General features: G+C 42.0%; 5 protein-coding genes and 1 non-coding gene across 10 annotated transcripts in view; 2 read left to right on the top strand and 4 right to left on the bottom strand.

The window, feature by feature from the left end:
• Positions 1-24220: 24220 nt before the first annotated feature.
• Positions 24221-60442, bottom strand: Gdpd1 (glycerophosphodiester phosphodiesterase domain containing 1). Its single transcript, XM_034506326.2, has 10 exons — positions 60171-60442; positions 50661-50703; positions 46130-46265; positions 43518-43563; positions 34342-34460; positions 33725-33814; positions 31570-31703; positions 27084-27143; positions 24759-24810; positions 24221-24456 (listed from the first exon to the last, which is right to left on the bottom strand). The coding sequence occupies exons 1-10, from the start codon at positions 60310-60312 to the stop codon at positions 24334-24336; spliced, it is 945 nt and encodes a 314-aa protein (XP_034362217.1). The 5' UTR covers positions 60313-60442; the 3' UTR covers positions 24221-24333.
• A 3453-nt stretch (positions 60443-63895) lies between these two features.
• On the bottom strand, positions 63896-71852 carry Smg8 (SMG8 nonsense mediated mRNA decay factor). Its single transcript, XM_034506325.2, has 4 exons — positions 70048-71852; positions 68610-68755; positions 65503-66375; positions 63896-64313 (listed from the first exon to the last, which is right to left on the bottom strand). The coding sequence occupies exons 1-4, from the start codon at positions 71804-71806 to the stop codon at positions 64116-64118; spliced, it is 2976 nt and encodes a 991-aa protein (XP_034362216.1). The 5' UTR covers positions 71807-71852; the 3' UTR covers positions 63896-64115.
• A 2160-nt stretch (positions 71853-74012) lies between these two features.
• On the bottom strand, positions 74013-74119 carry LOC117712105 (U6 spliceosomal RNA). Its single transcript, XR_004607183.1, has one exon. It is a non-coding gene; the product is annotated as a U6 spliceosomal RNA (small nuclear RNA).
• A 4179-nt stretch (positions 74120-78298) lies between these two features.
• Positions 78299-97727, bottom strand: Prr11 (proline rich 11). Its single transcript, XM_034506454.2, has 10 exons — positions 97593-97727; positions 94454-94586; positions 91910-92060; positions 91557-91679; positions 89025-89285; positions 87372-87470; positions 85601-85716; positions 83568-83627; positions 83393-83489; positions 78299-78513 (listed from the first exon to the last, which is right to left on the bottom strand). Exons 2-10 carry the CDS (start codon positions 94579-94581, stop codon positions 78445-78447), a joined length of 1104 nt encoding a protein of 367 aa, XP_034362345.1. The 5' UTR covers positions 94582-94586; positions 97593-97727; the 3' UTR covers positions 78299-78444.
• Positions 97728-98118: 391 nt separating this feature from the next.
• On the top strand, positions 98119-115056 carry Ska2 (spindle and kinetochore associated complex subunit 2). 2 transcript variants are annotated; one of them, XM_076936086.1, is made up of 5 exons: positions 98200-98258; positions 101828-101863; positions 105184-105270; positions 108714-108890; positions 114782-115056. In XM_076936086.1, exons 1-5 carry the CDS (start codon positions 98226-98228, stop codon positions 114848-114850), a joined length of 402 nt encoding a protein of 133 aa, XP_076792201.1. In that variant the 5' UTR covers positions 98200-98225; the 3' UTR covers positions 114851-115056. The 2 variants fall into 2 exon arrangements, with proteins under 2 accessions (XP_034363686.1, XP_076792201.1); XM_034507795.2 differs by lacking the exon at positions 101828-101863 and having other exon boundaries at positions 98119-98258.
• A 4816-nt stretch (positions 115057-119872) lies between these two features.
• The window catches only part of Trim37 (tripartite motif containing 37), a 136007-nt gene continuing 113738 nt past the window's right edge, over positions 119873-142141 (top strand). For 2 of the 4 annotated variants that reach the window (XM_034505959.2, XM_034505957.2), the window contains exons 1-8: positions 119873-120323; positions 122711-122812; positions 128771-128811; positions 131007-131123; positions 133480-133567; positions 135714-135836; positions 138866-138989; positions 141715-141782. In XM_034505959.2, coding sequence (XP_034361850.2) covers positions 120303-120323; positions 122711-122812; positions 128771-128811; positions 131007-131123; positions 133480-133567; positions 135714-135836; positions 138866-138989; positions 141715-141782 — 684 coding nt within the window. In that variant the 5' untranslated portion in view covers positions 119873-120302. The remainder of the gene's footprint in view (positions 120324-122710; positions 122813-128770; positions 128812-131006; positions 131124-133479; positions 133568-135713; positions 135837-138865; positions 138990-141714; positions 141783-142141) is intronic. The other 2 variants (XM_034505960.2, XM_076936083.1) reach the window with 2 other exon arrangements.

Below are 142141 nucleotides of genomic sequence, written 5' to 3'. Positions count from 1 at the left end.
GGGACTGGTGAACATCTGTTTTTTTGTGAGACATTTTACGCAGGGAAGAGTTGTACAAAGACCCCAAGGACAGAATGTGTGGAGAAGGATCGAGGAGGTAGCATGAGAATTCACTGAGCTGTAGAAAGAGTAAGAGATTTGGCTGAGGGAAAGATAGAGACACCATGAAGACCTTTGGCTTTCTGTTGAAAAAGAGGAAATCCAAGGAGGTATTATTTTGATTTAAAATTTGCATTTATGTGTTTGTGTATGTATGTATGTGTGTGTCCTGTGTGGAGGTATCTAGTGAAGGCCAGATGAAGGCACTAGATCCCCTGAAGCTGGAGTTAAAGGCTGTGGTCAGTCACCTCCTGGGAGGATCTGGGGAGAAAGGAGACATGGTATGTCTTTGCTGCTCTGACTTACTTTTGATTTCTGGTGTGTGTGTGTGTGTGTGTGTGTCTTCCTTTATCTTGTTTTTTGTGAGACAGGTCTCATTACATATCCCAGACTGGTCTGGAACTCACAATCTTCCTGTCTTTGTCCCCAGGCTGGTCAAGCGGACCCTCCCTTCCTTCCTTCCTTTTCCCTTTGACAGAGACTCTATATAGACCAGGCTGGCCTTGAACTCACAGAGAAACACTGGCCTCTGCATCTAAAGTGCTGAGACTGTAAGGCTGTGCTCCGCCATACCCATTCCTTGTTTGTTTGTTTGTTTGTTTAAGATTTATTTATTTATTTGGGCTGGAGAGACGGCTCAGTGGTTAAGAGCACCAACTGCTCTTCCAGAGGTCCTGAGTTCAATTCCCAGCAACCACATGGTGGCTCACAACAATCTGTAATTGGGATCTGATGCCCTCTTCTGGTGTGTCTGAAGACAGTGACAGTGTATTCATATACAGTGTACGTTAAATAAATAAATATTTAAGTAAAGATTTATTTATTTATTTATTTTATGTGCATTAGTGTGAGGGTGTCAGATACCTTAGAACTAGACTTACAGACAGTCATGAGCTGCATGTGGTTGCTGGGAATTGATCCTGGGTCCTTTGGAAAAGCAGTCAGTGCTCTTAACCACTGAGCCATCTCTCCAGTCTAAGATTTATTTATTTTTATGTGTTTGATTGTTTGCCTCTGTAGAAAGCTGTCACATAAGTGCTGGGAACCGAGCCTGGTTTTCTAAAATAGCAACAAGTGTTCTTATCTGCTGAGCTATCTCTCGGCCCCTTGACTATTCTTTTTTGTTTTTCTTTAACTTTGTTGTTGTTGTTTGTATGTGTATTTGCAAGGGTGTGACAGCACACAGAAGGAGGAAGTCAGAGGCGAATCTATAGAAGTCACTACTACCAAGTGGGTTTTGGGGATAAAACTTAGGCTTGGCACACATACTTTTACCCACTGAGCCATCTCACCAAGCCTGACTTAATGGTTTTGGATTTGTTTGTTTATTTGTTTGTTGTTTTTTGGTTTTGGTTTTAGTTTTTCGAGACAGGGGTTTCTCTGGTTGTCCTGGAATCCACTTTGTAGACCAGGCTAGCCTTGAACTCAAAGAATCACCTGCCTCTGCCTCCCACATCCTGGGATTAAAGGCATAGATCACCACATCTGGTTTTGGTTTTGGATTATACACACACGCACACACACACACAACTTAATATAATATAGTATAATCTAGGAAGGAAATGGTTTGAGCTGATGTCAAAGCTGTGGCACGGAAGGAAATGAAGGATCTGAGTTACTGAGCCTGGTGGCGCAAGCCTGTAAATCAAGCCACTTGGATGTCTGAGGCAAAGTGTTCATAAGTTTGAGGTCAATGCCCTCTTCAGTCTGTGCTTAAAACAGCTGTCCAAGAAGTCCAGTTAAAGATATGTCAGGGGCTAGAGAGGTGGCTCAGTCAAGAGTTCTTGTCTCATCTGCAGAGGCTTTAGGATTTAGTCCATTTCCCAGCTCTCACATGGCAGCTCACAACTTCTGCACGCATCAGGTGCTAGTGTGGTGGAGAGACTCATATAGTACAGGCAAAACACGCACTCACAAAATAAATTACACACACACACACACAGAGACAGAGACAGAAAGAGAGAGAGAGAGAGAGAGAGAGAGAGCCTTTAAACTAGATGAAGGCCATTTTACAGTAATAACTTCTTTATAGATCAAATCCAATAGTTCTGCATGATTCACAAATCATGATTCACATGATTCCAGCTGTAGAATTGCTTCACTTCTATAACAAAGCCATGTCTGAAGCAGAGAATTAAGACGTGTAAAAGAGGTCAAGAATCTGGGTCAGGAAGGCTAAAGCCAACCATCCAGAAAGCTCAAAGCTACCTGCAATGCCTAGAGAGGGCTCAGAAATGGTTCCACCAGGAAACAAGTGCAGGGTTCCCCACTCACCCAGTCTTTCATGCAAGGACAAACCATCTAAAATTGCTTAGAGAATTCTCTGTCACGCTTGACTCAGCTTCCTATATAATGCCTAGCAAGGCCGATGGGTTTGTTTTCTTTTTCTTTTTTAAGACAGGCATGGTGGTTCATGCCTTTAGTTCAGTACTTAGGAAGCAAAATCAAGTGGATCTCTGTGAGTTCAAAGCCAGCGTGGCCTACATAGGCTATTCCAGTGAAACCCTTTGTTTGATTGATTGGTTTTTGTTTTTTGAGACAGGGTTTCTCTGTGTAACAGCCCTGTCTATCCTAAAACTTGCTTTGTAGACCAGGCCTCCAACTCAGAGATCCGCTTGCCCCTGCCACCTGAGTGCTGGGGTTAAAGGCATGTGATGCTACCACATGGCTTGAGACATGTTCTTTACAATTAAAAAAAAACAAAACAAAACAAAACAAAACAAAAACCCCAAAAGCACTCTACATTGGCTGTGGTGGCTCACAACTTTGATCCTGCATTCACGAGGCAGAGGCAGGAAGCTCCTAAGTACAAGGTCAAATGACTAGCTATCAGGACCCTGTCTATCAGGGCCTAGTTTCGGGGCTGGAGAGATGGATGGCTCAGTGGTTAAGACCACTTTCTGCTTTTCCAGAGGACCAGAGTTCAGTTCCCAGCACACATACTGGATGTTCACAGCCACCTGCAAATCCAGCTCCTGGGATTTGATACCTTTTTCTGGGCTCCTCAGGCACATGTGCACACAGAAACACACGCACACACATACACACACACACACACACACACACACACACACACACACACAAATAAAAATAACATGTCTTCTTTGGAAAAGTAGAAGTATCAAGGGTTGTAGATATAACTCAGTATAAAGAACTTGCTTGTTATGCCTAAGGCCCGAGGCTACACGAGGTCTACCTCAAAATAAATAGATAGGTAGATAGATAGATAGATAGATAGATACATAGATACATAGATAGATACATAGATACATAGATAGATACATAGGTAGATACATACATACATATATACATACATAGATAGATAGATAGATAGATAGATAAGATGAAATAGAGAAATAGCAAATCTGGGTAGTGATGGTGCATGCCTTTAATCCCAGCACTTGAGAGGCAGATGCAGGTAGATCTCTGTGTTCAAGACCAACCTGATCTACAGAGTGAATTCCAGGATAGCCAGGACTATACAAAGATAAACCCTGTCTTTAAAAAAAAAAAAAGACACAAGCTCATATTTCCAAAATATAAGGGCCTAGATTAACAATGGGCAAACAGAAACAAAACAGGCTATGGCTGAGTAGGGGTAGCTGTTACTGTGCAGCTTGGTGCTCACTCTTGAAAGGCAAGAGAGGAAATGATCACTTTGCCTGAAGGAACAGAATCAGCCAGGATCAGCAACTGTGCCTTCTGCTTTTAGACTGTTGTTTCCAAGGAGACTCAGCGAAAGAGAAGGAGGTACATACAGCTGGGCCCAAGGACACACAATCTTAGTTTAGACAAACTGCACACGGTTGGCGTAAAACCTTCATCATGGTCATTTAGAACAAGGACCGAACCTACATTTCCCACTGTTGTCCCTAGAGTATGGTATGGTATTCACCAATAGTATGGAAACTATTTGGTGAATAAATTAAATGATAATGAGCTCTCTGCACACACTTTTGAAGAAAATTAGTTATGTTCTTATATTTCCTTTTTTAAAAATTAAATTATTATTTGTGTGTATGTGTATTCTGACATGCGTATGTGTGTGTGTATGTGTGTGTGTTGAGCATGTCACAGCATGTGTGTGGAGATCGGAGGACAACTTGGTGGAGTCACTTCTCTCCTTCCACCTTTATGTGGGTTCCAGGCATCAAACATGGGTTGTCGGGCTTGTGCAGCCCCACTGAGCCATCTCAATGGTCCTCATGTTTTTTTTCAGTTTTGTGCTTATCTCTAATCTCGGAGGCGGAAATTGTCACATTTGGTAGATCTGCTTCATCTAAGGATTAGAACCTTGTGGCTTCTGGCCATGTTAGCACATGCTAATAATCCTAGCACCGGGGAGGCTGAGGCAGGAGGATCATGAGTTTGAGGCCAGTCCAGGAGGCATGGTAGGACCTTGTCTCAAAACAAAAAACCTCTAAAACCCATTGGCGTCTTAGCCTCTTCTCTGACCACATGGAAGGTAAGTATGGCTGTTACTTAGTGATGGGCAACCAATGGCTTCCTGGCTTCCTAGGTTAGCCGGTGTCAGGCAGACCTGGACCAATCGGAGCGGGGTTGGATTTATAGCCTTGTTCAATCTCTGCAACTCCTCCTTTTAGATCAAAACTCATTCCTCCTTGAAGGATCTTTCTAAAAGATTTCAATTATGTGTGTATGCGTAGGCACACACATGTGCAGTTACCCTTGGAGCCCAGAAGAGGGCATCAGCTCTCCTAGAGTTGGAGTTGCAGGCAGTTGTGAGCTACCCTGTAATCAGTGCTATGACTCAAACTCAGCAAGATCAGTAAGCTCGCCCTACTTAGCCACCCAGCCATCATCTCTCCAGCTTGTTTTGAAGCCCCCCCCCCTTTTTTTTTTTTGGTTTCTCGAGACAGGGTTTCTCTGTGTAGCCCTGGCTGTAACTCACTCTTGTAGACCAGGCTGGCCTCGAATCCCTTTTCAATTTTTAAAAAAAGATTTATTTATTTTATGTATGAATACACTGTAGCTGTTTTCAGACACACCAGAAGAGGGCACCAGATCCCATTATAGATGATTGTGAGCCATCATGTGGTTGCTGGGAATTGAACTCAGGACCTGTGGAACAGCGGTCAGTGCTCATAACCGCTGAGCCATCTCTCCAGCCCTTGAGGCACTTTTCAAAGACTGCTGATTCTGTAACAAGAAAATACTGACCCAAACCAAACCAAGCCAATGACAAGAGTGTTCTTATGTGCTCATTAAATAATTCAACTTTTCCTTTTCTTTTTTTTCCTTTTCTTTTCTTTTTCTGTTTTTGACCCAGGATCTTGCTATACAGCTATAGCTGGCCTGGAATTCACTCTATAAACCAGGCTGACCTTAAACTTACACCCTTCTTCCTGCCCAGCCTCCCAGGCGCCGGCCTCCAGGTGTGTGCCAGCATGCCCAGCCCTTCACTATTATTTTTTTTTATAATTGCAAATATTGGATTAATTAGGCTGGATTAATTTCAAATTAATTAATTTGAAATGTTAACTGCAGGGCTGGAGAGATGGCTCAGCAGTTAAGAGCACTGACTGTTCTTCCAGAGGTCATGAGTTCAAATCCCAAGCAACCACATGAGTTCAAATCACAACCATCCATAATGAGATCTGACACCCTCTTGTGGGTATTTGAAGACAGCTACAGTATACTTACATATAATAAATAAATAAAATCTTTGGGCTAGAGGGAGCGGGGCTGGAGCGAGAGGGAGAAGGGAAGGGGAAAGAGGAAAAAAAAAAGGAAAGAAATGTTAACTGCAGAATTGTGTTGCCATGAACTCAAAAGAGAGGTCCCATAACCCATTTTCTTATTTATTTCTTTCCTACCTCATTTGTTGTTGTTGTTGTTGTTATTTCTGTGAAGGGAGTTAATATATGTTGTATTCCTGCACCCATGTGCAGAGGCTAGAGGAGGATATGGGGTATCCTGTTACCCTTTGCCTTATTCCCTTGAAGCAGAACTTCTCACCAAACCTGGAACTTGATGTTACTGGGGATTGAACTCAGGCCCTCAAGTTTGCAGAGAAAGTGATCTTAGTCATAGACCCTCTCTCCACCCCTGTTGTTGTTTGTTTGTTTTCTTCAGAGATGGAATGTTACTATGTAGCCCAGGCTAGCCTTAGCCTTCCAGGTGCTAAGGTCAATATGCAGCATCATATTTGGCTTCCACTTGAATCTTTAAAAAATAAAACTGCCGGGTAGTGGTGGCACAGGCCTTTAATCTCAGCACTTGGGAGGCAGAGGCAGGCAGATTTCTGAGTTCAAGGCCAGCCTGGTCTACAGAATGAGTTCCAGGACAGCCAGGGCTATACAGAGAAACCCTGTCTCGAAAAAGAAAAACAAAAACAAACAAACAAACGAAAAAGAAAGAAATCTGCAGGAACATCTATCATATACTTCACATGCATTTAATTGAGGAAAGAGAAAAACGTTAAGACCAGCTTCCTCAAAAGAGGAAGTGTGTGTGCATTAAATGTATGTGTGTGTGAAAGTGTGTATGTGTGAGCATGTGTGTGTGAATATATGAGTGTGTGTATGTGTGTGTGTGTGTATGTGTAATTTTGTCTGACCATCAGATTGGTGGATCCCTAAAAGAAGTTCTGATTGAAGGAAACTTGGTTTGGTTTGGTTTGGTTTGGTATTTTTCGAGACGGTTTTTCTGTGTAGCCCTGACTGTCCTGGAACTCACTCTGTAGACCAGGCTGGCCTCGAACTCAGAAATCTGCCTGTCTCTGCCTCCTAAGTGCTGGGATTAAAGGCGTGCACCACCACTGCCCGGCCCTGAAGGAAACTTTTAAAAAATTAAACTATCTATAGTTTATAACAATTTGTGTTTTGTTTTGTTTTAAAAACCAACAACAAAAATTAAAGTATTTGAGAGCTTTCAAATTACTGAGCAGGTATAGGCCCCAGAGGGCATTTCTTCCGCACAAGGTAAGAAAGTTCCTCCCTCCTTCCTGGGTGCTTTGCTCCACATATCTCCTGATCTGTTTCCTTTGCACCACTACACCCAGAAACCCCAGATACCAGCATATCCTCCCTGAGACTCATGTATCATGGGCTTCCACACCTCAGACAATGTCCTTTTGTAGTCTTCAGCTTTATGGGTTGTTGTCTGTTACAGTGACAGAGCAGCTCCTATCGGACATAACCAGTGTCTTGGCAGAGAGGAAAAAAAAGAAGAAAAGGGAAAAGAGTGATAACACCATGAGCAGTCTTTCTCAAGACCCCCAATCTAAAGCTACACAGACCATTTCCATCTCTGGTTCTCTACGGAGCTAGGTCATGACCTCTGCCAGATCCAAGGTGAAGTCAGTACAGACTCCCTCCTGCAGATCTAGGAACCCTGAGATGGCAAGGTGGCTCAGAAGAAAAAGGTGCTAGCTGCCAAGCCAGATACCTGAGTTGACCTCTGAACCCAGTGGCAGAAGAGAACTGCATCCTAAAAGCTGCTGCCTTGCACAGGGTGCCAGTTAAAACGCTGGTCTTGACAGGATCCAGAAGAGAGAAGCACCCGGGCAGGTGTGAGGGATCATTAAGAGTCTGTAGCCACAGACTTGCGGCCACAAGTCAACTGGATTCACCTGAAAGGGGGGCTGGGAATGAAAGGGGAAGGAGGGCGAGAAGAGATGAGGCCAAGACAAAGTTCTCTGATCAAGGACCCAAGCTTTAATGTTCAGCTCTCAATTTAAAGGGGAAGACCCAACCCACAACCCCTCCTGGTTTCAGATGGGTGGGATAATCCATAGTCCGTTCCAGGTCATGGCTGGAGATGTCTCAAGGCAAGCCCAGAAGTTCTGCTTCTGTGTTCCGGGCAGCCAAGGTGGGTAATTCCACCTAGATCCTGTCACTTGACCTTGTTGTAGTAAACAAGGTCTCTCCAGGCTTGCTCATGGTGGGGGGAAGGTACAAGAGTCCATTTACGGAGGTGGGGAATTTGCCCCAAATGCTGTATTCCATCCTATGAGCTGGTGTTCTGAACTGAATACAAAACCAGAAAACTAATCAAGCACAAAAGTTCCTCACCCTGTGTCCCAACTGTGGGTGTGATGTGACCTTCAGTTCTGCCGTCACACTGCAAACTCAGAGCCCAAATGCACCCTTCTTTCCTAAATTATTTTTACCAGGTCTTTAAATTTATTTTTATTACATTTATTACATTTATTAATTTTGTTTGTCTGTTCATGAAGGTCAGACAGAGGACAACCCTTCCCTTTCACTATGTGTGTCTCCATGATGGAGCTCATGTGATCAGCCTTGGCAACAAGGTACTTTTATCTGCTGAGCTACCAGGCTGGCCCCATTAAGTATTTTTGTAACTAGCACAGTTCTCTAAAACTCTGTGTGTGTGTGTGTGTGTGTGTGTGTACATGTGTGTGAGAGTGCATGTGAGAGATTGTGTGCCTGTTTATATGTTGGTTGTATGTGTATTGTGTGTATGACAGAGAGAGCGAGAGAAGGAGAGAGAGTGTAATTTTTCTATATAGCTCATGCTGGCCTTGAACTTGCAATCTTCTTGCACCTGCCTCCTAAACACTGCAACTACATGCATGTGATCAAGGTATCTGCTAGGGAGGCAGAAGCAGGAGGATTCCTGGGACTGGCTGCCTTTTAGCCTATCCTAGAACAAATAAGCCCCAGGAATGGGGGCTGCCTCAAAGGATTGATGGAGGAAAACTCCCAACACCTTTTTTCTGGCCTCTACATGCATGTACAGGCACACACATATACACATATATGTGCACATGCACACACACACACACACACACACACACACACACTCACTTACTCACTCACTCAAATGGATAAATAACTGTTGTGCCAGCTCTCCAGATCCCACCTTGTTTTTTGAGACAGGATCTCTTCATTGGCCTGGAGTTTAGCAATTAGGCTGGACTGACTGGACAGCTAGTACCATGGCTCCTCCTGTCTCAGCCTCCCAGATGCTGGGGTTACACGGTGATCCAATATTCCTGATTTTTTTTTTTTTAACTTGAGTTCCAGGGATTGAACTCAGATGCTCTCCTGAGCTGTCTCTCCAGCCCTCTTTAGCTTTAGCTTCCACCAACCCTAAGCTAAGAGTAGAGTAACATACGACAGTTGTGGGAGAGAGATCCACGCTGTGCTAGCCCCCCTACCTGATACCCCATCTCATAATCTAGAAATGTATCAATGCATAACTGTCTCTTGTTCTGTGACCATAAAATTAATGTGAACTCACTACAGTGAAACACCTGTCACTCAAGGGAATGAAGCAGTGTCCCTGGGTCACACGAAGAGTAAACTGTGCTTGTTTCTTTCAAAACAGGATTATTCCTTTTTTTTTTTTTTTTTTTTTTTACAACAAGTGTGTTTAGATTTAATTCACTTTTACATATATTCTCATGTGTTTCCTGAAATCACCCAACAGAGTAGTTGGCCTTATCCAAAAATTCCTAATTTTTTTTTTAACATGGTAACTGGACTTCAGATGAAACTCTCAAAGATAATTTATAAGATCACCAGGCTCTAAGTGGTGGCTTAGTTGGGGTCCTCTCACACTTCTTAGATTCTCATTTACTTTGTGTTATGTGTATAAATGTTTGCCTGAGTGTGTGTTATGTGCACCACAGTTGTGCCTGGTGCTTGGGAAAGCCCGCAGAGGGCATTGGATCACCCAGAATTGGAGTTACAGGCCATGGTGAGTTTGGATCCCAGGACCTTTAGGAGAGCAGCAAGTACTCGGCAGAGTGGTCTCTCCAGCTCCATGCTTGGATCTTCTCAGTCTTTTCACAAACTGTAGTTTTTCTGATTTATTTGTAGTTGTTATTTAAAGATAACGAAGTACAGAATGGCAGACAGATGGCTCCGCTTAAATTTGTTTTTGTTTTGTTATTGTTTGTTGGTTAATTTTGTTTTGTTATTGTTTGTTGTTTGGTGGGATGAGGCAAGGTCTCACTCTGTAGCTCTGGCTGGCCTGGCATTTGCTCTGTTGTCAGGAGCCATAATGGGACAAGCTAATAATTAGCAGGTGATCATCCTGAAATGCTTGCCTTGGATTATTATATAATCTGCGACAAGTGAGCCCTTCAGCAAGGCTGTGGGGGACTTATTTTAGGAAAGATTCCTGCTATTAATATGCTTTTCCTATTATTATTATTATTATTAAAAATATGACAATCACTAAGCAATAGCACACCCCTTTGGAGCAGAGCTCTGCAGATCCACGAAAATGTACTGTCTTGTGGTAATGCTATATAGACAAATGGATGACTTCTTAAGTCTTAATGATGAGCCTATAATAATTCCTAAAATTATATCAATGATTATTAAGCTCTTTTATAGTGGGACTGCTGTTAGGTCCCTTTCTGATAGTCAAAACTGCAATGAGAACTCTGCCAGTCTCCCAAGTGTCATCAAGTAATTGCTCTTAAATAGTAACCAGACTTTCTTCTACTCAGAGCACATTCCAAGAGCTTGTAAAACGACTAACCAAAGGTCATTAAAAGGGAAGTAATGATTTATTATAGGTGCTAGCACAGAAGATGAAATATTGACTGGGTTTAGCTATACAAAACTTCACTAATAACTTATAGTTTTAAACCTTCAGTGAACCTGTGGAGCTAGACAGGTGATGGATGTTTAGCCAGATAATTACTCCTAATGGATATGCATGTAAACATTCTCTGTTGTAAACATTTTTTTTCAGTTTATGATTTGATTTTTGGTGTGAACTTGTGATGAACTTTGTAACGTGTGATCATGTACTCTGAAAGACATATAAGTACTGAAGACAAAGACAAAGGGAGAGTCATTTGCCCTTCCTTTCCTTTTCCCCTGCCTAGAATTTTCTCCCTTAGAACTTTACCCCTTATTAGAATTTTCTCCTTTTCCCCACTTAGGACCTTTCTGCTTTTCCCCTTAGATAGCTCTAATAGGAAACTTTTTACACTTAGTAATAAACTTTATAATAACTTCTCTAAGTGTCTTTTTCTTCCTGTGACCTCAGACTAGCAGGCATAAGTTAGATCCCAGCAGTTCCTGCTGAGATAGAACAAAGGCCACATTGCCTAATCCTCTGCTGTTAGGCTGCAGGTGTTAATCACCTAAGCCTGCAGTCTCTTACCCTTAGAAGAAGTTTTTAGGACTTTTTAGAAGTTATCATCAGCATTTCAGTACAGGTCAGAGAGCCAGAAAGCCCTGAGACCCCGAGACTTTAAAGCCATCACCAGAGTCCTACTCTGTGCCCCTGCCACTACCCTCTCTGGGCCAGGAGGTTCCTGGCATTTTGTAGCCCAGGCTACCCTGAATTTGTAGCGTTCCTCCTGCCTCCACCCCGAGTGCTTGAATTATAGGTGTATGCCACCACATCTGACTTGCAATACTGTTCTATCCTATAACAAGTAAACTTTCCCAATTTGAATTTAAAAAGGGTACCCTCCCTGTATGTCAAATGTATTTGCTATTCTCTGGTGATTCTTTAACTTTTTTTCTTTTTAATTTGCATTGGTGTTTTGCCTGCATGTAAGCTTCTTCAAGGATGTCAGATCCCCTGGAACTGGAGTTACAGAAGTTATGAGCTGTCATGTGAGTGCTGGGAATTGAACCTGGGTCCTCTGGAAGAGTGTTGGGGGCCGACTTTTAGCAGAAAGCGGCTATCAGCTTTGCAGCCATCTTGAGCCATATACCCTGACATGAGACTTGGATTACAATAGCCTACAACAGCTGAGACCACTCCGATAATCTTGTTTAGATACCTTGAGATTAAAGGTGTGTGAGATTAAAGGTGTGTGATTTAAGAGTATGACTTAGAAGTATAGAGATCAGAGTTAGAGACAAGACATGATTAAAGGTGTAACTTAGAGGCGTGGCTTAGAATCAGACTATAGAAGACAGAACCAGACAACAGACTGAGGTCAGAGAGAGAATCAGACACATCAGACATTAGGTAGAGTCTGCCCTCACCCTCGCTCTTGCTGAACCCCGACCCGCAGACCGGAGCTGCAGCTTGGGCCGGGATACAGTGGCCGCCCAAACGTGGGTTGGCCCGGGCCTCAACATTTTGCCTGGGCTGCGACGTTTTTTGGCCGCCCCAACGTGGGGCTAGTGTGGACCCCAACAGAAGAGCAACCAGTGCTCCCAACTGCTAAGCCATCTCTCAATTTTTTTTTTTTTAAATGAAGAAAGAGAATCTCAAGACCAAAAAACAAAGCCAGGAATGGTGTCTCACATCCATAATTCCAATATTTGGGACACTCGGGCAGAAGAATTGCCATAGGTTTGAAGGCAACCTGGGCTACACAATTGCGGACCGGTTGGGCGGGATGCAAGGACTTCCTCCACAAAGGCCGAAAGACGACAGGCCCCAATAACACGAAAAGTCCGGGATTTCAAAACGGCTTGATTGGCATGACGGATGATAGTTGAATCTGGATGAGCACGCCCAGGAAACTCAAGGCAGATCTGAGTTGAATAGGGAGGGGGAAGGAGGAGGGTCTGGGAAAAGGAATAGGTAATTGGCTACGCCCTCTGACCTTTAGATAACTCATTAATATGGAAGACTCTCTAGGGCTGAGGCCTGAGTCACGCCCTCTACCTGTGCTAGGTGACACTCCTTTGGGTTGGTTACTACATAGCCAAACGTGACTGCAAGGCACGGGTTAAATGGAGATCTCCGCAGCGCGTCAGGAGTCTGGAATCCGGGGCGTGGCGAGATGGGTGGGGTCCCTACCCAGGCAATGGACGCCTGTTGGATCTCCCGCTATCTCAAAGCCAGTGCTCTACCAGAGACCAAGTCATCCTATTACAGTCCTACACACAATTAGTACCTGACTAGCCTTGGCCACATCATAAGATCCCATTCCAAAAATAAAAACAAGACCATTAAAAAAATTTAAACATGGGGCTGGAAAGATAGCTCAGCGGTTAGGAGCACTGACTACTCTTCTAGAGGTCCTGAATTCAATTCCCAGCAAACACATGGTGGCTCACAACCACTTGTAATGGGATCTGATACCCTCTTCTGGTGTGTCTGAAGACAACATATATATATATATATATATATATATATATATATATATATATATATCTTTTTAAAAAGTTCCCACAACACATAATAATCTAAAAAACATTTACACATATATGAATCTTTTGTTTGTTTAGACAGGGTTTCTCTGTATAGCCTTGGCTGTCCTGGAACTTGCTCTATAGACCAGGCTGGCCTCAAACTCAGAAATCTGCCTGCCTCTGCCTCTGCCTCTTCCCTCCAAAGTGCTAGGATTAAAGGCATGTGCCACTATGTCTGGCTAAACGTCTGTGAATCTTAACACTTAGAATTGATATGTTATTTTTTAAAAATTAAATTTATTTTCATTTCTGTATAAGAATACTTGTCTGCATGTGCCCAGTGCCTTTGGAGTCAGAAGAGAGCACCATATCCTGGAGTTACAGACAGCTGTGACTGTGTCTGTGAGCCACCATGGGTACTGGGAACTGAAGCTGGGTCCTCTATAAGAGCAGCCAGTGCTCTAACCACTGAGCCATCTCTTCAGCTCCCTTTTAGGTTTTGTTGTTGTTGTTGTTGTTTTGTTTTGTTTTTAATTGTAATGAAAAACCTTATAGATGGAGACAAAGGGCAATTTGAGCCCTACTTTGTTTCACACTCTACCTCATTTGGAATTATACTTGAGACCAGAGAGGGCAAGGTTAGTGTTTATTCTCTCAGGCCTCTCTCTTAGATTCCTTTGGGCTAACGTCCTGTGCCAGAAGGACAAACTTATGTGGAGGCCTCTCCATGCCTGGGAAGCCTTCCTCTTAGGCTCCGGTGACAAGCAACCTCTCTCCACTGTGTGGGTGAGAACCACTGTTCCCGCTTGAGCTTCTTACCCTCCTGGAGGTTCCTCCACACCCATGCAAATGACCTCCTGTGAAACAACTGTCACCATTCCTACTTGGCTGTGCCTTCTTTTCCTGCTTGTTCTCTGGCTGACTCATCTGGGAAGTTAGCCAAAAGAAATTTCCCTGGACATTTTTCTTGCTCTTTTTCTTTCCCTTCCCTCCTTTCCTTTCTTGCCTCACCCTCCTCTCCTCTCCCAGCTCTCCCTTCCCCCCCCTCCCCCCCCCCCACCTCTTTCTTGAGCCAAGCCTAGCCTTGAACTCCTGACCCTCTCCCTCTATTTCCCAAGAAATGGGATTATTGGCATGCTCTACCGTCCCTGATGTTTATAAGGAGCTGGGAATCCAGTACAGGCCACAGAGGGGTGGGGTGGTAGGTTGCTAGTCCAGCATGTGAGAGGCCCTGAATTCAAGCCCCAGTACTTCCAAACAATCTAAAGAAGAAAAGCAAACAACACTGGCGCCAGGCTTGATGAATCCCTGAGCAGGTAAAACCAGTAGGCCACCAAAGTGATCTCAACCTTCTTGACCTGCAAACATGGTCGGCTCTTATTAATGATGTAATAAAGAAAGGGCAGAAATTGCCTAGCATGGTGGCACATGCCTTTAGTCCCAGCATTCAGGAGGAAGGGTAGGTGAATCTATGGGAGTGTGAGACCAGCCTGGTCTACAGAGTGAGTTCCAGGACAGCTAGGGCTATACAAGAAACTCTGGAAAAAACAAAAACAAAACAATTTAAACAAACAAACAAACAAGGCAGAAACAGAGACTGTGCCTCACATATAGAACCCTGGCACTCTGGAAGCAGGAGGATTGCTCCGAGTTTGAGGGCAGTGTGGGTTATATGGTGAGTTTGAGGCCAGCATGATCAACCTAGCAGTGTTTCAGTCAGTTTGAGTTACACAATAAGATTCTGACTCAAGGAGAGAAAATAAGATAGGTGTAAGTACATCTTAAATAAAATTTTAAATTAAAAATAAAACAATAAGCCGGGCGATGGTGGCACATGCCTTTAATCCCAGCACTTGGGAGGCAGAGGCAGGCAGATTTTTGAGTTTGAGGCCAGCCTGGTCTACAGAGTGAGTTCCAGGACAGCCAGGGCTATACAGAGAAACCCTGTCTCGAAAAACCAAAAAAAAAAAAAAAAAAAAAAAAAAAAAAAAAAAAAAAAAAAAAAAACCAATAAAGTTTATCAGTAATGAAGCAATAATTCTTAGTACTAACATAATGTCCTTGGGTGCACTGCCAATGTTCTTTGCAAATGTTCTCCCCAGCCCCTCCCCCTTCTCAGAGCATCCTCTTCCTTTTTGGTCAGGCATATGACTATAAGTAATTTTTTTTTAGGCCATGTGATTCTGAAATAAACATTTAGAAACCATCTGGAATTACAAAGGTTTCCCAATCCTGGGAAAATGAGGCAGGAAGATGACAAATCCAAACCCAGCTTTACTTGAAGAGCTAATTCAGTCAGACGTGCCTATGTGAGTGAGACCCTGCCTCAAACAGCCAACCACATTCTGAGAAGAGCAGTTTTATGTCATAGTCATAGTCAGGAAGACTGTCAGATCAGCTACAGGGTTAAGTGGCTACTAAAGGTCTTCAGGTGACCTGAGGTAAGTCAGCCCCTTGCCTTGCAACTTATCTCTCCAATCACAGTGTGCTGCCAGTTAAGGTCGGCTGTCTGCAGGATCTTCAATACTGATGCATCTACGGAGAATACCAGTTGACCATCCTTCCACAGTTGCACTCTACCCCAAGATTCAAGCTCTCTAGTGCATGTGTGTGTGTTTATTTTAAGATTTATTTCTAACTGCATGTGTGTTTTTCCTGCATGTATGCTTATGCCTGAAGCAGGTGTGAGATCCCCTGGGACTAGAGTAAAATTATGGATGGCTGTGGGCCACCACGTGGGTACTATGAATCAAACCCAGGCCCTTTGGAAGAGCAGTGCTCTTAATAGCTGAACCATCTCTCCAGCCCCATCAAACTCACTGTTATTTGAAGCTTCATTTGAACAGAAACCTTTGAGAAGATCTCTCCCTTGCCAGGAACCAACCTGCTTGTTTGGTCTTAGTAGTCTGGAACTCTCTAAGTAGGTGTGGTTGAAAACTCATTGCTGTGGCAAACTACCTGAGGGAAGTGACTTAAGGGAAGGGTTTATTTTGGCTCCTGGTTTAAGGGATACAGTCCATCCTGGTTGGAAGGCATGGTGGGGAAAGTGTGGACAGCTGGTTACATTGTGTCTTTAGCCAGTGGTTTGTTACATTGTGTCTGTAGCCAGTGGTTTGTTACATTGTGTCTGGAGCCAGTGGTTGGTTACATTGTGTCTGTAGCCAGTGGTTGGTTACATTGTGTCTGTAGCCAGTGGTTGGTTACATTGTGTCTGTAGCCAGTGGTTGGTTACATTGTGTCTGTAGTCATGAATGCTTAGCAAACTCCCTCCTTTATTCCCTTTTTAATTCTGTTTGGGAAGGTGCCACCCACATTGGGGTGAGTCTTCCCTCATGTTAATCCTCTCTGGAAACAACCTCATGGACATACCCAAAAGTGTGTCTCCTACCTGATTCCAAATCCAGACTGACAGACAGTGAAGACAAACCATCACACTCTCTAGCTGTCCCTGGGTGTTGGTCATTTTGACTCTAGCATCCTTGGTTGTTGGCTACGAGATCTTTTCAACTTGCCTAGATTTTGTCAGTTGATCCTTCCAGTTTCAACCCACTTCCTTAAGTACCCAGTCCCCAGCTTGCCCCAGCTTTAACTTGGATTCCCAACTGTTATAGAATGTATATATACCCCCATTCAAATGCATCCATCTGACTGTATAAAGCCACTGTATTTGGAGCCAGGGCCTAAAAGAGGTAACTAAAGCTAAGTGAAATCCTAGGGATGGAGTCCTAGTCTGACAGGACTGAGTCCTCTCTCTCTTCTGTGGGTGCACATGTGCAGGTCCAAGGCAACCTGTCTATCACCCTCACCTTCCACGTTGAGACAGGTCTCTTGTTCACTGCTGCAGTGTATCTCAGACAAGCAGGCTCTCAAGTTTCTGGCAATTCTCCTGCTTCAACTCTTTTCTCCTTGTAAGGTGGCAATAGATGGTAAATGCCCACACTACTGTGTCCAGCTTTTACGTGGGCTCTAGGGACTCAAACTCAGGTCATTAGGCATGCCCAGCAAGTGCTCTACCCACTGAGCCACCTTCCCAGTTTTTTGACAAGATCTCACTGAATAGTCCTGGCTGGCCTGGAATTCACTATTTAGATCAAGCTAGCCTCAAACTCGGGACTATCGTTTTGCACCATGCCCAAAGAGCTGAGGCCTTTGTAGAAAAGGGGAGGGGACCTCTTCCCTGTCCTTCAGCTACTTTAACCTCTTGTGTATGTTTGTTCATTTGTTTATTGAGGCAGGGTCTCAATGTGTGACTGTGGAAGGGCTGGAATTTACCATGAAGACTTAGAGGAATCCTCCTGCCTCTGCCTGTGCCTCCCTCCCAGTGCTGGATTAAAGCCTGCACCACTCTTGTTTTATCTTTTAACTCCAATTCATTGTTCCCCCCCACCCAGGGAGATGCAGCTCAACAACAGAATATAATCCTGCGGGAGACATCAATTCCTGGGTCCATCCCCCATACCTCTGCCAAAAGCAAACACATACTCTTCTCCTGGCTATGGATTCCGTTCCTAGGATTGAGTCTAAACTCTGGGACAAATGGCTGAGGTGCCTATTTAACATAACAAAGTGGAGCTGGCAGCCACTGGTTCTCCCAGCATCCTTCTTACAGGATGTCCTCCAGGCTGGCACAGTCCTCCCCTGAACTCTGCAGCCCAGGGGCCTGGGCCGTTCTTCCCTATAGAATCTAGCTATTTTGGTTACCTGGCCCTTTTTGTTTCTTTACCCTCTTGGCTACTGAACCTGATTCCCCCCTCTCTCCTCTCTTCTCCCCAGGTGGCCTAGCTCAGTCTGGTCATGTTCACTCTGGACTTTCCCAGATGTCTCTCCCTTTTATCTACAGTAAACTTTCTCCTCCACTATACTAGGGGCAGTCATGTCCCCTCTCTCTTTCTTTCTTTTTCACTTTCCTTCCTTTCTTTCTTTCTTTCTTTCTTTCTTTCTTTCTTTCTTTCTTTCTTCTTTTCTTTTTTGTTCTTTTTCTTTTTTCTGTTCTTCCTTCCTTTCTCTTCTTTCTTTTCTTTTCTTTTTTTCTTTTTTTTTTTCATTCACTTTGCCCACAAGCATCCAAGGGGCAGGTTTTTCTCCAGATGATTCACTGCTGTAACCCAGCGGCCTGGTCAGGCATTCGTCACTACCTGAAGGCATTCTGACCAAGTAAGTCTCAGCTAAAAGGTGAATTGATACAACCCAGAGTTTGTCCCTGTGTTCCTTGCTTAGCTCTTTTCACACAATCACAAGCCTTGGCTTTCAGAACACAGCACCCCGATGGCCTTTCCAATGTCCTGGTTCTCATTTCTTTAAGTGGCTGAGTGCTGCCATCTTACTGAGAGCCTCTAAGCATGCCTCTTCCCTTTGTAGCTTGGTATCAGTCCCATCAAGGTAAGGAACAAAGGAACCAGTCACAGGGCCTCCTGGAAACCAAATGCCACTGTCCTTTCTTAGCCGGAGACCTCGATTTGGGGATAACTGATAACCACCTTTTCACAGGCTGAGGACATCGGCCTCTACTTCTGCTTCTCATACCATGGACTCTTTGTCTCCTTTGAACAGATTCTAAGACTCAAATCTCTGTCACCCCCTCCCCCGGCACCCCTGTTATGCCCCCCACTCTGACTCTTTCCTCACATTCTAGTTTCTTATTGTCTCATTGCTAACAGGTGACACCATAGTAGTTTATTGATGTTTGTTTTTTTTTTCTGAGACAATCTGGCACCTGTGATCTCCTGTCCTAGCTTTAAAGTGTTGAGATGACAGGCATATACCAGCAAGCTGACGTGATTTTTTTAGAAATCTGTTTTTCCCCTGAATTATAACTTTTTTTCTCTTTTAATTTTTAAAGGTGAACTGGAGTTTTGAAAGGACAACATAAATCCCATCTGTATCCATTTAAGGACCAGGCCTGATTTCAAAAAGAAGGCCATAAGGCACCAGCTCCAGGAACAGACCATAAAATCCAGAAACAAGGTCATAAAACCCCCTCCCAAAGAACAGCCTGGGGATAACCACAAAAATGGGGAAATATCTTAACTCAGAATGGGCCATCTGTGCTGGGCAGCTTAAGTTCATCCTATCGTTAAACATTCACGACACAGGAAAGCAGACCACTGACCACCTGTGACCCCTAGCACCCACCAATGAAACTGTAGATTCCCTAATCCTTCTGGAGACTTTGTTCCCTTTATTCTCTGTAAGGCCTGTGCACCTCTGTCTGGGGTTGCCATTTTAAGGAATGGTTGACCCCCATATACTGGTTGTTTCTGCAGAATAAACGCTCTTTGTCTTTGCATACTATGTGAGCCTGGGGACTTCCTCAGTGATTTTCAGATCCTTACAGTTTGAGACAAATTTTTACCATGTTAAATCTGGATAGCCTGGAACTTGATATATAGACCAGGTTAGCCTTGAACTTTATCCTCTATTGTCCCCCTCCCATTCTTGATAATTTCCTTTCTTTTTTTTTTTTTTTTTTTTTTTTTTTTTTTTTCGAGACAGGGTTTCTCTGTGTCGCCCTGGCTGTCCTGAAACTCACTCTGTAGACCAGGCTGGCCTCGAACTCAGAAATCCGCCTGCCTCTGCCTCCCAAGTGCTGGGATTAAAGGCCTGCACCACCACTGCCCGGCTCCTTTCTCTTTTTAATTAGCCATCTCCCCGAGAGTGTGTGTGTGTGTGTGTGTGTGTGTGTGTGTGTGTCCCAGTGAGTTTCATTTACAAGAGGAGGCACCCTCCTAGTGGCTATCTCACTAAAGAAAGTGTCGCCTTTCCCCCAGGAACCACTGACTGGTATAAATCCTAAAAGTGTGCTGGGGCCCCATGAGTCCTTGCCCCTGTGTGACTGACAGGCAGTCTTGTGCAGAGGTAGTCATAGCTTCTGGGATTTCAAAAGCCCAGTAGCCGCCAGAACGACTCACTGGGTATGGGTGCTTGTCTCCTGACCTGAAGTTCAACGCCTGGACGAGCCAGTTCCTACCATTTGTCCTCTAATTTCCACATACACACCAGGGTTCATACTTCAAGCATAGCCACCTAGTGAAACACATTCACGTTCCTTCTAGTTTTCCAAAAAGAGTCATGTAGCTCTGGACCGTCTGGAACACATTATATAGTCCAGACTGACCTTGAACTTGGAGCAGTGCTCAGAACTCTTTTCTAAATACTGGAATTATAGGCATGTGCTGCCTCTTAAGGCTCAGAGTAAACTTTTTCAGCTGGTGTTCCAGTCTTATCTACGACAGATTCCATTTTTATTTATTTATCCTTTGATAAACTCTTCCAGGGAAAATTTGAATAATTCGAATTGCACAATTCCAGGCAGGACCATTCCCAGCGGTATATTAGTGGTTTTACATATTGGAACATACTGGTTTAACTCTCGTGTGTGTGTGTGTGTGTGTGTGTGTGTGTGTGTGTGTGTGTGTGTGTGGTCTTTCCTCAGTCATTCCATCCACCCACCTTGTTTTTTGAGACAGGGTTTCTCATTGGCCTTGGGCTCATCTACTAGGCTGGGGTGGGTGTCTGGGTAATAAGTCTTGGGGTTCAATCTGTCATTTGTGCCTTCAGTGCCAAGATTATATGCATGGATCATTATGTCTAGTTTTGTTGTATTTTTTTTTTGTTTTCTTTTTTGTTTTGTTTTTCGAGATAGGGTTTCTCTGTGTAGTCCTGGCTGTCCTGGAACTCACTCTGTAGACCAGGCTGGCCTCGAACTCAGAAATCCGCCTGCCTCTGCCTCCCAAGTGCTGGGATTAAAGGCATGTGCCACCACCGCCTGGCAATTTTTTTTTTTTTTTTTTTGAATGTGGGTTCTTTCACAACTGAGATGTGAGCTACCTACACAGCTCTGTCTTTTGTTGTTGGTTGTGAATCAGGGTCCACTATTAAGCCCAGCTCAGGCAGGCCTTGGATTTGTGATGTTCCAACCTTGGCTACCTACTCCGGGATTACAGGTGTGTACCGATGTGCCAGGCTGTGGACTTACAGCTGTGAGCCACTGTGCCCAGCTGTGAACTTTTTTTCACTTCTTCCATTGCTGAAATCAAACCCAATGCTCATGCCCTTACTGCAGCTACTCATGAGCTACAACCACACTTAATTACATTAACTTATTGTTAGTGTGTGCCACAGTGCATGTGTGGTAGGCAGAGGACAACCTTCGGGTGTCAGTTCTCTCCTTCCATCTTGGGTTCTGGGGACCAAACTCAGGATATCAGGCTTCAGGGGCAAGCATTTTACCCGCCAAGCCATCTTGCTGGGCCCCCTTTTATTTTTAGTGTATATGTGCATTACATGCAGAAGGGGGTGCACATGTGTGTCACAGTATTTATGTGGAAGTCAGAGGATAACTTCGTAGTCCATTCTCTCTTTCCACCTTTGTGTGGATCCAAGCGTGCCCAGCAAATACCTCTTCTCAATGAGTCATCTTACTGGCCCTTGGTTATTGTTTGAGACAGAGTCTCTCTATTATATGGAACTAGCTGTCCTGGAACTTGCTATGTAGACCAGGCTGGCCTCAAACCCACAGAGATCCACCGGTCTGCCTCTCAAGTGCTGAAATTGAAGGCATGTGCCACTATAACAGGCCATTTTTTTTTTTTTTTTTTTGGTTTTTTGAGACAGGGTTTCTCTGTGTAGTTCTGGCTGTCCTGGAACTCACTCTGTAGACCAGGCCTGCCTCTGCCTCCCAAGTGCTGGGATTAAAGGCGTGTGCCACCACTGCCCGGCGACAGGCTACTTTTAAAGACATGTCTGACTCATACTGAGATCACATACATACCATGATGCTTTCTTTCATAACATGATATTCCAATAGGAGAACAGTATTCAGATGCTACCTGAGGATGAACACCATATCATCTGTCATAGAAGTGGAGTTCATGCATGTGCACGCACACACACATAGTTGTGTGTCTCTACGGGTGCTCGTGTGAGGGGAGGCCAGAGGTTGGCATCTGGTCTCTTCCTCTATCTCCATTCTTATCCTTACTCTTGTTTGAAGAGTCCCCCTGGGGTCGGCTAGCCAGCCAGCTTGCTCTGGAGAGTGCGTCTCCTGAGGTTCTGATAAAGGTGGGCCGTCGCACCACCTCACATTACATGGCTGCTGGCTGTCTCATTTGTTGTTTCTCTCACTTGAACAGCAAACTTTTTACTCACTAAGCTGTATCCTCCGTCCAAAATCACCAGGTAGCCTAGCATGATTAAAAGATTGTCTTAAATTTATTTTATGTGCATGAGTGTTTTGTCTGCTTGTCTGTATGTACACCATGTACATGCCTGGTGTGCTGGAAGCAGAGCCTTGGATCCTCTGGAACTGAAGTAATGGATGGTTATGAGGCACCCTGAGGATGCTAGGAACTGAAACTAGTGTTCTTAACCACTACCATCTCTCCAGTCCCTTGAGCATGATTTTTAAAAACATGGTCACCATTTTGGGTAATTTCTACTGACTGACGTAAAACATGTGCTAGTTTTACAATATGACCTCTTCTGAATCATAATGAAGCAAAATTTCAAAAATAAACTACAGCTGGATGGTGGTGGCGCACGCCTTTGTTCCCAGCACTTGGGAGGCACAAGCAGGCGGATCTCTTGAGTTTGAGGCCAGCCTGGTCTTCAGAGTGAGTCCTAGATGGCTGGGGCTACACAGAGAAACCCAGTGTATAATACAAAAGAGTAAAGTGTCTGCCCTAAAAGATTAACTTGTACAAGTTGTTTGTCTGGATGCCAGGGCGACCTCCTTACTATGGTCCTGTTCTCCTTTATTGTCTTTATGCTAGAGAGAAAGCTCAGGCTCACTCATTTATTAATTGCCCCATTAACTGAAAAAAACTACACGAAACACACTGGAATTATAAAGCATAAAAGAAAACCAAGACCTTGTTTTACTCTTGGAAAACTTTATTACAATTTAGACCACAAGCGACAGAAGGGAGTGAGGCTGTCCTTCCTTGGCTGCATGTGGCAGACCCCACAGCAGAGACATAATTTAGGCAAAAGACGTCTAGTACTCTATACTGAATTTATCTCCCAGTCTGACATCATGAAAATTAGTCAAGAGGCTAGAGAGAAGATGTGCATGAGGTCACATCGGAAGGCAGAGGAAGTGCTGTGTACCATGCTGACTTAACGCTGTCGGTGACTGACGCTCAGAGGAGCCAGAGAGACCGGGAGCAGGTGGCTCACACTAATATGTGTGCAACAATGCTGTTTCCACCAGCCAATACTAAAGGGCTGCCACGTCACTGACAACCCAGGTCCAGGTTCAGTCTAGTCAAGCCCAAAGCTAAGAATCGAGTATTTCTTTCTTGAGGAAACATAAAAACATGACTAATTGGATCTTGTGTTATAATGTCTATTTTTAAAGACATAAGAAAAAAAATAGGCATGGCAGCATTGTCACACACCTGGAAAAAAAAAAAAAAGACTCCATTCGGAATGTCCCCATTAACAACCACAACCCAGGAGTCTGCCTCAGGCCACAGACTGGATTTCTGAGTAATGAGAAACTGTTATTTGCTTGAATTTACCCTCTGTGAATAGCACGCACCCTGCCAGGTAAGTAAGTACTACACATCTCTTTCAGGTTCCTCTTCCCCTATATTTTCCCTTAACTAAAATGTACCTAGACGTACGAGACAATTCAAAATGGCTGTAATGGCCTTCAATAATTTTCTGTGTTTTTTTTTACTAAAAAAAAAAAAAAAAAAAAAAAAAAAAAAAAGACAGGGTTTCACTATGTAGCCCAAGCTGGCCTCAAACCCCTGGTCATCTTGCCTCAGCCTCTCATGTGCTGGGATCGCAGGCTCATGTCACCACGCCCTTCTTTTACTATGGTTGATCCTGTTTCAGTGAAGGCTAACACCCTGTTTGCCTCTTGTCTTTGATTTCAGATTTACAATTTTAGAATACTGCATCATACGCAGACATCTTGATCAATGATCTACATATCTCAGTGCTGAATACCTTCAAACAAGTTACCAATGTAAAATATGCAATATTGATGAAAATAAATATGCAAGATAGGGAAGTTTCTACATTCCCATACAGACTTAAAAAAAATGAGGTATTAAAACTTAACTGATTAAACCTTTTATCGCCCTGGAAATCCCAGGGAAACCATGGTTAACACACGTCTCCTCAGATCTTTTCCGGCCACGACCCCTTTGAATGATGTGGAGTACTTTCCTTATGCTGAAAAGTTATGTAAGAAATCCTTCAGCTTTGTTGGGTAGTCTGTCATCACTCCAGTCGCTCCCAAATCAAAGGCTCTTTTGTATTCATGTTCTTCATTTAAAACCCAAACATATACCTGGAGACGAGGCACAAAAGAGAAATGTTAAACAGAAAATGGCTTTTCTATCTGTTCACTACGATCTCAGCACACTTACAGTGAACGCAAGGAAGGCTGTCACTGCTCACCCCTCAGACTTCAGCTGCCCTCACTTACATAAGGATCTAGCTAATGATTTGTCACTAACTACTGAAGAACATACAGTCCCCATTACAGCTGTGACATCAAAGTCAGAGATCAGAGGTTAAGCCCCTGCGCTGTGCCTAGTATCCCAGGCGTGAGCGCTGCTCTCGGAAAAACACATCAGCACCCAGACTGACCTGAATGCCCCGGGCGGTGAGGTGGTCAAATAAAGCTTTCCGCATTAACAAGCTAGAGGGAAAGAGAACAGCAGATTCAGGCACATCATCATCCGTAGGACTAGAATTAACCTTCAGTTTTCTCTGTCAGTTTACAGAGTTTAGCAATTGTTAGCTTAATTTAATCCCAGTGCTTCCGCAACACAAACAAACATCACAAGCAATAATAGCTGTTATAGGTTAATTTCCTCTCTTTCTTTCTTCTTTTCCTTTCCTTCTTTTGACAGCCTCACTATGTAGCCCTTGGTGGTCTAAACTACCTATGTAGACCAGGATGGCCTACCTGACCTCTGGCCAGCAAGATCTATCTGCTTCTCCAGGGGGTAAAGGCCACCACACCAGAGGTGGATGAATTTTCTTAACTTCTGGCTGGGGACCACCCAGAGCCTGCTCTCGGGCTGCCCCTGGACACTCATAAGACCATTCTTCCTGTAGCGCAGGAAGTGGAGGTGCCTCGCTTTGTTTGCAGGAGCCAGCATGAGAGTGAGAATGTGCTAGAATCTGGAGTTCCTGTTCCCAGCTTTCCAAGTTACACAGGCAGGGAACTCGGGTTGAGTCCTGGGCCTTCGCAGTTCTATCACCTATGCTCTTGCCTGTCTATAAACTATAACACTCTACATCTATGAAAATCATTTTCCAGCTTCAAGTAAATTTACTTTTAGATTACAAATCACTTAAACAAGATAGAAACTAGTAATACTGGAAAATGACAATTTTTAAAAAAGACTTAGTCTATACCTGTGGGGTCTGTGTGTAGATGACTGTGCAAGCACGTGAGTGCGGCTGTATATGGCGGCCAGAAGAGGGTGTCAGATCCCTTGGAGCTGGAGTCACAGGCAGCTGAAAGCTGAAAGCTGCCTGACAGGGTTTTGGGAACCGAACCTGTGCTAGAGTAGTACGTACTCTTAACCGCTGAGCCATCCCTTCTTCAGCCCCTACAAATTAATCCTACTCCTGTGCCTTACATGTACTACAGTGGCTAAATAAGAAAATCTAGCAGTCATAAACTTTAACATCAATTAAAATGTATTCTTGAAAACTAGAAATTAAACCAACAATAAAATGCAAAAGGAATAGACCCCTGTGACAAGCATAAAAGCTAAAACTAATTTTCTAAGACTCTTTGAAAGAGATAATAAAAGACTGTGTTTTAGAGTATTAACATATCTAAATACTTAAGCCTCCACTGGAAAACAAAAATACAGGACACTTTGTTACTTTTAATCTAAAATGAAACCCAACATTTGTAAATGTTAAAGCACTTTCTTTAAAATAGGCGTCAGGCCCTTGTAGGGAGGGCTACATTTCAGTTCTTGGCAAGTTTTGGTGCAACTATTTCCAAGAAACATGCCAGTAGGCAACACCCACTTTTACACACCCAGGACTGCCACACACCTCCTCCCACCATGTTGAACTGAGGTTTGTGGAAATAGCAAGGAAGTAGAAGGGGGATGGTTATTTTTTACAATCTTGCTAATAACTAGCTATACAATCCTGAGGAAATCATTGAAGTGAACGGATAGGCGCTTAGTTTTCTCATGAAGGTAGAAAGACACCAGGTGCCCACTAAGGTTCTATGACTGCAGGTGGTTTACTGGTATCCACTTGCACAGTAGGCATGCAAGTCCTGGTTACAAATGAGGCATGGACAGACTGGAGGAGGTGAAAGAGCTTGCTGCCAAGCCTGTCATAAGTTCTATCCCCTGGTGCCCTTGGGGTGGAAAGAGAGAACAACTCCTCTAAATGGTGCTCTGATGTCCACAGAGCACAAGGTGTCCACTCCCCACTGCACACAAAATACATTTATTAAAATATATTTTTTTAAAGCCAGGCATGGAGGGGCTGGAGAGAGGACTCAGCAGTTAAGAGTATCAGCTTCTCTTCTACAGGACCTGGGTTCGATTCCCAGCACCCATCATAGGAGCTCACAGCTATCTGAAACCCCAGTTCCAGGGGATCTGGCATTCTCACACAGACATACGTGCAAGCAAAACACTAATGTACATAAAATAAACACATGGGGGAGGGGCTGGGAGAAGAAGAGGGAGGGGAAACAACACATCTTGGAGTTTGGGAGTACTTGTTATTTTTGTAGAGGGCTCGAGGTTGATGCTCAGTACCCACAAGAGTTGTGGGTAGCACCAATGCTCTCTTCTGGCCTCTTTAGGCACAAAGCACGCACATGGTACACAAACATACATGCAGGTGTACACACATACGTATACAATTTAAAAAGCTAATCTTAAAATATAGAGAGAGAACCACAGTAGTATTTAAAATACTTACGTATCAGAAAGCCAGATGAGAAACTTATGGCCTTTGGATATAGTGTGCGGTTCTTTTAGCCTAAGAGAAGTCAGAGACTGAAGTATGAATTAGGAACACAAGAATGTATCAGTGTGACAGAATAAGACATTATCACACTGAAAGCAGTGCTTATGTGCAGGATGGGAGGCAGAGATGAGGATCTCTGTGAGTTCCAGGTCCTCATAGTGAGACCCTGTCTCAAAAAAACAAAATAAAATTTAATGCTGGGCAGTGGTGGCGCACGCCTTTAATCCCAGCACTTGGGAGGCAGAGGCAGGCGGATTTCTGAGTTCGAGGCCAGCCTGGTCTACAGAGTGAGTTCCAGGACAGCCAGGGCTACACAGAGAAACCCTGCCTTGAAAGACCAATAGATAAATAAACAAATAAATAAATAAATAATCTGTCAAGGGACAAAAATAATAGAAATTTATTTGTCTCCACTGGCCTTAAGCAAACTTTTACTAAAACTATTCAAAGCTAAGCTAAACTAAGAAAAATTAATTTCCCAGAGACCTGGTGCCCTAGGCTTACCACATCTTATCGTTTGTTTTGGCATATCCTTTTCCTTCTGTCTGTCTAGTCAAAATTAATGTGAGGTAGATTTCCTAACACAACCAACATTTGGAGAGATGGCTCAGTGGTTAAGAACACTGGCCAGTCTCAAGGGCCCCAGGTTTGGTTCCTCCAACCCACATGGCAGCTCACAAGAATCTGTAATCCAGTTCCAGGGAATCTGATAACCTCTTCTGGCCTGCACAGCTACCAGGCACATATGTGGTCCCAGACATATATACAGGTCAAATATCCATAAAGAAATAAAAATTTAAAAAGTCAGGCAATGGTGACTCATGCTTTTAATACAAGCACTCAGAAGGCAGAGGCAGGAGGATCTCTGAGTTCAAGGCCAGCCTGGACTACAGAGTGAGTTCCAGGACAGCCAGGGTTACATAGAGAAACCCTGTCTCAAAAAAAGCCCAGAAAAACAAACAAAACAAAAACTGTCCTATGGATTAGCAGCAGTGTGTCTGGCATGGTGGGGCACATCTTTGGTCCCAGCACTAGGGAGAGACAGAGGGATCTCTGTGATTTCAAGGTTAGCCTGGCCTACAGATGGAGTTCCAGGCCAGTCAGGGCTAAATAGCGAGAGCCTGTCTTTAAAAAGATATTTAAAAGGTCAGATGTTTAAGGTTTTTGCTGTTGTTTTTCATTTTGAGTTGGTTTTCTTTGAGACAGGGTCTTGGCCCTCCAGACTCGGTTTCTAAAGTGCTGGGATTACACCCACTGTACTGGAGGCACTGACACTCATCCTTATAATGACGGTCTTGCCGTTTTAATGTCCCTCATGCTTTGCACACCCCTGAGTCTCACAATGTAGTAAAAGCTGGTCTTGAACTTGCAACCTTCATCCTTCTGTGTGCGAGGATCACAGCTGTGAACGACTCTGGCTACCACACACTTCCTTCCTGCTTCCATATTTGAAGATCTGGGCTCTGGACTTTTGAATTACCTTTCCTATTTAGAAAGGTCAACCTGATGTTTCGGATCCACACTGAGTACCTTCTTCCAATCTATTTATTTATTCTTTATTTCTTGCTTCTCTCCTAACTTCTCCCGTATCCACTCTCTCCCGCCCTCTCTGTGTCCTCACACATTAGCTAAGCTGGCTCAGCTCCAGGGATCATCAATGTGTCTTTGCCAGCCCTTAGGTCACCGATGCTCAGATGCTCAATGCTGCACCCAGCCTTACAGTGGGTGCTGGGCTATGACTCAGGTGCTCACGCTTGCACAGCAGGCTCCTTACCCACAAGCCATCTCTTCAGCTCTCAGAATCATGTCTTAGAAGAAAAGACTAATGCCACAGTGTGCTTCCTTTGTATTTCAGTAACATTCACTTCCCTATAGAGTGCACTGAGCTGTCTAGAGGACATGGTACTCCATGCTAGGCAAGAAAAAGCCAAACATTCCAGTAATAAATGGTTAGAATCTTTTGAGTACAACAAATGAAAACCACTTCTTTGTAGACAAGTGTTTTCTGAACAGGGTGGGGTGGCACATGCCTGAACTCCCAACACTCTAGAGGCTGGGTAATAGGACTGCCATCAGTTTTGTTTTTGTTTTTTTTTTTGTTTGTTTGTTTTTGGGTTTTTTTTTGTTTGGTTTTTTTTTTATTTTTTTATTATTTTTTTTTTATTTTTATTTTTTTTTTATTTTTTTTTTTTTTTTTTGGTTTTTCGAGACAGGGTTTCTCTGTGTAGCCCTGGCTGTCCTGGAACTCACTCTGTAGAACAGGCTGGCCTCGAACTCAGAAATCCGCCTGCCTCTGCCTCCCAAGTGCTGGGGTTAAAGGCGTGCGCCAACACCGCCTGGCGAGGACTGCCATCAGTTTAAAGTCAACTGTGATAGACTAATGAAGCGTGTGTGTGTGTGTGTGTGTGTGTGTGTGTGTGTGTGTGTGTGTGTGTGTATGTGAACAAAAAAGGTATTTTCAGTTGTTTAGTCTAAGAAACAAACATTCATGAATACTTTTTTAACAAATATAATTGAAAATTGATAAAATAAAAAGTCCATCACTAAGGAATTCAAGCACTGAAAGGCCTTGGCGCAGGAACTAAGCTAAAAAAACAGGCCAGAGATGGCTCAGCAGGGTGCCTGCTGCTCAGTCTGATGACCTGAGTTTGGTCCCCAGGCCCCTTGGGGCAGAAAGAGAGAACCGGTTGCTGATGGCTGCCTTCTGACCTCCACAGTGGCACACTAGAGTACACTCATGTATACATACAATAAATAAAGGTAATAAACCTTGCTTGGGGGCGATGGGATGGAGGAGGTGGTTCAGACAGCACAGTGCTTATGCAGACACAATGACCTGGGCCTGATCCCCAGCACCCATGCTAATAAATGAACTGGGCAAGGTGACTGATGTGCACTTTGTCACCCTACTGCTGGGAAGGCAGAGATGGGCGGATCCCTGGGGACATTCTAGAAAACTAGCCTAGATTAATCAGTGATCCCCAGGTCCTGTTTCAAAAAAACAAGGTGGACAGCTCCTGAGGAACAATTCCAGAGGTTAACCTCTGCCCTCGGCCCCCTCTCCCCCCCCCCCCACATACAAGGAAACTATGATCTAATTTTATTAAGAAGCTTTTCATATCAGAATTCTTTTTTCTGTGTTTGTGTGACAGACTGAACCCAGGGCTTCATTAGTGCTAAAGGGCTCCGCCACGAAACCACAGTCCAAGTCACACAAACATCTATTCATTTTTCTTTTTTTCTTTTTTCTTTTTTTGTTTAGATGGTTGGTTTCTGAGACAGGGTTTCTCTCTGTAGCCCTGGCTGACCTGGAACTTGCTCTGTAGACCAGGCTGACCTCAAACTCAGAGGTTAAACCACCTGCCTCTCCCTCCTGAGTGTGGGAGCAAAGGTGTACGCCACTACTGCCTGGCTACATCTATTCATTTCTTTTCTTTTCTTTTCTTTTCTTTTCTTTTCTTTTTTTTTTTTTTTTTTTTGAGACAGGGTTTCTCTGTGTAGCCCTGGCTGTCCTGGAACTCACTCTGTAGACCAGGCTGGCCTCGAACTCAGAAATCCACCTGTCTCTGCCTCCCAAGTGCTGGGATTAAAGGCGTGCACCACCACTGCCTGGCTTATTAATTTCTTTAAAATATTTTTAAAGTGTATTCTTTAAAGATTTTGATCCTATCAACTCCTCACTACCCTCTTTGATCCCTCTCCCACTCCCTTTCAACCATTTCTTCCTTCCAATGGACCCCTTTTCTTTTAATCAGGGTTCCTTACATGAATGTGGGTATGGAGTTACTGACTAGAACATGGGCAAGGTAGCAGAGGCTACACCATCTCAGAAAGCCTCCCTCTCTCCCAGAAGCTGTCAACTGCCTATACCTCCTTTGGGTGAGAAAGGCTTTTCTTTTCTTTTTTCTTTTTTTTTTTTTTTTTCACTGATATTTTGCTTTAATCTGTTTTCCTGTAGCTATAATGAAATACCTGAAGCTAAGTTCTTAAAAAAAAAAAAAAAAAAAAAAAAAAAGGTTTACTTAGGTCACAGTTCTAGAAGCACAAAAGCACAACACTGGCTTGTTCTTTGTAAAGAGTTTGTGGCAGCAGGAAAGCAGTGGGCATTTGCAGAAGGAGGCAGTTGGGATACAGGAGGAAGCAGAAGAAAACCATGGGCAAAACCTCCTTCCCACAAGGAAGAAACTCATCCCCTAAATCTCCCACTTAACTCCTACTTGACCTGACCACTACTTAACATAGATGAGACCAGCCCCAACTTCAGGGGGAATAAACCACACATGTACTCGGCCAAGGTCGAGGAGGAGCTGGGAGAATCCGCAGCCTGCAAGTGAAAGGCCTCCACTTTAGCCCCAGTACCGAGGAGTCAAGCCACAGCGACAGGGACGGTCACAATGACTTGAGCGTTCTGTAAGGGGTAAAAAGTAGAAGGACTTACTTCAGTATGATAGAGGGCATTGGGATTTCAAAGAACTGTTCTCGAATGGGCACAAAGGGCAAGAGGCCAGTGAAGAACAAGCCGAGGATTAGTAGAACACGCTGCAGGCTGAAGAGTATAGGAATATCTGAGTTCTAGAACACAAACAAGACTGTGTGTTACTTTAAAAAGCATGATCATTTTATAACCCCCAGGATGTATTTCCCAGGTTATATGCTGACAAGCATCCTACGAATTATGAATATTCACTATAACAACAACTCAGGATTCTATAGCTAGTCTATAACCCATCAGTGATGATCTACTTTGGAGCCCTGGCACTGAAGTTTCCCTGGTGCTTTGGTAACACATCTGTCTGTTGGTGACAGTATCAATAGCTAGAGACTAGGAAATACACCAAAATGGCAAAAAAAAAAAAAACAAAAAAACAAAAAAACAAAAACAAAAAAAAAAAAAAAAAACCATGGAATATCTGACTCCTGTTTAAAATGTACAGTTCTGCATCTCCGAGAATCTAGAGTATATATATATGAACATCAGTATTGCTCATCATCCATCCATCAATCCAATACGTCATCCATCAGCTCTGTTATGGGTCAGATATACAAGATAAAGTGGGACAATGCATGACTGGCCTCTTGGCATATGGGAGGCCAAAGGGATCTCAAGTTTAGGCTGGCCTGGGATACATGAGACACTTGTAAAATTAATGAATCAATCAATTAATCGATCAATCAATGAGTCAGAGAATTTCATAAGTTAGAATAAAAATCTAACTTATTTAGAAATAACTATAGACTTTCAGAAAGTCACAAAATTAATAGAGTGTGATATGTTCTTGGCTTAGCTTCTCTAGAAGGTGATGTGATGAGACTTGTACTGGAGGACCAAAGCCAGCTGACACTGATGATTACTGTTAATTAGATGATGGACTTTAGTTCTGCTCACATCTTTGTTCCTTTGTGCCATCATTTCTAACCTGTTTCCATTTGCTGTGTGCATGTGTTTTCATTCTGTGCAATCCACGTACGGATTCCCATAACCACCACAAACAAGATACAGAGTCCTACTAACACTGTGCTATCGACTAACGCTCCCTGTCCCCCGTAGTCCGTGTGTCTGGCAGCCACCAATCTGCAACTCATATCTACAGTTTTGGGAATGTTATATAAATAATACCACACAGCACATAATCTTTTTTTAAAGAAGGATTTTATTTTTACTTATTTTTATTTGTCTGTGTGTGTGTGTGTCTGTCTGTGTGTGTGTGTCTGTCTGTCTGTCTGTCTGTCTGTCAGTCTGTCTGTCTGTTGGTGTGGTGTGTTTATACCAGGGTTTGAAGGACAGCTTCATGCCTGTTATGTGGATGATGCCAGAAATCAAACTCGGGCTTCAAGCTTGACCAGTAAGTGCTTCACCAACTGAGCCAGCTCTCTGGCCTTAGCATGTAATATCTTAAAATTTTTATTTATTTATTTATTTATTTATTTATTTATTTATGAGTGGGATGCATGTGTGCTTGGTCAGAGAACAATTTCCCGAAGTCAGTAGTTCTCTCTTTTCAGAGTCTGTGTGCATGTGGAGACTGAACTGAGGTCATTAGACTTGACTGTAAGTGCTTTTACTGCTGAGTCACCTTGCTACCTCATCAGCATGTGACATTCTGAGTGCTTTGGGTGCATGTCTGTGTGTTTGAACGAATGGCTTTGAGCATTGTTAGGGGAGTGGTCCACAGTCCTATGCCTCTTTTTACTTTTTATTTTGAGACAGAATCTTGCTAAGTTTCCCAGGCTGGCTTTGAATTTACTCTGTAGCCCAGGATTATTTTGACCTTCTGAGCTTCCTGCCTCAGTCTCCAGAGTAGCTGGGATTACAGGCCTGCACCTCAAGCCTGGCTTCTTAGAGCAATTATTTGTGGGATTTTTCCTGTCTTTTAATTCTTTAACTGGCAGAGAAAATGAACCCAGTCGAACCCCTAGACTGTATCACAACTAACAGAAGCTGCTAGATGAGGTCTGTCATCACTGTAGGCAACTTCTGGCTGGTTCCTTCCAGTCATACATGAGCTATGACAGGAATAGACTCTGCAGACTCCTGTTATCATGACTCACACAAAAGGAGCCAGCATCCCTGGTCGGTCGCGCCCAAAGCTCACCTCTTTGTAACACTTGTCTACAATCTCAGAGTTGGCATTGCCCCACACTGTCAGATGTTCTCGCTTATACTGCTTCACCAGTTCAGAGACCTGTGTGCGAAAATTCACATTTTATGCATGTGCCTATATGTAAACCCACCTGTGTTGCTTTACGTTACAAATGGGTTACAATCCATTATCTGCCAAAGGGTAGTATAAAAACTGTGGGACAACGAACTGGTAATCAAATTGAGATTATGTTATGAAATACAAAATTATTTACATTTACCACTCTAAAACGAGTTTCATCGAATGTGACTACTTAGTAATTTGACATAAACCAACCACAAATGAGACGACTTAAAACTGGTAGTCAATTACAGAAACACCTGGATGACATTTATCCATGTCCGGGATAAGCCAACTCAGTCTGAAAACAGGCCACAGGAAAGTTCCCTCTGACCTCTATGTGGCACCAGACAATGCTGAGCACAGTGCATCTAGTTCCCTCCATCCCAGTCAGTCAGCCTTGTTTAGTGTTTGCAGTCAGACAGTGCTGATCTGCAGAGTATCACCTTTCCTCCACACCGGCAGGGTCACCCACTCTGACCTTCCTTCCCGAGGCAATGCCCGCGCACCTTCCGAATCAGCACATTGTTGTTCACTTTGATGTCGATGTTAATGGGCGTCTCGGGAAAGGCCTCAAACACTTCCTTCAACAAGGGGATTCGGGTATCTTTTCCTTCACACTTGCATGCTGAGAAAGTAAGGTGTTTTGAAATGGTGACTTCCATTCTTAAAGCATAATTCTTATTTTTTCCAGTGGCTGTAACTCATACTACACGTCCATTATAGGTCAATGACAAAATGAAGCAAAACGTACAAAGGAAAGAAAAACATCACGTGAGATGCAGCGCCTTGGCCCTGTCATCACTCGTGCTGGACGGCTTCCTTTCTCCCTGTGCATTATTTATATACAGTTACAATAAAGTGTGCCTATAGTTTTTACCCTGATACTTTTATATCCATAAAATATTTTCATGTAGCCGGGTGGTGGTGGTGCACACCTTTAATCCCAGCACTTGGGAGGCAGAGGCAGGCGGATTTCTGAGTTCGAGGCCAGCCTGGTCTACAGAGTGAGTTCCAGGACAGCCAGGGCTACACAGAGAAACCCTGTCTCGAAAAAACAAAACAAAACAAAAAAAAGCTCAGCAGGCTCCATAGAGGAATGGCTGGCTATAAAGTACAAGACATATGTAAAGTAGTTCCAGGTCCATGTATTTCAGTCCAAAAGCCAGAACTGTATGCCATCCTAATGGTTTTATTAGACTTTAATGAATCTTAGTATAATTACTGGTTCTCAATACGAAAAAGAGGTTGTATTGCAGATTAAAACTGCTAAACTTATTCCTGATAATTCAGAATTAACCTTGCTATTCATGCAACTGCATCAAACAATTTTTGAAAGATCTAATTGTACTCTAAAAGAGATTAAAAAAAAAACTGGGATGTGAGGACTCCCAGGACTAGACTGCACACAGCTTTACTAACTTTACTAACTTTTAAGTTTGTTTGTTTTTTTTTTTTTTTTTTTTTTTGGGTTTTTCGAGACAGGGTTTCTCTGTGTAGCCCTGGCTGTCCTGGAGCTCACTCTGTAGAACAGGCCGGCCTCAAACTCAGAAATCTGCCTGCCTCTGCCTCCCAAGTGCTGGGATTAAAGGCGTGGGACATCCACCACCCGGCTAACTTTAAGTTTTTTAAATGCTAATGAAGTAGGGATAACAGCCTCTAAAAGGCATTGGATTGTGGGAAAACTGCTGAACTGAGTGAGCCTGTGTACTGCAAGGATGCTGTAACATTAGACTAGAAACCAGCAAAGGTGTTAAGATTGGGCCTGCTGTTATGGTTGTTTCTACAGAAAACCAAACATTACGGATACCATCGACAGCTTTGTTCCCTGCTGTGCTGTCTATGGTAACTGAACAGCTAACAGGGACCAATCATACATATCAGGCCCATATTCCCAATCCTCGAATTAACACAGGAGTTAAGTTGGGGAGATATGAGTATCCTTGTGATGGTTACTGCTTCTTCTTGGCTGATCCTTATCACCACCAGGGACCTGCTGAACCTATAGAGGAGTGTAAGGAAATTATACATTATACTGTGGGAGTACAAGGACAGCTCTTCAAGTGTGGTTATCTACAGTTAATACTGCCCAAGATTTCCTATTTTTTATATGCTCCATGCATTTGGTTTTCAGGGACAGGAGACTGATGCTACTAGTTCCACACATCTGCCTCTTTGTGAGATGTGTGTTGCCAACAAAGAATCTGACTGGCTACACGGGCAACAATGTCCAGGGCTTGTTACTATCTCCCACAGAGACAGACACGTCATTGATTGGACTCCTCATGGCTTCGCTAAATTCTCATTCAGAATTGACATGGCAGTATAGTTCACAGAAATCCACTCTACCCTTAATGTTAACTCAATGGCGTGCAATTGGGATGTCAAGTCCTCTATTAAAATTTAGCAATTCAGTTCAAACAAATTTGTAGAAATTAGCAAGTGCTTCTTAAAGCATGGAAAGGAAGGTTAAACATTAATGATGGTAAGTATATTTTATCTTTTAGATTAAATCAGAGTCCACCCTTTGTAGCCTGTGTACCACTACCTTACCTGTTACGGAAAGGGACTGTACAATGGCACCCTAATAATTACAGTATCACTTGTGAACACTGTACTCTTTATGCCTGTGTTAATTCTAGCATTCCTTAAACATCACTTCTGAAAGTTCATACATTCTCAGAGCAAGGCCAGCAGTCTGGTTACCAACAGGCTGTTGAGGCCATGGCAAGGTCTACCCGTGATGGTTCTAGTGCGAAGGCTCACTGAAACTATTAAGAACTCGTCGGATGACTCACTGGTTATTGCGGTAGTTATGGGAATTACTGCACCAAGAGCCACTGTTGCTACAGCTGGACTGGTGCTTCATAACAAAATTGAAACTGATTTTATTAGAATGGCATAGGCATTCTACAGAACTTTGGACTGAACATAATAAAAGTGAGATAGTTAATTAATGTAATAGCTGATTTGTGACAAGCCGGGATTCTAACAGGAGATTCAGTTGGAGATATTGAGGGAATAAAATTTCAGTGTGGAGGGCTGGAGAGATGGCTCAGTGGTTAAGAGCACTGATTACTCTTCCAGAGGTCCTGAGTTCAATTCTCAGCAACCACATGGTGGCTCACAACCATCTGTAATGAGATCCAATGCCCTCTTCTGGTATGTCTGAAGACAGTGACAGTGTATTCACACACACATACACACACACACACCCCTTTAAAAATTAAAAAAAAATTTGTGTGATTGGAATGTTACATCTTACTGTATTACAATTTACAAAGGTTCATGATCACCAATGGGTCACCCTAACTATTCTCAAGTGATTTGATTTACAGCGAGAAATGAAGGAAACTTTCTCACAAGGTTACCTGATGCGACGGGAATGGGTGCTGTGGAAAGCCTTGCAGACGCTTTGGCCTCATTTAATCGTAGGCATTATTTTAATAGATTTCTTGTTCTAGTGAAATTTTGTGAGTGGAGTGTATAAAGGTGCTTGCTGCCAAGCCTGACAGTTATTTCCCAGACACACATGACAGAGGCAAAGGACTGAGTCCCACATTATCTTCATACACAGACTTGACCACCTACCCCTAGTCTCTACAATAAATACATGTAATAAATAAAAATAAATAAAGTCCCTGAAACAAAACTAAGAGATACAACACATATCCAAAAGATCAAACAGAAAGAATTTTATTGAATGAATCGCTGGAATCAGCCATGATGAAGGTAGATAACTCCTGGCTTTCTTAGTCATGAACTTAATTAAGTTCATCATTCTGTATTTACGGTCTTAAAACATCTTGAGATGGACCATGTCATGGCAGGCAGACCTCTGAGTCTGAGGCCAGCCTGGTCTACAGAGTGAGGTCCAGGACAGCCAGGGCTACACAGAGAAAGCCTGTCTCAAAACAACAAGAACCAAACATGACAACAAACTGCAATTTTGGGATGGGTTCTAGCACTTACAACTGAGTTTAAATTGATCACAGACTACATAGATTATAAGAACAACCCCACCCCACCCCCCAAAAAAAAACCCTACACTTAAAAATGGAAAGCTTGGTCTAGAGAGATGGTTAGAACAATTTGTTGCTTGCAGGGGTCCTTGAAGCGGACCTGGGTTTAGTTCCCAGCACCCACATGGGAGTGACTCATACAATCCATAACTCCAGTTCTAGGGGATCTGATGCTCTCTTCTGGCCTCCACAAATACAAATACCAGGCATGTATATACAAACAGGGAAAACAGTCAGACACATAAAAAAAACAAAAACAAACAAACAAACAAACAAAAAAACTAAACATCATTCGTTAATGTGGAAAACTTAGGCTAAGTTGGTAGTGTCTGCCCAGCTGTGGGTTAGAACCCAGCACTGCCTAAACTGGTCATGGTGGTGTGTACCTGTGATCCCAGCACTTGAGAGATAAAGACAAGAGGATCAAGAAATTCAAAGTCATCTTTGGCTATAGAGCAAGTTCAAGGCTAGCTTGGGCTACATGAGACCTTGTCTACAAAAGAAAGGAAAAAAGAAACCTTTTCTGTTAGGGCGCATCAATGCCATCTTAAGAAATGTAGACATCAAAGAGAAGTAGATAGAGGGATGGAGCAAGGGGTCCTTTGTATCTCTGGATTTGACAACATTTAATGTCAAATTCACTGGTACTCTAGCTAGTAAATCTATTTTTAATTTTTAAATCTATTTATGCACATATGTGTAGTGTTGGTTCTCATGAAGCTGGAGTGGAAATGTCCCACATGGGTGCTGGGAACAGAAACCTGGTTCTCTGGAGGGGCAATACATACTTTTAACTGCTGGGCTCTCTATCCCCTGTATTTTATTTCTTGCCTTAAGATAATTGAAACTGATTTCTGTTACTAACAACTCGAAACTTGTTACCATACTCTAGCTCTGTGATGTTCAAAGCAGTAGCTACTGGCTGCAAGGGGGCGCTTAAATTAAACAGTAAAAAAATTAAATAGTAAATAGGTTTCATATCAGCCCACTGCTGTGGCGCATGCCTGGAGCCTTATAAGGTCCTTGGGAAGTGGGTAGGATTAGTCAGCCTGGGCTGCACAAGATCCTGCCAGAGGACACAGCAGGGGCAGGTCAGAGCTGCTACCAGACAGCAGAGAGACTCAGAGATCTCATGGCCACAGCAGAAGAAAGCATGAGGAGGGGGAGCCTGGAGCTTTGTGTCCAACTTCCTCAAGCAGCCTGCCCTTCTCCAGTCTCCTGAATAGTGCCCACAGGCCCCAGCACAGATGGCATTCCTGCAGTGGGTCCCTTTGTGCTTCCTCTCCTTCAAGTGGCCTCCTGTCACCATCCCTGGGCACTCTTGGGGTTTACCCCTTCCTAATCATTTTTTTGTTCCTGTGGGGCACACTCCAAAGTAACTTTGTAATCTAAAAACAAAAACAAAACAACCCTCCCCCAAAAAAACAAAACCAAAAAAACCCCCCTATTTTTTAGATTTATTCTTTATGTGTGTGTGTGGTTTTTTTGTTTTTTTTTTTTTTGCCTGCATGTATATATGCATACCACATGCAATATCTCAGAGGATATCTGAGGTCAGAGGATATCTGATCTGAAACCGGAGTTACAATTTGTTGCAAGCAACCATGTAGGTGCTGGGAACTGGACTCCAGTCTTCTGCAAGAGCACCAAGCACTTAAAACAACCGAGCAATCTCTTTTTGACTCAGTTTCTCAGTTGTGCTAGCCATATCTCAAACTCAACTAACACATGTGGCTGTAGGCTGTCTCATTTCATAACACAGAAATCCAGACAGTTCCGGTCATGGCACGAGGTTCTATTTGGACAGTGATGTTAAGTATGGAAAACGACCATTCAGATGAACTGTCATGAAGCAACAGATGTCCATATCCAAGTAAGATACACACGGGACACAAGCAAAGGTCAAACAGACAAAACTACGCTAGACAGATGATACACACAGCTGGGAATCACACATGTCCCAGCATGCAGGGGCCTGAGGAAGCAGGTGCTCAGTAAAGCAGCTTGGGCTGGCCAGAGAAAACAGAGAGCAAAGAGCCAGCAAGATGGCTCAGCAGGGTCTAAACCCTTAGCTGGTTGGAACCTGCTATGCACATCAGGCTTGGGGAGCTACCTGCCCCCGCCTACCCAAAACTTTCAATAGTCTAAAATCAATTGTGAGTTAAATGCAATATAGATAAAAGTTTCGGTTTCATTTTTGTTTTTATTCTTGAGCTTGGTAGGTCAACCCTTTATTTAATCCCAGCACCCAAGAGACAGAGGCGATTAATTGGTTTGAAGCCAGCCTGGTCTACACAGTAAGATCTTGTCTTAAAACAAACAAAACAAAACAAAAACAACCAAAAACTTAAAAAAATTTCTTTACACTTGTCTGATATTTTTCAACAGTAGTCAGGCTCAGTGGGAGGCGAGGACCGTCTGTGAGCACTGGCCTGGTAAGGTGGAAACAGTGTCAAGTTCTAGCTTGGATATTTATTTGTTATATGACCTTGATCAAGTTAATCTCTGTGGCTTCAGTTTCCTTCTCTCTAAGGGAAAACAGGGCTAGCCAGCTTCAGAGATCTCTCCACCTTCATAAGTTTAAGACTTTATGAGAAGACATAACACCAGGAAAAAAGAAAGGATTTTTTCTTTTCTTTTCTTTTTTTTTTTTTTTTTTTTTTTGAAACAGAGTCTCATGGAACTCTGACTGGCATGTGTGGTCTTCCTGCTCTCCCCAACCTATCACCAAGCTGGAATTAGAAAGGCCTGTACCTCACGTTCAGTTTGTTCGGTGCTGAGCAAGATTTCTAATCCCAAAGATTTGTTTTTTCTTTAACATTTGTGGAGCCTTGCCAGGTATGATGGTCCGCACCTTTAATCCCAGCACTCTGGAGGCAGAGGCTTATGGAACTCTGTGAATCTGAGGTCAGCCTGGTCTACACAGTGAGTTCTATGCCATATGATGGTGATGGTGGATGTGTGGAGTCTGACAGTGCTCTTCGGGGGGAAATGAAAAGCACAAACATTCAGTTACTATTTTCTGCACTTAACAGAGATACTGGCTTGGTGTCACATGCCTATAGTCTCAGCTCTCAGGAGGAAGAGTCAAGTAGACCTCTGTGAGTTCGAGACCAGTCTACACTACAAAGTGAGTTCAGGATAGCCAGGGCTGTTAACAGAGAAACCCTGCCTCAAAGAACCAAAACACACAAACACACACTGAGCAGAGCTTCAGGGACTGCTAGGCGAGTCCTCTACACTGAGCCACCCGGAAGGACACAGGTCTCTCTCTCCTTTTGAGGTGAGGTCGCAGTAACCTGCCAGGCTGACCTGGAACTCCATTTTCTCGCCTAGGGAGGGCTTGACCCTGAGGTCTTCCTGCTGAGCCCACTGTGTTGCAGATGCAGCTAGAAACTTCACATCTTAACTGTCATAAATCCAATCTAGTAGTGATAGAGACCCAGAACGTTTAATCTAAATTACAGAATGGAAAGAGCATTTCCTCCAACCAATGTAGAGTAGAGTAAGGGTAAGGAGAGACAAATCAAACTTACGTTTGATTAAGACATACCTTACAAATAGGTGACTTTTCATTTTTATTCTATTATTTTTTATTCTACTCTGTCTGTCTGTCTGTCTGTGGGAGGCCAGAGGAGGCATCAAATCCCCTGAAGCTAGAGGTAGACTTTGAGCCAACCAGTCTGAGTACTGGAAACCAAACTTTAGTCTTAAGCACTAAGCTCTCTCTCCAGCCCTTCATTTGTATCTTTTGAGACAAGGCCTCATTGTAGTCCTAGCTGGCCTGGTACTCAAAGACATCTGCCAGCCTCAGCCTCACTAGTGCTGGAATTAAAGGTGTCGACTGCCACACCTAGGAACTTTCAGGGTTTTTTCCCCTTTTATTTACCTTCCTTTTGCTCTCTGAGCCTACCCACCCTGCCTTTGGTGTTTAATCTAAAGAGTATTTTAAAATTTATTTTATGCATATTTGTGTATGCCTGAGTGTGCACTACATTCGTGCAGGAGCCTTTGGAGCTCAGAAGAGGGGCTCACAGCCTCTGGAGCTGAGGTTGTGAGCAGTCAGTGAGTGCCGAGAACTGAATCCAGGTTCTCTGGAAGAGCAGCAAGAGCTCGTAACTGCTGAGCCACCTCTCCAGCCCCAACTTACGCAATTTATGAGAAAGAGTCTGACTTTGTATTACAATCTGGTGGTGTACTTGCAGCGATTCACCTGCCTCAGTCTCCAGTGCTGGGATTACAGGTCTGAAGCACCACACCTGGCCTTCAACTCAAACACAACAGGTGCTTTACCACTGAGCCCCATGTCCAGCCCTATACTGGCTGATTTAAAATCGATTTCATGTGGTACTCACAGTATTTTAAAAATGGATATGAATAAATCCCTTGAGGCCTGTGAGATGGCTCAGAAGCCGCCAAACCTGATGGCCATAGTTCAATACTACATGGTGAAAGGAGAGAACCAACTCTCACAAGTTATCTTCTGATCTCCGCTACACACACACACACACACACACACACACACACACACACACACACGAAGGAAGGAAGGAAGGAAGGAAGGGAGGGAGGGAGGGAGGGAGGGAGGGAGGGAGGATAGATGGATGAACGAATAAATGAACTGACAGGGTAACTGATAGCCTATACATGGTAGAAATATCTTCAAATTATATAACTGACAAGGCTTAATGTTCACCGTATAAGCTACTCAGAAGCTTGACCTGGTGGAGCACAGAGGAAATGAAGCTCTTCGGTCGAGGCCAGCCTTGGCTACATGGTAAATCCCAGTTCAGTCTGGGCTGCAGAAGAGGACTGTATCTGTAGGCTGGTGAGGTAGCTCTGTTCGTAAAGGCAATTCCCGCCAAGCCTGACGACCTGAGTGTGAACCCCAGAACTACAAGGAGAGCAGCTTCAACTGTCCTCTCAGGTCCACAAGCTCACCACGGCGCACAAATGTGTGCGCAAACAGCACAGGTGCACGAGTGTGTGCACACACACATCCACAGATACAAACAAATGCTGGATCAGCAAGTGCTCTCCAAGAGGCCCATTCTATTTATTTATTTCTCCTTTATTATATTTATAATGGACAACTACTATAACTAGTGGCAATGCTGTGAAAGTTCAGACTTTTGAGGTAAAAAAAAAAAAAAAAAAAAAAACAGAAAAATAAAAGAAATGGAGAAGTGCAAAGCAATCAGGCAGGAGGCCTTGTTTCTACAAGCCTCACCACTCTGAAGGCTGAGGCAGGAGTACTGCTATGAGTTGGAGGCCAGCCTGAGATACACTGTGAATCCAAGGCCAGCTGAGATACAAACTGAGACTATCTCAAGACACCCACCCTGCTCCCCACCCCCATCCCACCAAAGTATAAAGTATCTCTAGGAAACTAAATTCATATAATTATTACAGTACTCTGACTTCAATCAGTTGTCGAGAGAATTTAAGCACAGTGATACAGTTAAGTCTTTGGGCCAATCAGTCTTAGAATTGGTCATCAATCAAGGTTTTAGATTTGTAGGTCAGAGGTTAAGTTACAGGGCAATACTATTAGCAAAAAAAAAACAAACAAAAAAAAAAAAAAAAAAAAAAACTACTGTGATTCTCAGCATTAGTGAATACACTTTCACGTCAGTGTTTAAACCACAGAAGAGAAGCGTTACCTCTCTGAAATGGGACGTCCAGTGTGCAGAGGTAAGGTGGGAGTTCCTTCAAAAGACATGATAAAAAATGGTTAGCTCTTCAAACAGAAGGTGCTTCAGTGTCTCAAACTATGACAAACATTTTCTAAGAAATAGTAAGACATATCATACATTTAAACACAGCATCCATTAGCACTTTCAGAGGCAAACTCGTGACATGATGACTTATACACCAGGTACAAGAAATCTGTACTTCTTAAATTTATATATATTTTAATGTTTGGCCTCCTCTGTGGCTTATTTAAAATATTTGTTTTTATTATTTTTAATTATATGTAGGTGTGTATGTGTGTGTGCACATACATATGTGTGAGTAGAGATTTGAAGTTAAGAGAGGTTGGATGCCCTAGAACTGGATAACGTCGGGGCTGGAAACTGAACTCAGACCTTCTAACTACTGAGCCATCTCTCTGGGCCCTAAATTTATATTATTGTTAGTAGTAGTAGTGGTATCTTAATTATGTTTTTGAAGACAGGGTTTCTCTGTGTGGCCCTGGCTGTCCTGGAACTTGCTCTGTAGACCAGGCTAGCCTCAATCTGCCTGCCTCTCCCTCCTGAGTGTTGGGATTAAAGGTGTGCAACACCAGGCTAAGTAGAGGCACAACTTTTGAGTGCTGTAATTATAGGCATTTGCCATCACACCCGTTACATTGAAGTATTTGAAACACAATATACATAATTTCTATCTTATATAAAACTGTAGAAAACCAGCAGAGTATAGCAACAGATTATAGCATGATACTGGTTTTCTTCACATGATTTATATGAGTTACATTGTTTAAAATTACATTATTTAACATGTGTGAGAGAGTACAAATGTAACACAGTGCGTTCATATAGTACAGAGAACATAGTGCAGGAGTCGGTTCTCTCCTTCCACCAAACAGATCCCAGGGATGAAACTCAAGATTGTCAGGCGTGGTCTCAAATGCCTTTGTGCACTGAGTTAGCTTGCTAGCCCACATTTTTCTTTCTTTAAAATTTTTTTCATATGACTAGATTTTTAAAAGTGTGTGTGTGTGTGTGTGTGTGTGTGTGTGAGCATGGGCCCCTGGAGGTCATAAAAGAATCTCTGGGAATCAGCTTTTTCCTTCTACCTTGTTTTGAAGTAGGGTCTCCCTTGGTGTCTGTTGCCCCATGTGCTCAGGATGGCTGTCTTCACTTCCCGTCTCATGGCAGGAGTGCTGGGATCACAAATGCACAGTACTTCATCCATTTTTTTTCTTTCCTTTTATCTATATGATTTATTTATTTTTGTTTTATAAGCATTGATGTTTTCCCTGCATATATGTCTGTGTGAGTGTGTTGGATCCCCTGCAACTAGAATTACAGACAGTTGTGAGCTGCCATGTGAGTGATGGGAACTGAACTCAGGACCTCTGGAAAAGCAGTTGTGCTCTTAACCACTGAGCCAGCTCTCCAGTCCCTCATCTGGCTTCTTAAACTAAGCTCTGGAGATCAAACCCAAGGTGTAAGCTTTCCTGCCAATCACTTCTATGTGCTAAGCCATCTCGCTGGTCCTTGAGCAGGTTTTTGTTTTTTGTTTTGTTTTGTTTTGGTTTTGGTTTTTTTGAGACAGGGTTTCTCTGTATAGCCCTGGCTGTCCTGGAACTCAGGCTGTAGACCAGGCTGGCCTCAAACTCAGAAATCTGCCTGCCTCTGCCTCCCAAGTGCTGGTCCTTGAGCAGGTTTTAAACGATGCTTTCCTACACTACAAGGCTAAACTAATTCCTATATTAAACGTGACTCAAATAGACAACTTGAATTGTAATGTCATTTCATATTTGACGATGGCTAATTTTATCGAAACCTTGGAGACGTAGCACAGCTGAGAGCACGTGCTTGGCATGCATGAGGCCCTGGGGTCTGTAAACTGGGCACGACTATGTGTGCCTATGATGCCAGCATTTGGGAAAGTGAAAGCAGAATTATCAGAAGTTCAAGGTTATCTTCAGTTATACAGGGAGTTTGTGGTCAGCCTGGGCTACATGAGACTCTGTCTAAAGAAAGAAGATGAAGCCGGTCCCCAAAGATGCATTTGAACTGTGCCAAGCCCTCGGTGGACACCAAGGCACACCAACACCTTCTCCTTTCACATTTATTTGAATCACTGTCATTCTTTAGGAACTCAGTTTGATTTGCCCACTTGGTTTTTTCTTCCTGTCTTGAAAGTCTTTTGCTGGCACGTGTGTCTGTGCACCACTTACCTGCCTGTGCCTACAGAGGGCAGAAAAGTGTGTCAGATCCCCTGGAACGGAAGTTACACACAGCTGTGAGCTCCCACGTGGGTACAGGGAATGGAACTGGGGTCCTCTGGAAGAGCAGCCGGTGCTCTCACCCATGAAGCCATTTCTCTACCCCCTGTTTATCTGTCTGTTTGAGACAGGAGCCAGAGTGGCTTCAAGTGTTTGGCATGCTTCCTGCTACCGAAGTGCTGGTGTTATAGCTGTGAGCAGCCACTACTCCAGCTTAATCGGCATCCTTTTCAAAAGTTACGTATGAAGTGACGTCTGGCTCTCTTTTGCCTTAAAAATATTACCCTTAAACAATGATATTAGTTTATTCTTACTTACACAGTATTTGAGGTCAGAGACGTTCACATTGACCCCGGTTGACCTCTTCAGGTTTCCATCATGTGACACTACAACTTGCTCATCTTTTGTGATATGGCAGTCCAGTTCTAACATGTCTGTCCCAATGGTAACTGCACTGGAGACAAAAGAAAACGGCACTTTGAAACCTGGTAAACATTTACTGTACATGTATCGGAGATGAAAATTCTAATTTTAAAATCCAAAGTATCCCATGACACTGAAGTAGCCCAGTCACATTTATCATTCATCAATGTGAGGTTGTAATCTTATAATAGAAAGTTATCAAGTGTTGTGACTTATAATAAGTGGATCATGCTGTCTCTTCCATGGGCAGCTGTGGTTAATCCTGACATTTCAATATAATGGGAAAAGTACTTGACCAGAAACGAAGAGACCTGGGTGGCAGTTCCTGATACCTTAGTGTAACTTAGGGCAAGCTGACTTCCTTCTTGTGGCCTTTATTTCCACACATATCAAACAAAAGTATCAAGATTTAAGACAAAGTGGCTGCTTTAATCATCTTGATTAAACATACTTTTAGGATGGTCTTGTGGTGTATTCTTGGAACCCTGCACTTGGGAGGAAGAGGCAGAAGGTTACAGAGTGAGGAATGCAAAACAACAATGGATTCCAAAGAAAGGGAGATGTAGGAAGAGACAGTAAAGGAAGGGAAGACCAGGTGAGCTAGAGTGCGTCTGTAATCCCAGCACGCAGTCCTAGCAGAGTTGGTCAAGGTTACCCTCAGCTATGTAGGGTGAAGTTCTAGGCCAGCTTAGGATATATGGTATCCTGTCTAAAAATAAAACAAAACAAGAGCAGAAAATGAAAAGAAAGAGAAAGGAATGAATGAATGAGTGAATGAATGAATGACTTTGGAAAGTAATACATGAACAAAAGAAGTTCGTCTCAGAAATTGACACAGAAATGGAACAATAAAAATATGTAAAAACCATAGAGATAAAATTCAATCACTAAACTAAGTGTAACAACAGAAGGCTTCAGAGCCACATCAAACTGAAGAGTCTCGGCTGAAACTGTGCATGGTAGGGCTTCTCAGTAATAAGGAATCACAAATGCCTAGTAAGTATAGAAGTGGACATTCAACAGCAAAACTCACTATGGAAAGGAAGGCTAGATATAGTAGCTCACACCTGAGCTCACTTGAGAAGCTGAGACAGAAGAATGCCTCCAGTGTGAGTCCAACCTAGGATATACAGAGAGCAGCCTAGGTTCATTGTAAGCTGTGGAGGTAGGTTTATACAGGGAACAGTTTAGTAACCGGACTTGGCTGGGGTGCTGGGGAGCACACCCCATTTTCCTCTCATTTGGAAGCCTAGCTCCTTCACCTGAAAAATCAATCTCTCTCAATCTCTCTCTCTCTCTCTCTCTCTCTCTCTCTCTCTCTCTCTCTCTCTCTCTCTCTCTCACACACACACACACACACACACACACACACACACACACACCACACCACACCTATCATTCTCTAACCCCTACTTGCATTGGGTTCCATGTATATGCTCTCTTCCCCTTAATGACCATCAAACTTGAGTATATTCTATTCAAATGCATCCCTGACACAACATGGTTCAGGAAAGACTCAGCTTTGAGTACATGCACAATAAAGCAAAACCATGTCCTCAAGTGAATTTTTAGGGAGAGTCCCATATTAATAAACTATGTCTATGCATAATTGGGTGTGCATATGTGATAGTTTGTATATGCTCAGCCCAAGGAGTGGCACTATTAGAAGGTGTGGCCCTGTTGGAATAGATGTGGCCTTGTTGGAGTAGGTGTGTCACTGTGGGTATGAGCTTTAAGACCCTCATCCTAGCTGCCTGGAGTCAGTATTCTGCTAGCAGTCTTCAGATGAAGATGTAGAACTCTCAGCTCCTCCTGCACCATGCCTGTCTGGATGCTATCATCCTGCCATGATGATAATAAACTGAACCTCTCAACTTGTAAGCCAGCCCCAATTAAATGTTCTTATAAGAGTTGCCTTGGTCATGGCGTCTGTTCACAGTAGTAAAACTCTAACTAAGACAACATATAATTAAAATCAGATGCATCAGCCAGACATGGTAGCGCACATCTTTAATCTCAGCAATCCACTCAGGAAGCAGAGGCAGGGGGATCTCTGTGAGTTCAAGGCCAGTCTGATCTGGATAGTGAGAGAGCTCCAGGGCAGCAAGAACTAAGTAAGAGAGACCCTGTCTCAAAAGAGACAGAGGGCAGGAGAAAGGGGAGGTAAGGGAGAAGGAGAGGGGGAGGGACAGGGAGGGAAGCAGGGAGGGAGGTAGTTGCTAGGCATGGTGACGCACATCTGTAATCTCAACACCTATGTCCTAAAAACAGGAGGATTAGGAGTTCAAGGCCAGTTTCAACTAGATGGCAAGTTGAGACTTGACACACACACACACACACACACACACACACACACACACATTATGAGAGTCAGGGCACTGACTTAATTGTTTTGACTATATGCCGTATTACACTTCCAGGTATTATTAATATAACTTGCTTCTTTCTCCTGCCCATGCATATAAGTACCTCAGTGTCCTCTGGGTATTTACCTATGTGGCCCAGTTTAATAACCTAGTTTTATTAGCTCTTAAGAATCAGGTTTTGCAGGGTGTGGTGGTACATGACTGTAACCTCAGCACTGAGAGGTGGAGGTAGGAGAGTCAGTTTGGAGTTACTCTTGGACACATGTCCATTCAAGGGCAGCCTAGTCTATGAGAACCCGTCTCAACAAGAACGTAGTTCACTCTGTATTCAAGCAGTATAATTCTTTAGTTTTAGGTTCTATGCTCACCACAAAGGATGGTTGTCTCCTTTACCTGTTTAACATCCTGTTCGAGGGGTATGCTGCTCCAATTCTATTTTAGCGACCAACTCGTGAGAGCTATGAGTATCACAGCCTAAGCAAACTGTCAGAGAATAAGGGGAGGGAAAAAGTCTTCCTCTGCCATTCTCAGAACCTACAGAGATGGTCTCTGTGAAAGCATTTTATAAGCCACACAGAAGGATCTTTCATGAACCGTGATTTTTGTGTAGGTTTTATTTTGAAATTTGTTGAGACAACATTTGTTTGTTTGTTTGTGAAGATAGGGTTTCTCTGTGTGGCCTTGTCTGTCCTGGAACTTGCTCTGTAGACCACGCTGGCCTCCAACTTTCAGAGATGCACCTGCCTTTGCCTCCTGAGTGTTGGAACTAAAGGCATGCACCACCACTGGCAGCTGAGACACCATTTCTAATCCTCAGGATAAGAGCAAAGATCACCCTCCCAGGAAACTCAGGAGTTGTGTACAGAGGCAGGCAGCACTTTAGCTGAAGCTGACTACTGACTGGGGAATGGAGCTCAAGTAGAGAGAGGTTTGGATACAGGGGAATTCCAACATATTTGGCTATACTCCCCTGTTTGAGATGCTATCACTCAAGTTCCTGGTTCCCCAAACTCTGGCAGCAGGGCCACAAACTGAGGATCAAGTCCTTCTTGAAGTCACACCTATTATCGTTGCCATATAACTGTCTGGAAGTCACTCAGCTGCCGTCCTCTGCTTCCCCAGTGCTTCCCCAGGAAGGAAGGTGTGAGCTACCTCCAAGAAGAAAAATAATCTTTAAGATGTCACTGAATGGTGAAAAGCAGAAACTTAGACCAAATTCTGCTGGGATGTGGGCATACCTCGGCCCGTGGAGTGTGTGCTTAGCATGAAGGAAGCTCTGGCTTCAATCTCCAGCATAGCAGACAAGCAAACCCTTCTGATTAGCTCTAGCTACATATCAAATTGTTTCCAAGGGTGTGAGACCACCCTTGTCAACAGAGAGAGAGAGAGAGAGAGAGAGAGAGAGAGAGAGAGAGAGGCCCACCCCATCTTAAAAATGGCTTAAAATTATATTAGAAAAAATTTCTCATTAATTTAAATAGGTAATATCTTCCCATCATTGGCCTTGCTTCATAGCCCGCTTTGGTATTCAGAGAGAGGACCACAGGCTGATGGTAAACATGAGCTCTGAGACAAAGAACAAGGGCTCTAACCAGTGTCTTCTGCAGCTCCCACTACTACCACAAAGCCTTGAAAAGGCCTCTGTATGAAATATAAATTCATATAAACAAAACCAATAACATATTTTATTAAACAACATCAGCACACAAGAGGATCCCAAGAACTGCAGGAACCTGCTCAACAGAAACTACTGGGTACAAAGCCGCACAGTCCTGTGCCTGAGCAACAGCCAGGGGGGCACTTGTCTCACTGGACCAATGAGCATTACACAGTCTGTCCCTTGTCACAGATGTCCGCTTCTAGCTCTGGAAACCAAGTCTCTTTGGACTACTTTCACAATTACACAGACGCCAAACACTCTTTGTAATATTTCAAACTATCAAAAAGGCATTTTAGAGAAACAGCTATTGCAAGTGAGCGGCACATATACACTGTGTCCCTCTGTGAATCATCAGTTCAGTGACAGGCTGTAGAGAGAGAGGGCCTTCCTGTGTACTCACTGCTGGAAGGCCGCCATTGTGTTCTCCAGGTTCTCTCCAGCACCTGTGGAAACACGGAGGGTAAAGTTCATTTACTAGTCATGTTGATTATTCTCTCTCTCTCTCTCTCTCTCTCTCTCTCTCTCTCTCTCTCTGTGTGTGTGTGTGTGTGTGTGTGTGGTGGGTAGAATTCTGTTTTTCAGGGTTTTTTTTGTTTGTTTTCATTTTTTGAGACAGGGTTTCTCTGTGTAGCCCTGGCTGTTCTGGAACTCACTCTGTAGACCAGGCTGGCCTCGAACTCAGAAATCCACCTGCCTCTGCCTCCCAAGCGCTGGGATTAAAGGCGTGCGCCACCACTGCCTGGCAGTTTTTTTTTTTTTTTTTAAATCAACAAATATGTATATATGTATTTAAGGGATTTCAGGTGACAGTTCCTTCACTGTCCATGAAGGTCACTGATATTCCTGCAGAGACCTCTTGGGGGGGGGGGAGGGGGCTGGGGATACAGCTCAGTTAACAGATTGCCTAACTTGTATAAAGTCCTAGATTCAAGCTCCAGTACTGTATGGTACCATAAACTAGGCATGGTAACCCATGTCTATAGGTCCAGAATTTGGAAGACAAAGACAAAACCCAGGAGTTAGAGGCCAGCCTCGGCTACAGCATATAGCCTTTAAAAACAAACAAACAAACAAACAAACAAAGCTAACCCTCTTTAAATGAGTGGCTATTTAATTCAGTTGTCACTTCAACCCAAAATTCTTTCCTTCATCTGAGCTTCTTTTATCTCCACCTGGATCATGGGCATACTTAAAACAACTTCAAAGTTCCCTCTTTGAGAATTTTGATGTCTAAATTTTAAAACAGTTTATTTCAGGATCCATTTTAGGATAAATGATTTTTTCAATTGCTGGCATGCTGCTAAGGACTGTTAGCATTATAAGAAACTATAAAGAGCGCGCAGGGTCACGATGCAGGCTGAGAGGCCTCATTTCTACTCAGAGCCCAGCTACCCCAGGCACTGCAATGTGTTCAGATTCTGTAAATCCAAATGTCATAAAAATCTTAACACTCAAAATCTTCTCAGGTCAGGCGGCCTTTCAGAGAGCAGCTCTGAAGAGCTTACAGCGACAGCCCATTTGAAAGGCACCGAGTAAAGCCTGGGAAATGCTACAGGGAGAGCCACAGGAGAAAGCTGCTGGCGCAGTGGAGAGTTGAAGAGATTGAACAGCAATGCCATGCCGAATTTTCACCGAACAGGTGGAAGAAAAGGTGAAAGCCACAGGAAGTTGAGGGTGTCAAAGCTTAACCTGTGATCAGCCACAAGACCCAGAAAGCCAACCATGGCAGACTTGGGTTTCTGTCACATTGTCCTTGGAACTCTCAGGATTTTCCCCCTTGTTTTAAAAGACGTTCGTTCTCACATAGTTCAGGCTGGCCTCAAACTCCTATGTAATCCTGTCTCCACCTTCCACATTCTGTGATTATACCACACTCAGTAATTTTCAGGGGTTGTATTTGCAAGCACACATGTGTGTGTGCATGTTTGTGTGTCCGTAAGGGAGACTGCATGCCTCAGCATAGGGTTGTCCGTTGTTCCCCACTGCTTACGGCAGGCTAGAGTCCTGGAGTGCCTGTCTCTGCCTCTAATTTCCTCCACGGAGCTCTGGAATCACAGACACACTCTACGTCTACACAGCTGGCTTGTCTATGGTTCTGGGGATTCAGACTCACATTCGTTACCCTTGCCCAGCAAGCACTTTTATCCTCAGAGCCATCTCTCCAGCCCCAATTTTCGGGTTTAGGGGACTGGTTTTTTTTTTTTTTTTTTTTATCACTGTTTTGTTTTATTTATTTTGAGATAGGGTTTTAGCCAGTCGTGGTAGTGTACAGCTTTAAACCCAGCACTCAGGAGGGAAGAGGCAAGTGGAAATCTGTGAATCAGAGGCCAGTTTGGTCTACAAAGAGAGTTCCAGAACAATCAGGGTTATACAGAGAAACTCTCTCTCAACAACAACAGGAAAAAGAGGAGATAAGAGTTTACTCTATAGCCCAGGCTAGCCTGAAACTCACAAAGCAGCCTAGGCTGGCACTCAGATTCTTAGTAATCCACCTGCCTTAGCATGTATGAGTTACCATATCCAGCATGAATAAGAAAGTCCATAGGTGTTAGACTTTTAAAAACAGTGGTTACAGGACTGGAAAGATGGCTCAGTGGTTAAGAGTGCTGGCTGCTTTTCCAGGGGTCCTGAGTTCAATTCCCAGCAGAAATATGGTGGCTCACAATCCTCTACAGTGGGGTCTGATGCCCTCTTCTGGCATGCATGTGTACATGCAGATAGAGCATCCATGTACATAAAATAAATCTTTAAACAAACAAACAAACAAACAAACAAAAAAACCAACCCTGTGCTTACATGATAGTGAGGAATGCAATGGCAGCTAATATATGACTTTGATTCGTGCTATGGCAGACACTTTAACCACTGGTGCTTTTTAAGTTGGGAGGGAGACAGTAGAGATTGAACCCAAATATGCAAGGCACACACAGCAGCACTGAGCTGCATACCCAGACATATTCACCAATACTGGTGAAGACATACCACAGTGAGGAGGTAAACAGCGGCTTATGAACACAGTTTTGACCATGCAGACTGACATAAGAGTATACGGGACACCCAGAAGTCACAGACCACACTTTGAAGATGCCGGAAGAGTCAAGATTACTTTTGGGGGCAAAGGGTGACAAATTGGGAAGGGGAACAAGGGCATTTTTGATAAGATCTCTATGTAGCCCAGGTTGGACTCAAACTCCAAATATTCCCGTCTCCTGGGTGAAGAGTTAAAGATGCACCAACACTACTCAGCTAACAGGGGCTTATGAAGTTCTAGAAATGTTCTAGCAAAATTTTTTAATTACATTTAGGGCCAGGCATGGTGGCACACTCCTGTAATCCCAGTGCTCAGGAGGCAGAAATATAGTGTTTGATTACAGCCTGGTCTATATAGTGAGGCACAGGATAGCCAGGACTTCATGGAGAGACTCTGCCTCAAAAACCAAACCAACAACCGAACAAATAAAAAACCAACCTTTTTACTACATCATTTAGTGTGTGTGTGTGTGTGTGTGTGTGTGTGTGCACGCGCGCACGCACGCCTGTATGGACCTGCATGCAGTGTACAGTTTTCCCATCAACTATGTGTGTTCCAAAAATTAAGTCCAGGTGGTCAGAACTGGGAGCAGGTGCCTTTGCTGCTGAGCCATTGTGCCAGCCATCTAGAAATGTTCTGTATCTTGAACAGCTGTGTATAAACATTTAGGGGGAGGGGTAAGAGTGCTTCCATTAGAGAGGAATTGATGAGTTTGGAGAATATATTAAGAGCAATAAGCCAGTCACAAAGATAAGCACAAATACTACACGATCTTCCTTATACATAAAAAGGCCAATTGCCAGGTGTAGTAGCATATGCTTTAGATCCCAGAAATCATCCAGCCTCTGTCTCCTGAGTGCTGGGATTATTAAAGGTGTGGACCACCAAACCCAGGTTGTCCATCTATTTCACTGGGTCTCAACCTACTATGTAACCAAAGATGACCTTATGGCTCCCAGGCCTCTTGCTTTCACCTCTTGAGTGCTGGGACCACAGGCATATGCCACTACAAGTGGCTTTATAATTTTTGCTTTTATTTATTCATTTAATTTTTTTCCAGACAGGGTGAAAGGACAACATAAATCCCATCTGTCTCCATTTAAGGACCAGGCTTGATTTCAAAAAGAAGGCCACAAGGCACCAACTCCAGGAACAGACCATAAAATCCAGAAACAAGGTCATAAAACCCCCTCCCAAAGAACAGCCTGGAGAGGGGAAGTATCTTAACTCAGAATGGGCCATCTGTGATGGGCAACCCTAGCTCATTCTATGGTTAAATGTTCAAGACATAGGAATGCAGACCACTGACCACCTGTGACCCCTAGCACCCACCAATGAAATTTTATATTACCTAATCCTTCTAGAGTGTTCCTTCCCCTTGTTCCCTATAAAAAGCCTGTGCACCTCTGTCTGGGGTTGCCAGTTTAAAGAATGGTTGACCCTCACATGCTGGTTGTTTCTGCAGAATAAACGCTCTTTGTCTTTGCATACTATCTGAGCCTGAGGACTTCCTTCAGGGATTTTCAGATCCTTACAAGGGTCTCGATACACAGCCCTGGCTGTCCTAGAACTCACTATGTAGACTAAGCTGGCCTTGAATTTATAGAAATCTGCCTGCTTCTATCTCCTGAGTGCTGGCATCAAAGATGTTCACCACCATGCCTGGCTATAATTTGCTTTTTTAAACGTAAAAATGGTGGGCAATTTCCTTAATGGACATATGCCATTTTAAAATGTCTGATGATAGCCTTCTTTATAACACTATGCTTTGATTTATTACATCCACATTTAGCTTGTTTCCAATTTTAGATATTTCAGATAACAGAATGCTGTTACATAAATATGAGACACACACATGTCTCAGGTATCCCAAGAATGATCTTGATCTTCTTCCTTTTTTTTTTTTTCTTTTAAAGGCAGGGTCTTAATATATATTTCTGGCTGACCTCTAACTCACAGGGGTCTTCCTGCCCCTGCCTTCCATGTGTTAACTTTAAAACCTTATTAATTGACTAAATAGATTAGCTATCACCAATACTGCATAGGTGGTCAAGAGGCCTGGAGATGTGGGTCAGGGTAGGGAGGTTGCAGTATATGGGAGGGCCTGTGCAGACAGGACACTTAGCATTCAGTGTATTTCATTAAAATCCTCACAACCATCTTGTGAGTTAATTAACTTTCCCTAAGGACTTTAATGGTCAGCACATGGCTTGGTGGTTCCTGACTGTAATCTCAGCTTTATAAAGCCAAGGGAGAATTGTGAGTTTGAGGCTTGCCCAGATTACTGCATAGTGAGATCTCATCTCCAAATCAAAACAAACTGCCAACCAAACAAAGCGTTAGCTAGAGCCACAGAAACAGTCTTTGTGAGCCTGCCTCCTTACCATGAACTATGCTGCAGATTTTGATGTTGCTGTACTGCTATTCAGATAGTCCCTTGTATAGGTAAACGGCTTCCATATTCTTCTGTCTGCTGTAAAGTTAGGAGGTAAACTGCACCAGGGCTATGCCTGCAGATTACACTCATATGGTGAAGCCTGCAGGGTAACTGAGGGACTAATTAAGAAACAGTGTTCCTCTCCAAGGAATTATTTAGTGCTAAGGCTTCCCCTGTGAACCTACTAGGATTCACTTTCTCTCAAATAATAATGTGACTCACAGAAACAGCCTAATTAATTTTTTTTTGTTTCTCCCAATAAGTAACTACAGTTTTCAGATCAACAATTAAACAAGTCTATGTACAAGCAAAATGATTTTTCTGTGTTTTCTGGACAGGGTCTTGAACCTGAACTCACTATGTGCCTCAGGATGACTTTGAAATTCTGTGTCCCCGTGTGACAGTGCTGGAATTACAGCATGTGCTGTCATACCTGGCTTATATGACTCTGGGAATGGAACTTGGGACTTCATGCATGTTAGGCAAGTACCATTTCCTGAGCTCCTCAAAAATTTTATTACACATTATTTCTTGTAAGTCAGGTGGTAATACACATGCCATCACTGAAGGAGGCGGGGCAAGAATCCAAGCAGGCCAGGAACCTGAAGCGGAAGCCATGGGAGGAACATTGACTGCTTACTGACATGTCCCTCAAAGCTTGCCTAGCCTGCTTTCTCATACTATCTGGGACCACTTGCCCAGGGGTGGCACCGCCCACAATGGGCTGAGCCCTCCCGTGTCAATCATTAGTCAAGAAAGTGCCCTACAGACTTGCCTACTGGCAATCTGATGCAGGCATTTTCTCAATTAAGATTTCCTCTTCCGGAGCTGGAGAGATGGCTCATCAGTTAAGAGCACTGAATGCTCTTGCAGAGGTCCCGAGTTCAATACCCAGCAACCAAATGGTGGCTCACAACCATCTGTAATGGAATCCAAATGCCCTCTCCTGGTGTCTCTGAAGAGAGTGACAGCCTACTCATATATATAAAATAAGTAATTTAAAAAAGTTTCCTCTTCTCACCAGAGAGTAGTGACACATGCTTTTAGGCCCAGTACTCATAAGGTAGAGACAGGCAGATCTCTGAGTTCAAGGACAATCTGGTCTAAAGAGCAAGTTCCAGGATAGCCAGGGCCACACAGAGAAATCATGCCTCAAAAAAACCAGAAGAAGGAGGAGGAGGGAGAGGAGGGGGAGGAGGAAGAGGAGGAAGAAGAGGAAGAGGAGGAAGAAGAGGAAGAGGAGGAAGAAGAGGAAGAGGAGGAAGAGGAGGAGGAAGAGGAAGAAGATGAAGAGGAAGAGGAGGAGGAAGAGGAAGAAGAGGAAGAGGAGGAAGAGGAGGAGGAAGAGGAAGAAGATGAAGAGGAAGAGGAGGAGGAAGAGGATGAAGAGGAAGAGGAGGAAGAGGAGGAGGAAGAGGAAGAAGATGAAGAGGAGGAGAAGGAGAAAGAGGAAGAGAAGGAGGAGGAGAAGGAGAAGGAGCAGCAGCAGCAGCAGCGTGAATCTCAGGGGTCAAATTCAGATCATCAGTTGACACCCTCACCTACTGAGCCATCTTACCAATTATTGCTCTGTACCACAGAGTGGTTTCCAACTCACTATGCAGTCAAGGATGGCCTTGAACTCCGGATATTCCTGCCTATACTCTCAGTTGTTTTTGTTCTTTAGCCATCTCACCATACAGTCCAGGCTGGCTTCAAACTTACAGTCTTCCTACCCCAGCCTCCACAGTGCTAGGACTGCAACACTGTTCATTTTATTTATTGTCTCACTGTATACTTTTATTGTATGTGTGTGTGTGGGCATTTGTCTGCAGAGGAAAACCTTGCGTGTCATTTCTAAAGTACTAACACTTTTTTTTTTTTTAAAGATGGAATATCACACTGGCCTTAAAGTCACACATAGACCATGTTAGCTGGCCAGAGCCCCAGGGACATGTCTGCCCCTACCTCACCAGCGCTGACACTACATGAGCATCCACACACAGGTTCTGGGAATCAATTCAGGTCCTCTTAACTGAGTGACGATCTCCCAGGTCCCTATGTTTTCTGTTTATATTCACTTTCCCTCCTTTATGTTTCCTAATTGTTTGGGGTCAGTTCGTCTTTGATAGGATAAGAGAAGGAAACATCGCATTTTTGCATCCTTACATAGGATTTTTAAAAACATTTATTATCTTGTGTGTGTGCACACAGGTGCATGAAAGTCAGACAAGTTGTAGGAGTCAGCTCTCCTCTCCATCCATGTGCGGTCCCTCAGACTCAATTCAGGTTGGCTGAATCGGCAGCAGGTGCCTCTGTCCATCTCCCAGGCCGTGATCTAGATTTAAATGCTATTGAAGGCAAGCAATATTGGCCCAGCTCCTTCTAAAATAATCTTTCAGGTGCTCTGTCTATGAATCAACACTGTAGTTATTGTCTGGCCACCATTATACTATCATTAACACTCTCATATACATACATGATGGCATAAAGTGTGTTATTGTATTGTTTACATAACCAGTGCAAAAATAATATGACATGTTTCAGCCACAAAAGAACAATCTTCAAAGGGAAGACTGATGGAGACAAATACCTGCAAATGTCAGCACTCAGGGAGCCTGAGGCAGGAGCATCTCAAATTAAGGCTGTTCTGTTTAGAGCCAGCCTGAGCTACACAGTAAGACTAGTTTAAAAACAAAACACCAACAAACAAAAAACAGACGAAAACCCAAAACCAAACCAAAACAAACACCTCAACAATAAAAATGGCAAGGGCTGGACTGGATCGATAGCACAGTAGGTAAATCATTTGGTTTAGATCCCCAGAATCTGTGCGGGAGCCAGAAGTAGTAGAACCAGCATCTGGTTTGTAATCCCAGTTCCCCTACTGGTAGATGGGAGGCCAGATAGGAGAATCCCCTAGCCCCCACTCAAGCTTACTGGTGAATCCAGCCATTTCAAACACAGTGAAACACAAGGACCAACATGTGATATTGTCCTCCGACCTCAACACATGTTCTGTAGCATGTATGAACCTACACTCACGGGCAAACACACCATACACCTATACACAGACATATTAATCACCAGCAGCTGGGTATGGTAGTGAAAGCTTTTAATCCCAGCACTTGGGAGGCAGAAGCAGGCAGCCAGGTCTACAGAGTGAGTCCCAGGACAGTCAGGACCACACAGAGAAACTCTGTCTTGAAAGAAAAACAATCAATCAAAAAGTGGGAAACTGCTTTGAACTGATAAAATTGTAAGAGAGAATGAGAATGTATTTATTTCTACGTTTGTCATAATAGAAGTCATAGTCACAGCACAGTTGTCCCAGTGCTGGGAAGGCGGAGGCAGTGTTCTCCACCAGCTTGGTCTACATAATGACTTGTAGAACAGCCAGCAGACCATGGCAAGATCCCATCTTTGAAAAATCTAAAACCCAAAGTCATTATGGTATTCCATCATTTTAGACTATAGAGTTTACCACTGAACTGTACATTTCAAGCAGTTTTAACCTGGTGTCATATTCACCCTAAAGAAAATTTTAAAGTGAAAATTTCGGTTTAAAGTGACCGGAAATTTTCATATTTTATACCTTAAGATTGAGATGTAATGAAGCCGCATTATTAAATGGCAACGAAGAAGCAAAGATGTGGCCTGTTTTAGGAAATCATAAGGCAGACTGGACTCTTTTCAACCCTTATAGCAATATACTTTTGCAAGAGAAACTTATCTTAAAAATAATACTGACTGATCATAAGCGAAATTATATTTTAGTCTTTTAGAAGCCCACTAACCATTGCTGGGGTAAAAAGTGCTGTTCAAAACTCAAAATAAACAACGACAAAAACGCAGGTGCTAGGTTTGGAGTCCTCAGAATTAGAACCCTCCAAGTTCCCCGTTCCACTTCAGTCCAAGCTCTGTGACCTTGGAAAACGTCCCTGGTTTGAAGACATTTCTCTCCAGAGCTCAATTACAAATGCGTGGAGCGTGGGCCAGGTCACCAGGCATCGCAGACTCCTCAGCTCGCTCCAGGTACTCGCAGATCCTCAGCTCTGCCTGAGCCCAAGCTCTTCCCCACGGACTCAGCCACTAGCCTATTCCAAGCAGTCTGTTCTTACTTCCCCCTGGGGGTGTCTCCTGGATCTGCACCGGCTTTGTGCCAGGCTGCCAAGAAGGGACCTCCAGATCATCCTTCCATCGGCTGAGGAACGCCCCACTTCTGTCTCTCATCCTGCGCTTCCCCCTCCTCACAGAAGCCCTGCCACCCGAGCTCTCCAGAGACGCCTACCAGGACTGGGACTCGAGACCCCTTTCCTTCCCTCCCCTCCGGACGACTCATCTGAGGAAGCACTCCAGTTCCAGGAGCCCATTCTTCCTCAGCCTTCCAGAATCCCCACCCTCTACCTCCTGCTAGGAAGCCTTCCCCATCCCGGCCCTCCGGTTCTGGGGACCCATCTCACCTCCGCGGTGAGAGATGTGCCTACTGAGGAATCGCTGTTTCTTTCTCTGGTGCAGCAACGCTGGGTATTTAAGCAACAAGAACGAGGTGACCAAATACCCCCCCAGAGTAGAGAGAAGGCAAAAAGCTGCGGTGGACGACATCCTCAGTCACCGCCTTCTGGGCCTGAGACCCCGGCTGTGCAGCGATGGTGGCAACGACCGCGGCGCCAGCGGCTGCTCGAGGTCTGCTCGCCCTCACCCGGTGCCCTCGGCGCAGCGCACTTGTTCGTGCGGGCTCAGCACGCAGGCGCAGCCCGATCCCGGCGCCCGAGCAACAAAGGGGCTGCGATACGCAGGCGCGCTGCGGCGCGGAGCGTTGGGCGTCCTGCAGCTGTGGTCCCACGCGCAGGTTCTTCTAAGATCCTGAGACAAGAGGTTGGAAGCTTGCCAGTGGTTTTATTTGGTTGGTTTTGTTTTGGAAGTCCCTAAGCTTCTCGAAAACGCTGTCAAGCCAGGATAGCCTTCAGGAAAATCTGACGTAACTGGGAAATGTGCATCAAAGGAGGATTCCAGGGCAGGTCCTAGTCCCTTCTGTGGGAAAAGCGAAGAATTGTTACCGATGCCTCGAACTTGTTACGTACAGTTGTACAGTTCGGGTAAGAAACTTAGGGCTGGAAGGCATAGCCTAGTTGGTAGATCGTACCGGATTCAAGCCCTAGTACAAAATAAGGAAACTGACAACTAAATCATTTCCTATAAAGACTAGAAACTAACTTTTCCATTTTTCTTTTTCAGCTCTCACATTACAAACTAGGCATACAGTAGGAACCACGTTTTAAGGGGTCAGGGTCTTGGTTTTGTGAGATAGGATCTTATGTAGCCCAGTCTGGGCTTGAATTCACTATGTAGTAGAGGATAAAGCCTTGGACTTCTGATTCTCTACCTTATCCTACAGAGTGCTGGGATTATAGGTATGCCCAGCTGTGGATCATATTTTATGCAAAGTAATTAACCACAAAGATTGTGTCTGTGGCTTAGTTGTAAAACACTTTCCAAGCATGTTCAAGGTTCGGGTTTGGTTTGTTTATTGAAACAGGGTGTCTCACTGTGTCGACCGCATGCTGGCCTCTTATTCACAGAGATCAGCTTGCCTCTGCCTTCTAAGTATTGGGTCTCTCTCTCTCCTCTCTCCTCTCCTTCTCTTCTCCTCTCCTTCTCTTCTCCTCTCTTCTCCTCTCCTCTCCTTTTTCTCTTCTCTCTCTCTCCCTCCCTCTCTCCCTCTCCCTCTCTCCTCCTTCTCTTCCCCCTCTCTCCCACCCTCCCTCTCTCCCTCCCTGCCCCAATCCTAATGTCTCTCTCTTCTTTTTGGAGACAGGGTCTCACGATGTAACCATGGCTGACCTGGAGCTCACTATATATAGGGTTAGAGATCTATTTGCATCTGCCTTCCCTTAAAGCCAGGAGTTTGATTCCCTTAATCGCAACAACAGATTGGCTCACAGTATTTAGCTCAGGCTGTCTTCAAACTCCTAGGTTCAAGCAGTCTTCTGGCTTCATCCACCTGATTAGCTGCAACTGCAGGCAAGGGTTGCTGCACCCGACCCTATCTCATTATTTATTTTTTTATGCATTTACTTGTTTTGTGTGCATGTGGGTACACGTGTAAAGGCAGAGGACAATGTAAGGGAGTAGTCCTTCCACCATGAGAGAACTAAGGTGACAGCTCCTTTTCCCACTAAGCCACCTTGCTGGGTCAAGTAGCAGCTTTTGGAAAGGTGGTAAAACACTCTGTTTTACAAACATTGAGACTAAAACATCTAATCCTGCCAGTACAGTATTTTAAAATGTATCTGGGAAAATAGGATCAATTACACTACATTGGGTCTCAACTTATTTTGCACTTATCTAATTGATGACACAGCCACAATTGGTCATGGTTGATCGTATGCTGGGAAAAGTTACTATAGATTGGTGAGATTTATACCCTTAGCAAGTTATTTCATAGAATAGGTATTTAATTAAAGAACATTTATATCAGGCCTGAGGGTACAGGTCTGTAATCCTAGCTATTCTGGAGGCTGAGGCAGTAGAATTGTAAATTCCAGGTCTGCTTGGATTACAGAATGAATTCAAGCTGGATACTATCTTCAAATATAAAAAACGAACAAGAGTGGGATGTAACTCAGTGGTTACTTGAGACCTGAGTTCAGTGGTTTTCTTGTTAGCACACATCTGTAATTCTAGAGAGGCTGAGGCAGGATGATTGAGTCTTAGGCCAGAGGCTGGAAAAATGGCTCAACCCGTTAAGAGTACTTGTCCCCCCACCCCCCTTCTTTCTTCTTCCTCCTTCTTCATTGCTGTTTGTATTTTTGCTTTTTAAGAGAATTTTCTGTGTGGCTCTGGCTGTCCTTGAACTCAGAGATCAGCCTGCCTCTGCCTCCTAAGTACTGCCTGGCAAGACAGATCTGAGTTCAGTTCTCAGTACCCACGTGATGGGTTCACAACTGTCCGTAACTCCAGTTCCAGAGGATGTAACATCTTCTGACCTCAGTGGGCACCAAGCATGCATATGGTACACACACGTAAACGTAGGCAAAACATTCATCCATATAAAAAATAAATAAGACCCAGGTAAAGTGGTGCACACATTTAATTACAGAACTCTGGAACCAGAGGCAGTAGTTCCAGGCCAGCCTGGTTTACATAGCAAAGTTCAGAATTGCAAGGGCTATAGAGAGAGACAGTGTCTCAAATAGTAAACAAAATATTAGGGATTGAAAAGTTGGCTCTTAAAAAAGCACTTGCTGCTCTTTCAGAGGACCCCTTCTGCCTGTAACTCCAGTCCCATGGAATCTGATGCCCTCTTCTGACCTCATTGGTCACCAGGCATGTGCATGGTGCACATACATACATACATGCAGGTAAAACATTCATACACATAAATTACCCCCCCCCATTAAAAATAAGTATATCGACGGTTATGGTGATCCACACTTTTAATCCCAGCACTTGGGAGGCAAAGGCAAGTGGATCTCTGAGTTTGAGGCCAGCCTGGTCTACAGAGCTAGTTACAGGACAGCCAGGGCTACATCAGATTCTTGCAATTCAGTCCTCTTGGTAGATAATCTAGATCACCTTGTTCTTTTATTCTGTTTTGTTAGTCTCAGAGTTCTAGCTGTCTTCCAATTAGCTCAAATAGTCTAGAGTGGCCTTGAACATCTAATCTTGCTATCTCTGACTTTTGAATGATGGGATTACAGGCAAATTCTACAACATTCAGCCCTCTTCTAAATTGAAGTAGGTTTTGTTATTTAGTTAGTATAGGCTTGCCTTAAACAAGAAAGTACAGGTTTTCTAGGCATTGAGATATACTAACTTTGCTTTGAAAACAATTTGAAAAATATCAACTTCCTGGGCAATGGTGGTGCAAGCCTTTAATCCCAGCACTTGGGGAGCCTGAGACAGGTGGATTTCTGATCTCTAGACCAGCCTGTTCTACAAATTGAGTCCCAGGATAGCCAAGGTTACACAGAGAAACCTTAGGACTGGAGTTACAGGCAGCTATGATCCTTGTGCATCCTAGACATCTAAAGGGGTCCTCTGAAAGAGCCACAAGTGCTTTCTTAAGAGCCAGGTTTCCAGCCCCCATTATTTTACTTACCAGAAGAATAGGACACTAAATTATGATAAAAATATGCCTTATTACGACAATGAAATAAAAACAAGACAAAACAGATACCAAGCATACATTTTGAATCCTTTTTTCTAGAACAAACTTTTATTGATTTTACAATAAATATCAATATAGTGAAATAATGGAACAATTATTGTCCAAATACTGAATACTTGTAACCAAAACACATTGGGTTTCAGGAAAACACAGTATACACATTTAAAAAAACTTCATGACCATCAAAAACAAGGAGACAAACAGCAGCTTCAGTCTGGCAGAGGGGCTAGAAGAGTCACTGTGTAACTGCCTTGAGCACTCCTCGGAGCACCTTGTAGCTCACGAGCTGCACATTCTCCTTAGGAGGGAAACAAGGTCCTCTCTCAGTTACGTAGGCGTACGGAAACCTCAAGACCCAAAGGCCGTCAGGTGGGAGAGTGATTTCTTGTTTTTCTGGGTAAAATACTGGACATGGTGGTGGGCCTGGCTGAACCTGAAAAACATGGGTTACAAAATTACTTTTTAGATTTCTCAATAAGAAACACCTGACAGATAAATCTCTAAACAGACAATGGGTTTTAAGAACACTGAAGATCAAGCAACTACAGTGAACAGGAATGTGGAAGCTGTGGTGATTCCCTGGGTCCTCACTTCACTTTAGCTCACCTCGCCTCGTTGGATGTCTGGTTCCCTCAGCTCTCTTTCCCAATTCCTGTTGACCAGGTTTTGTTTTTGTTTTAATACAGGATCTTTCTCCCCAGATCCCTGGCTGTCCTGGAACTCAATCTATAGACTAGGCTGCCCTCAAATTCTGAGACCCACCTGCCCCTGGAGTTCTGGGATTAAAGGCCTGCATCACCAAGCTGAGCTTGTTTGGTTTTTTCACTGCAAGTCTAAAGTCTAAATCATCAGGTAAACTAGGGTTAAATTCTTACTAACAGCTGTAACCATTAATAAAAAACTCTTGGATTTAAAAAGAAATTAGGTATTGGGGATGTAGCTTAGTGGGTGGAGGGCTGGCTTAGCATGCCAGTGAGCACACAAACAGCAAATAAATAGACAAGTAAATGGAAATAAGGTGTGTAAGCAGATAGGGCTGGAAGGAGATTCTGTGATACAACACGTGAACTGTCAGAACTCGGAGTCCTAGGTCAACCTGGTCTGTGTCTCAGGTTCCAGGACAGCCAGGACAGCAGAGAGAGCTAGTCTCAAAAACAAAAAACCAAGTAAGTACATAAATAAAAGTGATAAAAACAAAGGGCGGGAGGAGGAGTTCAGTTGGTGCAGTGCTTATCAAGCAGACATGAAACCTGGATTCAATCTCTAGCACTGCCTGAACTAGACGTAGGTGTGTATCACTGCCATCCCAGTGACAAGGAGGTAGAGACAGAAGGATCAGAGTTCAAGGCTAGTCTGGACCACACAAGACTGTCTCAAACAAACAAAAGTTAAAATAATTATAATGGGCCTGGGATACAGCTCAGTTGATAAAGAAGAGGGATACACACACACAATCCCAGCACTTGGGAGGTAGAGATATCAAACTACACATTCAGTTCCAAGTCAACATGGGCTTACATGCTTTGTCCCATAAAGACCACCAACCCACCAACCACCCCCAAACCAACCAACCATTGTTTTTTTCCTTCTTCTGTCATTTAAGGGAAGATTGCACTGCCTACCTGAGGCATCAGTATTATCTGCAAAGGAGCATCAGGAACCACAACAAAAAGCCTCATAAGTTGAGCATAATGCGGCTTCAGCCCTCTGCCCTGTGACGAGGACAGGATGTACAGGGGCATGTCACTGTTGAGGGCTTTTAAAGCTGACTCCTTGGGTCCACTTCCCATCACTTTCATTACTTTGTCAGGCCCTGAGCACATGAACCTCCGACCTCGAGAGTCTTCATACTCAAAGCCGACAAAAGCTCGAGCTATGTCGTCCCTCCGTCTTCCTCTGCCCATCACCACTGCACTTCTCTTCCCAGGAATAGCTTTATTTGGAGCAGGCCAGGAGTTCGTGTCTAAGTCTCCTTCATCTTCAGCTCTAGTCCTGATGACAATGTCCCAAGGCATAAGATAGTTTGTTCCTGGAACAAAGCCCTGTTGGTCCAAACCTGTATGAAAGTTGTAAGACTTGGCTGGGCCTAGTTTAACCAAAGACCAGCTGGAGAATTTGGGTAAGAGACCTTTTGGGCAATTTGAATGTAGCATGCCTGGGAGATATTCAACCGTGGATGCCTGCCGGTCAACCAAGTTTGGTCTCTTCTCAGATTTTACTTCTCCTTGACCATGAACTTCTGGGTTGTCTCCTCCTGCTTGTGGATCAGCTGGGTAGGTACCTAGGCTATCTGTTGACTGGCCCAAGCTCAAAGCTAAACTCAGGCTTGTGCTTTCTCCTTGGGTTTGAGGTTCTTTCTCTTTCAGTTTCTCAGCATCAGAGTCTGCTGGGGCAGGAGAGGGTTCATTTTTAGCAGGAGCAGGATCTGGAGTACTTGGCTCAAATACAGGGAAATTGATATGATCCAATTTCCCACAACATTTTTCTTCCAGAAGCTAAAAAGAGAAATAAGAAGTAGAACCTTTTTATTTCAAATAATACATTCTTCTTTGTATGCTCATTTAAATAAGCAAGCAAACAAACAAACAAAACCCCACACACTTTACTGAGTGGAGAGTGGGTAGCGTGTGCCTGTAACACAGTATTTGAGAGGCAGGCTGAGTGAGGCAGAACTCAATATTCAAAGCTAGCATGGGCCACAGAGCAAGTTCCAGATTGTCCTGAGCTAGTCATCTCTAAACAAGTAAACACACACTACACTCTAACAAACAGGACCAGCAATCAATGTATGAGCAAAAAGAACATGAAGGTTTGTCTCCCGCCCCCCCCCCCCCCCCCCCCCCCGTTCACATGAATATATGAATTTAATTTTCTGGGTAACGAAGTAGCAAAAGCTATTTCTATATTCCAAAAGAATCCAGTATGTATTATTCCTTTAGGCAGAGAGTGTTTCTAAGCAGGGCTCTGTTTTTAATCCCAGTGACCATTAGTGTGATAAGAATTAGAAAGAGCACTGAACATATTTGCTGCACTAACCCACTTAGAAAAAGAGATTTAAAAAATTGTTTTGGAGGAGTGGTTTTATAATCAGAAATTTATCTCTTTTTGACTTGTCTTTAAAACCAGACCAGTGGAGATGCAGAGGACCCAGGTTTTATTGCCAGCACCCACATGATGGCTCACAAGCATAATTCCTGTCTCAGGGGATCCCATGCTGCCTTCTAATTTTAGTGGGTGTTAGCAATTGGGCATTCCCATCGGCCTACCCTCAGGGACCTAGAGGCAGCTTACATCATCACTCTCCTCCAGCAGGTGCACCAGGTGTGCTAAGTGCAGCACATATGAGGGCTCCCAGCCGCCCCAGCTCACACTATCCCATTCCCCCTCTCTGTCTCCTCTGTCTGTCTGCCTCTATCTCTCCCTCATGTTCCAACTCTGAAAAGGCCTTTCACTTTCCCCTCCCCCAATAAATCTCAGCATAATTCTCAGTGGCACACCTGTGCATGGGCCTGTTAAAGGTCTCCCACATGTAGTGAGAGTTTTAGAGCCTTGGTTTCTTTGAAAAATAGAGAAACACTGTAAGAATATGTTTTTGTTTTTAATCCCAGGGGCTGCTTCAGATTGTCCACAGCAGCTGACCCCTGTGTTCCAGCAGGGGTGTGATTTTGCCAGCTGCAGGTAGTTTCTGAGATTCTGTGATGTTTGGAATTCTGGGGACTTTTCAGAGGGTATATAAATGCTAGGACCCCAAGAGTTGGGGTGGGTTGTTGTTGGCCAAGAGTGTCAAGAAGAAACGAGAAGAAATTAGATATCCTGAGGGAAGACTGAGCTTGCCCCAAAGAACTCGATGCCCCTAATCAGTAGGAAGAAGTCTAATGATAATGTCACACCTTTCCCAACCCCTGACTTTATTCAGGTATCTCTTTCCTTTCCTCTATCCGTTTTTTTTTTTTTTTTTTTTTTTTTTTTTAAAAAACCTCTCTCTTATCTAGTGTTATGGGGTTAAACAGGAGGAAGAAAAGGGTGGAAGAAAGAAGACCCCACACAGTAGCAAAGACCAGTTACACCTACCCCTCACCGCTTTACCCTAACAGTGGACACCAGGTATGCAGGTATATACACGTGGACGACATAAGCACATGAATGCAAAACACTCAAGACAACTTCAGCTTCAGTGGGTCCAACACCCTCTTTTGGCCTCCACAGGCATGCACACACAATATACATTCGCACACATAAACATTTAAATAAAAATATCATTGATAAGGTATTCTAGTAACAAATAAGGTTGTGCTAAGGGGTCTTTGTGAGCTAAATAATAAGAGCTTCTTCCCAAGCCAGGCATGCCTTTAACCCCAGCTCTCAGAAGACAGGCAGGCAGATCTCTTGAGAGTTTGAAGATAGGGTGGTTAACATAGCAAGTTCCAGAACAGCCAAGAATACACAGTTCTTGCCACAAAAATTAATTAACTAGTTAATTAGTTAAAAGAGGTCTCTTTCCAAATAAATAAGTAAAAATAAATCTTTAAAAATAACCTAACTACATCATTCCAGTAGTTTATATACTTAGTATATATGTATAAAATATGGTTTAAAATACCAAAAAACAAGAAGTGCATGGAAAGAACTTGCCCTTGTTCTGTATCATTGCAGTTGCATGGGCTTTTCTAGGTATTCTGCTAAGGATAATATTCAGTGGTTAAGGAAGAAGGAAAGTTTCAGAGTCTACCTGGTAAAAGTCATAGTTAGCAGCCTTGATGTCGAAGGGGTCATCTCGAGGTGCCTGCTTCCTTCCACAGTTGCAGGCTCCAGTGGAGCGGGCTCGGCTATTGTGGTAGAGCACGGGAGGGTTCCTATCTGCCTCTGGTTTTTCTCCTGGAAGGTGTAACCATCATTATTAACCACACAAAAACTGTGCAGAGCCAAGTTTACTTTGTGTTTGACAACAATCAACTCCCCAAATTCTTCAAATAGTTCTCTGGCAATTAAATACATATACACACAAACAAGCCAACAACAAACATCTTGATTAAATTCACAAGAATAAAGATTTCCTCTTTTTTCAGCACTGAGGATGAGACTTGGGGTCTCATTCATATCTGCAGTATAAATGCGGCAATCTGGAGGCAGAGGGATCTCTAAGAGTTCAAGGCCAGCCTGGTCTACTGTGAGACCCTGCACCAAAAATAAATAAATAGTCAAATTTCTAAGTGATTTTTTTCTTCTGTGTCACTCATAGGTGATTTTTCTTTTCAATGTATTACTATTAATTCAACAAAAACTCTTTAGGATAAAGGGTGAGCATGCATTTTCTGAAACTTCATGCCACTTAAAACTTTCCATCTACCGACTCACTAGAGTTCACTGTTTAAATAAAAAGAAAATTAGACATGGGTGATGTTTTCATTTTAGAGGTAGAAGATCAAATTTAGGGCTGGAGCTGGCAAGATGGCTCATCTGGTACCCGAGTTCCATCCCCAGGACCGATGGGCGAAAGGAGGAATTGATTCACAAGTTGTCCTGACTTCCACATACATGTCATGCAGTCACATATCCACACACACAAATACATACACACACCATATTATGTGTATGGGCTTGCACACACACACACACACACACAAATTTTAAAAATAAAAAAGTATTTACTAGTTGGGTACAGTGGCACATGGACTCCAAAAGCAGAGGCAGGAGGAGTTCTGTGACTTTGTGGTCAGCTTGGTCTACATAGTGAGTTCCAGGTCCAGCCAGGATTAAACAGAGACCTTGTTTCAAAAAAACCAACAACAGAAAACAAAGAAAAAAAAGTATTTACTGTAAAATTTCTGCAAAGCTCTTAAAAAAAAAACTAAACTAAAAAAAAATACATAACAAATCATCTTAATACAAGAATAAAAACCCAGCTCAGGTGCCAGTGAGATGGCTCAGCAGGTACAGTGCTTGCAGCACAAGGCTAACTCCATGAGCTGGATCCTTGGAACCCTTGTAAAGGTAGGAAACTATTGACCTCACTACACTGCCCTCTGACCTCCGCACGCACGCACGCGCGCGCGCGCACACACACACACACACACACACACACACACACACACACACACACACAAAGCACACACACTAAAAGCACAGCTCAAGTTTTCATTGCAAAATGTTGGGAACTTTGTAGCTACCTGATTTAGGTAAGGAGTGAAATTTGTGTACACAGTGTTGGTCAGTCAAGCTCCTCTCTTCACAGAGCTGATGGCCATTGCTCCAAAATTTGTAGCAGTCTTCGTGTAACTGCATGGCGTATTTGTGAAAGGCTGGGCCTCGAGCATGTTGACTGTATACCCGAAGAGCCTGAGCAAGCTGATTCTTATGGACTGTCATGGTGTAATTATGCGGCAAGTTTGACTGGTAGGCACTATGAGCCATGGGTAAAGCTTTTTGGCACCGGTTTTCTGAAAATTTCGTGTCTATATCCAAAAACCCTTCTAAGACTTTAATACTGCTTAAAATCTTAGATGTTAGCTCCCCAGTGGGTGAGCCCAAGTCCTCTTCCTTCCCATCAATAGCCACTTCATACAACTTTGCAGCTGCGGAGATCCACTTCTGGTAAGTGGGCAGTTCAAAATGGGACGGCTGTGGGTTCCTGCCCACACTGTCATCAAAACCTTTTTTGCTTAGGACCAGCTCCACGTGCTGCCATAGGAATTCTCGAAGAGTGAAATCCACTAGCTGGCCTGAAGAACTCGAGGTGCTGCTATCAATATGGAAGGAAAGCTGTTGCCGGCTGTGCTGTCTCATAGCTTGGTACCGCCTAGGTCCAGAAAGGGGTGTGGGCACCAACAAAGATTCGGGGTCTTTTACGGTACAATGGCTCCTAAGTTGATCCAGCAACATGCCAATTGGGTCCTCCTCCTGGCTTCCGGGCACTATGTACACAAAAGCTTGGTTGGCAGGTACTGTAAAGAGGCAGTTGATACTCTGATTAGTCAAGACTCGACTTTTTCGGAAGATTCTATAGATCTGATCCTCCAGGGCATGCTGCAGTCTTCTTTTAGGAGAGTGCTTCTTCGGTTTATCTGGATGAGCTGTATCTTGGCTCCGAGGGGGTTCCACCTTAAGGGCTCCATTGAGTTGAAAGAGGAAAAGGAGTCTAGGTGGGCAAGGTCGACAATTTAACTTCCAGTCCTTGCCAACTGGACAATCCTTAATGGCTGTTTTGAGGAGGGGTAGTACTTTCTGTCTTAGTCCATCCAAGGCTCTGAATACTCGATCATAAGTGATGTCAAAGGAACAAGTCGGATGGACCAGGAGCAAGATATGACAGACAGAGAAGAGGTAAAGGAGACTGAGACATTGCAACTTCTCTTGATGCTTCCAGAACTCGTGTGTTTCTGCATGCGGTAAGGAGAGGCCCCCTCCAGCTTCGCCGCTCTGGAGAGCTCGACAAGCACGCAAAAGCTGTGAATTGTCACAGATGGAAGTGAGAATAAGATATAGAACTTTGCTTTCCTGATTGTAATAGGCCTGCAGAAGACTAAAGTCCTGGGGACCTGGCTCAGCTCGGTTACCTTCCGTCGTAGCCATACCTCCGCGAAGTGAATCCCCGGCAGCAGCCCCCGGGTCCCCAGCTCCTCCTGCCTCTCCGACAGAGACAGCTTTGGTCTTGATTTCAGGCCCTGGATCCCCAGGGTCCTGATGGTGAAAGAGTGGGAAAACCTGTCGATCGCACACAGTGTTCACCAGAGAGAACTTCTCGGAGTTAAGGCGCAGAGCCGTCTTGCCGAAGATTCCCACCACGCAGATCTCATCTTCCCTCCACGGGGGCTCGGGCGTGCCAGCCGCGTTCCCCACGCCTTCAGCGGAGGGGCCTCCGGGACTCTCAGAGCCCAGCCAGGCCGACGCCCCCATGAGAAGTTCGCGCAAGCTGACCGGCCCCGCCATTGCGGAGAAAGAGCTTCCTCCAGCGTTCTTCCGGTCCCTCGCTAATCCCAACCCACCCGGTCCTATTGTGAAATCCCTCCTCCGTGTGTTAGTCCCGGCTTTTCTCTCACTTTAGTTCCGAGAGTCTGTCCCTGCCCCCACCACACCCTTCCACACCTTTGCTTTTTAGTGTCCTGCAAGGTCTTAGCGCTACATTTACTCAATTCGAGACTATAGAGATTGAGATGTCGAAAGCTAGTTTGGTTGCAGTTTCAATTTTAAAGAATACACCAAAACCCACAACAGTTCCAACTGATTCTTCTAACAGCTCAGCGTGGGTGGTTGCTTATACTCTCGCCTTTTCTGAAGACTGAGGCAGGAGAACTTTTTTCTTTTCTTTTCTTTTTTTCTCTTTCCTTTCCGTTTTCCTTTCCTTTCCTTTCCTTTCCTTTCCTTTCCTTTCCGTTTTCCTTTCCTTTCCTTTCCTTTCCTTTCCTTTCCTTTCCTTTCCTTTCCTTTCCTTTCCTTTCCTTTCCTGGCAGGAGAATCTCTCTCTCTCTCTCTCTCTCTCTCTCTCTCTCTCTCTCTCTCTCTCTCTCTCTCTCTCTCTCTCTCTCTCTCCCTTCCTTCCTTCCTTTCTCCCTCCCCCCCCCCCGGCCCGCCCTGTTCTACCTCTTAAATGCTGGGATTAAAAGCAGACACCACTACCACCCAGTAAGGAAGGATTCTTGAGCTCAGTAGCTCTGCTAGCCTGATAACATACCAAGACCCTGTCTCCATAAAGAAAACAAGGAAGAAAGGAAAGAAGGGAGGGAGGGAGGGAGGAAGGAAGGAAGGAAGGAAGGAAGGAAGGAAAGAAGGAAGGAAGGAAGGAAGAGCCAAACATATTGTTGTACTTCTGTGATTCCAACATTCAGGATGACAAGGCAGGAGAATTGCCTTGTGTTCAAGACCTGCCTTGACTACAGAGTTAGGTCCTAGCTCCAAAATAGGGGAAGAAGGGTGGGGGAGATGGATCAATAATTCAGATTAAGTACTGCTCTTGCAGAGAAAAGGAGCCCTTTTCTTGCAGCACCCATGGCCTGCAACACACACACACACACACACACACACACACACACACACACACACTAATCTTTAAGAAATAGAAGAAGTGTAGGGTGGATGTGGAGAGCTACTTGCCTGGTATGCAGGAAGTTCTGGGTTCTATTCTCAGCACCAGTATAAGCTGGGTATAATGGCCCATGCTACAACCCCAGCACTTGGGAGGTGGCAGAATGACTAGACAGTCAAGATCATCCTAGACTATGTCTCAAGTTCAATGCCAACCTGAGCTTTTAAAGAGATCTGTCTCAAAACACACAGGTAAACAACAACAAAAGAATTATAGAAAATTTTTGGGAGGCAGAGTCAGGTGGATCTCTGAGTTTGAGTTCAGCATGGCAAACAGAGTGAGTTTCAGGACAGCCAAGGCTACACAGAGAAACCCTGTCTTTAAAAACAAGCAAACAAACAAATTGTAGAAAATTATAATCTAACAATTTAACATAGTGGAAATGTGAATAGTCTGTATGTGTGTTGCTGGGGACCTAACTCAAGTCTTTGTGAATGCTAGGCAAGTGCTCTACCCCTGACTGGATTTGTAATAGATTCTTTCTCTCTCCTTCCTCCCCACTCCATTGTAGGCTCAAGTGGAATGGCACCCTTTTCCTACTGATTGGTCTACTGTTACCTCCCAAGTGCTGGCATTACAGATGTACAGCATCCACACTTTTCTTTCTTTCTTTCTTTCTTTCTTTCTTTCTTTCTTTTTTTTTTTTTTTTTTTTTTTACAATACTTTTGGTTTTAGACATAGAATTAGGTCACTTACATTCATGGAATTCTTACTTAGAAAGTCAAATAGCAGCCATAAAGCAGCATAAACACTGTGCATAGTGCTGTGATAAGTCTTTATTAAGAGTTCTTTAGGATGGGAGTGTAGCACTGTGGTAGAACTCTTGCTAAGAAGCCTTAGGTTACACCTCTAGCACCACAAATCAAAACAAGCAAACACACCAATACAAGAAGTAAATTAAAGGCCCACAGCAGAGAGACACAGACTTAAGTCATGATATTAATATTTATTGTATATAATTCTGGGGATTGAACCTTGTGCATGCAGTTTTTAAAATACTAAATTATACTTGGATTTCCATTCATTCTTCTCAACCAACTCTTTTTGTTCTTTAAAATATGAACCGCTTCATGAATTTTCATGTCATCCTTGCATGGGGGTCATGCCAATCTTCTCTGTAGGGTACCAACTTTCAAATGTGAACTGCTGAAGTGAGTACCTCAACAACTCTTACTAAGAAGAACTTAAGAAATAAATGGACCTTTAAATATATATTATTTTACTTCCTGCTATGTGTGCATGTGTGTGTAAGTGCCACCATGCACATGTGATCACAAGAACACTTTTCTGGAGTTGGTCCATCCACCATGGATTCCAGCGATCAAACTCAATTCAGATCATCAGGCTTGCTTGGCAAGTGCTTTTTATCCACTCACCTTGCTGTCCCTTTAAATATACATGTTTAAACATTATATTTCTTTTCTGCCTTCCTCCATTTTTAGTGAGAAATTTTTAGTAAAACTCATTCTTGGGTGATGGAACCAGGAGCCATTTACTGTAACAAGCAGGCCAGTGATTACTAAATGATAGGGAAGTGATGATAGTATTGCTTTTCATAGCACTTACAATGTCTATTGGTTATTTATTTTTACATTTATTTATTTATTTATAGTGCGTGTGGTACGTAAATGTGCATACTGTGTGTATGCGTGTGCACATGGTGTAGTATAAGTGTGCATACTCTGATTAACGAACAGAAGGCAAAGCACTAGTTTGGGGAGCGGGTTCTCTCTAGCCATCTGGGATCCTCAGGTTGTCAGCCATGGGCTGGAGAGATGGCTCAGCAGGTAAGGGAACTTGCTGCTTTCACAGAGGACCAGGTTCCATTTCTAGTATCACATGAGATAGCTCACAATCACCTGTACCGCCAGTCAAGGAATTTGAAACCTCCTCTGGTCTTCCTGGGCACTAGGCATGCACGCAGTGCACTTACTTACATGCACTCATGTGTGCGCATAAAAGTGGTAAAAATAAAAACTTAACAGTTGTCAGCCTTGATGGAAGCACTTTTACCCACTGAGCTATCTCAATGATCCAAGTCTCCTGTCCCCCACCTCTCTGTCTGTCTTTTGGTGAGTCCTCCACTTATAGTTGTTTGTTATTATTTCTTGGGACAGGGTCTTCTCATTTGACCCACACCAGCCTTGAAATTGCTATGTAGCAGAGGATAGCCTTAAGCTTCTGACTGATCTTGTCTCAACTTCCTAGAGGTATTCAAAACCATTCCTGATTTTTATTAGATGCTAGGGATCAAACCCAGACCTTTGTACGTGGTCTGAGTTACATCCCAAGCCAATGTACTTTCCTCTTCTTTGGACAGGGTTTCACTATGTAGCCTTGGTTGGCTTCAAACTTGCGATATATATATATGGCTTACCTCAAACTCACAGAGATTCCCCTCATGCTGAGATTAAAGGCATCTACTACTCTGCCCAGTTCTTTTCATTAAAAAAAAGAGAAACAATTTATTATTATTAGTATTAGTATTACTGGTTGTATGTACACGATGTATGTGGAGAAGCATGTCATAGTGAGCATCATCAGAGGGCAACATTGTGGAATTGATTCTCTCCATCCATCTTTATATGGGATCCAGGAATTAAACTCAGGTCCACCAGGCTTGTTAAGCAATCACCTTTACCCACTGAACCATCTCATGTCTTTTATATTTGTTGGTTTTGTTTGTTTGTTTTTTTTAAACCTCAAGATGTGTTGTGGTGGTACACAGCTTTGATTATAGCATTCCACAGGCAGATGAAGGTGGATCTCTGTGAATAAGGAGTTCCAAGCCAGCCCAGCTAGACAGTGAGACCTTGTCTCAAAATGAACAAAACAACACGAATGCTAGAAGCATATGATAAACAGTAGTTTAATAAAATCATACAATGTGCAGAGTATACAAGTGCTTACAGTAAAAAAGCATATAAATTCTATGATAAAAATTAGTAAACAATTTAAAGTAGGGTACATCTTAATACTGATATAACAGCAGTAGCAGCTTTATAAGATTTTTATTTTTTTGAGGCAGGTTCTTACCAAGTTCCCCAGGCTGGCTGTGGGCCTTAAACTTATCTTCCCTCCACCTCAGTTTTCCAAATAGCTGGCACAAATGGCAGAAGCCAGAATGCCCAGCCTGGTTGTTTTTTTTTTTTTTTTTTTTTGTAAATGAGACTTGTATGCTATAAGAATGATCAAATTATGTTATTTTGTACAGTATATAGTGGTTTATTACTATTGTAAACATTATAATTTCCCACAAAATAACATTCTGTTACAAACCCTTATTTTCAGTAATCATTTCCCTTATCTTTACATAATATCAAACTAGCTAGCATGTTTTCAAAAAAGTTCTGCTGGATTTGATGGTGCTTTCCTTACTCCTGGCATGCAATAATTGGAGGAATGAAGATGTAAAAGTTCAAGGTCATCCATGGCTAGCCAGTTCCTGGACAGAATGGGCTACATGAAAACCTGTCTCTACAAACCACAAGCAAACAACCTTCTAGCCGGTTCTAGATGTATCTCTTCTATATTATAAACATACATGTGGATCTCATAAACAGGACTGCCTCCTAGGTGCTAAACACTGTCCCCAGGACTACTTTCCAGTCTGATGACTTTCAAACACCATGATTTGGCACCTCAAAGCACTATCATTCCATAGAAGTAATGGGATTTCTGGAAATACAACTCTGTGGTAGGGTTTCTTTCCTACCATTGTACAGTAACAGCATCAGAGATGATCCTGAAGCTGGGAGTATGGCTTGGATCACTTGCAAGAAGCACTCGCCCAGCATGCTCAAAGCCCGGAGACTCCTCTGCACTGAAGAAGAAAGCTACTTCTGCACCTTGAGTGACACTCACTTTACTGCGAATCACCCATCTATTCTCCTTAGAACATATGTGATGGGATCCTGGCTAAAGCTACATAGTGTTTAGTGCCAGGACGACATGTGGTAAACCATGGGATCCCAGAAATAAACTGCAACTTTTCAGGAATGGACAGATAAGGTAGTTAGGTAAAATATAAGGTTCTTAGTTAAATGTGAATTTCAGAGAAGTAATAGCACATATATACATAGGTATGATGAATTATTAGTTTTGTAGTTGCTGTGATGGAATAGCTGAGAAAAGAAAGGGCTCCTTTTGGCTTATAGTTCTACCATAAACTCCATTGTGGACGGAAAAGGATCAAGATGGCAGGAGCTTAAGGCAGCTGGTCACATTGCATCCACAGCTTAGGGTGATCTCTCCCTGAGGGTAGGTTATCCCATCTCAATTAGCCTAATCAAGATGGAAAGCCGTCTTCCACGTAATTATAGATAATATGAAGTAGATAACTGATATTAACCATCACATGAAGGAGTGTGTGAATATGTGTGTGTGTTTGTGTATTAGTACTAGGGTTTGAACCCAGGGCCATGAACATTCTAGACAAGCACTATATTCCTGAACTCCCTGCAAAGAATTAAATATAGTTTTTAAATGTAAGTGCACGTCATTCAATAGTAAGGAGATATTTCTACTAGCTTAGCACATTCATGACCTTGAGTTCCATCTGTAACACTCAAATATTTGTTGTTTATTAGGACAGATTTAGTCTTAAAGCTTATTTATGGTTTATCTGAGATTCAAATTTAATGGAGTACCTTATATTCTTATTTGCTAAGTCTGACAGCTCTAGACTAGCAAGAATGAACGAAGTCCAGTGGGAGATACATCACTGCCAGCAAATATACAGTCTGGTAAGGAGCAAAGCAGGAACCGGCTTCATGATAAAACTGCCACAGACTACACAGAATCCTTGGCAAGGCATTCTGGAAAATAGAAGGTTCATGCTGAAATCATGAAGAATTTATTTGACTGCTGGAAAATGGACAGCAGATATAAAAAGTAAGGAATATAGGCTGAAGGTATAGTTCAGGGTATGTGTACTTAGCAATGTGTGAGGAACGGGTTCAGACCAAAAAGAAGAAAAGGAGGAGGAGGAGAAGGAAGAGGAAGAAGAGGAAGAGAAAGAATGAAGAAACAAGAAAGAAAGGAGAAGACTCATACTATGTTCTAAATGTCATAACTACCTTTATATAACAAACTATTTTTACCATTAGTATTTCTTAACATATTTATTAATTTTGTGTGTTGAAGGGGCACATATCATAATACTTTTCTTCCCTCTATTTGGGACCTGGGCATTGGACTTGAGTCATTAGGCTTGGTGGCAAGTGTCTTTTGAACCATATTGCCAACCCCTATGGAACTAAATTTGAATAGTCACTCTAACCTAAATTGGGTAATTCCAGGATAAACACTACTTTGAAGACCGCATTTTCTCATCCAGTCCCCTTACCATCATGAACACCAGAACATATGAGTCTTCAAGAAGAGTTACATTCATGTAGTTATACATATCTTAGTACATTAACACTTGGGAGGATTGGTCTATGATTGTATGGATCACTCCAGGGAAGTCAGGCCAAGTTGCTCTCAGTTTTGTTCATCAAAACTGCTTGTGGAAAGTGGCAGAGACTGAGTAGGGCTTTGAGGATGAGCCAGCTGTAAAAAAGAAAGTCACAGTTACAACCTGAATGGTGCTCCTGTGGCCAACACAGGGCTTCTTCCTTATCAACAAAGCCGTGATGCTTTGTGCATGGCAGCTTTGCATTCCTGGCTAACTTTCCCAGCCTTCCTGATACAAACAGAAGCTAACAAGCCTCTTGTCCGTGGTCTTCCTCCTTTTGCCTGAGATGGGAATATGAGTGTATAGGAAGCACTGCCATTGTGCACCATGAGGATAAAAGCCATATATTAAGGATGGAAGAGAACATGAAATGGTGGCTCATGTCTGGAGTCCCACACTTGACAGTCTGAGGCTGGATTGCTACGAGTTTGAGGCCAGCCTAGGCTATATGGTGAGGTTCTGTCTCAAAACCAAAACCAACCAACCAACTAACCAGCCAACCAACCAACCAACCAAACAAACAACCAGCAGCAGCAGCAGCAGCAGCAGCAGCAGCAGCAGCAGCAGCAGCAGCAGCAGCAGCAGCAGCAGCACTAAACAAAAATAAAGGACAAAGAGCAGGGACGACAAGATGAAACAGCTAGACTAGCTGTGGACTTCCTATTTCCCAAAGGAATGTTCAGGTGAATTCCAGCTGGGTGGTAGCCCATGTCTTTAACCCCAGACAGGAGTTTAAGGCCATCCTGGTCTATGTAGCAAGTTCCAGGTCACCCAGAGTTACAAGGTTAAGACCTTGTCTTTAAAGCAAAAACAAAACAAAACAAAAAACAAAAAAGAAAAGAGAAAAAAAACCAAAAAACAAAAAACAAAAGTGAATTCCAGTAGTTGAAGATTTAGCTCAAAGTTGAATGTTTGCCAAGCAATTATAAAGCCCTAGGTTTGGTCCTCAGCTTAAAAAAACCAACCAACCAACCAACCAACCAACCAACCAACCAACCAAGAAAAATTAATTCATTGTAGACCTCAGTTACATGGCTACTTGGCTACTTGAAACTCTTGGTGGGGTTGGGGAGAGAGTACATTTATAAAAATATATATGTAGAAAAATGAATTAGTATTTTGACTAAGCCCTGTATGGTCAAATTACCTCTGTGAAACCCTGGCTGTCCTGGAACTCACTCTGTAGACCAGGCTGGCCTCGAACTCAGGGATCCACTTGTTTCCACTTCCCAATGCTGAGATTAAAAGCATGCACCACCACGCCTGACTTCTTTAACAATCTTTACTCTATATATCTTCCTACTAAGTGGGTTTGGGTTTCTGTTGTTGTTGCTGTTGTTATTGTTATTATTACCTGTTTCCATAGTTCCCAGCACACTGTACCAGTTATGGGGTGGGGCAAGGGTAGCAGGGTCCTAGGCTAATAGAGAAAGAGAGTGCCTGAGGCTTCTGTGAGGCTCCTCCCTTTATCTCAGAGGCTGTGGTGCTTCAGCTCCATGGGAATAAGAAACAACAGTGATGGAAGCCACAAGTCCAGCAACCCCAAGTCCTAGCATTCCAGCAGGGAAGGCAGAAGATGGCTTCTCATCACAGACTCAGCAATACAAGAGATCAGGAAGATGACTAAGCTAACTGGTGTGGAAAAGATGCTGTTCACGTGGTTCACCTACGCAGGTGACAATGTGAAAGCTGTTTGCCTTTTCCTGCTAACAATGCACAGCACAGCCTGACTCCCAACTCTGTCCTCATCTGTGACCTTCATCAGGTTTAGAGACAGCTCGCTGCCATCTGTCAGGCTGTTTTATAGGCCATTAGATACCTCAGATGGGACACTTACACATGCTGTTCTTTTGTTGCCTAGAATATTCTCTTCTCTGACATTTATAGTAGGATAACCCTCTCCCTGTTACTTCCTATTCATTCTTTAAATGACTCTGCCAGAATCATTACTTAAGGAAATATTCCAGGCTAGGCCATCTAGGCTAGATCATATCCTGTCATGGGTTCCAACAAAACTTTATTCCTTTCTTTAACAGCACTTACTATGGAAGGAGGCTATAAGGAATTCTTTGATTCACATCTGTATTTTCCACTGGAATGAAAGGTTCAAGACAGCAGATCTTGAGCTGGAGTGATGGCTCAGTGCTTAAGAACACTGGATAGGGCTGGAGAGATGGCTCAGTGGTTAAGAGCACTGACTGCTCTTCCAGAGGTCATGGTGGCTCACAACTATCTGTAATGGGATCTGATGCCCTCTTCTGGTGTGTCTGAAGAAAGCTACATAAACATAAAATAAATAATTCTAAAAAAAACCCAAAAAACAAACAAACAAAAAAACCACCGGCTACTATTCCAGAGGTCCTGAATTCAATTCCCAGCAACCACATGGTGGCTCACAACCATCTGTAATGGGATCTGATGCCCTCTTCTGGTATGCAGTCATATATGCAGACAGAGTACTCATACATTAAAAAAAAAAAAAAAAAAAAAAAAAAAAAAAGACAAGAGCAGACCTGTGTCTGCCATTGTTAACTGTTCTAATCCAGGTACTCTAGTACAGTGCTCACCACACAGGAAGTACGTGGTAAACTGTCTCTAAAGGAAATTAAATCATCAAACACTCATAAGGAAAGGGGAAATGTAATTCTAGCTGTAAATTACAGCACTTTTATTTTCTTCATAGAATTTGATACCAAATACCAAATAATTAAAGCATTTTGCAAAGCATACAGAATGAAAAATTATCATTCCCTGATTTGTTTGTTGTCTTTTTTGCTTGCCTTTGTAGTACTGGAAGCTGAACACAGGGTGTCCGTCCCTCATGCGAGGCTGGGAAGGGTGAAGCTGGACACAGGGTGTCCATCCCTCATGCGGCTGGGAAGGGCGAAGTTGGACACAGGGTGTCCGTCCCTCATGCGGCTGGGAAGGGCATTACCACTGAGCTCCAGTTCTGGACTCTTGGCTTCTTATTTTGAGATAGAAACTCACTGTGGGGGTTCAGGAACTGCTACACAGACCATACGACCACTGGTCTCACTAAGCAAGAATAGTTTATTGAATGCACACCCAAGACTGAACAATCAGGACCACCAAAAAGGACTTGGACGCCTAACTGTGGTAACAGTTTATTCTTAGGGCAAGCTTTTTACAGGGAAATCCAGGCTCAGAAGTTCAGAAGGCATTTTGGCTAACCAGACAAAGTAAGGTGGGGTAAGAGGGGTGGTGGGCAGGTGGTGACCAGGGGCGTCTCAGAGCACTCTAATACAGCAAAGCGTAAGTTACACGACTAGAGCATTGTGACTTTTAGGAGAAGTTTCCAGTGTCAGCTATGGATGGGTATTTACTTATGGGAAGTAGAGTCTGAGAACCTGAACTTAATTTCACCCTAGGAGTAAAATGGAGACTAAATACAAAATGGCTACAGTTATGTTAAAAAGAGCAGGCCTCAACACTCACTAAGCTGCACAAGCAAGCCTTCAAAATACTCTGTAGTGGTTTCCTGTCTCAGCCTCTCACGTATTTTAAGATTGTATCAACAAGACAAGCTTTTGTGTTTGTTTGTATTTTGAAGCTCCTAGCTGAAATTAGGGCCCATGTTGGCCTTCAACTGGTGATCCTCCTGCTTCTACCTCCCAAGTACTAGGGTGAAAGGTGTGTATTGCCTGGCTTGATTTATTACTATTAATTAAAGATCTTTTTCTTTTGTTTTCAAGACAGGGTTTCCTTGTGTAGCCCTACCTGTCCTAGAATGCACTCTGTAGACCAGGCTGGCATTAAACTCAGAGATCTGCTTTTCTCTGCCTCCCAAGTGCTGGGAGTAAAAGCATGTGTCACCACTGCCCAGCTAGTTTTATTTCTAAACTATGTGAATGTACCTATGAGTATAAGTATCCAGAGGGCAGAACTGTCAGATGCCTTAGGAGCCAGAGTCACAAATGATTGGGAACTGCCTGCTGTGGGTGCAGGGAATCCACCTCACCTCTCTGTTAGAATATATATATACTCTTAACTGCTACACACTCTCCAGCCCGTTATTATTATTGTTACTAGAAGAGCTACTTGCTGGGCGGATGGCGCACACCTTTAATCCTCGTACTTGGGAGGCAGAGGCAGGTGGATCTCTATGTTTGAGGCCAGCCTTGTCTACAAAGTGAGTTCCAGGACAGCCAGGACTACACAGACAAACCCTGTCTTAAAAAATGGAGAGGGAGCCAGGCAGTGGTGGCGCATGCCTTTAATACCAGCACTTGGGAAGCAGAGGCAGGCGGATTTCTGAGTTCCAGGCCAGCCTGGTCTACAGAGTGAGTTCCAGGACAGCCAGGACTACACAGAGAAACCCTGTCTCGAAAAACCAAAAAACCCCAAAAACAAAAAAACAGAGAGGGAGAGGGAGAGGGAGAGAGAAGGAGAGGGAGAGAAAGAGGGAGGAGGGAGGAAGGACAGGGAGAAGGAGAGGGCGAGGAGGAGGGAGATGGAGGAGGGAGAGAAAGAGAGAGTGTGTGCTACTTTTTTAATGTAGTGGAACACACTTATTTTCCTAAAAGCTGAGTCAGGAAGATTATGCACTCGAGGTCAGCATGGGAATTACATAGTGAGACCCTATAATAAGTACTTCTTTTGTTTGTTTGGTTTTGTTTGTTTGTTTTTTTGAGACAGGATTTCTCTGTGTAGCTCTGGCTGTCCTGGAACTTACTCTGTAGACCAGGCTGGCCTCGAACTCAGAAATCTGCTTGCCTCTGCCTCCCAAGTGCTGGGATTAAAGGCGTGTGCCACCACTGCCCAGCATAATAAGTACTTCTGATTCTAAATAAATTAGCTTATTCTTCTTCCCTCCCTTCCTCCCTCCAGTGCTTGGCACTGAACTAGGCCCTTATGCATGCCCGGCCATACTCTCAACACTTACAGAAATAAATTTTCAGGCAAACTAACCAGAGGACTTAAGTTTGGATTTTTGGTTTTCCCATGCAGACATACCTGAAACTTTCTCCTTAAGGCCCGAGTCATAACTGGAGTGAGTCCAGTTCCTGTTTCCATGTTTTCTTTGTTGTTAAGAGGGGTTCCACCTGGGCTCCTGTGAAGAAGAGCAGAGCTGGGTTTTATTCCCACTTTCCAGAGTGACGTGGAAAGCATAGGGGTGAGAGACTCTTACCTTTCTACCTCGACTTTTCTCAGGAGTTTCCGGAGATCGATTTGGCTTTTACCAGGAGAACTGAGAATAAAGACATAAACATTAAACTTTCCAGACTTCACCACTTTTTCTAAATGAGGTCAATTTTATAGGTTTTGTTTGTTTGTTTTTTGCTACATTAAGAAAACAATAGGTTGGGAGTTGGGTGATGTCAGCCCAAGCCTTTAACCTTTAATCCCATCACTCAGGAGACAGAGGAAGGTGGATCTCTGAGTCCAGCCTGGTCTACAGAGTTAGTTCCAGGACAGCCAGGGCTACACAGAGAAGTCCTGTCTTAAAAAAAATAATCAATAGTAATAGTGATGAAGATGATGATGATTTTTTAAAAAAGATTTATTTATTTCATATCTGTGAGTACACTGTTGCTGTCTTCAGACACACCAGAAGAGGGCATCAGATCCCATTACAGATGGTTGTGAGCCACCATGTGGTTGCTGGGAATTGAACTCAGGACCTCTGGAAGAGCAGTCAGTGCTCTTAACCGCTGAGCCATCTCTCCAGCCCAATGATGACGATTAATAAAAGAAAATAGCAGCAGATGCAGCATAGGATCATATACTATGTAGCCATTCCTTCTTTCCTTGCCTCTACCCATGTAGCTCTGAATGTCTTGGGACTCACTATATAGACCAGGCTAGCTTAGCACTCAGAGATCCACCTGCCTCTGACTCCCAAGTGCTAGTATCAAAGGTGTGTGTACCACTATGCCTGGTTCTACATAGCCATTTCAGTAAGAATGGTTTCATGGTGATGCTGGGGTGTGAACCCAGGGCCTTTCACATCCTAAGTGTTCATCACTGAGCGTACGTATTCCTCAACCCAAAGTAAAACTGCCTGACCCAGTAATAATACCTGTAAGAGTCTATCCTAGGGAAAAACTCGGCTAAGCATAAGGCTGGCATTTGGGACAGTTACTGAAGAGCGATAGTAGAAACCGTAAGCAATCTTAATGTCTCAAAACAGGATTTCAGCTGTGACATTTACATATAATTAATTATGCTAAATTAGTCCAAGTTATGCAAGCTAATGATTTAAGAAGGGGTGTGTGCTAAGCACTTTTGCACTTGTTTGGGAGGCAGAGGCAGGTGAATCTCTGAGTTCAAGGCCAGCCTGGTCTACAAAGCGAGTTCCAAGTCAGTGAGGGCTACACAGTGAGACCCTGTCTTAAAAAAATAAAAAGAGGAAAAGGAAAAAAGAACAGATACAGTCCATCATACAGGAAAGGAGTGATAGCCAGTACACAGACTAGCATAAGGCATCTGGTTACACTGTACCCATAGTCAGGAGGCAGATGAATGAAATTTAAAAACAGTGTGTGTGTGTGTGTGTGTGTGTGTGTGTGTGTGTGTGTGTACATTTGTGCCACCATTTACATGTGGAGGGCAGAGAAGAACTTTTAGTTTGGTTCTTTCCATGTACCACATGGGATTGAACTCAGGCTTGGCATCAAACACCTTTACCTGCTGAGCCATCTCACCAGCCCTGAAACTGAAGGGTTAAAAAATGTTTTTTAAAATGGGCCAAAAAGGCCTGGAGAGATCGTTCAGTGGTTAAGAGCTCTGCTCTTCCAGAGGTCCTGAGTTCAATTCCCAGCAACCACATGGTGGCTCACAACCATCTGTGATGGGGTCTGGTGCCCTCTTCTGGTGTGTCTGAAGAGAGTCACAGTGTACTCACACACATAAAATAAATACAAATTAAAAAAAAAAAAAAAAAAAAAAAAAAAAAAAAAAAAAAAGAGCCAAAAGTTTCCATGGCTAAGGAGCCCTTGCTGCATTGTAAGCCTAATGGCCAATGTTTGATCCCTCAGAATCCATGTGATGCGAGGAGAGCCAACTCCACAAGGCTGTCTTCTGACCTCCATACAAGGGCAGTGGCTTGTGTACATTTTCCCATATCCCCAACATACACACACAACAATAAATTACATGTAGTTAAAAGAAATCACATTTTAAGTAGCAGTAGAGAATAATGCTGTGTAATTCCTTACTTACATTAAGACATTTTTAATTCGAGTTGCTAACACCCTGGTGTTAGATTTTAGGGTAACACGCTGCAGGTCAGAGACAGTAACTAGTGGAGTCCGTTCCTCTGGTGGTGATGGCACAAGCTTTAATTACAAAATGAAACATTAAAGATACATAATAAAATACCATTTGAATGTGAACACACCAAAATGGCATATATTTTGACAGCCAGATTGTATAAGTTTTCCATGATTCAACTCGACTTTTATTTCAAAGGTTCAATGGCTCTCTCTCACTCCCTCCACCTCTCTCAGGTTTTACTAGATTGGATGTCATTGGCAAGACTAGGCTAGCCTGAAATTTCATGTGCCCTTGAATTCAAAGAAATCCTCCTGCCTCAAGTGATAAGATTACAAGTATGAGGCACCACACCTATCTCGAATGTTTTTATCTACAGTATGTCTCTTGTAGCCCAGGCTGGCCTCTTGACTCCTCATGTACCGAAGGATGACCCTGAACTCCTGATTCTTAACCACTACTGCTCAAGTGCTAGGATCATTGGTGTACACCACTGTGACCATCTTGAACATAAGATGTGTATGGGTATACATGGTGTACGTATGTGAACATATTCTTGTGCATGTGTGTGTGAATGTGTGCATGGAGGCCAGGGTCAATGGCAGGCATCTTCATTATCATTCACTATCATATTGAGACAGAACCTGGAGCTCACTGGCTAGACTGACTAGCTGGGGAGTTTTGGGAATCTGACTGTTTCCACTTCTCCAGTCTTAGATTAGGTAGGCCTGCTTTAAAAACACGAGTGCCAGGGATCTGAACTCAGGTCTTCATGCTTTTATGCCAAGCACTTTATCAATGGAACCATCTCCCAAGCCTGTTTTTTTGTTTTAAATATTGAACCCAGGGCCTCAAACATATTAAGTAAATGCTCTGTCATTAAACTGTATACTCAGAGGCCACAGAACAATTTTTTTGTTTGTTTGTTTTTTTTGGTTTTTGTTTTTTCGAGACAGGGTTTCTCTGTGTAGCTCTGGCTATCCTGGAACTCACTCTGTAGAACAGGCTGGCCTCGAACTCAGAAATCTGCCTGCCTCTGCCTCCCGAGTGCTGGGATTAAAGGCGTGCGCCACCACTGCCCAGCCACAGAATAATTTCTATACATAAAGTTTATCATATTTACTTCCCACAAAGGAACAACCAGGTTAAAAAAGGAAAATGCCAGGCGTGATGCTGTGTTTCTAACACTTGTAAGGTTCAGGTGTGGTGTACTCAAGGATCTGAAGCTGGCCTGGGTTAAGGACCAATATCTCATCTCAGAAAAACACACCTCAGAACTTGGGAGACGGCTTAGTTGGTGCAGTGTTTACTGTTTAAAGATGAGAACTTGAGTCCGGATTCCCAGCCTCTGTGTAAAGAGCTGGCTGTGGCAGAAGACATCTGCAGTTGTAGCGGGGGGGGGGGGGGGGGGGGGGGGCGCAGTTAGGGGGATCCTTGGGGCTTGCTGCTCAACATGTATAGCTCAACCAGGGAGCTTTAGGCTCAGTGAGACACCACATCAAAAAAAGTCAGGTAGATACCAGCCATGGTGGTGCTAACCTTTAATCCCAACACTTGGGAGTCAGAGGCAGGTAGATTTCTGTGAGTTCAAGGCCAGTCTGGTCTACAGAGTGAGTTCTAACCTGACTTTTACTCACATCTTCACAAACACACAAATATAACACATACACAAAATACCCCCCGAGGGAGGTGGGCCTTGTGTGGGCTCATGACATCTTACCTTTTTTCGTTCGTCAATACTCTGTGTCTTTTTTAATTTCACAGTGAGTAGATCTTTAACTGTTATATGCATGGGTCCATCTTTCTTTAATGGTTCAACCTTAAAATACATAGAGAGGTAAGAATTAAAATTGGGATCAGGACATCTAGTGAAATCCAAATCTACTTTGTAAAGAGTCAAGAATTGAAAGTTAACTTGCTATTGTTATTTATTTTATTTTTTCCTTCTTCTTTACGATGATTTTTGGGACAGGGTATTGCTACGTAGTCCTGCCTGTCCTAGTACCCCATATGTAGCTTTAACTGGCCTCAAACTTGTGGCAATCCTCTTGCCTCAGCTTCCAAGTGCTGGGATTATAGGAATGTACCACCATATCTATCTAAAGTTAATTCTTATATAACCTTAGGGATTAGTCACATTCTGTCTGAGCAAGGGAGAACGATGGGGGTGGGTGGATGCTGGTATGTGGGGTGGTACTTGCAGAGGACCTGACTTCTTTTCCCAGTACCCATGACTCACACCATTTCCAGGGTATCCAATACCTTCTGACCTTTTCATTCACCAAGCATGTACATGGTCCATGGACATACATCAGGCAAAACATCCATTCACATAAGACAAAATAATTTTAAAATGAAAAAAGTTTCTATATTTTAATATATGAGTGTTTAGACTGTATGTATGTATGTGTACTTCATGTATGTCTGGAGCCCTTGGAGACTACAAGAGGATGTCAGATCTCCTGGAACTGGAGTTATAGATAGTTGTGCCCTACAAAGTTGGTGCTAGGAACCAAACCCTGGTTCTCTGCAAGAGCAGCAAGTGCTCTTAACTGCTGAGCCATTTTTCCAGCTCCTCCACACCAGAGTTTTTTTTCTTTTTTCTTTGTATTTTTGTTCTGAGACTAGGTTCAAATACAAAATATAGCCATAAACTCACCACATAACCAAGGATGACCTGACCTCTTGATCCTCATACTTCTACTTCTGAACTGCTAGGCTTAGAAATGTGTTGGGAATAAACTTTTTGAAATACACAATAATTGGAGCAAGGTATAGTGGTACACACATACTCACGTATTTGTAAGTATTCGTATGTGTATATGTGTGAATATGCATGTATGCATGTATGTAAGTATGTACATATGTATGTATATATGGTGGAATACAGTCCAAGCTCCTCAAGAGCTGAAACAAAAGATCATGAGTTAGAGGCTAGCCTAGGCTACATATTGAGTTCTAAGGCAGTCTGGGTTACATATCAAGATCCTGTTTCAGAAAACCAATAAACAAAAATTGCCAACAACAAAAACCTAAAACAAAACAAGAACAAGAAAACCCAATAATTACACTGGTGTGGTGACATACGCCCATAATGCTCAAAGACTAAAACAGGACTGCTTGAACCCACCAGTTCAAGACCAAGTGGGGCAACACAGTGAGACTATATCTAAAAACAAAAACAAGCCTCCCCCCCAAAAGTATAACAAAAACTTATAACTAAAATCTGAATAATTAACAAAATTAAGGTGTAGAATCAGAACAAAATATAGCCTTTATATTTGTATCTAGGCCCTTGGTCCAACTTTAAAGGCCACTTGGCTTTACTCCTGTATTACACTCTAACCAAGGCACACTGTTTCTTATTTCTTACCTTAAGTGCTTTAGTGGTACCAGATTTTCTGAGTAGCAAAGGTGCTAGTGGTGGCGGAGGTGGAGGGAGAGGGGGGGGAGGAGGAGGAGGAGGAGGCGGAGGTAGAGGGGGAGGATGTCTGGCTGGCTGTGGCTGTGTGGGAGGAAGTGTTATTTGGGATTCCTCATGGGTTGTTGGAGCTCGGGCAGGCACAGTTGTAAGTTTATTATTCATGCAACACGTGTGACAACAGCTTGAACAAGATGAGTTTTCTGAGATGCTCTGGAAGATATCATATTTGACAAATGGACAATAGATTAATTGGGTGATCCATAGAGGTTTTTTTTTTTTTTCTTTTATCAGACAGGGTTTCATACTGTAGCTCAGGCTGGCCTTAAACTCAAGGCAAACTATTTCCTCAGCCTTGCTGGATTATAGAAACTACTCCCGACAATAACAAACGTACTGCAATAGTTCTAATGTTTATTGGGCTACAGGGAAGGCTCAGCAGTTACAAGCTTGCAGCTCTTGCAGAGGACTGGCTTTGGTTCCCAGAGCAAATGGGGCAGCAGCTCACAACTGTCTAACTCTGTTCTAAGAGATCCCATACCCACCCCAACCACACCCAGGCTGTGTTTTTTGTTGTTCTTGTTTCCAATTATGAGGAGCACACTCAGGGCCGTGTGCATTTTAGGATACTGCTGTACTAATGGATCAGAGCCCTGCTCAAAGACAGTCTTTACACATAAGGAAATATAAGTATGTATGTGTGTATATGTGTGTGATACTTTACATGCATATATAAATATTATACACCATGCATTATTTAAGTATACATTCATATATTATGCATATATATTATGTATTATATATGCAATTATGTATTATATAGATTATGTATTAAATTATATGTATGTTCTTATATACAAGGATAACTATCATATGTATGGTACATACATATATATGTATGTATATATATCATAAAAATACTTCAATTGAGTTAATTATCTAGTTAGATTAGCTATTTTGAGATGAGAATCCAGAGTGGCCTTGAACGCCTAGGCTCTGGTGATTCTCTTGCTTTGGCTTCTCTAGTGGACGGGAACTATAGAACTATAGGCACATATCACTGTGCCCAACTGAAAAAAAATATCGTTATATGTTTTAACTATACGTGATGCATCCTATAGAAACCTAACACCATCTCTTTCTATGCCCTTGTATTTAGTTTAGTTAATGGTATATAGTCTTTATAGTCTTTTGGTTTTTTTGAGACAAAGTCTCATTCTCTAGCTCACAGTGGCCCAGAACTGTGATCTAGGCTTGGCAACCTCATGCCTCTGCCACGCCTAATGAAAAGTGCTGGTACGGGGTGAAGGGGTCCTCGGTATCCTGGATCCTTTTGTTGCTCATTGTCATGCTGAGGATTGAGCAGTCGCCATTTAGGCACTGTACAACTGATCTACACTCCCAGGCTCATGAATGCTACATTTGCACACATTTGCACACTCATCACACTTCAGTATATATTATTTGCAACTCTCTCTTCCGTCATGCTGGAGATTGAACTTGGAGTCCACATGGTAGGCAAATGCTTTACTGACTGCTCTTCCAGAGTTCCTGAGTTCAATTCCCAGCAACCACATGGTGGCTCACAACCATCTGTAATGGGACCTGATGCCCTCTTCTGCTGTGTCTGAAGACAGCGACAGTGTACTCATTTACATTAAATAAATAATATTTTTTTAAAAAAAAGGTACTCATTTTATGTTCTGTATATGTATGGTGCCTATCTATTTGAATGTGCACCGTGTGGGTGTAGGTGCCTGCAGAGGTTAGAAGAGGGAGCTTGATTCCCTGGTATTAGGGTTACAGGCAGTAACAAGACACCCGACTTGGGTGCTGGGAACTAAAGCTGGGTTCTCAGCAAGAGCAGCAAGTACTCTTAACCGCAGGACCATTTCCTCACCATAGCACATGAAGGTTTTATTAGTTTATGCTGGTTCTCAATAATGTAAGAAAGCATCCATTTTTCAAACCTTTTAGGGTTTTTTTTTTGTTGTTTTGTCAATCAGTGTTGCCCACTGATGTGGTCCTTTTATACTTGTATTTTATTTTATTTTTTTATTTTATTTATAATTCCTTTTTGTACTTCTATTTTGTTTGTGTGGCCAAGACCATTACTACTTCCTAATGTACATTTGAAAATAGACTTAAATTTTATTTACATGGATGTGTGCATATGTGCACTCATGAGTACGGATTCCTTTGGAGGCCAGAGAGGTTGGATCTTTTGAAGCTGGAGTTACAGGCACTTGTAAGACTCCCATTATAGGTGCTAGGAACCAAGACTGAGCCTCTGCAAGAGCAGTACATTCTCATAACTGGGCAGTCATCTCTCCAGTGTCTCCATTATGGTTTTGCCTTTCTCCTTTGCAAAAGGAACCCATTTTGCCTGATATTTGAGGTAATACCCAAATTCATACCCAGAGTATTTTCCTACTGCAATAGTCTTTTCAGATAAAATCTCTGGGTTTGTTTGGCAATACCAACCTTTAGGTTTTTTTGGAGCTTGCACAATTCACTTTTCAAAACACACAATTCTTGTTTTAGACTGTGAAGTTCTCTGTGGTAGATTCGGGATGGGAAGATGGCATCTTTCAATACTTCTAAACTCTGAAATTCATAAATCAACAAGCCTGACTCTGATGAGCAGCACGATAAAGCAAGTGGTGTCACATATGTCTTACGTAAGCAAAGACAGGTATAACTGAACAAATTAATCTTATCCAAGCTTAGCCTTGGGAGTCAAGCCTAGGAACCATAAAAAGAACACAAATACTATGTTTGGCAGGAAAAAAAAAAAAAAAACTATACAGCTGAGAACAGGTTTATGAACCCTATACCTGGGCTACACAGGTCTGACAGCAACTGTATATGCACCATGCTCTATTTGTCCAAAGGTTTATTGCATCTTTGATGTTAGGAAATCTGAAGTTCCAAGATGGTCTTAGCCAGTTTCTGCTTTGGGGAATATCTGTTGAAGATGTAACCACTCTGTGGAAGAAACATCAAACAAAACAAATAAAAAAATCGTGGGTCTGGCTGGGCACGGTAGCACACACTCAGAAAGCAGAGGCAGGAGGATGAGTATAAGTTCAAGGCAAGTTTGTTCTACAGAGTGAGTTCCGGGCCAGTCAGAACAATATAGTAAGACCCTGTCTCAAAAAAGAAAAGACATCCCTGCTTCCAAGTCATAGTATAAAATCAGGTGGATCTCTGTGAGTTCTAGGCCAACCAAGGCTACAGAGTGAGACTCTGCCCCAAAGAAACCCAAAACACACCATCCCCCAACCCCAACCTAGGTCAGAGTGACAGCTTCTAATTAAGTAATTAGTAGGCTTTATTTATTTTAAATTAATTAATTTTGGGGCTGTGGAGTGAGTCTAAGGGTGTATGCCAAGCATACATTCTCGCAGTGATCGGTATCTCCTACCACAAATAGCTTGTTTAGAGTGTGACTCAGGACCATGCCCTGAATGACTGACTGACTTCCTTGATTTGGTTTTCCTTTTTTTGAGACAGGGTCTCACTATGTTGTTCTGACTGTCCTATGTGGACTAGGGTTGCCTTGAACTTACACCAATCCTCTCTGTTTCCTGAGTGCTGGGATTACCCACGTGTGTGCTAAGCATAGCTTTATTTATTTATTTACTTACTGTTAGATTAAAATAAATTGTGTGTGTGTGTGTGTGTGCTGCATCTGTGTGAGTGTATGCTGTGTGTGTGAGTGCCTGCAGAGGCCAGGGCAGAGGGTAAGGGATCTTCTGCAGGCAGAGTTGTGTGTGGTTGTAAGCTAGCGCACTTGAGCCCTGGCTTTCCTGGATCTCACTTTGTAGACCAGGCTGGCCACAGACTCATAGAGATCCACCTGCCTCTGCTTCCTGAGTGCTGGGATTAAAGGCCTACCCTACCACCACTGCTGGGCATATTTTTATTTTTTTGAGACAGGGTCTTATGTATCCTATGATGACCTTGTTAAACACGATATGGGATTATAGATGTGGGCTACAGAGCCTGACTTTAGTTTTAATTTTTGTTCTTCATGTGTGACACCCTGATTTTAATCCCTGGCATACCAAAAATAAAATAAGCTGAATAAGGTGGTACATGCCAAGCACCCAGAGGAGAAACAGGAAGGGTTAAAGCAGGATCATTTCTAAAATCTCAAGGTCAGTCTGGGCGACAGACAGTTCCAGGGTGGCCAGGACTGGAGACAGAAAGACTTTCTCAAATGAAACCAACAAAGTAAGAACCAATCCTCACAAACAAAAGAAAGTGGAGAGGGAGTTATAACCCTGGGTAAGCAAAGCTTGTTAGTAGGAATACTAGCACCCTACAATTCCTGGGGCTCAGCCTTTCTTTCTATGGTACATTCAACTTTTGAGTCTCAGAATAGATGACCAACCTGACCACAACTAAGGCTTTTTATCCAAGTTCTGCACCCCTGTCTCATCAGGTAGTTGCTACAATTATTTAGTAAAATTTAACTCAAAAGGGAAAGTAGGTACTTTGGGTTTGAATAAAACTTCTTCTGATTCTTACATTTTAAAAGAAAGATGTGTGCGCGCGCGCGTGTGTGTGTGTGTGTGTGTGTGTGTGTGTGTGCGCGTGCGTGCGTGTGTGTGTGTGTGTGTGTGTGTGTGTCAGAGGGCAGTCTTAGGACTTCTCTCCTTCTACCATATAGGTCCCAGGGATCAAACTCAACTAGTTAAGCTTGGAGGTAAAGGATGTTTTCCTGCTGAGCCTTCTTCTTCTTCTTGGGTTTTTTTTTTTTTTTTGGTTTTTCAAGACAAGGTTTCTCTGTATAGCCTTGGCTGTCCTGGAACTCACTCGGTAGACCAGGCTGGCCTCGAACTCAGAAATCCACCTGCCTCTGCCTCCCAAGTGCTGGGATTAAAGGTGTGTGCCACCACTGCCTGGCTCCTGCTGAGCCTTCTTGTTGGCTCTACTTTGCTTTTCATTTTTAGGGACAGGATTTCCTTTGTCAGTGCCCTACACATCCCTTAGCTGACCCAGCACTCACAGAGATCTGCCTGTATTGCTTCCTGAGTGATGTCGTTGAAAACTTGTGCCACTGTGCCCTTCTCTACTCTGTTTTACTTTATAGCCCAGGCTGGCCTAGAATTCACTATGTAGCCCAAGACAATCTTGAACTCTCAGCAATTCTCCTGCCTCAACCTCCTGAGAGGTAGGGTTACAGAGAGCTGAACTACCATGCCTAGCAATATTTGTAGTATAAGCACAGGTCAAACTTCACATGGGACATACTTAAAATAAAAATGATTTATATGATTTATATGGGGGATGAAATTCAAATTTGACTGCATGTTATCACTGGCTGACACAGATGAGATCTAATTGTTTCTGTCTTCTCCATCACACCTTACCTCTCTGGTGTGGGTGGTGGAGCGGGAGGTGTCAATAGCTTAGGCAGGACCTGTGAGGCTTCTTTCTTCTTAAACAATCGTTTGGCTTTGGCTCTTAGCTTTCTTCTTCGCTGCTTGAATTTGGGCATGATTTCTGTAGAGGAAAGTTTGAAGTTGAAAAAATGCATTTTATGTAGAGGGGTGCTTTGCCCACTTGTGTGTCTGTCTCTGCACCACTTGCACGTCTGGTGCCTATGGAAGCCAGAAGAGGGTTTCATATCCACTGAAACTGGAGCTATAGATGGTTGTGAACTGCCATGTGGGTGCTGGGAATTGAACCCAAGTCTTCTAGAAGAGCAGCTAGTACTCTTAACTACAGAGCCATTTCTTTAGCACCTGAAATGCATGTTTTTGTAAATAATAATGTATATATATAGAAAATGTATAAAACTTCAGTGTACAGTTCAATGACTTATGATATAGATACTTTATATATCCCTGAATATATATCATCTTGGTTGTTTTAAGTTTATTTCAAGGTTTTTCCTTTTTCTCCAACCTTGGTTAAGAAATAAATTGTAGTTGTAAGTGAAAACAAAAACAAACAAACAAAAAGATACATAAGTGATCCTGTATCTAAGACATCTAAAAACCAAGGTAGAGTGTACATACCTGTACTCACTACTTGGAAGGTGGAGACAGGTAGATCAGGACTTAAGAATAGCTTCAGCTACCTAATGAGTTCGAGGCCAACCTGGGTACATGAGACCCTGTCTCATAAAACCAAACCAAACCAAACCAAACCAAACCAAACCAAACCAAACCAAACCAAAAACCAGAGAGAAAGTAACTAGTATTCTAGAAATCACTTCAAATGGAAGAAGATGTAAAGTCAGTTTTAAAATGTCTCTGCAGAATTTTTTCCTTTGTCTTTTTTTTTTTTTTTTTTGGTTTTTCAAGACAGGGTTTCTCTGTGTAGGCCTGGCTGACCTGGAGCTCACTCTGTAGACCAGGCTGGCCTCGAACTCAGAAATCCACCTGCCTCTGCCTCCCAAGTGCTGGGATTAAAGGCATGCGCCACCACCACCCGGCTTCCTTTGTCTTTACATTAGCCCCTTACCTTGCTTTTGTGGTTTTGTTCATAAAGCCAAATAAATTTCTCTTTATTCCCTGCAAGCCCCTCTTCCTCAGCCAGAGACCAAAACCAGGGCTTTGCATTCATTTAGGCAAGTGCTCTATTACTAAACTGACCCTCCTTCCTTTTTACAAATAATTTTGAGACAAGATTCTATGCATCCCAGGGTGGCCTTCAAACTTCCTATATAGCTAACAATGACTCCTGCCTCTACTTGATAGACTGCATTATATGATGGCGATATCACACTGGGTTTATGAAGGGCTACAGAGCCAAGCCAAGGTTTTCTGCATGTCAGAAAACAGTTTACCAAGTGACTATAGTACTGAGCCCTTCACTTCCCTTATAATAGAGAAAATGGCTGTAGTGGATTATATTATATTTAAAGATAGGTTTGTGATTCAGCAACATATAATGGGCATCTACTATGATAGGCAGATGTCATAGTGGGAGGGACCATTTATTAAATGCTCCCTTAAGTGGGGTACATTTTACTTTTCCTCTGCTAATCTTCAATCTCCTCAAAGGTTTTAATCCCTGACAAGGAAGATTTTAGTCCTAGTAATATACAAAACTAAGCTGAGAGTTAAGATCAGCTATCTGCCTAATATACAATAAAGTATAAAAATGCAGACCTGTAAGTCTTCAGAGACCATGACTTTTTCTAGTAGACTATGGGGTATAGTAACTTTAACAGGCTTTATACAATTATCCGAAATGAAAGACGTGTTTTAAGACAGGTATTTTGAAACACTTAATAGTATTTAAAATATTTATGTTCTATATTTAAATATATTTAAATATATATCCTTATCTGAAACAAACAAACAAACAACCAACCAACCAAAAAAAAAAAAAAAAAAAAAAAAAAACAGTCTGGGTTAGTTTGATCTGAAGCCTCAAAAGGGCTTTTCTAGTTTTCCAGTTGCTGATACACAAGCTCCTGTCTCAGAAAAATAATAATTAGCTTTCTGCATGAGTTGACACTGTGGGTTCTTTAAGAACTCCATAAGTTATATGGAAAGTTCTTTGGTCAGGGGCACTTCTAAAACTGTGGCAGCATTGGAAATGACAGTTGCTATTTCATCACCAACGTTCTAAAACACATTTTTTACATCCAACTTTAGTCAATTTAATTTTTATCACCAATTCAGTTGGTTCACCTTGAATACTGTAGCATGATCACTGCCATTTTCCTACAGTCAATTTTGGTTTATGTTGTGAAGCATTGCTCCCCCCAACCCCCAACTCCACCTGGTTCTTTCCTATATCTTTCTCAGAGTGACCACAGGTCCTTAGTCTTACCCAACAAACTAGAGACATACAATAAAAAGGGTGTACTTTTGAGGGGCAGAGGCGCAGGCCTTTAATCTCAGCACTTGGGAGGTAGAGGCAGGCGGATTTCTGAGTACGAGGCCAGCCTGGTCTACAGAGTGAGTTCTAGGGCAGCCAGGGCTACACAGAGAAACCCTGTCTCGAAAAACCAAAACCAAAACCAAAAAAAAAAAAAAAAAAAAAAGGGGTGTGTGTGTGTGTGTGCACTTTTAAAGTAGATGTCAGAAGTAACTGCATCATGGAACGTTGTAAAGCTACCTGACATAAAATATTCCTCCACAAACTTAAATGTGTTGAAGAATGGCGGCGGCGAGCATCAGGTTAAATACATATTCTGATAGGAAATTTGAGTAGATACCTATAGTTTGCATTTGTCACTAACGACCAGAGAAGCCAATACCAGTAGTCGGCGGGCCCCCTTTGAGAAGCAAAAAGTTACGGAAAAGACTGAGCAAAAGGCAATCTCTTCAAAACATATATTGCAGTGTTAAATAAAAATGTCGCTCAGATGTTGCCAGCGGAGCTCTTGTCCTGCCCCAAACCTTCCCTTTTCTCCTCCATCTTCCCCCTCCCACTCCCCGTCTAGCTCAAGATCCCACCTCCTTCAGGGATAAGAACCCAACCACCAACAGTCCGAGTAACGGAAGACGGGACTAGGTAACAAAGAAAAAAAATCGTTGTTGCACTTACTAGTCTAAGAGCCTGGGGATTAGACGAAGTTCGGGCATGAGCCTCTTCCACACCATATAGAAAATTTCAAAATTAAATCTTTGCCTAAGAACGACCAATCGTAGACGTGGTCTCTACAGGGTTCGTTGTCTTGAAAAGATCAAAGCACAGGTTGGACTACGATTGGCCGAGAGAGCATCACCTCTTGGCCAATCGGAATTGAGGCGCTTCTTGTATGAATAAGGGAAGGCGGGAGAGAAGGGGCGGGGAAGCCGGAGAGAAAAGGAGGTGTGTCACGTCGCCTAGGGCGGCAGTGGGAGCTTTTATGTCATTGGCTGCTGTTGCTTCCGAGTGCACCAATCGCAAACTCTTTCCCAAGTATGAACTTGAAAGTAGGGAACATAAGGCAGCCAATGGGAAAAAAGTCACATATTTAGCAGCCAATCCTCCTGCAGCGTTTTGTGTCTTTGTCCAACTGGAAAGTGCGTTTCATAAGGAGGGGCGTTACCCATGCGCCAATGGGCGGGCGCCAACGGAACGGACGAGCCAATGAGCGCGAGACGTTGAGTGACAGCTGTCCAATAGAGGACCTCAGTGCTAGCAGGGTTTGCAGCTTAAGCCCCTCCGCGGTCTCAGGAATGTCAACTATTCAATATGGAGGCGGAGGTCGATAAGCTGGAACTGATGGTGAGTGGAGAGTGATGGAAACCTACTGGGTAATTAATGTTCTCCACCGATGGCCTAGAAGGTGAGGCGCAATTTGGAGTCTCCTGAAACCGGGTTGTGGAGGCTGGAACCCGAATTGAGTTCCTTCCTTCTGCACCGATTGGAGCCGCTGCTGCTTTGGTCTCTTAACCGCCGCGGGGGAAGGGGTTACATCCGGGGAACTGGCGAGGGAAATGGCGGGAGATGTTGAGGGTGTGGGGCCTTTGTAATTCTCTGATCCTGTCTTTCACCTCTACCGGCTCCAGGAGCCGAGCCCGGAGCAGATACCGCCTCGTGTATTTTCACCTTCTTTCCCCAAGCGAGACTGGAACGGTCTTTAAAGGCTCCAAGGAGGAGAGAGGTCGTTTACTGTTCTTCTAAAAGGGGGATGGAGGATGAGGTGGGGCAGCAGTCTAGGGGCGCGGAGAAATTCAGGTCCACTGTGCACCTACTCGCAGGCGAGCTGGGACAGTCTGAAAGAGGACGCTAGACTTGCACGAGAAACTTGGCCGCGCCCCGCGGGCTCGGAGGTGGCGTGGGAGAGGAGCCGCCGCGGGGACCGAGCCTGGAGCTCCTTCCAGGAGCGCTAGCGGCGTTGCGCCAGGCCTGGCCGCCTGCCTTCCAGATGCCCACTTCCTTTCTCCTCTATGTCAGAAGAGCCCGGGACGAAGGACCTCGGCGGCTGCGGGCGAGGTTGGCATGCTCTGGGCGCCCAGCCGAGGGGCCTTGTCGTTCTCCATCAGTGGTCTCTTTATTCCCGCCCTCCCATCCTTGCACTGCCCACTAGATCGCCGCGCCTTTTTTCTTAGTTTTCTTGTTCTATCATCAGGTTTCTTTTGCAAGATCACTTTTCTTCCAGATTGATCATCGGACCCCCCACCCCTTTAAAAATATCAAAATTAATATTAATAAGTAAAACACTTCTTCATCTGTAACCTGTCCTTCTTCCCTCTGCTTAGGTATTCGTTGTGTCTGAGCTACTACTTTCTCCAGGGAAAATCTTGAGTTTGTAACTTCTGCCTTGGGAAAGACTTTGGGGTGATTCTGGAAGAGAGCGAGTGCCACCCCGCCTCTTCCATTCCCACCCCAAAGGTAGGAGGCCTTAGTTTCTTTTCTCTTTCATTAAGGAATTCAGGTGTTTCAAACACATTTTTTATTAGATTTCCCGTTATGTTTAACATTGTATTTCAAAACTTCCTTTGTGGAGGGAGTGTAGGGATGGGGTGGGGGGTAGAGGGAGAAAGGGAGAAGAATTTTCTGCAGCTTTCCAAATCTTGAAAAATGAATATTTGACTTGAGGACTTTTCTTGTGTGTGTGTGTGTTAGTGTGTGTTATTACCATATTAAAAATACGCACAAAATGTTAAATATTGTGGTTACAATTTATCAGTCAACTGGCATGTAAATTCCCTTGTTCCTCTTCTATTATGAATGAATTATGAATTCCTGAATTCCTTCCACTGGAATAGGTAGAGATGTTTTCACTTGTTAGAGGCTAATTCTGTTTTTTAACAGGTTGTTTTCTGTAATTGGTTGATCAGTTTCTGAGCTTTATCTAGACCTTCCACTACAATCAATACTCAGACTTTTAAAAAAACATATCGAGCAAATTATCTTAAAGAAAACACAAGTTAAACATCCTGCAAAAAGTAAGTTTTAGGAAGTTATGAAGTTGTTGAACTTTAACATGTTTAGATATTTATAAATTATGGGGTAGCTTTAAATTTTCTTTTTGCCGAGGATGAGAGGAAAACAGCTTTTTCCCATTGTGACCTTTCCTGAAGTACATTCATGGTAGCATTTACATTTTTCAGATTACTGAACTTTTTTTCGTCACCAAAGGCTTGAAAACAAATTATTTTTAATCATGATTTTTAGTGTTAACTGTGTTTTATTGACTAGACAACAAAAAACATTTTATTTTCACATTTGCTTTGTTCCTTTTTTTAAAAAAAGTATCTGTCGAAAAAGTTACTTTGTGAGCCAGATGAATGATTTCTTGCACAATCTTTTATTCCTAGGTCTTTACTTAAAAGAGATTTGCCAAGGAGCCCTTGCATATATAATCGGAATGCATACTGTTTAACCTTGTAAAGGCAGTAGTTATCCTCACTCTGTAAAAGTCTAGTTTTAATAAATTTTTCCTGTGTTGACATCTAATTCAGAAAATTAAATTTGTCTTTTAAACATTTGTCTTTAAAACCCAATGTTTGGTTAGCAGAATTAAATATTTCCAAATTTGGGTTTTGGAGCCCAGGATTTGAGGATAAGTGTACAATTTTTTTAGTAGGTTTGATCTGCCTGAGTAGCTGCTGGACTGGACCATTTAAAGGAAGGTCAATGAAAATAATGGGAATGTATTTTTTCATCAGTCTGCATTACTAATGGTGGAATAAGCTCATTGTAGGGTAACCTTTGTTCGGTAACATTTTCCTTTCATTTACTGATTGAGTGGCATTTGTCTCCTGCCCTCCTTTTATGATCCCACTTGGGACTGTTCACAAAGGCAGTGTTGTAGGGTACTTGGATCCTGTTTCTTGGTTTACTTCTGACTTTTAAATAAACATTTTATCCCTTTTATTGTTTTCTTGATAGTTCTAAGGTTGAAGTGAATGCATATGCCTTTCTTCACTATGTAGGATATTTTAAGAGTGAAATATTAAAAATCCTCTTGTCTACTAGTATTAGGTTAGGTTGGGCTAACATTCTGTTTAGAATATACTGGTTTCCTGATAATCTCTTCCCATGTTTTAACAGCCCTCAATAAACTCTTGGGTAAAAAAAAAAAAAAAAAAAAAAAAAAAAAAAAACAAACAAACAAGATTTTTTTTTTTTAAGATTTATTTTATGTGAGTATACTTACTGTCTTTCTTCAGACAGACCAGAAGAGGGCATCAGATCCCATTACAGATGACTTTGAGCCACCATGTGGTTGCTGGGAATTGAACTCGGGACCTATGGAAGAACAGTCAGAGCTCGTAACCTCTGAGCCATCTTTCTAGCCCGAAAGCACAAGATTTAAGTGTTGTGTGTGCTTGTCTGTGTGTGTGGCATGTGTGTGCATATAAGTAGATTCTATAGTGATAAATCGAATATATAGGTTTGAGACATTCATTTTTTTCTTTTGAGATTTATTTTAGGAATATGAGTGTTTTGCCTATATGTTTGTCTGTGCACCACATTTGTGCCTGGTGCCCAAGGAAGCCAGAAGAGGGCCTTGGACCCTGTGGAGCTCTTGAGGATGGTTTTGAGCTTCCAAGTAGGTGCTAGGAATCGAACCCAGGATCTCTGCAAGGACAAATGCTCTTAACCACTGAATCCTCTTCATTTGTTCTTTGAAGTAATTATTCAAAGGAGTTGTTTTCTGTGGTAGGTAACCCATTGCTTTGGAAAGGAGTTAACCAACATTACATTTCAGCAGAGAACATAGTTTTTCACATATTTGCCTCAGTATTAATGACAGCTGATTTTGTTAATATCAGTCGTAAAGTATTACTGATGTTCATGTTAGTTACTAAAGGCTCAGGACATATTACAAACTTCCTTTACAGCTGTGCATGTTTGTGCCTGAATGCTGCTGCTTACAGGTCAGTCATCAAAACCCAGTCATCACTTTGGTCCTTTGCCCTTCAAAAACTGTGGTATAAATGTTTTTAGGTTTTGGATGTCTTCTGACCAAAATGGCAACTCGACTTTAAGGTCTTTGCACACTGAACCTTACATTCCTTTCCTGCTCACTACTGCTAACGACTGCTCTGACTTTATTGCACTACTGTACTTTACAGCTAGCAGTGCAATAGTATTGTCAAAGCATCCGGAAGCAGGTTGCACACCTTTTTTGGTTCCTTTTATATCTTCAGTATTTGTGAAAACTTTTCTATAACTTTAATTGCTGAAAACTGCATAGTTTTGTTACTGTGTATATTTTTTAAAAAGTCATCATTTGAAAAAAATCTTACCATCAATCATTTCTGTATTGCACTGAAAATTCATTACTGTACGTTGTGAAATAATAGCTTGTCTAACTGATTAATACTTTGTAATTTGCTTCTTTTTGTAACAGACTTGAATATGTTCTGGCAGCTCTTAGGTCTTATAGTGTATGAGTTGGTAGGTGATAGTCTCTCGTGTCTATTTACTGTGGTAATGCTTGACATCTTAGTATTATATAAGAAATGCTTAAATTTAACACTTTGGGAGGGGACTAGAGAGATGGTCCAGCTGATAAGAATACTACAGAGGACCTGAGTTCCCTTCCCACATCTAGTAGCTCACAGCCACTTGTAATTTTTAGCTCTAGGCAGTTCAGTGCTGTCTTTTGGTCTCTGCAGGCGCGCAAATACAAAGACACACACTGATACATACACAGAATAATAAAATTCTGAAGACTTAGAAAGGCGTGATTATTGTAACTATAAAATATAAACCATCACTAAAAACCCTTTTATTGATTGTGAACTTCCCATTATACACCCAGGACCCCAGACCCACTCGTCCCCCATCCCTGAGCATCGGCTCTCTGCCCTTTCAACTCCCCCCAAAAGAAAATAAAGATAGAATTAAAAAAACAAAACAGTATATTCTTTTGTCCATATAAAAATCATCATGTTTTGGTAATGAGCCCAATGTACATTTTATGAAAGTACACTAAAAATTTAAGTGTACACTATGATGAGTTTTGGCAAATGTGTACATAATGTAACTAACTCCACTACTGAGATATAAAACATTTTCATTTACATTTCATTTCAAAAGTATCTCTGTGTCTGTCTGCAGTCTCCTCTCAAACAGTAGTTTTCTGACATTTCTTATGAATGGGCTAACACATGATTTGTTCTTTTATGTTTGTCTTCTTGTACTTACTGTAACTGCTTCTGTCCTCTTGTCTTCGTTCCATGCAGTGATAATTGATTCGTTTTTATTGCTGAGTATATTCCATTGTATAAAATCTGACAAATTGTTTCTTGGGTTGTTTCCAGGCTTTGCCTGTTATGAATAAAGTTGTTGGAAACTTTGAGTGTCTTTGTGTGGACATAATTTCTTAGTTATTTTGTGTAAATACTGAGAAATGGGATTATTAGGAGAAGTTGCTAAAATCAACTGCATGGCAGCAGAGCCTTTAATCCCATTACTTGGGAGGCAAGGGGTGGTGAATCTCTGAGTTTGAGACCTAGTCTGCAGATTGAGTTCCAGGAACCCAGGGCTACACAGAGAGACCTTGCCTTGAAAAAACACACCCACACATAAAAGGTAAAAAATTTAATAAAATTTTTTCCATAGTCCTCTTAATGATATTGAATATTTTTCATGTGTTTATCTATAACTGATGTATCTTCTTTAATGTCTTAAAGTCTTCCTGTCCATGCATGGTACATGTACATATGTGTATGTGCATCCACATAAACCACAGGCACATGCATCCATACATGGTACATGTATATATGTGCATGCACATAAACCACAGACACATGCATCCATGCACAGTACATGTATATATGTGCATGCACATAAACCATAGGCACATGCACACATTTTTTTCTCAATCCAAGGTCATTAAACTTTTTTCTTGGAGATTTGTGGTTTGGGGGCTGGAGTGATGGCTCTGGGGTCAAGGTGATTCTAGTTCTTTCAGAGGACTGGAGTTTGCTTCTCAGCACCCAGGTTGGGCAGCTTACAGTTGTTTGCAATACCAACTTGAGACTTGAGAGGATACTACACTCTCGTGGCCTCTGTGGGTTTCTTTACACATGTGGCAAGGCAAACATAGACACATACACACAGAAACATACATTTAAAAGAATTTTTTGGTGAATTACTTAATATTTTTATGTGTATGTATGTGTGTGCTCGCTTGAGTCTATATCCTTCACAAGTGTACAGGAGCTTGTAGAAGCCAGAGGAGGGGATTGGATCTTCTGAAACTTGAGTTACAGTTGCTTTTGAGCAGTCATGTGGGTGCTGAGAATGGCACAAACCTATGTTCTCTGCAATAGTAAGCTCTCATAACTACTGATTCTCTCCGGCCCCCAAATGGAATCTTAACACTTAAGATTTAACACAGCCCTACATAAAACAGCTAATGCACACATGTAGCATGTTAAGATCTAAAGTACAACTTGAATGACTTCTTTGTTCACCAGATAGGTTCTTGGATGGATGTAGCTTGGGGAGGCATACAAGAGGTACTGGGACCAGATCCTAGCACTGCCTGATAATGGAGGTATATAGGCCATTCAGAGGGGGTAAACTGGAGAATTAGGATTTCTACCTTATTTTCTGCTGTAGCCAGGCCTAGGTATACCTGGTTTACATTAAACCCTGCCGCAGAACAACAAAAGAAAGGGTAAGTCCTTCCTTTGACCATGCGGATCTTGGGATTGAACACGGGTCGCCAGGTGTGACTGCAGGCATCTTCACCTGCTGATTTCGTGTTGCCATCCAGCACAGCCCTAGTTTTAAGTTTTTAATAGAGTATTATGGAGATTGTTTGCTTTATAAACTTTTGTTTGTTTTTGCTAATATTTTTTCTCCCAGGAGACAGGGTTTTTCCCTGTAGCCCTGGCTGACCTGGAACTCTTGGACTCAAACTCGGAGAGTTCTCGAACTCTGCCTCCTGAGTGCTAGAATCAAAGGGGTGAGCCACCACTGCCTGTCTGGCTTGTATATACTTTTGTTTTGTTTTTGGAGACAGTTTCTCTTTGTAGCTTCGGCTGTTCTGGAATTTGCTCTGTAGACCAGGAAGGCCTTGAACTTACAGAGATCCTCTGCCTCTGCCTCCCAAGTGCTGTTATATACCTTCTTTATATCTGTGAGTTTAGAATGAGTGTTTATTACATATTAGTATGATATTCAAACATGAAAAGAATAATTATGTTTACTAAATAATATATGTGTACTGGTTTTTTAGTTCCAGAAAGCTGATTCTGATTTGGATTACCTTCAGTATAGGCTGGAATATGAAATCAAGACTAATCACCCACATTCAGCAGGAGAGGTAATTGGGAAATAAGTAAACGTTTTGTTTGGTTTTGTTTTCAAGTCAGGGTCTCACTCACTATTGCAGGCCTAGGTGTCCTGGAACTTACTATATAGATCAGCCTGGCTTCAACCTCACAGATAGGTGCCTGCCTCTGCCTTCTGAATGCTGGCATTAAAGGTGTGCACCATTATGCCTGGCTACTTTATACAAATATTTTCTGGTAATATTTCTAATTGTAATATATTCTAACAGTTACTAAGTACCAAGCTTTTAAGCACAAGGTTTGTAGAGTCATGACATCTTGTTTTGATGGAAGATTGCTTATGGTATACTAAAGCAATTATACCGATAATAAAATACGTGCTAATTTTAAAAAAACAGATGATGAACTCAAAAGGTCCAAGTCAGGAAGAAGTCTCTGAAGTGAGAAGACTGAATATTTCTACGCCTAGAATACTGGTTCTTAGATTGAGGGGAGAGGGCTTAGTAGTCATGCTATTCTTTGGCAAAGATGATATGCTGTTAAGTTTGCTTAATTATAGGTATGAACAGTAATTTTTGCATAAAGTTATATAGTAATTTTTTTCTTTCAACTTGACACAGTCCAGGGTCATCTGAGGGGGAGCTTCAATTGAAAAATTGCCTTTATCAGACTGCCTGTGAGCAAGTCTGTGTGAGCATTTTTTTTTTTTTAAAATGATTGATAGGTAGTGGCCCAGTCCACTGTAGGCAGGGCTGTCCTTAGACAGGTGGTCCTGGGTTGTATAAGGAAGCAGGCTGGACAAGTGATGAGAAGTAAGCCAGTAAACAGCGCTCCTCCACAGCCTCTGCTTCTATTCGTGCCTCCAGGTTCCTGGTTGAATTCCTGCTCTGATTTCCTTTTACGATGGACTGTGATTGCACCAAGTAAGCTGGGTAACCTTTTCCTCCCAGAGATTGTTTTGGTCAGTTTTTTATTATAGTAATAGAAAGCTAACTAGAACAGTGTTAAGGCCACATTATTTAGAAAGTACTAACTTTAATTTTGAGAAAGAGTCTCACTGTGTTACTTAGGCTGGTCTCCATTTCTGGGCTTAACTGAGATCCCCTGCTTCAGCCCCTAATCACACGTGCATGCCCACTGCATCAGAGTTCTGTTTATATACCATAAATTCATGCCTTTTAAGTATACATGTCCACAGGAAAGGAAAAATCTCCATGCATTGTCTGTTGACAGTATACTTGACAGTAGACAGAAAACAACATATTTGAATTTAAAAAATTCCATGCATTAAAAAAATTATTTTAGGCTGGACATGATAGTGCTCACCCATAATGCCAGTACTTGGGAGCCAGAGGCAGGAGCATTGCTGTAAATACTTAACTAGCCTGTGTACCGGAGTCTGGATAGTCAGGTTTACATTAGTGAGACTGTCAAAAAACAAAAACTAAACAGCAGAATCCCCGACAAAACTTTGGTTTTGCAGGTTTAAAGCCAGCCTGAACTTTGTACAAACCAACCCAGTAAGGTTTATAATTCAGTAGACTTTAGTATAGTCACTCATAGTCCGATAGCTGTTCCCACGATGATTTTTAAAAAATATTTATTACTACTATGTGTGCAGTGTAAGCACGTGTAGATGCATTCCCTGGCCCACATGAGGAGGTTAGAGGCCAATTCCTAAGGTTAGGAGTCAGTTCTTACTGGATTTTGTAGATTGAATATAAGTCATAAAGCCTGCAGGGGAAGCACTTTCACTGAGCTATGGCACCAGCGCCTGCTTTGAAATCTTAATTTTCACTATTTACCCTACTTTTGGAACATTTTTATCACCTGAGGAAGAAATTATTTTCCCCATTCCTCTAGTCCTGCCCCCTTCAGTTCATGGCATCTATCAATGGACTTTCTAGTCCCACAGGTGTGTCGCCGTAAGCATTTCACAGTGAGGTGGAAGGATGTGCTTTACTTCTCACGTAGCATGTTTCCAGCCTTAGTCCATGTTGTTCCGTGACCAGTCCTCAGCTCTCTTTTATAGTTAGAAGCTATCCACTGTAGAACTATACTTTTTTTATTCACTCATCAGTGAGATATTCAGGCTGTTCCTACCTTTAGGTTACAATGAATAGTGCCTCTGTAAACATTCATGTAGAAGTTCTGTGTGCACATATTTTCATTTCTGTGGGTATATCTAGGCATGAAATTACTGGCCAGAAAAGCATCTCATACTTGATAATTTTGGGAACCATCAGAATGTCCAAAAATATTGTCATTAAAAATTATTCTTGGGCTGGAGAGGTGGCTCATTGGTTAAGAGCACTGACTGCTCTTCCAGAGGTCCTGAGTTCAATTCCCAGCAACCACATGGTGGCTCACAACCATCTGTAATGGGATCTGATGCCCTCTTCTGGTGTGTCTGAAGACAGCTACAGTGCACTCATATAAATAAAATAAATCTTTAAAAAAATTATTCTTTTTTATAACTTTGAAACAGAGTCTTAGTATCTAGTCTAGGTTAGCCTTAAAATTATGGAGCCCAGGCTGTTCTCAAACTTGCTATGTAATCCAGGATCCAGTCTGGAACTTATCTTTTTAAGCCTCCCATTTACTGGGATTTTAGACATCTGCCATTGTGCTTGGCCATGTAAATCTTTTTGAAGTTTACCATTTAGGTGTTGTATTGACATCTGCTTAGTTAAACATGTATCTCCACCTTCTATCTTAGTGAGTTGTTTTTTCTTTTCCATTTTTTTTTTTTTTTTTGGTTGTTGTTTGTTTTTGTCTCCTCAAGACGAGGTTTTTCTGCGTAGCTCTGGCTCTCTTGGCCGAGGGCTGTGATTAAAGGTGTACATCACCACTCTCTGCCTGCCTATCTCAGCAAGTTTTCATCTTACCAAACTTAAAACACACTGTACTCATTAAAGAGCACCCATCCATCATCACTCCTACCCAACTTCAACTACTCTTAAATCTGTAGTTGTTCATTGACTTATTTCATCATAAATTTCCTCATATTCAGATTATGGCTTTCCAAGCAGAACTGACAACCTCAGTCCGAATCCTCGAACCCAGACTGGAAGGAGAAAATTTTCCCTTGAAAGTCATTCTGTTGTGACCTCCACTTCTCCAGTGTGTCATGTGTGCACTCACTCACAAACACAAGAAACATCCATATTGTATCATTGTCAGTATTGCATATAAAATGTTTAAGTATTTATTTATGATTTTGTGTTTGTGTTTGTATACAAACAAGGGTAGGTCCTTTGTAGTTGCGCATGGTGGTGCACACCTTTAATCACAGTGTCTAGGAAGTAGAAGCAGACAGCTCTAAGTTCTAGGTCAGACTGGTCTATGGTGAGTTTTAGGCCAACTAGAGTTGCATAGTGATGGAATAAATGTGTGGTAGAAGGTGCTGAAACAAGCTTAGTATTTCCACAGCGTCATTTAATATATATTAACCTTATTTTTTTTTCTAATATAGAAAAATGCTGTTGCAATTTTAAAGGAATTATCAGCAATAAAGTCTCGATATCAAGCTTTATGTACACGCTTTAAGGCAGTTTCTGTTGAGCAAAAAGAGACCAAGAACTGCATTTGTGCTATTTTGAACAAGACAATGACCATGATACAAGAACTACAAAAGCAAACAAATCTGGAGGTAATGTTTTCAGTTTACAGATTGGAATTATGATGTTGTTCCCTACCCCCGCCCCCACCACCACCACATGCCACCCCTAAGACAGGATTCTCTGTGTAGCCCTGATGTCCTGGAACTCACTCTGTAGAACAGGCTGGCCTCGAACATATAGAGATCCGCCTCCCAAGTGTGTGCCACCACTACCCGTTGGATTTTTGAAGGTTTAGTTGTGAATATTGTTTTAAAAAATAAAACCCCAATATGTTGTGCCATATCCATGCACTGCTTCCAGGCTCTTGGAGCTGACTGGGGTGGTGAGGGAATGAAGAAAAGACAGGATTTGGTACTCTGGACTCTCTAGAGAAGCCTCAGCACGCCAGAATTGCAGAGTATTTATTATAAAGAATTGAACAGGGAGGTAGGTTATTACACATAGATAAACCAGGAGGCAGAGTCGATTGTAGATAGGAGCCTTCTCTACAGGGGAGCAGTTTTTAGGCCATAAATGTCCAGGGAACACTTGGACTAGAAGAAGGCTTTGTCCTCTCTCCAAGGAGGTGAGGCTCTGGGTCCTGGACCTGGCAGGCTCATGTCAACAATACACCATGCATTCACTCTGGATCTTATTCACTCACGTCACTCTGCTTCCTACAATATTGGAATTTAAATTTAGTAGTCAATTTAAACTATTGATAGAAATAGAGTTTTCTTGATTCCCCAAAACTTAATTGCTTTTCTTTTCAGTAAAATGAGAAAAAAGAACAATTATGTAGATTTAGCATGGTTAATGAAAGGTGTACTGTGTGTCTTGGGTTTTGTAACAGTGGCCAAAGAGAAAACAAACTTAGTAATATTTATAAAATGAAGCCACTCTTTTGTTTTTGCAGACAGGGTATCATTGTACTATCTTGGACTCAGAGCAGTCCTCCTGCCTCAGCCTCCTGGGTGCAGGAATTATAGTAATGTGCCACCACAGTGGGATTCATCTGGTTTATACAGGAACTAGTAAGTGTTTGATGCAAAGTCAGGCAGAGTGGTAAATATTAATAATCCTAGCACTTGGGAAGTGGGGGCATGAGTGTCATGATTTCAAAACCAGCCTTGACTATGTTTCAAGCGTAAGGTCAGCCTAGACCAAGGGGACACTATTTCAAGAGTAAAACAAAACAAATCCCCAAACCAAGCAGTATCAGCCATCAATGAAGTCCTCCGCACAAAAAGTTATAGGCTAGTCTGCTATATATGGTGAGTTCCAGGGCTAGACACTGGGACCCTTTCTTAAAGAAAAACCCAACAACAAACTGCTTAAGACCAGCTTGGGCTACAGAGTAAGATCCTACCTTAAACAAAAAGGACTGGAGATGTGCTCAGTACAGTGCTTGTCCAACATGGATGATGCCTTGGGCTCAGCCCTCCAAACTGCATAAACTGGGCATGGTGTGCTTCATGTGTTATCCCAGCACTGTGAGTTCCAGGACAGCCAGGGCTACACAAAGAAATCTTGTTTCGAGAAAGCAAACCAAAAAAAAAAAAAAAAAAAAAAAGAGAAAGAATCCTTATACTTGTGAACTTAGGTCAGTGATATATAAAGACTCCTTAAATAGATTATATAGAAACATCAGCTATGAGCTAGCCACTAAGAGTTTGAACTGAGAACTGACTGATTTCTTTATGTAGTGTCAAAGAAAAGTTGGCAGTTTAGACAGCAGAGACTGTCTAATCCTAGCACTTGGGAGACGAATCAAAGAACAAACTAGATTGTCTGGATAAAGACCTTCTATTTTATTTATGATGTTCATTATTACTGGCTGAAGTGAGAATTCTGGAATTTTGGTTTCTTAAAAAACACAGAAGTATAATAAAAATGTGCTTTTGTTTTAATTTCGGGGTTATGAATATGGGGCTGCTTCGTACTGACTGCAGCAGCTGACTAGGATTTGACTCCTGCTTTAGCTGAGGTGTGGGTTTGTCAGCTGTAGATAGTTTCTGTGATTGTGTGGCATTTGGAATTCTGGGAACTTTTCAGCGGGTATATAAATACTAGCCCCCTAACCATCCCCATCCCAGAAGAAGGGTTGATGGTCGTTCGGGTCGGGGGGGTGGTTGTGGTTTGTTAGCAGTCTTGTTCAAAGAAGAAACAAGGAGAAAATAGATTCAGTGATCTCTATCTTTCTTCCCGCTATCCTTTCTCTCCTAGAGATAGGGGCCGAAATGACAGGGAGTGGTATGGGGTAGTGGGTAAGGGGTAGAGGAAAAGAAGAACACACAAAGGTAGCAAGGAGCTGCTACACTGGCTTCTCTCAAGAAAAAAAATATTAAGATCGATTTTTATGTGTATAGGTGTAGCTTGCGTGTAAGTATATGTACATTATATGTGTAGTAGCTTGTGTGTAAGTATGTGTATCAAGTATGTGCCAGGTGCTCATAGAGATCAAAAGAGGGCATTTGAGCCGGGCAGTAGTGATGCCTTTAATCCCAGCACTTGGGAGGCAGAGGCAGGCGGATTTCTGAGTTTGAGGTCAGCCTGGTCTACAGAGTGAGTTCCAGGACAGCCAGGGCTACACAGAGAAACCCTGTCTTGAAAAACTAAAAACTAAAAATTAAAAATTAAAAAAAAAAAAAAAAAAAAAAAAAGAGGGTATTTGATTCCCTGGAATAGATTTTGGTGAGCCATAATGTGGGTTCTAGGAACCAAACTTGGGTCATCTGCAAGAGAAACAGGTGCTTTTAGTCACTGAGCCATCTTTGTAGCCTGACCTGTCTCTACCTCTGGAGTGGGATTGAATCCAGGGCTGAAGTGTTCTAAGCAAGTATCTACCAACGAAGCCACACCCACAGTTTAACTTGTTATTACCACTCAAGTCACATTTTCTCATTATGTGTATGATCATAAACCAGGAGTACATTCAAACTAGGAGTACATTTTGAGAAACAAATCTTGGAAACTGTGGCTCCACATGTCTATAACAACGTATCTACAAAGTCATAAAAGTTTTAAAGTATAGAAAAATTGGGGTGAGTGAACAAAGTAAAAATAGTATTCTGAATGCCTAGTATGACTTGCTGGATACACTAAATATAAATAGTACTATTTCTCACTGAGACTATAAACTGGTATAGAAAAGTAGTGTTCTCTCTTCCCCTCCCTTCCTGACACACTGTCTCTCCTCTCTTTGTTCTTTCTTCTCTCATTTTTTCTCTGCCTTGTTGGAGATCAAACTTGGGGTTCTTTGCATACTAGGCAAATATTCTATCCCCAGTTCCTTGTGATAATGTCTAAATCCTCTAAACTATAAAATTAGCCACAAGTAGAAATGTCTGAAGGGAGAAATGATTATGCCAGATTAAAAAAAGCTATAGGAATGTTCATTTTTGGAACAGATTATGCCAAGTAAGAGAAATGATTGGAAGGCAGGTTATGAGCCTTGAAAAAGGAAGCTATATTTTAAAATCTATGACAGCCATGTTGGAATATTGTGAATCTTGTACCCATCACTTTAAAAATGGGATAAGTAGAGGGTCTGGATAGGTAGTTGAGCAGTTAAGAGCAATAAGATCACATACTGTTCTCCCAAAGGACCCAGCACCTATGGTGGGCAGTTCACCATAACCTGCACTAACTCCAGTTGCAAGGGTTCTGTGTCCTTTGTCCTTCTCTCGTGGCACTCACATGTACACATCCTCACACATATAATTAACAACTTTGTGTATGTTTTTCTGTTTATTTGAGACAGGGTCTCACTATGTAGCTCTGGCTCCCCTGAGACTTGCTTACAAACTAGATTGACCCCCAATTCATACAGATCAGCTAGCCTGTGCCTCTGGAATGCTGAGATTAAAAGCATGTGCCAGCACACACCATACATATAATTAAAAATAACAAAAATTAATGTTTTTCAAAAATGAGATTTTAAAGTTTAGTTAAGTTACAGATGTGGCATTCACACTTAGAGATGTTCAAGTTTAAAGGGGGCAGATCAATGAAACCCTTATATTGTCATGGTTGCCGTACACAGCTCTCTTGGTACAAATATCTCTAGTAATAACCTTCATAAATGGGTGGAGTTAAGCCTGTCTGTTGTCTAATGTGAAAGAAATGGAAATGACAGCTATTAAAGGATTGTGTGGCCACAAATAGCTTTCAGCTTATGGCTTATGGCCCTGGATTTGACCCTCAGTATCATCAGAAAGAGTTTTTTTGGTGGGGGTGGGGAGAGGAAGGGGTGCATGTAGGATTCAATTTGTAAAGGGATTTTAAATTTTAAAAGTTGTTTTTTTTTTCAATAATAGGCACAAATGTTTGAGAATAAACTCAAAGGCTACATTTAACCAAAGATTTACTGAAACGCTCTAAAAAGGTTTTTCCATTATTTTGTGAGCATCTTTGTGCTTAAGGGAAATGGTGCATTATTATGTGCAACAGAAGTAAGCTCCTGAAATCTTTACCAGTGACTGTGACTTTTCATTAGGAAAGGGAACACAGTGTCTTTGAATTAACAATAATCAAAAGGACATAAATTGGTAATTTTAATAAATAGGGGGCCAAGAACAGAAGAGGAAGTGTGTGTGTGTGTTATCCTCAGTTATAAAAGGTTATTATAAGAGAGAGAGAGAGAGAGAGAGAGAGAGAGAGAGAGAGAGAATATGAATATCCTACAAGGGTGTTATAAGGCCTCCTGGAGGATTCATGAGACAAACAAAAAGGATAGGCTAGCTGTCTCTTCTTCTTAAACTTTATATCTTATGCACATTAGTGTTTTGCCTGCAGGTGTGTCTGTGAGAGTGTCAGATCCCCTTAGAACAGGTGTGACAGATAGGTGTGAGCTGCCTTTGAGGACTTAACTAAATTGGTGGTCTGAGAATCTTTGTCTATATCAATCTTAGGAAAAACAGGGATTTTAAGACCGTGTTTTGCCACATTAATATCAGTTCCGTAACTGTTTGGGTTGCAGAGTATGAGCTTAAATTTTTACACATATGAACATGTTGGGCCAATGTTAATTCGTCAAACCAGCTGCGTGGAAGAATCATGGGGTTCTGAGGTTTTGGACAACTGGGCTATCCAGTAGCCACACATGGTTATATAAATTTAAACATAATTACATAAACCTGAGAATGCAGTTCTTCACCTCCTGATTTTTTGTTTTTGTTGTTTGTTTTCTTTTTGCACTGGTTAGACAGTGCAGATACAGATTGCTTCCAGCTTCGTGGAAAGTGCTATTGGCCAGAGCTACCCTGGAGATGCTGATTCTGTAGTTCTGGCATGTTCTAGATCTGGTCTCTCTAGAGATGACCTATATAATTAGGCCAGTTTGTAACTGTTTCAGAAGTTTGGGCTGTAGCTTGTGTTATTTTCCCATATAACCCTTTTCTCAGCTAACTTGTTGGTGTTCTGTATCAATAATCCCACCTCCTCTTCCCCCTTCCAGAGACATGGTTTCTCTGTGTAGCCCTGGCTGTTCCAGAACTCACTCTATAGATCAGGCTGGCCTCCAGAGGCCTTCCAAGTACTGAGATTAAAGGTATATAGCACCACTGCCTGGCTTATTTATTTTTTAAAATGTTTTTTTTGAGATGGGGTCTTCAAAATTCAGCACACACTTATTTCTCTGGGGAAAATTTCTACTGTTTTGGTCCAAATCTCTTTTCCAAATCTGGTATTTAAACATTCATTTAGTTCTGTTAAATGATAGTCCGTTGTTTGATTTCTTGATCTTGTTTGCACAGCCTAATTGCAAGCTCAACCATGGTATGTAAATAACCAGATAGCTATTGTTTTTCTTTGCCTTTCAAGTTTCATGACTAAATATGTAGTATATGATTATGAAAAAATTTTTGCAACAAAGCAAAATTTAACTCATCTAACAACCTTTGAAGGTTTTGAAATAAACATTTTATAATTTGTTTTCTAGCTAACTCTACTGACTGAAGAAGAGAAAGCTGTGACACAGCAGTTAAAGCCTCACATGCCAGACTTATAAAGTGGAATTTTAAAGAGCAACTCTGATGGAGAAAAGATCAATTCCAAAGAGATTCAGCAAGATGTCTAGAGGTTGCTGATAAAGAAGACTGATACGTTCCTTGACTGACAGGATCATGATTCATTTCATATGAGAGGAAATTGTAAGAAGGATAGATATCATAAGACTGAAAGGATGGAATGGGAATAAAGAAGTTTAAATACTGATACCCAGAGTTAATTTTGTCCTTTCAGGCAATTAAATCCCTTAATAGTATTTTTATTTTCTGTTTTGTTTTTGTATAGTTGGCATAATTTTAGATGTTTTGGGATATTTACATACGTTTCATTCAATATGTGAATGGGCAAAATACTTGTATAAATATTCAGGTGTTGTTTGTTTGCTCTTTTGAGACAAGGTCTCACTATGTAACTCTGGCTGGCCCTGGAGCTCACTATGTAGACCAGACTAGCATTGAATCCTAGAGATGCCTGCCTTTGCCATCACACTGGACATTGTCTGTCTGTCTGTCTGTCTGTCTGTCTGTCTGTCTTTCTGTCTGAGATAAGGTCTTCTGTATCCCAGGCTGGCCCCAGAATTGGTGTCAATAAGGATAATATTTGACTTTGGTACCTCCTGAGCGCTGGGATTCCCAGTGAGTGTAAGCACGTCTGGTTTATGTAGTACTAACTAGAGCCTTGCTCATGTACATTACAGTTAATAATGCACTTACTTGTGTATATATGAGGTCCAGTATTTCCCCAAATCTAACAAATATAATTAATAAGCTGTTTTGTGAAAACTTTAATTTTTTCCTTCTTCCTATTGCTTGCTAGTAATAAACATCATGAGCTTGTTTTCAAATGCTGTTTTAGACTTTCTATCTGGTATTGCAATAATATGTTATCTTTGAGTCTAGTTTTGTAGTCGTTCATTCTATATGAAAGATAAACTGAAATGACTGATGTACCTGCTGCTACCCAGTGTGCATGTGTGTAAATCAGTTTCACTACTTTTGTGGTTCTGGGCTTGAACCTAGGGTGACACATGCATGTTTAGGATGCAGTCTACCACTGAGTTATATCCCTACATCCATCCGTCCATCCATCTATCCATCCATCCATCCATCCATCCACTTATTGAAACAGAATCCTACTCATCTCCTTATTTATTTATTTATTTATTTATTTATTTATTGAAACAGAGTTCTACTCTGGTCCAGGCTTGTCTAGGTACCTTGGTGACCTGCCTACCTCAGCCCTTTAGTGTTGTGATTATAGGGAGGAGAAACTGTGCCCGTCTATGTGGTTTTGTTTTGAAACAGGATTTTACTATGCAGCCCTGTCTGGTCTGGAACTCTGTAGATCAGGCTGGTCTAGACCTCGGAGATCACTTGCATCTGCTCTGGGTGCTGGAAACAAAGCTGGTCCTGTTTTCTCCCTAAAGATGTATTTTTATATTATGTAGATGAGTATTTTGCCTGCATGTCTGTCTGTGCCTGATGTTCATGCGTGGTGCCCAAGGAGGCCAGAAATGGGTGTCAGATCCCCTGAAAATGGAGCTCACAGTTGTGAGCTGCAATCTTGGTGCTGTGAATTGCACCTGGGTCCTCTGGAAGAGCAGCAGGTGCTGAGCCATCTTTTCAGCCCTCTCGTTTTTTTTTTTTTTTTTTTTTTTTTTGTGAGGGAGAGGATCTCACTCTAGACCATGCTGGCCTGGAACTGGAGATAATCTTACTTCAGGCTTCTAAGTGCTGGGATAACAGACATACACTTTCATAACTGCTTTTGAAATTTGTTATAAGTACAGAACTCTGCCTGCCTCTACCTCCTGAGTTCTGAGTTTAAATGCTGTGCAACTATGCCGAGCCTGATAGATTACTGTTTTGAGAGCAGGTCCCAGTATATGGTTCATGATGACCTGGAATTCAAGTGCTTCCTGCACCTGTGTATGAGGTTACTAGTACCAGCAAACCCAGCTTAAAGTATATACTGAGAAGTGCATAGGAAACCATGTTAGTAGGCTGAGAAGAGTCAAGAAGATACTATACTCAAGCTGGCCATGGAGTTTCAGGTGACTCTGGGCTACACAGCAAGACTTGCTTTCAAACAAAATCCAGAAATGTGAATTTTTTTTTTCTCCTTAAGTTTGTTTTCCAGTACTTAAGACTCTCTGACCTCCAAATATTGCTAGTAAAATTCTCTACCTCAACATTTAAATTGAACAAATTCAGACTGCTTGTTCATTTTGTAGTTTTGGCTTCTGTTAGCTGGAACTGATACCTTTTTATGTATCTGCATCTACTTATCTATAAAGTAAAACCCAAAATTGGTCATAGTATCTAACCTCCATGTTATATTATCTTCATTCTTATTACTTTAATTTAGAATTATTTTTCATCTAGATGCTATTTTCTGTTACTGTAATGCTTCTATGTTTTAACTAATAATAATGTTTAAGATATTTAAAAACAGGCATAATGCATATTATCCAGAAGTAATCTGTATTCAGTTTCTTTATTCATTTCTATACATATTCACATAGAATTTTTCTTTAGAAAAACAAAGCAGGTCAGTAATCATACATTATACTGTAGTATTTAGTTTTGTCATTTTATATTATTTCATGACAGACATTATACATTTAACATTCTTTTTAATACTTGTAACTACTGTATGGATATACCATGGTTTTGTTTAGTTTCTTATTGATAATCTGAGTGATTATAAAAGCAATAGCATTTGGGGGGTTGTTTCTTGTGGAGAAGGGCAGAGCAAAGTCAGCCCCCAAATGCTGTCCAGGTTTTTGTGAGATATGGTCTTGGGCTATAGCCCTGATTGGCTGTATTCAAATTCTTAATCTTCTGCCTCAAGCTCTCCAGTACTAACAGACTCCCTCACCCAGGCACTGACAAATGACCTTAACTTGGTCAACTATCAATTTCACCACACTATGACTGTATTTTTTATTAAAGACCCTTAACTAGCCGGTCAGTGGTGGTGCACGCCGTTAATCCCAGCACTTGGGAGGCAGAGGCAGGTGGATTTCTGAGTGCGAGGCCAGCCTGGTCTACAGAGTGAGTTCCAGGACAGCCAGGGCTATACAGAGAAACCCTGTCTCGAAAAACCAAAAAAAAAAAAAAAAAAACCAAAAAAAACAAAACAAAACAAAACAAAAAAACAAAAACAAAAAAAAAAAAAACCAACCAACCAAAAACCCTAATTGCAGATTTCTTTAATTTTTTACTATTATGAACTAGACTGATAACTAGTTCCCTAAACATTTTGGGTTGTTAGGCAAATATGCCATAATCTATTTTTAACATGTATTAGCTAGTGTTATCATCTGTTATACAAAAGGGCAAAGGTTTCTCCATATTGTTGAGAATCCCAAGTGCCATACTAATTCCCACAAACTTTTGATTGTTTTTTGAGTCTGGCTACTTAGCCCTGGCTGGCTTTGAACTTACTAAGTAGATCAGGCTATTCTGAGGATAGTTTCTGCCTAGTCATTAAAGGCTATGATTAAAAGCTAAAGACATGCACCACCATATCTGGTCCCCACAAATTTTTGAGACAAAAATTACACAGTGAAATTAACAATTTTAAAGTGTAAACATTATGTCGTGGCATAGGTCTGTACTATCCTAGCACTGAGGTTAAGGAGGGAGTTCAAGGCTAGCATATGCTTCATAGCAAGTTCCAGGTCAGTGCAGGCTGTATGAGAACAGCAGCAACAAAAAGGTACAATTGAGGACATGTCAGTAAAATTCTGCAACTATCAACATGCATCTAGTTCGAAGGCCATAAATTATTTGAAATGAAAGTCTCTTTTGCTTTTTCAAGTTAGGGTGTCATTGGCTGTCCTAGAACTCCCTCTGTAGACCAGGCTGGCCTAGAAGTCAAAGATCCACCTGCCTCTGCCCCCCCAGGTGCTGGGACAAAAGATGTGCTCCACAATGCCAAGCTTGTGAAAGCATTTTCTATCTCTGCTTAATTTACTTAAGTTTTAATATGTGTTTAGATTATTTCGGATTATGTCCATGTGTGCATGTGAGTGTGGGTGTTTTAGTTGGGCAGAACATCTCTGATCCCCTGGAGTTGGAGTATAGGCTGGAGTCCGAAGGCAGAGTAGAAAGTGATCCTCCCCAAGAAGAGCAAGTGTTCTTAACCTCTGGGTCATCCATCCTACCTCCAGAAATCTTGCTCATGTAATTAAAAAAAATGTTGCCAATCATTAGAAGATTCTAGATTATCAATCCTCTGGATTGGAGTTCATAAATAACTTTTGTAATAAGCTTAAGAGAAGAATTAAGATTTAAGTATTTGACCAACGCCTATTGTCTCACATATCCTCTATTTCTACAACCTAATTGGTCTCTAAAGGCAAGAAATTAGAGGCGATTGCCTAGGAAAGCAGAATACAGATGTAGTCTTTTAACGTTAGTCCCTATAGCAGAAACAACTCAAGCGGCAAGAAAGACTTGGTGGGATGTGCGTCCAGTTGTCTCATCAAAATGAGAAGACGCGGTAACTCTCCCCTGCAATCCTTACTTCCAGGAAGCTTAGAGATTATATATATATCTCCAGTTCATCATGAACTACAGAAACCTTGTCTCAAAATAATAGGTAAAGAGAAATCGCCGGTCCATTACAATTGGAGCTTTTGAACTGCATTTACTATGTAGGAGAACTAAGTCTTTAAAAAAAAATGCTTAAAGTCTGCGTTTCCTCCCAGATGCGGAATGCAAACACCCTAACCAAGAGTCCGCGGCTCCAGGGTTTCCTTAGGTGAGCCACAAACAACTGGGAACGCAAATAAGACTCCCCGTCTCTTCCTACTACTCGGGAGCGTGGTTTCCGATTAAGGAGCACAGACACACGAGGAGCCTATCTCTCTGGCGGCAAAATCTGCGAGGCGAAGGCACCGCGCCGACGCCGGACACGCCTCCCCGAGGCACCGCCTCTCCAAGTCTCGTGTGCCGCGCGCACCGCGCGAACCGGCCGCCCGACTCTCCTCCCGCCCCGCCCGCCCCTCCCGCAAGGCAGAGTGCGCGTGCGCACCGCGCCCGCCCCGCTGCCGCACCTCCAGCTGCCCTGGTTACGGTTGGTGTTTGTGAATTCTCTGCTGCGCCTGTTCCGCCCCGGACTGGCCCCGCGGCGGTTTTCACACGCGCGCGCCGGCGTCACGTGGGCCAGGGCTCCCACGCGGACGCTGGCCGGCTGCTGAGGCGGGAGGAAGGCGCAGCGGCTACCGCTAGCCCTTCCCTCTCCGCCCCAGGGCTGGCGCGCGGATAAAAATGGCGAAATGGGGGGTAGCCGGTGGGGAACCTGACGGGATGGGGCGCAGAGGTGGCACTGTTGTGGGAGCCCGCTGAGGTGAGCGCAGCTGACCTGGCGACCTCGGGCCGGCGCCTGACAGCGCAGACACGGACTCCGAGGGTCGCCGAGGGCCCCGCCGAGAGCCGGAGGCAATGGATGAGCAGAGTGTGGAGGTGAGGGGCGTTACAGAGGGTGGCGGCTGGGCTCCTTTTCTATCCGGGGCTCCATGCTCTCGCCCTCCCTGTGGGAGGCAGCCTAGTCGCGGAGAGGGAGGCTGGCCCGGCGCTTCTGCTGCCCTCAGGGTGCCCGGTGCTGAAGCTGTTCCGCAGTCAGGTGCTGCGGGTTTCAGCGATGCCTTGGCACCTGCTCTGTTTGCAGGCTGAGCCTTTCCAGAGCAAAATTGCAAATTCATCGATAGGACTTGCCTTGCTTTCTCGCCACGACTTGCTCTGCATGATTAAATATTTTTCACCCTCAGTGGTTCATTTTGTAGAACACACACACCTCTTGCACACTCTACTGTCTTAAAGACTAGTTTCCAGCATTGATTCTTGTAAGATGACTTCATGGTTCGGGTATTTCCATAAAAGATTGAAGCATCAAAACGATTTTTTTTGGGGGGGGGGGAATACAATTATGCAATGTAGTAATAATTAAAATTAAAATGTGAACCGTTCAGACACTAAAATATTACATGATTTTGCCTTTTAAAAGTAAGGAATAACTTACTGATCACAGCACTTGAGATTAACCCAGTTCACCCCCAATGGTTTTATTGTCTTCCCAGAGCCAGTTAGAGTCCGAATCCCTCAGGCCTTGCAGTCATGATTAGAATCATGAGCAATTTTCTACTTAATTGCTCTTGTGAAAGTTGTATGAAGGTTTTGTAAACTTTTCTTGGTTTTAGGAGGGTTTGCTTTTTCTGGAATGGAGTAAAGACAAACGTCGGTAAACTTCACTTTTTACATTTTTTTTTTTAATTGTTCACTTGCTGTCAGAAGGGACATTCAAATTTACAGTGGATGCAGAGCCTCAGGCTCACATCATTAGTTTGCTCCTAATCTAAATACCTTTAGAAATATTTATTTAGTGTGTGCTTTGGTGTGCCCATGTGGAGGTCAGGAAAACTTGGAGTTGCTTCTCTTTCTACCATGTGGGATTCCTGGGATGGAAATCAGGTCTTCAGGTTTGGTGGCAGGAGCCTTTGGCATGCTGAGCCAACCTTGCCAGTTCCAGTATATCTTTTTAAAGATTTCCTCATGTCTGGACTCGGTGATGCATACTTTAATCCCAGCCCTTGGGAAGCAGAAGCAGGCAGATCTCTGATTTCTAGGCCAAGATGGTGGGCATAGAGCATTTCAAGCTAGCTAGACCTACATAGTGAAACTGTCTCTTAAAAACAAATTCCATCACCAGGCAGTGGTGGTGCATGCCTTTGATCCCAGCACTTGGGAGGCAGAGGCAGGCAGATTTCTGAGTTTGAGGCCAGTCTGATCTACAAAGTGAGTTCCAGGACAGCCAGGGCTATACAGAGAAACCCTGTCTCAAAAACAAACAAACAAACAAACAAATTCCCTCTCTTAATTACAAAAGCAGTTCAACTCCATTGCGGAAATTGCAGAGGTAAAAATTTGTCATTGTGTATTTAGTCATACAGTCTTTCTTCAGTTCTTACTGATAGACACACAGTTTTCTGTACTATAAAGTATTTTTTCATGCTATATGTGTAATTGGCATAATCTGCTTAGTATTTGTAAGGGCTGTAATCAACATTCTTACTTTTATAAGTAAACTCCCTCCCACCCCCCAGTAAGACTATTTCTACATAAAGTTTCTGTTTGCATTTCACGTTTTTTTTTTTTTTTTTTTTTTTTTTTTTTTTTTTTTTTTAATGTCTATCAGGATGTAGGAGTGTGTGTGTGTTTGTGTGTTACATATACCGAGGTCAGAGGAGACTCACTGGTGATGACATTCCACTTTTTGTTTTGAGACAGGGTCTCATTGGCCTGGAACCTCACCAATTAGCCAGGCTAGTTGGCAGTGAGCTTACAGGGATCTGCCTGTGTGTGTGCCCTGTCCCGTCACTCTGGGATGGCCTGCATCACCATCCTGAATTGTATCTGGATTCTGGGGTTCTCAGATTCTATGCTTTCAAGGCAAGCACTTCACTGACTAAGCTTCTTTCTTAGTCCATATGTTTTTCTTGGAATCATCATTAAGCTATTAAAAGACAAACATGTTTTCCAGATGTTCTGACTAATCAAGTTCTGATAGGGATATAGTTAAAACTCAGGTGTTATCAGCTCAAGTAAGTGTAAATGTTAAGTGAATTGTTTTCTTCCCCCTTTCCTTTTTTATTTTTTCTTGAGACTGGGTCTCACTGAGTAGCCTTGGCTTGCCTGGGACTCATTATATATAGTCTTAGACTGACTGAGATTGCCTGCCATTGCCTCCTGAATGCTGGAAAGTTGTGCACAATCATGCTTGGCCTTGAGTGAAGTTGTTTTTATGTTATGTTCTTCAGTGTAATCTGGGAACCTTAAATATCTTTTGTTTTCAGAGCATTGCTGAGGTTTTCCGATGTTTCATTTGTATGGAGAAATTGCGGGATGCCCGACTGTGTCCTCATTGCTCCAAGCTCTGTTGTTTCAGCTGTATTAGGGTAAGTTGTATTTCTTTTTACGTGTATTCAGTTTTTGTTATTAACCTTTTTTGTTTGTTTGTTTGAGATAGACCAGGCTGACCTCAAACTTACAGAGATCCACCTGCCTCAGCCTCCTGAATGCTGAGATTAAAGAGGGCTCCACCGTACCTTGTGTATTTGGTTTATGTATGCTGCACTGTAAGTATTAACCATGCCCCCTCCCACACTTTAATGTATTTTGTGACCCTTTATAATGTTTTTTAATAAAAAGGTCTGTCAATAGAGCAGCATTTTTCGAATGTGAAGTGTGTGTGTGTGTGTGTGTGTATGTATGTATGTATGTACGCGTGTGCATGCGCACGTGTGCAGTGTGTGTTTTGCATGGATATATGTCTGTGAACCATGTGTAGACTGTGCTCTTGGAATCTCAGAGAGGGTTTCAGCTCTCCAGGCAGTGGAATTACAGATGGTTGTGTGTTGTAGGTTGAACCAGGGTCCTCTGGAAGGGCAAACAGTGTTCTCAGCTAGTGAACCATTCCTCCTCCCCAACAGAACCAAATTTATTTGGGGGTGAGATGGGCGTGTGTTTTAAGACAGGGTTTTTCTGTGTAGCCCTGGCTGTGCTAGAACTTACTCTGTAGACCAAGCTGTCCCCAAACTCACAGAGTTCTGCCTCCCAAGTGCTAGGTTTAAAGGTGTGTGCCAGCACTCCTAACTCAAACTTAGACATTTTACAAAAATGCATTGTGTTTAGGATTTAGAGATACTAAAATAAATTATAGATAGACAATCCTCTTTGAATGTGTTTCAATCTGATTAAGGAAATCAATTTCAGTGATTACATTGAAATTTGTGTAATATAATTTACCATTTTATGTGTAAAGCAAAAGGGTGAAATGAATAAAATTCATGATAATGAGAAAGTGTAGAATAGATAATTGATTGGCTTTGTGTGTTGAAGGTAGGGGAACATTTTTCAATAAGGTTTCTGGAAAGCCCAAAGTATAAAACAGAAAATTTATTTTGGTTGTATGTATACATCCAGTAGCACATATGCTAATTAATGCATGGTTGAAACTGTCCTGCTGATATGGCTCAGATAATTTCCATAACTGAGAAAATTAAAACTATCTAATGTATTCTTCACCTCAAAATTTCTATTTTCTGCCAGGCGGTGATGGCACACACCTTTAGCCCCAGCTCTCAGGTGTCAGAGACAGGCAGATCTCTGAGGTCGAGGCCAGCCTGGTCTACAGAGTGAGTTCCAGGACAGCCAGAGCTACACAGAGAAACCCTGTCCTTGTAAAAAAAATGTTTTCCCATTTACTTCTCTTTTCTATAAAAAGACAGAGTGGGGCTCCAGGATCGCTTCGCAGGTAAAGGTACCTGCTTCCAAGGCTGGATCTGAGTCCAGTCCCACAGTGGAGGGAGAGAACCAGCAAGTTCAGGTGGTCCTGACTTCCACAAGCACACAAGGAAAGAGAAAAATGTCCCTTTGTCAAGAGTAATTTCTAACCATGTGGTGGTGGCACGTATCTTCAGTCCTAGCACTCGGGAGGCAGAGGCAGGGAGATACAGACTATAGAGCTAGTTCTAGGACAGCCAGGACTACACAGAGAAACCCTGACTTGGAAAATTAAAACAAAACAAAATAAAAGTAATAAAAATGATTTCTGTTACACTTAAATGATTTTTTTCTAGTCTCAGGACTAGCAAATATTGGAGCTGGAGTTGAATCCAGTGAGTCTGTTTTATATTAATTAGAAAATATTGTCTACCTATGAAGTTTTATTCTAGTAATTTATCTTTTAGTGTACATAGTATTTTTTTTAACTAGCTACAGAGATTAATTGGTCTCCATTGATGCAGTGATTTTTGGTGGAGCCTGTATAGACTGAGTTTCTTTGATGAAAGGCTTGAGAATACTTGAAAAATTTGAAAGTGCTCATAATCTCTGCTTATTGTGTTGTACCTAGGAGATTGTCTCTTCCTTGTTACCTTTTCCTTTCCTTCCTTTCTAAATGTTTTTATTTACTCTGAGGAATTAGATTTACTTTGGCAGCTCTAGCTATCATGTATATGTGGATCCTGAACCTTGTTCTCTAGTGTTGGTTTTTAGTTATTTTTTTGTGTGGTGTTGGTGTTTAAACCCAGGGCCTTGTACATGGTAAATGGCAAGTCCTTTACTACTGAGCCGTGGTTGTTGTTTTTGTTTTTGTTTTTCACAGCATTGGCTTTTAGATGACTTACTTCATTGTCCTTCTAGAATCTTGAATTTTGGTCAAGATAAATTAAGTTAGTCATGTTGTTTTCTCAAACTGACACTGATATTTTTTTATTTTGTTTTGCCATTCAGTGGTAATCTTGACCACCAGGGATGTTTATGTCTTGTCAGCTACTCTCTGTGTCCTTTATATCTGACTACTGCTTTCCATTATATTCATGAGAAAGACACAGATTCCTTTATCCACAGAGGATTCATTTCCTATCTCCTTGCCTTAAGTCTTTGCTTACCTGTAATTCACTTTCTGTCGTCTTACCATATTACTATGCCCGTAAGTGTTATTTTTCTTTTTCAGAAGCTTTGTAAAGTTGAAGAGTGAAGTCGAGGGATATTAGCATTGTGTTCAGGTTATCTTGGATCTGATCCTGACCTTTCTTTCCAGGGCTGTGTTGTTTACCTCACTTCCCAAACCTGAGCTGGCCTCAAATGCAATGCCTTCTTGCCTTTACCTCACTTCCAAGTTCTAGGATCCGGGCAGGTGGTGTTACACATGGATTATCATGGCTCTTTAGAAAAAAAGTAATTTGTGTGTGTGTGCTCAAAGGTATGTAGAGGTCAGAAATCAACTTTTGGAAGTTGGTTCTCACCAATTCTCTTTGTTGGACCTGGGTATCTTTTATTTTTGCTGCTATAATCCAGGCCCCCCATATTACCACAGGAGTGCTGGGATTACATAGTTAAACTAGTACATACAGATTTTTTTTCTTTTTTTTTTCCCCAATCTTTTTTCAAAGATTGGAACTCAGGTTACCAAGATGTGTGGCTGATGCTATTGCCTGGCCCAGTCTTGGTTTATTATTGAATGTACTATTCATTTATAACTTAGTTACTTGCCGTTTTGATATAGTACATTGATTTCCTATGTGTATATATGAATGGAATTTATAAGTACTATGAGGAAAACTAACAATAAATAGGGTTACAAAGTCAGCATTTTGTTAGCTATTTTAAATATGGTAGTCTGGGAAGTTGTGAGGATATAACATAATTCAGATTTCTAAAGAGATCTGAATACAGTGTAGGAGGAAATTATGCAGATATCTGGGGTAAGAAAATCCCAGACAAAAGAACTAGAAAGGACAAGGCTGAGTTAGAAATATTCTTGGTACGTTGAGAAAGTGAAAAAGCTGCTGTAGCTAGAGCAAAGGAGGTAGACCTGGGGAAGGCGTGGGTTTAGAGATAAGACTGAGGGTCTCGGTGAGGAGTTTGGATTTTAAATGTTACGGTAGCCACTGAAGGCTTTTGAGTGGTATTTTGTATGTTAAAGAGGTCAGTGGTTACTTTGCAGAGTGAACTTTAGGCAGTTGGAAGAGGACGGGAGGAGGGTGGAAGAGGTACTGTAACCAGATTACCATCAAGAGAGGCTGTGTGAAACAAAGAACCGTGATAAAGGAATGGGTGACTTTACATTCTGAAATAGTTTCACAAAAAATCCTTGAGAGGAGCAGAGTTGGGCAGACCACAGGTAGAAAGGGTCTAATTTAGAACAATGTGCCAAGTTTGAGATTTCGTTTTGTATGAGGTTTGGGCAGTTGGAAATATAAATCTGAAGTTGGGAAGGTAGAATAAATTAGAAAAACATATTTTTACCTGATTTCCAATTCAATACAAGATTAAATGATTTTATTATTACTGTTGTATGTCAGAAATTTATGAATGTAGATGCTTTATAAGGCTTGTGGTTATTCTATTTTGTGAAGGAGAGAAATCAGTTTCTGCATTGACTATAAGAATTGGGCTAAAGATATTTTAGTGTCCATCAATTCAGTGTCACTGCTTCCTCTCTGTGGTTATGAAATATGAGGTAAACATGCCTCAAATATGAGAGAAGGGAGGAACTTTTGTAGGTCTACCGGAACTTCCTGTGAGGTAGTGCATGGAGGGGCCATATAAGCAAATGCATAAATAATGACTCCAAGAGTAGAATGTATTGTAGTTAGCAGTTTGTTTTACTGGGAGAAAGCCGCTCATTATTAAACAAACAAAAAAAGAGCTGGGGTGCACGAGATGGGTCCGAGGGTAAATTTCAAGCCTGATGACCTTAGTTTGATCCCTGGAACCAAATGGAGGAAAAGAGAACTTGCACCCAGATAACACCTAATAAAAAGTGTACGTTTCTAACAATGGTGTTATCACTTACTAACGAGGCTAGAGTCTAGCTCTGCAGATGTACCAGTAGATAAGTTATGAAGGGTTAGAAACACTTCGTAAGGGAGAATATGGCTTTCTGCAGGGCAGCTTGTCAGCAGCTCATTGTAGCTGAGCATGGTGTTTAAATCCTTGCACACAAAAGACTGAGGTAGGAATGAGTAGTGTTTGAGGTTAGTCTGAGCTACATAATGAGTTTAAGACTAGCCTGGGGTATAGAGCAAAATCCCAGCTCAGAAAAAACAAAAGGAAAAATCTGTGGAGTTCATGAAAAGCTTTTGGAAGAAAGTATCATATTAACTAAAATCTAAATGATGAGATTTTTCTAGATGAGGAAAGGTATTGATGAATATGGTGGATAGAGGAGGAAACATTTAAAAGCTTAATTTTGTAGGATCATAGGCTGTGACTGAAGAGGTATAGCTGGGACCAGTTCTTGAAGGGAGATATGGAAAACTATGTCTTTAGTAGAAGAGTGGTCTGCTCAGAGGAAGAAAATTGATCCCAGCCTCATATCACAGACTGCTGTGAGGACAAAGTGAGATTCCCATAGGGACAGGCCTGGGCACAGAGCCTGCAGCAGATGAGTGCTCAACTCTGTTAGTGCAGTCTCTTCGGCCTTTCCTTCAGGTGGTTTTCACACCACCAGCTGTCGGTATCTGGACCAAAGAAATCTTGTTCAAGAGTATTGAGAACAGAGGATTCTTTTTCATTTGTACCTTCCTTCTTTCCATTTTCACTTTCTTTGCATAGTAACTAGTCCTTTGTCCTTTTCTTTGTTATGGTGTCATATAACACAGCCTGGCTTCTGACTCACTTTATAGCCAAGCTGACTCTGAACTGATTTTCTGTATCCTAAGTGCTAGGATGGTAGGTGTGCCTTCACCTCCTTGTCCAGCATTAGGCAGTGTAGGAGACTGATACAGGTCTATTGCAGTAAATATTTTTTTGGGACATTTACTATGTCCTTCTGTGTCATTCTTCAGTAAATAACACAGAAACACTGTCATTTATCTTAAAAGCTGTTGTAATTTATTTAAAAACTTTTAAAAAATGAAAAAAAATTGTTGAGCTGGGCAAGCTCTGAGCTGTACTAATTCCTCCACCTATTAAAACCCACACAATGCCAGTTGTTTGCCAATCTGATGTCTCCTGGGCTACTTTTGCTCTGTAAATTTAGTAGTACCTTAAACTCAGTAGTTTGTAATTATTTGCAAAAAAATTAATCATGCTATTTTTGAGGATAAAGTAACATTATTAATTAACAAAGATTACATCTTGTGAGACCCAGCTAGCCCTAGAGTCACTTCCTTTCCTATGGGAGAGTAGCCTCTCAACTATTTTGGGAAAACCTCTATCCCTTTGAAAGTTTGTTCTTGTCATGATAATGATGAGAGATAGATAGTAGATTGCCTGTTATTTCTGTATCTCTAAAATAAATTTAGGCACTAGAGAGTTAAAACTCATTAAATGCAGTTTATAAAGATTAGATATATAAAGTAATGGCATTTTTATAATCAAAATTTAATTATTTGCCTCCTTAGCGCTGGCTGACAGAGCAGAGAGCTCAGTGTCCTCACTGTCGGTAAGTGTTTGGGTAAAGTTGAACAGGAAATGATGAATAGCTCTAGAAAAAGAAATGCAGAACATGTATACCTGACTAAATTTTATGTTGAATGTGTTATGTGTGATTGTTTTGTGCCCTTGTTTTTCTCACATAATTTTTGTGTAGTTTCTTAACGTTTTAATTGAAATAAAAATGTAACTGGGCTTGGTACCTCACACTTAACGATCTCAGAACTGAGGAAGCTGAGGCAGGAGGGTTGCCATGTGAGGCCAGTCTGAGCTGTAATATGAGACCTTATCTCAACTGGGAAAAAAAATCACTTTCAGAAGAAATGGATAGGCATGCTATTCTTGTATGCAAGTGGTGATGTATATTATTACATACAGTTTTTTAAAAACCACACAGATATAGTACCTATTATTTATGATTTTCTTGCTTGTTGTTTGTTTACTCTTTGGGATAGGTTCTTATGTAGCCCAGGATGGGCTACATAAGACTCCTGACAATTACACCCCCAGCTTACCTATATTTTCTAAGTGATAGGATTATAGACATACAGTCCATCCCTGGCTTTATAATTTGTTTTTTTTTCTCCTAAATTCAGTTGATATATTTCACAGATGGTGTAGGTATGCAAACAAGTGTTTGGTAATCTTCTTTATAAGTATGCCTGGACTTAAGTGTTACAGGAGATTTGATCACACTGTGAACCCTGAGATTGTGTTATTTACTGAAAAAAACCTGTTTCTAGTTTTAGTGTGGCTCACCCTTAGCATACAGCTTTAATTTCTCTGGCTGGAATACAGACAGGCCCTTAGTATACACCTTTAGTCTCAAACAATGAAGATAAAATTAGTTTGTAGAAGGAAGAACCCATGTTTGAAAGTGATGTCTAATTGAATAGCAGACAAAATGATGAATCAGAGAAAGATTTGACGGAACAGGATATGACCAGCTCTCATGAGAAGAGAGAGGAAAGGGAAGCTACTTACCAGAGCAGTGTGGAGAGAGAAGGAGAGGAGGCAGTTTTACCGAGAGAGTTTTAAAGAGATGGGGTGAAGAGACACAGGTAAAGACAGAACCAGCCAGAGAATGAGAAGAAGCCAGAAGATTAGAACATATTGTAAAAAGTTAGTACGAGGCCAAGCAGAGCATTTCAGGAGATGCCCAGAGAGAAGCCAGATTGAAGAACAGGAAGGGTGAGCTTATTTAGCAGTTGCCTCAGAGGCTGAAATCGTTCTAGTTCTAGATGAGATTGTAAGGAGGCTAGAAGCTTCCAGGACTAGGCCTAGGTTAGCTGACTGAGGCAATAAGCCTGAGAAGACTCTTGTAACAGGAGAATAAAAGTTACATTTTACAATACTGTTCATACTGAGAGATATTTAGCTTGTTTCTGTTTCTGGTTACTTTAGGCCACAGTGCCACCTTTTGCTGTTTTATTTTTCACGTTACTTTATGAGAAGAGCAGCACTGTAAATGAGAATTTGCAGTTGCGGTGGTCCTCTTCTATATCCAGCCTACTGTAGCCTATGGAGTGTGCCTAGTGTGACTAGTGATATTTAGTTTTTTGTTTATTGGGACAGAGTCTTGCAATGTAGCCCAGGTGTGCCTCATCTTCTGGCCTCAGATTTCTGAGTGCTGGGTTATAGGAATGTGTCGATTTTTTGTTTGTTTTTTGTGTTTTGTTTTTTTGTAAATGAGATAACTGCATTTGGCTAGGAATTGTAATTGATTTGTTGTTGTTTTGGTGGTCTATGGCTTGAACCTAGGAATTAACTCATACTAATGGTATTTATATGCTGCTACTGAACTGTGCTCCAGCCCATGGTGTCATTGTATAGTCAAATTTAGGCTAAGAAATTAAAAATTTATAACTTGAATTATCTTTGTTGCTATTTAGTTGACAGGTTTTTTCGTGTGTGTGAAGTATGGAATGTGATAAAAATAAGTTCCATTGCCTTTTTACTTTTTTGACATAGAACCTTACTGTGTATGTGTAGCCCAGGTTAGCCTGGAACTCATTATTTCACCAAAACTGTCCTTGAATGCTTCAGTTCTGTAACCTTAGTGATAAGATTACAGATATGCTTCTTCATATCTGGCTTTCACTGCTTTTTATAATAATACTGTGCTTTATTTTTAGGAATACTTATTTTAGAAAAATCTTGGATATCTGAGCTAGAATACATGTATGGACTGTTTCTTCTTTTCAGTGCTCCACTCCAGCTACGGGAACTGGTGAATTGTCGTTGGGCGGAAGAAGTGACACAGCAGCTTGATACTCTCCAGCTGTGTAGTCTCACCAAACATGAAGAAAATGAGAAAGACAAGTGCGTGCTTGGGTTTTTGTTTACTAGCTAATAGAACATGCCATGTGCTGTTTTAATGACACTTTATGTATCTATCTATCTATCTATCTATATATTTAAATAATTGGCTTGTGTGTGTAATTGCTCAGGTATGTCTGTGTATATATGTGGTACTGGGGATTGAACCTTGGGCCACATGCTGTGAAGTAAATGCCAACTGACTTTAACTCCAAGACCTAGTGACACTACATTGCTACTTCTCTTTTATCTGTAAGAGAGAAAGTTAATGTTAATCTTTCATTTGTTCCTTAATATTTAACATTTTTAAAAAATGTTGTTTAACATTTCATGACCACCCAACTCACCTACAGGATTATACAAAGTAGTACTATGCTAGATTAGGGAATACAAAGGCAAATAAATAGATTATTTCTATTTAACTGATTAACAGGAACACAGTAATAATACAATGTTTTGGTCTTGTTAGAAAATGACAATGGAAGCAAATTTTATATAAAAAAAAGAAAGAGTAGCTTTATATTTCATGTTTACAGATATTAGTGATAGAGGGTTATTAGAAGTAGATCAAAAGTGGAAATTTAGGAGAGATTCCAGAAATGTCCAATGTTTAACGTCATAACTGATTTTTACATATAGTATGTTAAACCAATAAGTTGAGTCTTGAGGGGTCATTAGAAATAAAGCTTAGAACTGTTTGTTTATTGTTCTATAGAAATAGGACCATGGGGCTAACGTGGTTAAGAATGCATACTCCCTGCAGCAGATGCTAGTTGGCTTCGTATCCCAAGTCATGTGGCTCATAACCCCCAGTAACTCCAGCACCAGGCCAATCTAGTGAGTGCCCCTGGTCTCCATGGGCATACCCACAGACAAACACATGTACACAAAATTTAAAACAATAAAAAACAATGAATCTTGTTTTACAAATGAAAAGGAAACAAGACCACAAAAATAGGAGGAGCTAAATTTTATTTGTTTGGTTTTCTTGATGCAGGCTTTTGCTGTATACCTCAGATTGACCTTGAAGTTATTTTGTAGTTTAGCCATCCTTCTCCCTCAGTCTCCTGAGTATAGAGATTTCAGGTTTGTGCCACTGCTTAGTTGATGCCTGACTTGCTAGTCCATAATTAAATGAAACTGGCTGTCATTTGTACTACTTTTCTGGAAAACTGGATTCTTTTTTTTGTTTGTTTGTTTTTTTTCGAGACAGGGTTTCTCTGTGTAGTCCTGGCTATCCTGGAACTCACTCTGTAGACCAGGCTGGCCTCAAACTCAGAAATCCACCTGCCTCTGCCTCCCAAGTGCTGGGATTAAAGTCGTGCGCCACCACCGCCTGGCGCAAACTGGATTCTTAAGGCTGTTATTTTTTGGCATTGTGGTGGTCATACCAAAAAGGATAATTTAAATATAATAACATATTTCATTAGTGACCACTTGAATTATTTTCACTGTAGGATGATGAACTGTCATTATTTGGAAAGGTCCTTTTTGTTGGGCTTTTAAATTTTTTATTAGTGCCTCTCATAAAAGGAATAAATGTCCTATAGTTTGCTTTTTTTTTTACATTTAAAATTTTGAGTCTCAGATTCCCACATTTACTTTAGATATATGCCACCATACTCTGCTTTTGGGTTATTTTATATATCATGTAAAGTAAGGGTCGGTATTAGTGTGTTAGGTAACTGGGTGGTTTAAATAGTGTAAAAAATTTTTGTTTTTTTCTTTAGTTTTAGAGGCAGGAAGTCCCAAGAGCAAGACGCTTGATGAAGGGTTAGTTTCTGGTGAAGCCTCTGTCCTTGACTTGTAAATGGCTGACATCTTGCAGTGTCACTTTGGAGATTTAAGGCCTCAGCATAAGAATTTTGGCGACAGTACAGTTAGGTTTCTAGAAGAGTTCAACTTCATTGTTTTACATATGAACATTTGCATTAAGAGTTTAAGTTTTAAATTGCATTGTATTGACATTGTGCAGTTGAGATGTCTTGATTGTTATTATTTGCCAGTTATAGGAGCATTACTTGTACATATACATATGCTTGTGTAAAAGATTAACATGACAGTATTTTTCTTAAGCAGTAATGGGATAGCGTTTATCATATATAGTGATGAAAGAAGGTGTTGTGTGTTTTATTTAGAAAGAAAGCTACAATTTGCTTGTTTAAAGTTTAGATTAGTGAAAAAAGTACTTTTAAAGTTTGTCCATGGGACATTGTTTAGCCTAATTCTTAGAAGCCACTGAATACATTTTCCTTTTTTAATGATGCTATAACCATTTCAAATTGAGCGATCTGTTTGCTTTAGCTTAGAAATTTGTTAAAAATAACTGTCTTTTCTTTTTTTTTTTCATAATGAATAGATGTGAAAATCACCATGAAAAACTTAGTGTATTTTGCTGGACTTGTAAGAAATGTATCTGCCATCAGTGTGCACTTTGGGGAGGAATGGTGAGCAGAACAAATGTTCTCTTTGGTTTATATACTAGAAGGCATTGATATAATTAGTTGATTTAGATGGAATAAAGTCTCATCTTACTCTGGAGAATAGAAATGTATCTGTTTTATGCATGCCTTTTTAAAGGTGTGTACCTTCTGACAGTACAGGAGAGCCTCTGGCTCTTCAGCCAAAGATACAAGATGGGTACTGTTTTCATTGTTTAATGTCTATAAATATATTCTTACATTTAACTTTTATTTTCTCTTTCTTTTCTCTCTTTCTCTCTCTCTCTCTCTCTCTCTCTCTCTCTCTCTCTCTCTCTCTCTCTGTGTGTGTGTGTGTGTGTGTGTTTGTATGTGTGTGTGATGCTAGTGATTGAACCTAGGGCATTCTGCTTACTAGGGCAGTATCATACCAGTAAGTTACATCCCCAGCCCAAGATCAGTGTCTCCTTTGAGTATTGGTCATTTGATCTTTATACTTTAGATGCTTCTGAAGTAATGTTGAGTGTAAATATCTACATAATCTAATATTCTCATTTCTTAGTTTCTCTTTTCAATCCTGTTCAGAGACTCTCCCATCCCTGGGTTGCTGCTTACTCTCACTTCAGCCTCCATTCGGAGTTGGGACTACAAACATGCAATTCCATGCTTGGCTTAAAAGATTTTTGGGTTTTTTGAGATGGGGTCTCACTATGTAGGCCAGACTGGCCTTAACTTCAAGTCCTCCTGCCTCAGTAGTGTATCTGGCTAGAAGCAGACTTTTGGGGCTGGAGAGATGGCTCAGCTGTTGAGAGCCTAACTGCTCTTCCAGAGGTCCTGAGTTCAATTCCCAGCAACCACATAGTGGCCCACAACTATCTGTAATGGGATCTGATGTCCTCTTCTGGTGTGTCTGAAGACAGCGACAGTGTACTCATATATAAAATAAATCTAAAAACAAAACAAAACTTAAAAAAGCAGACTTTTAAGCCAGTTTACTTTTATCAAGTCTAAAGCATTCATAGTAGATTTCCTAGAAGCAGCTTTTTTCTTAGTAGCTGTGTTCTATTATGTACTATTTGGTTAAATCATTTGTATTGAGTGCAACAATATAAATAGTTGATATAATATAACACAGTACGAGTCTTTGGTTTTGGCAGTGCTAGAGATTAAATCCAGGGCCTCCTGTCTGCTCCAAAAAGTGTTCTATCAGTGGGTGCTAACTCTGACTAAAACAATCAGTTTCTAGTTGGGAGAATGAAAGCATGTCCACATTAGTAATTGCCTAAGTCTCACGTTACCTGTGAGACTTGATCACTTGGTGGCTGTTGGACAGTGTGTTTTACAGAAAGTGTGGGAGGCTGAGGTGGTTGAGTAGAGCTCAGTTCAGACAACTTTGAGATTGAATTCTAATGTGCTGATTGGAATAACCACAGTTTGATTCCTAAGCAAGTTTCATAAGAGGCTCAAAAGTCCTCAAGGGCACCATTTATCCATATTATGTGGCTAAGGAGTTGGCTCAGCAGTTTAGAGCACTTATTGCTCTTGCAGAGGGCCTGGGTTCAATTCCCACTCATAACTCCATCTATATAACTATCTATATATCTCTAGTGGAGGGTATCCAACATCTGACCTCTGTGGGGCACTAGGCATGCATGTGGTATCATACATACATTCATGCAAAACTTCATACATATAAAATAAAGCAAATCTAAAACAACAATAAAAAACACACATTTTTTTTTTCTCAGAGACCAGAATGGGGTGCTTTGCTAAACAAGACACCTCCCCCCACCAACCAATACTCCCCACCCCAGTAGGGTTTGTCTGTGTATAGTCCTGGCTATCCTAGAACTCTGTGTAGACCAGACTGGCCTTGAACTCAGAGATCCACCTCTCTCACCTCCTGAGTGTTGTGATTAAAAGCATGTTTCCCCATGCCTGGCTCTATTATTTTCTTAATGTCTAATATTTAGACTTTTAAAGGCATTTCTACATTGCCAGGGTAAATTTTGCAAACACTGGCCTGTTTTAAGAAGATGAAGGTGATACAAAAGTATGAAATGCATTTGAAAATATTTACCAGCTTATCATTGTCCGTAGAGTGTGAAAGAGGAATGTAAATGTAGTTGGAATGTATGAAGCCTCCTCATATTACTCCTGTTGATTTCTGCAGCATGGTGGACACACGTTCAAACCTTTGGCAGAAATTTATGAACAGCATGTCACTAAAGTGAACGAAGAGGTCGCTAAACTTCGTCGACGTCTCATGGAACTGATCAGCTTAGTTCAAGAAGTGGTAAGATTACTTTAACATAAGATTTATCATCCTTTTTTATTCTATGGTATTTATTCTTTCAGAAATTAGATGTTGAAACAAAGATTATCCAAGTTTAAAGATTTGATGGGATGATAAACCTCAAGTCTTAGCTTCAAAAAATAGAGAAACTTGTACCCAGAGCTCTGGCATATATTGTGTGTGTGTGTGTGTGTGTGTGTGTGTGTGTGTGTGTGTGTGTACTTATGCTATGGGGACAACTTTGTGAATTCTGTGGAGTGAACTCAGGTTGCCAGGCTTGCACAGAAACTGCCCTAAGACACTGAGCCATTTCCCTAGCCTGAGAATTGTCAGTAGTGTATTAGAAAAGCCTACTTTTGTTTCAGAGTTAATTGACATCTATGCAAAGGCCCAAGGTCAGCCTCAGGTGTCATTCCTCAGGAGCCATCTACCTTGTATTTTGAGACAGGGTCTCTCACTGGTAATTGGAGGTCAACAATTAGGCTAGGCTGGGTGGGCCAGCAAGCCCTAGAGATCCTGTCTCTGCCTCCACAGCATTGATTTTTATGTGGATATTGGGATCAAACTTAGGCTCCCATGTTCATGCAGTAAGCAGTTTACTAGCTGAGCTGTCTCCCAGCCCCCCAGGGACTTTTACAATCTTTTTTTTTTTTTTTTTAAAGATTCCCAGCTTTGGGGAGAGTTTCTGCTACTAGAGAGTGAACTATTTAAGAATACTGTTTTTCTTTTAGGTTTTTTTTTTTTTTTTTCCTTTCCTTTTTGTTTTTTTTGAGACAGTGTTTCTCAATACAGCCTTGGCTGTCCTGGAATTCACTTTATAGACCAGGCTGGCCTCAAATTCGCAAAGATTCACTTGCCTCTGTCTTCAGTGCTGGAATTAAAGGTGTGTGCCACCACACTTGGCTCTATTTTTTTACTTATATGTATGAATGTTTTCCCTTCATGTATGTATGTGCACCATATACATGCCTGGTGCCCTTGGAGTTCAGAAGTAGGCTTTAGATTCCCTGGAATCAGAGTTGCAGATGGTTGTGGGTACTGGAAACCAAATCTTGGTCCTTTACAAGAGCAATAAGTGCTCTTAACTGCTAAGCCAACTCTCTAGCTCCTGAATGAACTATTTTGTATGTGTAAATTAGTCTTCATAGAGTAGAAAGAGTAATTACTTAATATGAGGATGCAATAGGTAAGGTTGGAGGGAGGGCTTAGCAGTTAAGAGTTCTTGATGCTCTTTCAAGGGGCTGAAGTTCAGTTCATAACTGCCTGTAACTGCAGCTCACAGGCACTCCCACACATGAGGCATATACCCAACATAGACAGAAACTCAGAGATACATAAACATTGAAAAAATGTTATCTGGGTCAGTTTTAACAAGTTATTTGTTATTTTTAATTTTTTCTTTGGAAAAATGTGATGTTTTAAAGAAGTACTAAATATACTTTTGGAATATTCTGTTTAAAGTTGCCAGAATATTTTTTTGTGTGTGTGTCTCATTAATAACCTACCACCAAGTATTCTCTTTTGACCCTTTGGGATTCAAGAACAAAGTCATCATTTGTAATATTCTTTCCATATTAAATAGCATTATGGAACTGCATGTATGCTACAAAGTCTTTTTGAAAAGCATGCTAGCTCAATTGATTTTATCTGGCCTTGTCTGGCCATTATTAATTTCTCTTGTACAGCACTAGGAGGATATTCTATGGTGAGAGTTCAACTTATATATAATAATAGTATGTATAAACAAAACTGTGTTTTAGTTTCTTGGGTACACTGATTTGAAATCTAGTGCATATATTTTGCATTCTTGGTAAAACCACTGTTTTGTTTTTTGTTTTTTGTTTTTTGTTTTTTTTTTTGTTTTTTTTTTTTTTTTTTTTTTTTTGTATGCAGTTCCAAAAGCAATCTTTATAAACTAGAGAAAGGTAATGGATTCAGAAACCTCATTTATTGGGCATGGCGGCATATACCTGTAATCCCAGCATTGGAAGGAAAGGTAGAGGCAAAAGACTCAGTTGAAGTTGAAGGCTTTTATCTACATGGCAAGTTTTAGGCTAGCCTGGAATGTATGGAGACTCTGGAAAAACTCAAACAAAACAAAATTCCTCTTGTTTTAGGATATTTTTGGATATCTACTGGCCATTTTTGTTTAAATGTGTATATGTGCATAAACATGCAATCATGTACCATGACACTCTTGTGGAGATCAGAGGATAACTTACTGGTATTATCTCTCTCTGCTGTATAGTTCATGGGGAATAAGCTCAGGTCATAGGCTTGGTGGGAAGTACCCTTTCCTACCAAACCATCTCCTTAGGTCCTTTTGTCTTTATAAAGTAGTTTCTTATCTAAAATGTGATTGGGGTTTCTTGCCTCTTACCAAAATTTAGTTACCTTGGGGTCTCATGTAGCCCAAGATAGTCTCAGACTCTGTAGTTGAAGCTTTGAGCTCATCATCTTTTCTGCCTTAGCCTCTTATGTACTGAGATAATAGGTATGTGCCAGCACACCTAGTTAGGTTTGTAATCATGTCTGTTAAATTATAAGAAACTTAATTACACTTTGTTTATTTTGACAACTTTATTGTATTGTGTGTATTTGCACATGTAGGTGTTCGAGAACATGCGTGTAAAGGTAAGTCGGAGGACAGCTTGCAGGAGTTGGTTCTCTTTTACTGGGTGGGTTTTTTGAGCTTTGAATTTGGGTCATCAGTCTTTATGGTAGGCACCTTTACCACAAAGCCATCTCGTTTTGGAAGTCAGAGGACAACTTGAAGGGATTGGTTCTTTTTCTACTACATAAATTCCGGGGATTGGGTTCAGGTTGTCAGACTTTTTGACAAACACCTTTCACTTTACTGACCCAAATTTACAGAATTTTAAAAAAGCAATGTTACCTATAGAGTACAGACTATTAAAAATATTGGTTATGAATTTTAAAGAGGCAGTTAACTGAATTTAAGAGTAAGTTCTTGTTTCTGTTGTAAAGGACTCCAGTTAAGATTTGTCCTTCGTGTGTTTATCTGCTAGGAAAGAAATGTAGAAGCTGTAAGAAATGCAAAGGACGAGCGTGTTCGGGAAATTAGGAACGCGGTGGAGATGATGATTGCTCGATTAGACACACAGCTGAAAAATAAGCTCATAACGCTCATGGGTGAGTGGACGTGGAGTCTGCCAGAGACTGGTGTCCTAACCATCTGTAAGGAGTAAATTAATGAATTGATAGTAGGTGGGAATCTTAAGATTTAGGCAACTCTATGTTGTGTAATCTGACCACAAGTCTGACTTCTGTTGGAATATGATCAAAGAGAAAACTTTTTCACAGCTATTGTATGAAAATCCTAAATGGTTTGTGAATCTCGTTGTTAGTTTTTTGTTTGTTTGTTTGTTTTTGTTTTGTTTTTGGTTTTTCGAGGCAGGGTTTCTCTGTAGCCCTGGCTGTCCTGGAACTCACTCTGTAGATCAGGCTGGCCTTGAACTCAGAAATCCGCCTGCCTCTGCCTCCCAAGTGCTGGGATTAAAGGCATGTGCTACCACTGCCTGGCTTGTTGTTAGCTCCACAACTAAGCAAAGTTCCCACTACTGATACCTTTAATCCAGCACTCAGGAGGCAGGGGTAGATGAATTTCTGTGAGTATGAGGCCAGCCTGGTCTAGGGTGAGTTCCAAGACAACCAAACAAAAGACTCCTGTTGGTGTCAGACCAGATCAGCCAGTAAGGTACCTACTCCTGAGCCTGTTGATCTCAGGTCAGTGTGCAGGGCCCACCTGATGGAAGAAGGGAACTTCCACAGTTGTCCTCTGACTGCCCTGTACATGCTGTGGCATGAATGCCCACCTCCTACAATAAAAGAAATTTAAATTTATCCCCCAGTCTTTCTCTCTTTCTTTTTTCTTTTTTGTTGAAACAGGGTCTCATTGTGTAGGCCTGACTGTTCTGGAATTCACTGTATAGATCAGGCTTGCCTCAAACTCAGATAGAGACCTACTTGCCTTTGTCTCCTGAGTGCTAGAATTAAAAGCACCACCATTCCTGGCTGGTTAAAAAAAATTAAATTACATAAATTAATTAAAGTCTTTTTCACTGTTAATATGGTTTTTAAGTAGTAACCAGATGCATTTTTGTATGTAGCCTTGCTTTTCATTTATAAGTTTGCCTAATTTCTTTAATTAACTAAAAATCAAGTATGTCAGCAGTGGAGATTTGTAAAATTTAATTGAAGAAATGTGTGTGTATATTTGTGGTAAATGCATGTATGTGTAAATATGCAAACTTGTGTGCATTTGCAGTGGTTAGAGGTTAAAGTTGGTTGTCTTTATCCCTATTTTATTTTTAATTATATGGTTATGTGTAAATGTTTGGATATGTGGGTGTACCAATAATCCAGAAGAGTGCATCAGACTACTTCCTAGAGCTGGAGTTGGCAGTTGTGAGCTGCTCTGACAAGGGTGCTGGGAACCACACTCCAATCCTCTGGAAGAGCAGCAGAATATGTGCTTAACCACTGAGTTCTCTCTCTGGCTTCTCTTTTTGAGGCAGTATTTATCACTGAGCCTGGGATGCTCTGTTTTGGCTGTCCTGCCTGATTCCTGAGCTCCCAGGACCTGCTTGTCCCTGCTCCCTTCCCCAGCATCTGCTGCTGTTGCCTTGGCTAGGTCCTCAGGTTTGTGCAGCTGGTACTCATTGAGCCAGCTCCAAGACAACTCCCTGAGTCAAGTAGTAGTCTTTGCTTTTGTGGGGTTTTTTTAAAGAATTTTTTTCTTATCATGAAAAGTTATTATACTTTGTAGATTTTCTTTCTCTAGATTTGTGGGATGACTTTGTCTTTTGTTGTTGTTGTTTTGTTGTTGTTGTTTGTTTTGTTTTTTGAGACAGGGTTTCTCTGTGTAGCCCTGGCTGTCTTGGAACTCACTCTGTAGACCAAGCTGGCCTTGAACATAGAAATCCGCCTGCCTCTGCCTCCCAAGTGCTGGGACTAAAGGCGTGCACTACCACTGCTCGGCTTGCCTTTTGTTCTTAAAAGACAAACTTTTTTTTTTTGGAATTTAATGTAAGCATCTTGCCAATTTACTACACTTAAATTTCTTTTCAGCAAAAGTTGAATTTTGGGGAAAAATTTCAGAATAATGAAATTGTTGTGTCAGCCACTTAAACTGCATTCTCATTATGATGTTTATATTTATTTATTCGTTTTGGGATATTACAGATTCAACCCAAGACTGTCACTGTATATTTCTTATGTATTCATTCATTCATTCATTCATTCATTTTAGATAGTGGCTCACATAGCTCAGGCTGACCTCAAATTGGCAAAGTAGCCGAGTATGAATTTGAATTTTTTTGTTGTTGTTGTTTGTTTTTTGAAATAGAGTTTCTCATTGTAGCCCTGGATGTTCTAGAACTTGACCCATTGACCAAATTGGCTTCAGACAGATTCTGCCTGCCTCTATCTCCTGAGTTCTAGGATCAAAGGCGTGTACCACTAGCTGATGACCTGAATTCTTGACTCTTGTCTTCTGTGTGCAGGGATTACAAGTTTCATCGTATCTCGTCTATGCCCTGCTGAGCATTAACCTAGAGCTTGTACATGGCAGGCAAGCATTCTACCAATCTATAACCCTGGCCTGTACATTTTTTAGAGAAATTCTGTAATCCTAAATTGAATTTCGCCTAAAAATAGGGTTACCTCCAATGTTCTGTTTTCTAAGCTACTTTTAGAAAGTGTATTCAACTGTTACAGCTCTAGGAAAGTCACTTTGGGAACTGTAATAGAGTTCTGCTGAATTGCAGTAATTCTCTGGTTACGGTTTGTTCATAGGTAGTTGTCTCGTTCTTTAACCAGTAGTGAACCTGAATGTTGTTTTGCTCCTTTTAAACAGGTCAGAAGACGTCTCTTACTCAGGAAACAGAGCTGTTGGAATCTTTACTTCAGGAGGTAGAACATCAGGTGACAAAATACATTTGTTTATGTGCTGCTGAGTGAGCATTAAATATTAAACAGTATGAAATAACCTTTTCTGGGCAGGATGGTGCACTGCTGTAAATTGTGTGAGGCTGAGGCAAAAGTACCATGAATTTGAGGGTAGCCTAGGTTATATAGGCTTTTGAGGCCATCCTAGGACACATAGTACCTATACTTCATCTAAAAACAAATATATTTATTCTTCATCCATCTCCCTCCTCTTTCCCTTCCTTCCTATTTATTGAGGTAGCATCTCATGCTGTGGTTTAGGATGGCCTTAAACTTGTGACATTCCTGCCTTTGATCGCAGAGGGCTTTGATCACAAGGTGTAGTGATTTGAATA

Source organism: Arvicanthis niloticus, chromosome 6 (genome assembly GCF_011762505.2).
Source record: "Arvicanthis niloticus isolate mArvNil1 chromosome 6, mArvNil1.pat.X, whole genome shotgun sequence".
In the NCBI taxonomy this organism is placed as follows: domain Eukaryota; kingdom Metazoa; phylum Chordata; class Mammalia; order Rodentia; family Muridae; genus Arvicanthis; species Arvicanthis niloticus.
Note: the sequence above shows the minus strand (reverse complement) of the source record. Positions and strands in the feature narration are given on the sequence as shown.

Coding starts and splice junctions, on each gene's coding strand:
- Ska2 (XM_076936086.1), top strand. CDS start 98,226: ATGGAGGCGGAGGTCGATAAGCTGGAACTGATG. Junction 98,259..101,827: donor TCGATAAGCTGGAACTGATG/GTGAGTGGAGAG, acceptor CTTCCTTTACAG/CTGTGCATGTTTGTGCCTGA. Junction 108,891..114,781: donor AAAAGCAAACAAATCTGGAG/GTAATGTTTTCA, acceptor TTTGTTTTCTAG/CTAACTCTACTGACTGAAGA.
- Smg8 (XM_034506325.2), bottom strand. CDS start 71,806: ATGGCGGGGCCGGTCAGCTTGCGCGAACTTCTCATGGGGGCGTCGGCC. Junction 68,756..70,047: donor TCACTCCTTACCTAAATCAG/GTAGCTACAAAG, acceptor TACACCTTCCAG/GAGAAAAACCAGAGGCAGAT. Junction 66,376..68,609: donor CTAACTATGACTTTTACCAG/GTAGACTCTGAA, acceptor TTCTCTTTTTAG/CTTCTGGAAGAAAAATGTTG.
- Gdpd1 (XM_034506326.2), bottom strand. CDS start 60,312: ATGTCGTCCACCGCAGCTTTTTGCCTTCTCTCTACTCTGGGGGGGTAT. Junction 50,704..60,170: donor GCACATCTCTCACCGCGGAG/GTGAGATGGGTC, acceptor GTGTTTCCACAG/GTGCTGGAGAGAACCTGGAG. Junction 43,564..46,129: donor TCTCTGACCTCAAATACTGT/GTAAGTAAGAAT, acceptor TGTCTTTTGAAG/GAACTCCCACCTTACCTCTG.
- Prr11 (XM_034506454.2), bottom strand. CDS start 94,581: ATGCCCAAATTCAAGCAGCGAAGAAGAAAGCTAAGAGCCAAAGCCAAA. Junction 87,471..89,024: donor GTACCACTAAAGCACTTAAG/GTAAGAAATAAG, acceptor ATGTATTTTAAG/GTTGAACCATTAAAGAAAGA. Junction 78,514..83,392: donor CCTTAAGGAGAAAGTTTCAG/GTATGTCTGCAT, acceptor TCTTTTTTACAG/CTGGCTCATCCTCAAAGCCC.